General features: G+C 35.2%; 6 protein-coding genes across 6 annotated transcripts; 3 read left to right on the top strand and 3 right to left on the bottom strand.

Annotated features, from left to right (window-relative positions):
- The first annotated feature begins 9,807 nt into the window (after positions 1–9,807).
- On the top strand, positions 9,808–11,255 carry LOC140759399 (ribosomal RNA small subunit methyltransferase, mitochondrial-like). Its single transcript, XM_073095954.1, has 2 exons — positions 9,808–10,415; positions 10,486–11,255. The coding sequence occupies exons 1-2, from the start codon at positions 9,966–9,968 to the stop codon at positions 11,209–11,211; spliced, it is 1,176 nt and encodes a 391-aa protein (XP_072952055.1). The 5' UTR covers positions 9,808–9,965; the 3' UTR covers positions 11,212–11,255.
- A 193-nt stretch (positions 11,256–11,448) lies between these two features.
- On the bottom strand, positions 11,449–13,887 carry LOC140759401 (uncharacterized). The gene is made up of 2 exons (XM_073095955.1): positions 12,950–13,887; positions 11,449–11,595 (listed from the first exon to the last, which is right to left on the bottom strand). Exon 1 carries the CDS (start codon positions 13,812–13,814, stop codon positions 12,972–12,974), a length of 843 nt encoding a protein of 280 aa, XP_072952056.1. The 5' UTR covers positions 13,815–13,887; the 3' UTR covers positions 11,449–11,595; positions 12,950–12,971.
- Positions 13,888–27,363: 13,476 nt separating this feature from the next.
- On the top strand, positions 27,364–54,802 carry LOC140758576 (methionine aminopeptidase 1B, chloroplastic-like). The gene is made up of 10 exons (XM_073094773.1): positions 27,364–27,618; positions 27,708–27,786; positions 34,011–34,248; positions 36,894–37,055; positions 37,155–37,196; positions 39,002–39,073; positions 48,361–48,440; positions 53,145–53,242; positions 53,978–54,025; positions 54,324–54,802. Exons 1-10 carry the CDS (start codon positions 27,507–27,509, stop codon positions 54,467–54,469), a joined length of 1,077 nt encoding a protein of 358 aa, XP_072950874.1. The 5' UTR covers positions 27,364–27,506; the 3' UTR covers positions 54,470–54,802.
- Positions 54,803–57,862: 3,060 nt separating this feature from the next.
- LOC140759378 (mitotic checkpoint serine/threonine-protein kinase BUB1) lies at positions 57,863–73,633 on the bottom strand. The gene is made up of 15 exons (XM_073095922.1): positions 73,541–73,633; positions 73,389–73,448; positions 73,162–73,312; positions 72,908–73,065; positions 72,705–72,798; positions 67,965–68,075; positions 67,796–67,883; positions 65,499–65,602; positions 65,336–65,407; positions 65,162–65,251; positions 64,860–65,017; positions 58,869–58,923; positions 58,627–58,761; positions 58,413–58,534; positions 57,863–58,281 (listed from the first exon to the last, which is right to left on the bottom strand). The coding sequence occupies exons 1-15, from the start codon at positions 73,597–73,599 to the stop codon at positions 58,092–58,094; spliced, it is 1,647 nt and encodes a 548-aa protein (XP_072952023.1). The 5' UTR covers positions 73,600–73,633; the 3' UTR covers positions 57,863–58,091.
- Positions 73,634–82,233: 8,600 nt separating this feature from the next.
- On the top strand, positions 82,234–87,009 carry LOC140759230 (sm-like protein LSM7). Its single transcript, XM_073095731.1, has 5 exons — positions 82,234–82,418; positions 83,600–83,681; positions 86,098–86,169; positions 86,494–86,546; positions 86,658–87,009. The coding sequence occupies exons 1-5, from the start codon at positions 82,416–82,418 to the stop codon at positions 86,745–86,747; spliced, it is 300 nt and encodes a 99-aa protein (XP_072951832.1). The 5' UTR covers positions 82,234–82,415; the 3' UTR covers positions 86,748–87,009.
- Positions 87,010–89,585: 2,576 nt separating this feature from the next.
- Positions 89,586–92,822, bottom strand: LOC140759200 (disease resistance protein RGA2-like). The gene has a single exon (XM_073095696.1). It carries the CDS (start codon positions 92,820–92,822, stop codon positions 89,586–89,588), a length of 3,237 nt encoding a protein of 1,078 aa, XP_072951797.1.
- Between the last annotated feature and the right edge of the window lie 12,414 nt (positions 92,823–105,236).

Genomic DNA, 105,236 nt, shown 5'->3' with positions numbered 1-105,236 from the left:
AGTTTAATTAATCCAAATAATTGATATTGAATTGAAAACAAATTATCATTAGTGTAGTTAGCCATATATCACCGTCTTGTGTTGTGAGAGAATAGTGATTTTACTAACACTCCCTCTTATTTTTCTACTCGAAATATTTTAATAACGGCAAGAAGTGGATTTGAGTTAAATAGATAGAGATTTTATATATAAATAATAAATAGGCCTCTGCATGATTTCAACTCAAGATTTCCTATTAGTTTTATTCTTTTATACTTTGCCGATCTCAAATCAAAACTTTCATCATTTTTTTTTATAAAAGTCCATGGACTAGATATTTCATCATGAACTCAATTACAATGCCACTTCACAAGTGGATCAATCCAAGTTTTACAAGGATCATTTGCTTCAGCTAGACTGGCTAACAAGTGAGCTAAGGTATTGTTGCTCCTACTCATATAGCATACCTTGACACAAGGCAGCAACAAAATCCACCTAAGACACATTCTTGGATAATATCAGTAATTGGCCAATTAACAGCCGAGTCCTTCATGGTGACAGTTCTAACCACCGTTTGTGAGTCACTAAACATCCAGCAAGGCTTAGAGCACTCCGACTTTGAGAGCTCTTTCAATTCTTCTAGTAGAGCAGTAGCTTCTCCTACCAATAGGTTCTCATAGTGCTCCAAACAAAGCAATTTGCCCAGACAAAAATCCAATGGAAATTTACTTATCTCAATCCCCCACTCCTCCCTTGTGGCCCCAGCTCCAAGCTGCATCAACCTAGCAATGGTTAGAGCAGCCCAACGTTGAGAGCTCTTTTAGTCTTTCTAGTATAGCAAGTAGTTTCTCTTTGGGTTCTCACAATACTCCAATGAAAAAGAGATTTACCTAGATGGAAATTCAATGGGAATTTACTTATTGTGATCCCCACTCCTCTAATGTGGCCTCAGCTCCAAGCTGCATCAACCCAGCAAACCACATCCCACCTCGTAGGATGCTCAGGATGATTCTCTTCAGACCGAGAGGGAGGGTCATGCTGTCTCACATTATGTGTCGCTCTTTTGTGAAATATTGGGGCTAGCTCCAAGCTGATGTGTTTTTTATTAGAGGTCGACACATACCACTCTACCTTGTCCTTTCTAACCGAGCCAAGGGACACGTCCGCTAGCGAGCCCATCTTAGTAATCTGATTCTCTACCGTAGAGCTATGGAAGCAGAGGTGGCTGCCCAGAGAGCTCTCTCCTCCTTCAACTGTGGATTTTGACGAGTTGATTGAACCACTTAGATTTAAAAACTTGGGCTTTAGAAGCTCTAAATGTTGTGGCAGAAAATAAGGGGGAAACTTCAACTTTGCCCTTTCTTCCAGAGATCCTCTATGTATGCATTTAGAGAGCTCATGGCCAATACTTGCACAAAATGAGCAATAATGAGGTAGTCGTTCATAACAAATCAGAACCTCTAAAAAATTCCTGTTGAGAAGAGTTATGTTGAGAGAACTGACTAAGGGCTTTGAGATGTTAATAGTAATTCTTGCCCTTATAAACTTTGACCACCTAGAGGCATCCAGTCCTTTCGCTATTCGCCTCTTTCCCTACCCAGGTCACCAGCTTCTAAGTTGTTGAGGTGGATAAATATTCTAGCAGCAGCTCATGGAACTGCACCCAGAAATCATAATAATCAAAGCGCAACGCTTCCGCCAATGTGATGGGAGAGTATTGCTCCAAGTTGAACAAATCCATGTTGAAAGTTCTAAGCAACCAAGTTACACTTTCCATCTATCCTTTTCCTTCTCAAATGATATCAGAAAGGATTTCTTACCTGCTTCAATGATTTCAACCAAACTTCTAGGTTCCAGGCTCTGCTGAGAGCATTTCTAAAGCCCAAAATATTAAAACCATTATTAGAAAAGAGTTTACCCATTAGGCGAAGGTCCAGAATCCAGTTTGGTAACAGGTTTTCCTCTACCAAGGGGATAGAAACCTCCATTCCACCCTCCTACAAGAGGAAAGAGAACTTTCGCACAATTCATCATCAGTAGACTCCATGAATCTAGATGAACGAAAGAAATAAAAGAGGACTGACTAGGAGAGAAAATACTAGAGAGAGAAACATTCCAGAAAAGGAGGATATGAGATTAAAGAGAGGTCTCTCTAGCAAATTACAAGGATAATCAACTAAGAAAACTCTCCAAGGAGATATACAATTAGGTTCAGACCTTGGTGATTTAACATGTATTATTAGACTCAAAACAGTCATAGAGAGAAGGAAAAAAAGAAACTAATTTGTAAATAATAGTTAATATATTTAATGCCACCATCATGCTTCTTTGGAACATAATATGATATATTTATATATACATAGCTAATATCTATCTATTTATCTATCAACTTTATAACCACTGATATCTACTCTCCTGCATGACTCCATCCACTAGTGCTTGGTCTGACATGGAAGCCTTTTACTGATTGATTCCAACCCACAACCCCCCCACTCATTGCTTCCCATGGGAGGGATGACAGATTGTTGTACCAGATGTAACTATTTTCTAAATTGGAATCCAATCTCTCTTCCCACTATTGCCTATCCTTTTAGTTTTCCATTGTGTTGGCATATTTATAAATAACACCCTATATTTTATCTTTATTATTATGAATATCTCAGTTTTCATACATTAACAATGCAGTGCCTAAGTGATGGGATTCGGTACATGCAGGAGTTTTTTTTAAGGAAAATTTGTATATAACACCAAATATTTTAACAAAATTATGGTTTACATCCTATATTTTTATTATTTATATATTAAGCTCTATAATTTAACAAATATATGTAGAAAACATTATACTGTTAGATCCATTACTTAAACTTAACCCTAGCATAAGTTAACTATACTAAGAAAATTACAAAAATACCCTCAACTAAGTTATACTAGGAATATTTTAGTTATTTTCGAAATAAAATATCTCTACTTAACGTAATATTATCACGTTGTTATTTCAAATCTAACTCAGGGTCTCTTTTGCATATATTCACTAAATCATAGAACTCAATATAGAATGTAAACTATAATTTTGTTAAAAAGTAGAATATTATATGCAAATTTTCTCTCTTTTTTCTGTGGATGTCATATAACAAAAATAGAGGGTGTAATCTATAAATTTTCCTATTACTACGATTATGGGGACCAAAGAATGTTTGAATGGAATCATTTAGATCTGGATTAGAATTAATTGTACAGAGGAAGCCAATAGAATTGAGAGTAGGTGAGGAACAGGTGGATGTTTCTCTCTACCACCATCACCATGCTCCTAATATTCAAATCATCCACGTTTGTATTACATTAATCTAAATTCAAACTATCGATGTCGATAATGATCCAGAATTAAATACGGAGATTGTCAAACTTTTGCTCATATTCTTCCATAACAAGTCTAATGGTGACGTCTCATGCATGCAATAATTTATTAATGTTGGTTGGTGTCTAGATCCATGCCTTCTATTAGCTTCCATTAATCAATAGCTTTGAATAGTTTCTCTTGAATAAATCACATTTTTTTTTAATTCCTCAAAAGAATACTGTGGGATTAACATTTGTTTTTAAGAAATGGTTATCATGTAGATGAGTAAATTAAGTGTAGATATAAAATAAAAGTCTATAACTTCTATATCTGTTTAAAAGAGGGAAGATCATATACACTACTGAGATACTTTTTAACCTATATGAATTCATTGTAATGGTACTTCTGACAAGAGTATTTACAAGTTAAAATAGAAGGAAATATAAGAAGACAAGAGTATTTTGGGGTATTTCAAGAGGTATTATTAGGATTATAGTATCAAATTTAAAAAGAAAATTGGGTGCTTAGTACATGCATTACATACGGTTCTTCGTCTTCTCCCTCTCGAAGATGAGGTTTGAGTTCTTCGTCGTACTTATCTTGCTAATCAGGTCTATTTTAATCTTGAAGTGATATGAGAGTATATTGTCGGTCATGATTCTAAAATTAAGTCACGACACCAGAAATGAGGCAAAACATTATTATATATATTAATGACAAATAGTTCTATGCTCTCATTCTATTAGCTTACCACTCTAAAATTAAGTGTTTATCATAAAATCAGTAAAAACTAAAGGTGTTACTTAGAAAAATTCACTTTCTTCTACAAGAACAAAGGGTACACCTCCCCCCACCAAGTACCTTCTAATTCTATTCATGACATGGAATATTGTTAGGTAAGCAGGCAGATGAGAAGCATACATGCATGCATGGGATCTGACAGAGACTTGGAAAAGAGAATGTGAAGAGCTCTAAGAAACATTTGATAAATCTCTTCTTAACAAAAACACATTTGAGGAATCTTTTCGGCTTATATGCTTCCAAACTTTGGTTGTTTGATTTTGACCACCAACAAATAAAATTCAGGCTACACTGAATTAATAATTAAAATGTCACTATAAATTAATATTAACTATTTCTTCGAATATCACTTAAAAGTGACGTCGGTGTTGGTCAACACGGTCATTTGTGTCATATTCAACCGTATTTATTATGTGGCAACGAAAGCTATTAATAGTGATATTTATCGGACTTTTTAGCCACGTTTCTGATTGCCTTGTTAATTATGTTTCCAGTAAAATTTAGTCTTCCTGTATATCTTTCATATCTTAGAAAGAGAAAGAGAGCCGTTATGATACTAAAAACGTAGGATTTTTCTTTCACATATTCTAGTACAGTGGTCGGGTCTTACCAACTATTGAAAAAAAATTATAGACTTTGGAGAAAAATACCATGAACTTAGCTATGTTAGAAAACCTAGTTCTTTTCTTCTAACCCTTATATAGTTTTTGAGCTCATGAACTATTATTAATAAAAGTGCATAGTTTATAATTTACTTACTCAACCAAATAAATCTCTCTTGTCATTCAGACCTAACTGTAATTGTCAGTAATAGCTAGAAAAAACAAAAGTATAGTTTGATATGAAGACTATTTTGTTCATTCTAATAGAAAAATTTGGAATTAATAAACTACCATTAGTTTTGGATAAAAAACCTAATTATTATGGTATAGACCAAAACGAGTTTTAAGTACTTTAGTTAAGTTAAAATCGGGCCAAACCAAATAGGGATGAAGTTTAATTATCCTGTACTATTTTGTTCATTCTAATAAAAAAATTTGGCGTCAATAAACTATCATTAGTTTTGGATGGAAAACCTAACTATTATGGTCTAGACCGTAAACGAGTTTTAAGTACATTAGTTAAGTTAAAATCGGGCCAAACTAAATAGGGATGAAGTGTAATTTATCCTATAATCTTGTTTCCAAACATAATAAAGAGTAACCATGAGGACCCATAAGATCCAGACACACAAACACTCATGTATGTATGATTACTTTTCAAATTGATTCAAAGTTTCTCATCTAGATAAAGTCAAGGATATCCTTCCACCCATGACAAGGCTGTAGATGGCCCAGTTCTTCTGAAGGATATGGCCCATAAGAAGCCTACTTTACTTGCCATTAGGGCCAAACCCAATACACTTTAATGATTTTAGGGCCCACCCACCAACCACAGTAGACCTCCACAATTATGTCATCACACTGCATTTGTTGATCCACATTAGGGAGGCTGATCTCTTTACCCTTATTTAAAAGAAAATAAAAAGCCCCACCTTATGATTTTATTTTGATTTTTCGTTATAATAACCCTACTTTTTATCAAAATACATCTATTTAAGACCTTGGGTTAATTTTAACTCGCCGCGTCTTAGCCTATGAGCTCTTAAAATATCAAAAAATTTAAAAAAAAAAGGTACTTAAAAAATAACTTTGATATTAATCTAATTAAGATATGCTCTGCATCTAAATGAAAGGATATCAATGAAGAAAGAGTTCACAATTAGATATAACTGGTAGTCCTATTTCACAGTATTTATTCTGGAAACTAAAAGGAAAGTTTATATATATATATACACACACACACAATGATTTTTACATCCAAAGGTGGTATACATCAGAGTAGAACTGCATCTGGTTCTTCTAATAGGGCAGGTTGAACAGTAAAGTTCAAACTTAGAAATGCTAAGGTTTAGTCTAGACAGATAAAATTAAGCTCAAACAAAATCAAAAGATTGAGACTTGCCACAGAGATGATACCACTAGTGGGAAGGAATTGGTGCTAGGGGTGTAACCGAATCGAAACTATCCGTTACCGAATCAGCTTCGAATCATGTTAACACAAAGTCGACTCTTAATTTACTGATCTATTTAATAAACGGGTCAAATTTGGTTTGAGTAGTTTTGGATTAGATCCTTACTAAATATCTATCGGAACTCCAATGGATATTTAAGGTTTTCTTTAACATTAGTAGACAATGGTTATATAGTTTAATTTTAAAATTGTATAAATAGAAGCCTTAACTTACTCTAATGCTTATAAAGTATAAATAATCTAGTCTCTTAAAAAATAAGCTTTGTATTATTATTATTATGTTCGCTTAATATGTTAGCTTGTGTTATGTTTGGTGACATGATTATAATATTATGCTATCGTTAGATTATGAAACTATTATAATTGAGTGCCAAAAGTTATGATCTTTTATTTTCGAATAGGATTATTATATATTTTTATTTCATAATATACTTGTTATTCGTGAGGAATCCGAATTCGATCCATGTTCGTATTGAATTTGTGCTCCGAGTCTGATTATTTAATAAAAGATGGATCAGATATAGATATTACAATTATGTATCCATTTAAATCTAAATCCGACAATATTAAATGGATATAAACTTCTAACGATCGTCCCTAGGGTTGCAACAAGCGTCACCTCGGAGGGACTACAGCACGACGATACTAGCCATCAACCCAGCCTCACCTCGACATATAAAGCTTCAGCTTGACCAATGACGCCCTCATCTGTTGGATGAACGCGACATGGGATGGAGGCCTTGGCGGCGGATCTAATCAGGTGGTCTTCTGCCAAGGCGCCAAAGTCAAACTCGTCCAAGCCAAGCTCATTAGAACCTGCACTAGTGCACTTCACTGTGAGCTCTGGACCATCCTAGAACATATCCACCTTATATCCACATTCCGTAAGGAATTGGATAAGTGGATCTTTAGCGACTTCCAAGTGACAGTCCTTACAATTAGCGATGATGACTCAAGAATAGACTGGCCTACTCTGCTGAGGCTGATCTCTTTAAATTCTTCTATTATGATAAGCTTTACAAGTCGATCCAACAACGTGTATGCACATCTTTTAGCTCACCATACAATACGCTGTGGTAAATCAACGGTATCGCTGGGCTCTTCTTTTGACCAAATCTGTAACGGAACTAATTAATGAATCTTTGTCTAAATAAACTTATGGAACTAAAGATCGAACTATTAGATCTCAATATATAGGATATAATACTTGTCAACTAGTAATTAAATTTTAACCATTCTTTTTGAGTATGAAGTCAAGATTCAAGCAATAATAAGCGGAACACGAGCGAGGTAAATCCTTGCTTGTGTTAGGCTCAGTTATATTTCAAGCTCAAATCTTAACTTGAATTCAACTCATTTCTTAGACAAGTAAATCAATCTCAAATAAAATTTCAATCTAAACACAAGTTATTCGCGAATAATGAGCTATATTATTACATTCGGTCCTACTCCTATTTCACTATATTTATATCTGGAAATTAAAACGAAAGTTTATTTCGAAAGAGATGTAGAATATATACAATGATTTTTACATCCAAAGGTGGTATGCATCAGAGTTGAATTACATCTGGTACTAATAGGGCAAGTCAGACAGTTAAGTTCAAGCTCAGAAATGCCAAGGGTTAGTCAAGCCAGATAAAATCAAGCTTGAGCAAAATCAAAAGATCTCAAGCTTTGCCGCAGAGGTGGTATCCCCATTGGGAAGGAATTGCATGGTTCTATGAAGACTATGTTTAGGTTCAGTTGCTCTTTGCAGTAATGTGCAGCAGGGGTGTAAACTGAGCCAAGCTTAGTTGAGTCTGATTTCGAAGCTTGAACTGAAATTAATATCGAGTCTAGATTTATGATCAAACTTGAATTAAAATTATTTTAATTTGAGATAATTTCAAGTTTATTTCAAACTCGAGCTGAGCACGACCTACTCAATTAATAATTTTAAGTCTTATCAATTCAAGTCATTTTTTAGCCGAAGCAAGCTTGAATTAATTTAGGCTTGAATCAGACTTGAAATAAAGTCTAATTCAACTATAAAGAGAGAGAAGCTTAGCAATTAGATTAAAAGATCTAGTAATTCATATTACTCATATTATATATATATATCGAGCCGGCTCAATATCAAACTTGGCTTGGCTTATTTTCAAGCCGAATGGAGCCTTATCAAGCCAACCTCGAGATGGCTCAATTATTTTGACAGTCCAAAATGTGCTCGGTAGTATTGTACAACAAGTGCACGATTTGATGGCATGGCAGTAAAAATCAATTTATATTAATATAATAACTAAATCAAAAAGTGTGTGGAGCTATAATGATATAAAAAAAGTCCTCTCTCTCTCTCTCTTCCCTCACATTCCTCACCTCTCACCTCTCTCTAGACATGATTATCAGGCTTAACCCGCCCAAATTCGACCTAAACCCACCCAATTTTAATCGGGCTAAGTCCGACCCAAGCCCAATTTAAGACCAGCCCGCCCCAAGCTCTAGATGATAGTGGGCCGCATAGGCTAAGTCTTTGCTCGCCTAACCCAGCTAGGGGTGAAAACAGGTCGGATTAACTCCGACCCGACCTGCTATCCGACCCGACTCGGATCGGATTCGGATAAAAAATTTCTATCCGATTCGGATACGGATAGAATTTTTAAAAAAAATTCGGATACGGATTCGAATACGGGTCGAATATATTTTTCGGATTCGGATACGGATATCGAATATCCGTTTATCCGTATATTTTTTTTAAATGATTTACAGTTTTTAGTTTTCTTATTTAAATAGTAAATATTAATATTGTTACTAATAATACTTTATATATTATTTATGGAGATTAATTTCTCTAATTTTATATATTTGACATACAAAAAAAATTATTTGTTGTAAAACTCTTAATAATTTTATGTTAATTATATTTAAATAAAATATTATAATTATTTTAAATTCAATCAATATCCGTTTAAGATCCGATCTTTTATCCGAAAATTATCCGCATCCGTTTAATTAGGATATGGTTTTAAATTTTACTATCTGTTAAATATCCGTATCCGAATCCGTATCCGGACTAAAAATATGGATCCGGATATGGATTAAGCATTATCCGATCCGTATCCGATCCGTTTTCACCCCTAAGCCCAGCTCAAAAACTCGATCTACTACTCTCATTTATGACCCGACCCATAATGCATACATATTCCTATAATTTTTTTAGTCTCATATTGAATATTTAATAAACTATATATTAATATATATGAAAGATAACTAAAATGTCTTCGTATAAGTCCACTAAACTCGGCTCAATAAGATATAATTTTTTTATATTTAACCCATTATGTTAGGCTTATTATACCCAACCTAAGCCCAATATCTAATGGGTTAGTGGGCGGTAACGGGGTAGAATATTTTAGCCTAGCCCGAGTGATTGGTGGTCAGACCATGAACAAATATTTAAGTCCGATTGATTTGAAAAGCTCGACCCGGCTCTCCTAATGATCATGTCTACCTCTCCCCCTCTATCCCTTGCATAGCTTGGTCAGAGCCCGATTGAGGACCGAGCTTGCGGCTGTAACATGCTATGCTAGATTATTTTTATTTTTTATTTTTTTTTTAAGCTCAGCTTGAATTCAAGCCGGCCTGGTAGGTTGTATTCAAACCCGACATTTTGTACTACTTTTTTGTCCCTAATCGGCCCGGCCTGTCTACTGGTCCTCCTAAACAAAAACTCGTCCAATTCATCTAAAGGCTAGTAGTTATGGATGCAAAGTTTTCGATTTACCCTCGATAGCGCAAGATGAAGCAACGACTCGAAATCCTCCACCGTCGCTTCTCTAAAGCTGTCTCGTCCCACTCCCTCCTCTACTTCAGCACCAGACCATGCCGCTTCCCGGACACCCACCCAAATCACCACGACGACAATGGCAACAAAATAGACCATCGAATCCAATACGACAACAAGAAGAAGAAGAATCCAATTACACGCGAGCCGTGGGACCGCAGCTTCCAACTCCACAAGCCCCGTGGCCAGCACCTCCTCACCAACCCTCGGATCCTCGACGCAATCGTCCGCCTCGCCGGCGTGGGCCCCACCGATACCGTCCTCGAGGTCGGCCCCGGCACCGGCAACCTCACCGTCCGCCTCCTCGCCTCCGCCCATAGGGTCGTCGGGATCGAGGTTGACCACCGCATGGTCGACGCCCTCCGGCGCCGCATCTCCGACATCGGCCTCGACCATCGCCTCGATGTACGTAAGGTGTTTGTCTTAATTCCCCACTCTGAGAGTTACCAAGATGCTTGCTTTATCATGTCGACAGGTTATTACGGGAGATGCGGTCAAGACCCAGTTCCCTGAATTCGACCTCTGCGTGGCCAACATTCCTTACGGGATCTCTTCTCCTCTGATCGGGAAGCTTCTCTTTGGGCAGTGCTGCTTCCGGAGTGCGACCCTCCTGCTGCAGAAGGAGTTTGCTCGGCGGCTTTTGGCAATGCCGGGTGACTCAGAGTACAATCGGTTGGCGGCAAATGTCAGGCTAGTGGCGGACGTCGAGTTGCTCATGGATGTGAGCAAGAAGGAGTTTGTTCCTTGCCCTAAAGTGGATTCTTCGCTTGTTCGGATCCGGCCTAGGGCTGGCCACCCCCCACCGGTGGACCTCGCGGAGTGGTTGGCATTCACCCGCACATTGTTTACTAAGAAGAATAAGACTCTTGGTGCCATCTTTAAGCAGAAGAAGAAGATTGCAGAGCTCTTTGAAATATCTCAGATAGATAGCAAAGGTTCAAGAGATGCAGGAGAAAATGATGGTAGCAGAAGTAATATTGCTAGATTTGATGATTTTGATGACAACCATGGTGATCCTATGGAAATTAATGTTGAAGAAAAAGAGGGAGTAGATGCCTTAGAAGTGGGTCCTTTTAAAGAGAAGATTATCAGGATACTGAATTCTGGGGGTTTCGGGGAGAAGAGACCTTCAAAGTTATCAAACGAGGATTTGTTGCATATTCTACAGCTTTTCAACAAAGAAGGCGTGGTGTTTCATTAGCAAAGCTTGTGAATTTATGACCGAAGTTTTCTGCAGGAGCTGAAAGTTTGAAGAGATTATCCTCAGCTGCTTGCAGAATGACAGCATTCTTAGAGCAATAGTTTTTACCCGTCGAAGTGCAGCACCGTCTTACGTTGCACGGCTTAACACTGTCTTTCAGTATGGAACGATTTCATCATGGCGGTGCATCTGTGCCCAATTTTTCCTGAGGATAACGGTTCGCTTCTTCTCTTGTGCTGATATTTCATTACAGATGAGTCTGGTTTCTCAGCGACATTCATGACATATCATCTCGGCACAAGCATTATCTTTGACTAGCACAATCAATCAATCATGATTACAAAGATCTCGAGGTTCTTGCATCCGAAAGTTCTAAGCTTCAACCTGTGCCCAGTTAAAAAGGGAGTTGCACAATGTAAGGAAGTATACCTTTATTATTGACCTAACACCAATATAATTCTGCATAGCCAGGGTTTCCAACTGAACTGAACCCACCAAAGATTGTTCTTATTTATATCTGTGACTATTTGATGAATGATGGTACAATAGGAGCCAATCAAACAGATTTTTCATCTTGTACTTTTGCAACACCTAATTGAAGAAATAACTGACCTGCACTTCATTTTCTGTGAAGCTTTTCATCAGCTTTTAAGCAGGAAGTCATCTTCTTGAGTGTAGTTTCTTTTACCTTACTATCTTCCTAGAAACTGCCAGTAGCATGTAATGGACGACACTATCAACTCCTTTTTACATCTCCCAGTCACTGATACTTGGTAATAGTTTTTTCAGTAACTATGTCAAGTGATAAATTGAAATCTTTTACAATGTAGAGCAGTCTCCAGATTTGTCTCAGATTTAAATAATTTCATAATTGAATGTTCCTAAAATGACTTAATACATTCTTCTAATTGAATTCTGTTCACCCGGATATGATTTCATATTCTTTCCTTCTTGGTATGATGAATGTTTTAGCTAAACATGCTACGAAATGTTCATGTTGTAATCTTCTTGTTGGCACTCATTTTCATCATATTCTTTTCACTTATCTCTTGCTTTGCTTATCTAGCAAGAAAATGCAAGAATATAAGAAGCTCTTTCTATTTGTTCTGTTAAGACTATTGTTGGATGCTGTAAGAATCTGCTTCTAATACTTCTATTAATTAAGGTAGCCCCCGTAACTAAGGCAATCTCTTCTGTGATCTAGAAACCAGAGGTTAACAAATGTCATATGCCAATAGAAGAGCAGGATACTGGACTTTGAACCTAAAGACTGATGTCAAATCATATCTAGAAAGTTCATGTGAAAAACTATGACTCATGAGAATAACCTAAGCAAAAAACATTTTGTATACAATGGACATGTCTCTTTAATCTCATTCAGTATGATGCATTGGAAATTTTGCCTTGCTAGTCCTAGAATTCAATTTAAGGATTACTAGAACATCTGAGTTTGTAAAAGAACACAAGTGCAATATAACTGCAAGATTGGAACAGAAAAGTATCTGCGAGATGATTACTTGTACAAGCCGTCTGAAACATTTTAGTATTTATGTCAAGCTCTAACAAATTGGTACCACTAATGGAGGGCATGATGATAAAATTCAAGGAAACAAGAATGGTACTCCATCTTGCCTAATATATCATATATTTCACATCATACAGTGTAATCTACAAAGCATAAAGCAGAGTATACATCAAAATTCGTACCCAAAGTTTACAAGAAGAGAACGCCTACCACCTGTTTGTCGATATGCCGCAGCTCACGAAGACGAGGACGGCGAGGAAGGGAACACGTCCTTGACGGCGGACGCGGCGGTGAGGTAATTGAGGGTGTTGCGGAGCGTGTCGCGCTCCCGCTTAAGCCTCGCCGCCGTGTCCTCCAGCTCGAGCAACGCCTGCTGCTCCCTCGGCGCCCCCTCGAACGTGCTCCCGACGAAGAACGAGAACGGCGTCGGGAAGAGGTTCCTCCTCAGATCCACGGCGGCGCCCGCCTCCTTCTCCGGCTTCCCGTTGAGCCTGTTGGATATCCGGATGACGTCGCGCATGTGGCCCTCGACCTCGTCGGCGAGGGCGTCTAGGTCGTTCCCGTCGGCGGGTTCGGGAGGCGGCCGGTCCTCGAGCCAGGCGACGGCGGCGACGAGGTAGGGCTTGGTGCGGACGACGCGCGAGACGCGGAACCGCTCCTGGCCCTTGCAGATGAGGAAGAACCGGTCGTCGACGAGGCGCTCGTGCTTGACGACCTCCCCGACGCACCCGACGTCGGCGATGTTGCCAGCGCCGGAGTCGGAGAAGACGACGCCGAAGCGGAGGTCGGAGTGGAGGAGAGTATGCATCATGATGCGGTACCGGAACTCGAAGATCTGGAGGGGGAGGACGGCGCCGGGGAAGAGAACGAGAGGGAGAGGGAAAAGGGGAAGCTCCACCAGATCGTCGACGGCTGGCGATGGGGGATCGGACGACGACGATGCGGAGCATCGGAGGGATGCGTGGCGGCGGTCCATGTGGCTGATCCGGGAGAGATTACATGGCGGAGATGGGCGGCTCCGGTGGCGGCGGAGGAAGGGAAGAGCTGGCGGAGCAGGGGATTGGTGGAGCAGAGCCATGGAGGGTTTTGGATTGGTGGCTGCCTGCTAATTACTATTGCTATTGCAATTGTTCTTATTTGTTATTTGGGAAATGAGAGTGAGTTTTGTGGTAAGGATGGTGGGAGAAGTCGGATCCCCTGCATAAATGGTTGTACCAATATGCATCGGAGTACCCGGCGCATTACCATTGGTCCTTACATAATTTGCTAGCCAATCAAGAGCGGGATGGATGGACGGATGGAGGATAGTGGGACCCACATTGAGATTGTTTTGCTCTTGATGGCCTGGGCGATCCCACGTGGCGGCTTATCTACTTCGAATGCAAAAAGGTTAAGGATTATTTTTGTGCATCTCCTCTCAATCGGAGAGTAGTCGACTTTTGATCAGGTTAAGTGGACGAGGGAATTTGTCATATTTTATGAATCCTGAAAATGGACTCAAATTTCTTATTATTTTTTTAAAAAATTTCAATTTCATCGATCGACTTAATAAAATCTAACCAATCAACTCTAATAGAGTTAGGTAGTTACATTGCTCATTTTCAAGGAGGTCATAAATTTAACTCCAACTCCAAATAATATTATGGAGAAATTGTTTAGTGGTTGGTAGTTTGGTGACTTAGCTTGATTCGGATGACGGCTCGACAGTGCAGTTAGCTTGGAAGAAGAAGTCTCAGTGGTGTTTGATTCGAAGCAATTGTTCGGTGATGCATATAGCTTGAAGTCTAGACTAGACAGCTAAAAGTTCGGTGGGACTTAAAATGTATCTATATCTAGGGAGGGTTGGCCCTTTGTCTAGCCTATATCTAGCCTTCAGGCTCAATCAAAAAATTTAATAAAAATTTAACGATCAAAATCCTCAATAATATAATAGGAACCTTTAAAAATGTGTGTCTACTTATACTTTCAAGCTCAAATTTTGTTCATTAAAAATAGTATTTTTGAGAAACATTTTGTCGATTAAACACACGTTTGTAGATCAAAATCTTGTATTAGAATCATTTAACCTAAAATGTTAAGGAAAATAAATGTGCTAAAATATTTTATATTATATCACTATAATAATACAAGATTTCTCTTAATAAGATCTTGCTACACTGTGATTTACACACAAAACTCATGTTAACTCATAATACCAAAGCTATAAATAGACTCATAACAACACTGCAGTGATCAGGGTTGTAATCAGAAGTAAATGTCATTTTTGATGAATCCACAAGCTGAAAATGGACTGGAGAACAACATTTCAGATCCATCTATTTCTATAGATCATGAAAATGAGTAGCAATCCATCTTCAAGAAATTATTTGTGTTTTAAGATCTCTTCAAGAAATTTATGAATCTTGTAGTTTTACTTTGTTTACTTCATATCCTTCAAGCTTTGAAGAAGCATCAAATAAGAAAAGAATGGCACTAACTCTATACAAGAAGAAATTAATTTAACTCAATAGAGAAGAATGGAACTTTGGAGCTAGCTGAGCTACCACCAAATAAAAGCCAATTGGTATAAATCTTCATAATAAAGCATATGCAGATAGCAAGTTTGTCGAACGAATTAGAATTTCTAAACACGAACACAACCCCTTTACTAGACGGGTTATTAGGTAGTACCAATTATTCAACCTTTTATAAGTTATTCGGGTAATAAACGGATTTATTTGAATTATAAAAAAAAGTCATGTTATAACATATTAATCAGGCCATAAACAAATTAGTCGGGTCATAATTATATTATCGTATCATAAATAGGTTGGGGACTCATAAACGATTCAATCGGGTTGAAGTAATAAACACAAATATGACTAGTTTAATAATCAGGTTAGATAGATTGACCCATTTATAATCCGAACCCATTTAGACTAAGCTCAAACCAATTTAAAAGTCATGTTATCATATCCAGTTATCTGGTCTAAGTCAATTTTTGCCATCCCTAATTGGTGGTCTGATTTATCTTGCTTGTACTCGGCTAGACATTGTCTTCTCAATTGGTCTTTATCTCCAAATTCATGCAAATGCCTATAAAATATCATGTTAGTGCAGTGAAAAGAATCTTATAATAGATTGCTGGAACAATAGATTTTTGACTTGTGATGCACTCATGTAATTGCTCTTAATATGATTGGTTTTACTGATAGTGATTATGAATGGTCATTAGATGACAAGAAGGGAGCTTCAAAGAAATAAGAAATATTTGCATTATTAATTTCTAAAGCAGCATGTCTTTGACTTTAGAAAAAATTACTTGGCACTATGGGTGATTGGAGATTGAAGATTAAAGATTAAAGGAAATATATGGGAGTTCTCAAAATTGATTGATATTGAAGCAAAGGGTTTGGAACAATCTTTCTAAGAAGGAAGTGAAAACTATTGTGTTCCAAATGGGCCCTGATAAAGCCTCTGGCCCTGATGGTTCTTCTATGAAATTCTACCATGAGTTTTGGGAGCTTGTGAAGGGTGATTTGATGAACTTGTTTGTTGATTGGTATCCAAAGGAGTTGTGAATTCATTGTCTCAACTATGTGATGGTTTGTCTTTATCCCTAAGAAGTAGAGAGCTAAAAAGAGGGATTTCAAACCAATCAATCTTATTAATTATAACTTCAAGATTTTCATAAAGTGTCATAAATAAGTTATGTTGGAGGTGCTGATGCAAACTTGGGTGGAGAGAAAGAGAAGGAAGAGAAAGCACAAAGGTTGAATAGGAATGAGGTTTTACACCTCTATCCTTAGAAATGGTTTTACACCTTTTTCACTCAATCAAAAATCTTCATTAACCTCAAAAGAAAATACAACGGATATATACATAGATCTATAATGAAAATAAACAAAAGACACATTAAGTAAATAAAAATTATAAAATTGATCATAAATATCACGTAATAAATAAACTCAAACATAATTAAATCACTATAAGGGGAATCATCAACTAATACACACGTCATCATGTCCTATCAATGATGTCCGTATCATTCTCTCCAATTGGGAGAAAACTTGACTCCGTCGAATGTGCTCCTCTGTTGCTCTCATACTGCTCTAGGATATTAGAGTAATGTCTCTCTAAATTATGGCGATCAAGCCACGTGTCATCTGATATAAGTCATCATTTGCAACATATCAAATACTGTTCTGTTCCACACTCTCTAGTTGAAATCTCATCATCTAAAATTTTATCAATTTTGTCTGTTGTATTAGGTAGAATATTGGGAGGTTGAGGTAAAAAGAGTCTCTCATAATTAGGCTAATCGGCTATCTAGAATAACATTGGAACCTCATCCTCAATGTTAAAAGTAGAATTGATGCCAAAATTATTTGGCAAATTTAAAATATAAGTATTATTATTAGTTTTCTTGAGAATTTTAAAAGATCTAGCATTTCGTGTATGTAAGTTTTTAATGATTCCGGACATAACTGAACCATCGCATAGTCTCCAACATTAAATTCATTGAATCTCCTTTTATATCAACTCAAGTTTTATAATTGACATTATTTTTAGTGATTCTATTACTGATTTTCTTATGCAAGTTCTTAATATGTGATGCAAATGCAAATGCAGACTCAAATAACCTATGGTAATAAGTCATAGGAATGAATTTATAGACTGTCTATATACTACTTAAGTTGGACATAAATCTATTGACCTATTAATAGAATTATTATATACAAATTCAGTAGTTGATAATTTTTACCAATCCCTTAGATTTTCGCTGATAAGAATCCTCTGATACCAAAATGATGCAAAATATGGTGGAGAAAATGAGAAGGAAGAGAAAATAGGAAGGTAGAAGTGGAATGTGATTTCACATCGAAATGATTTTTGATCTTTTTCACTAAAGAAAGAAAAAAAAATCTCTATTAATCTCAAAAGAAAGTACAATGGGTCTATATATGGACCTATAATTAAAATAAGTAAAAGACACCCTAAATAAATAAAAAAATATATATAATTGATCATAAATATCAGAGCCAAATCACTCTATGGGGGATCATCAAATGTCGACATCTTCTATGCTAGTACACACGCCATCTGTAACGTCCCCGCCCGGCACGGACACGTGCATGCCCATGCGCCCACATGGCATGCGCGGCACACGTGACAGATCGAGCGGGGCCCGTCACGCACAAATACACTCATGTGCACATATAATCATGATATTATCAAATAATACCTACTAACATATCCATACTCACATAATCCATACTCACATAAATTATATTATCAATCAAATAAACCTATTAACATATGAATATCCAAGTCCATAATAATATACACTAGACCACTACATAGTCTGGCACAACTCACACAGGTCACGACAAGCCATCAAAATACAACTAAACAACTGATACATGAATACACTATAATCTAACATATACTATACAAATCATCGTCTAATATAATAAAGTACAAATATAATAATCAACGATATAACTCAATTTCTATACAAACTATCATCTATACCATCTAGTACCTATAGCTCATCTCATCAATCTAAAATATCTTTTCAGGATATTTCAAGTCGCTATCACATATCACATATCTGAGAGGGTTAGAAAAGAAATAAAAAGAGTCATGAGTAAAAGGCTCAGTGAATAAACTTTACTCCGAATCAGTGATGCCAAACAAAAAGTAAATCATGTACTGGATAATATGAATCAGAAAAAGTATCATGCCATGAATGAGTATATGAATGTTCCTCAATAATACATAAATAAAAAGTAGATAACATGTCATAACTAATAAAAGTATATAATCATCGACAATGAATAAACAAATTTTCATATCATATTATCATCATAACTCTCTCTCAAATATGACACGATGCATACCGTCAATGATCATACTATGATATCAAATGCAACTATCTATGATGTATATTGACCACTCGATAATCATATAATCAAATAATCAGGTGATAATGAAATCATATGCATTTCTCGACATCTCAGTCATCAATGTCATCTCTTATATCATCATCATACTAGACCATTGTGCACAGTCAACACCTAGTACTCGGATTCAACATCATGCCCAAAGACTCAGAGCATACTTTGCAACCCACAAGGTGTATCTCAAATATAATCGTACTCTACCACTCGCTAGAGTATCAACATCCATCTAGACCGGGCACCCTTTAGTTAATAGAAATCTCGTGAGGATAACTTGCCACATATGCCCTAGCGAACAACATGTGTCTGAATGTCTGCTGCGCATACAGACTAATGACCTCGGACGTAAGGCCAATAGAATTGCGACTGTGTCGAGCGATCAATCATCCACCAAGCGCGTCCTAATCCTTGCGCGCACTCGAGTATCCTCATACTTTCTATCAACTATTCTATCAATTATATTTCATACTTTTCTTCTAAATGATAGATCATATGCATATATCCAGTACGATAATAAGTCAATGCATACCAGAAATTTAGGTGGAACAAAAATTAAGAAAAAAATAATGCAATGTAATTTCTAACTATATATCCATCACATGCATACTCCTGCTAGTTTATCACATGCACACTCACGATAGAAATTATCTCAACATAAAACTATAACAGTATAGTCATCTCCAATCATCTCTATATATCATCAATGTACTCATATTCCAAATTAGTATAATCAAATGCATGATAAAAATATACTCGACTGAAATCATCTCTAGATAAAGTTAATAATCATGGTGGAGATCAAAACATGTTTGTACATAATATATAATATATCATAATTTTGAGAAATGCATCTAGGGGATAAGACTACTCATCTCTTATTAGAAAACCTAACACACGTATTCCTCACGTCTATCAATTAACCGTCACACATCACTAGCAAAGTCCACGTATCTATAATATAGATCTAGTTATGTAATAAACATAAAAATAAGTGGTTCTAAACCTAATGAACCTTTATATTTTACTTGAACTAATTCTAATTAGATAAACGACTAACTTTATGCTACTTAAATATTTTCAGATCTCGAACCCTCTTATTTGAGACCTAATTCAAATACTATAATTATACTATTATCATAAAATGTTAATTATAGAATAAGAAGAAGATGTCTGTTTCCTTTTATATAAGAATATTTCTAAATATATAATTATAAAATAAAATGAAAGGCTAAATAACTATAAGTATAGGCAAGGTCTAATTATAATTAATTTTTATAATTCATACTCTATTTTGACTAATTAGGGACCATGCAGTCTTTACTCGATAAAATAATAAATAAATAACTAAATAAGCCTAGTATTTTATTTGTTGCAAAATAATAATATATAATAAATTAATAGAATTACTTAAAATAGATATCATAAGAATATTAGAATATAAATCTAATAATTATAATTTACAAATCTATCTATTAATCTAATAGACATATAAGTAAATAAATAAATAAATATAAGTATTACCTATATTTATGTGTAATAGTTTATAGCCTAATTAATCATTAATTAATTATAATTAACAATAATCATGTTGAAGAATGTACATTATTATTCAAATAATTAATGTCTAAATAAGTTATCTACATTAATTAAGAAAGCAATACCTAACTAAATAAATAAACAAAATTAAAATAAAAAATAAATAAATAAACAATGCCACAAATGCTCTGCTATAGTGTTGGGCCGAGCCTAGCACTGTGCAGAAAGAGGAGGAGAAGCTAAGGGAGAAGAAAGGAGAAAGGAAGAAGAAGAAGAAGAAGAAGAAGAAGAAGAAGAAGAAGAAGAAGAGGAAGAAGAAGAAAGAAGAAGAAGAAGAAGAGAAGAGGAAGAGAAGAAAGAGAGAAGGTGAGGGAGAGGGTTGCAGACCCGGGCCGGCGGGGAGGGCACTAGCTGCTGGTGGCCATCCAGCGGCCAGCCTCTTGCCGTCGACTCGGCTCCGACGAGCCTGAGCTTGAGGCAAGAAACATAGAGAGAGAGAGAGAGAGAGAGAGAGAGAGAGAGAGAGAGAGAGAGAGAGAAGAGAGAGAGTGTGGGGAGAAGAAACAGATAGAGAGAGAGGTGGTGGGGAGAGGAGGAACGGCGGCGGTTGCGACGGCGCTGGGGCCCACCATGCCAACTGGCCCGGCCAGGTTGGCTAGGTCGATAGCTGGGGGCGCGTGGCATCCTTAGCCCGCCCACAACTTGCATGGCATGAGCTCGTACCGGGCAACACAATTTTTTTTATCTCTCTTTTTTTTAAATTTAATTAAATTTATATATCATTATTTATTATTTATTATTATTATTTTATTATTATTATTTTTAAATCTAGATTATTACACCATCGTGTCCTATCAGTAATGTCCGCACTATGTGCTCAAAGTTCTTCCAATAAAAGTCTATATATTTTAGATTGTATGGCTAGTGCTCCTGAAGTATTGTGCAGTATGAAATAAAAAAAGAGAGATTTAATGCTAAAATTAGACTTTGAGAAGACTTATGATAATATGAGAAGAGACTATCTTAAGAAAGTGTTGAGATACAATGGCTTATGCTCAAATGGATTATCTATGTTATGAAATCGGTCACTTCTAGTATTATAATAGGGAGCTGAGTAATAATTTTAGGTGTAGAAAATGGTTACATCAAAATGATCCTTTAGCACCATTTCTGTTTATACTCATTACAAGATGGTTGAAATCAAAATGTTGGATAGGGCGAAACCGCAAGGCCTTCTCTCAAGCCTTAGTGTTGATTTGGTTAGTGGGGAGAGTGATTAATTTATAGTATGCTGATAATACTCTCATACTTTTCAAAGCTAATGTTAGAGAGGTAGCAATTACGAAGGTTGTGTTTTATTATTTTCATGATATCTTTGGTCTCAAAATAAAATTGTATTAAAGATTTCTAGTATACCATTGAAGTATAGATGGAGAAAGTCAGGAATTTTGTGGAGTTGATGAATTACAAATATAAAGTGCTATTAGTTAAATACCTTGGATTTCATTACATGATGAAATCTTATACACCATAGGACAAGAATGACTTTCTGTGATTAAGAAAGTTGAGAAGAGGTTCATAGGGTGGAAGAAAAAGCTATTTTTCCTGGATAGAAGGATCACACTTATCAACTTTATTTTTGAGCTTTATCACTTTATATTACCTCTCCTTTTTGTAATGCTGAAATGGTTTTGCAAAAGATTGGATCATCTTAGAAGCAGATTTATATGAAAAGGAGATAATAAAGAAAAAAAATGGGATATTGTCTAGCTAATTGGGGTAGAGTCAGCAAGAAAAAAGAATGTGACTTCTTGGATATTCTTAACTTATCTGAAATGGACTTGGCTTTAATGGCGAATAATCAATTATCGGCTCAAATAATTTGTAAAATGTATTATTGAAGATTGCAATAAGAGAATTTTAGATACAAATTTCTAATAGAATTTTCTCCCTTTTAGAGGGGGTTTTATCCACTAGTGATGTATTTAAAATAGACTTAACTGGTTAGTTAATTGATGGAAAAACAACTAAATTTTTGGACAAACAATTGGATTAGCAAATGCCCTCTTACCACCTGTTTTCCTCAATTATGTATGCAGGCAACAAATTTGCCTTTTTGTTCCTCTTTGAATTCTTTTAAAAACTTTGAACTTCTCCTTCGTAAAATAAACCTATATGTGTCTTGAAAAATTATCGTTGAAAGTGAACCCTTGTAGATGTTTGCTTCACTCGTCCAAGTATATCGAAATGAACAAGGTCAAATGGTGCTTTAGCTCTAGATTTGAATTCTTCATGTAGTAGTTGATGTGCTATCCTGAATGAGTAATTAGTAATTGCACAATTCCTTTACGAACTTCAAGTTGAGGAAGTCTTGAGTATTAATTTACTCATCAATTAGCTTCATCTTATGATAGCTAACATGTTTTAGCCTTTCTTGCCAAAGACCTATATTATTGTTCTTTAGAGTCTTATCTACATAGATAAACGTTGGCGGTAACAATCTGATTCCAAAGAGTCATAAAAAATCCGATCAAAATAAATTAAATAAACTTACAGATTACAGAATATAAAATTTTGAATAGTCGAGTCTAGTGTTGGACACTATCTCCTTAAAACCAATTCGCACTCCACCGATTGCATCTGGAACAATGGACGTCAGTCTCCTGGGATACAATGACTATCTTGCACTGGAAAGGAAGCAGCTTTCTAATGCCTTGATTGAACCTGAACCGTGATGTACTCTCTCTCAAATACAGACTCGACTCTAGAAAGAAAGGAATGAACCAAGTTTCTATATGAAATTATGTGCGAACCGAGCCGGGTCGGGCGGCACGCGCGTGTGTGAGTTAAGTTTCATAGTAACCTTTACTCATAAAATAGGTACCTCTTTTGGGGCCCAAAGCGCAAAAGAAGTTTGTTACTTATATACCATACTAACATTTCTCAAATATCTAAACTCACTTTTCTTTATTTTTCATTGCCATGATATCCACTTTAGAGCCAATTTTCATTCACTTCTCTTCATGGATTTGACTAAGTGAATATTTGACAATAAAGTACACTTTGAGCTGAATTAATTCCACCATTAAACCATCATTAATAATGTGTGGGCCCCACTTAAAACTTAGTTCGAAGTTAATAAAGAATTCATATCAAATACATGAGATTACCAACAATAAATTCTACTGACATAACATAGATAAACTATAACTTTTATCCTTCTAAAATATGTGGACTTTGACATCTTCTAATTGCTTAATGCAATTAGTTGTGATACTGACAACAAATTTGTCTTTCCACCTAGCATATGGTAAACATGCTACAATGCACCTTCTTTTATCCAAACTATGGTACAATAACGGTACTTCCAATATGAGTAATGGACACCTTTTAGCTGTTGGATATCAGAACAATTATTCCTCTTCATAGTCATCTATCCTGAAGAGCTTCTCCTTTTCATCGATCATGCGATTTGAGTATAAAACCAAGTCCACTATCTAATGCTTCTTATAGTTGACTAACTTGATGTTAATCCCATTAGTGCATTCTCCTATGGTTCTATTCTGATTATAGGACATGTTGTTTTGTTAATAGGTTGCTCATCGATTAAGTATCTGGATAAGATTCTCTCATTTTATGAGTAAGATCGTCTATCAACCATTATTTTAGGAAACTTATAAAATCTCTAAAATAAATTAGAATACTTTCATGAACACAAAAAATTAAACTAAATCAATCAAAACATATATATTAAAAAAAAAATTTAAGAAGAAGAATTAGACCATATTAGATTAGAAAATAAAAACTTGAATTGCACATAATTCATTAAACATAACTAGTCTATAAATAAACTTACTAATTACTCAACAAACATGGGCCACTAACTTGACACATAAGCAATTATCTAAGACAAAGTCAGATAAACACTATCTAGGTAAAACTTTGAATCTTATCTTCAACATCCTCCTTGATTCAAAGTTGCAGACTCCAAGTAATGACCTAAAGTGGGAGAATTTTCTCAACAATAATTATTCAGTTAAGATGTCTATCACTTGTTCATTTGTATAGAATTTCAACTCCGACATATTATTCAGTTAAGAAGTAATGCTAGATATCAATATGTTTTATTCTCTCATAAATAAAATAATTTTTTTTTGTCATTGCAATAGTAGTCTTATTGCCATATAAAAATTTGATAGTTTAAAGGTATTAGTAACTTTTATTATCCCGATATTATCCTAACAATTATATCTTTGTATTTAATACAGAGTAAAACTACTAGTACAAACCTTCATGTATACTTATATCTTGTATTGCTATTAATTTGACCAGAAACATACAGCAGTTAAAATATCTAGTGCTCAATACTTCGCAAGTCTTTAGACATACTTTGCCAGCCCCTACCACTCTAATTTTCAGCCGTCGAAATATCTTATATCCCACGCAAGCAAAAGATTGTGCTGAGTTCTTGAAATTTCTACAATACTACAAGATGAGAAAACAGTTGGCATATCTAAATACACCACAGAATGGAGTCACAAAAAGAGCATAGTATGATCATATCTTATGTGGTTAATATATACAAGATAAGAAAATTATGGAAATAAATAACTCCAACAATAATACATATAAGTTATTATGATTCAAAATATCCTATTTGATAAGAATACATGAATAAAGACGTCAAATATTATTTTTTACCTTGTATATATGTGAAGCATAAAAGGAACTACAAGATACTTTTACTATGGTGTCATAAGCCAAATCTTGGCTTTGTATCATGCCTTCAATAACTCATTTTATAGTATTTGATTGGATAAATCTAATAAGAAGGTGGCACGATGCATCTAAGTTTGTAATTTTGATAAAAAGAAAAGGTGGTGATGTTGCGATTATAAAATAATTATTGCTATGTACGGAGGAATCTTAGTCTTTGATCGATGTAGTAATATCATCTAGGTGGTCAACACAAATAATAATACTACGTTTCTAGTTCCAAAGCATGCAATACATGGAGATAAGTTAGATGATGATGATGCTTTGTCTAAAAACCCAAGATATGTCACTAGTCCAAATATAGGCACCACAAAGTGCATCACAACATAACAGAAGAGAATCAAGATGAAGAAGAAGAAGAGATGGGTGCTAGGCCAAAATAATAACTAAGAAGATTAAGGCGACAATGTACGCCAAATCTGAGGTACTATGCTAATGCAGCATTAATCAAAGAGAATAATATTAATGAGTGCCTAAGTATGAAATGAAAAAGATGATGGAAAAAAATATATATTTGCATTGAAGGAGTATCTAACATAAGATTTATTATCAAAGCTGTTGGAATATCAAACTCATATTTTGCTAATAAATTGGTAATAGAGTAAAATCTCACTTTAATAAAAGAATTTTAAACAATATCATAAGAGAAAAAAAGTATATTTAGAAGTATTAAAATATAGACTGATCACTCCATATTGGGACATCACGAGATCCAAATGTGTTGTGCTAAAAGTTATTTTCAACTATGAAAGGATAAAAATTATGTGGCTCTATCTTAGATATGGTCTATGTCTTAGGAGTATTAGTTTAGTAAACCATTTTAATAAAATAACATCTAATATTAATTAACCACCGCGGTTATAAAACACCACCAATATTAGCATTCCTTTTTCACATAATTTTGAAACCCATAATTCGAGTAATATTAGTGAGCTAGTTAGCAAATTTGTTGGCTTCGCGATATATATGGGAGATAGTACAAAGTGAAATGAGGAGATAAGGAAATGACCATCTCAAATGACTATGATGGTTGTGAACATCCTTGAATGAGTTAGCAAAGAGCATAGAGTCTGAGTTGAGCTGAAAAAATAGTGCCTTGCGAAGAGTGTTAAAATGCCTCAATCATAGCTAACATGACCACCTACAAAACTAAGGCTCCTAAATCACCACTATAACTTCATGGTCTAGTTGAAGAATATATTGTTTTTGACCTTCTAGATGTTTCATATAGCAACAATAATAAGGAAATGAAGCATGACTTTTGGAGGAATCCGGAGGTATCCAAATTACTAGCTCATAAACTTATATATATATATATATATATTGTAAAAATATTAGATGCACACAGAAAAATGATAATTATACTTGGCCTCTCTAAGCTATCACCCACATAGACCTCTTGAACTAAGACATCCACATAAATCCCTGAGTTCAAAGTGTCTATGTGGCAAAAATTTTCTTAATTCAATGAGTCTATGTGGTAATAGCTCAGAGCTAAGTGTAATTAACTAATTAAAAAAACAATATAGTCATGTGGGCCATTTGCAATTTAATTATATTTTATTTTTTAATTGATAATAATAGGCTATAATATGCATTTCATATATAAATTACATACATTTTATTATAGCAAAATATGCATTGACTTAAAAAAGGGAAATTACAAAATTAATTACAATAAAATTGCAGAAGCATCCAATCACGTAGTAGATGTAGGGGTGAAAACGGGTCGGATTAACTCCGACCCAATCCGCTATCCGACCCGACTCGGATCGGATTCGGATATAAAATTTCTATCCGACTCGGATTCGGATTCGGATACGGATAGAATTTTTGAAAAAAATTCGGATATGGATTCGGATACGGGTCGGATAAATTTTTCGAATTCGGATACGGATATCAGATATCCGTTTATCCGCATATTTTTTTAAATGATTTACAGTTTTTAGTTTGCTTATTTAAATAGTAAGTATTAATATTATTACTAATAATACATTATATATTATTTATAGAGATTAATTTCTCTAATTTTATATATTTGACATACAAAAAAATTATTTGTTGTAAAACTCATAATAATTTTATGTTAATTATATTTAAATAAAATATTATAATTATTTTAATTTTAATTAATATCCGTTTAAGATCCGATTCTTTATCCGAAAATTATCCGTATCCGTTTAGTTAGGATATGGTTTTAAATTTTGCTATCCGTCCAATATCCATATCCGAATCCGTATCCGAACTAAAAATACGAATCCGGATATGGGTTGAGCACTATCCGATCCGTATCCGATCCGTTTTCACCCCTAAGTAGATGTCTTTCACTCACGCGCGTCTCACGTGGTCCAATTCTATCCCTTTCTCCTCTCTCTCTCTTCCCTCCTCCTATCCAATTTTGTTTCCCAGAATCCCTCGGCCAAATCGTACGCCAAAAGCCCGACTTGAAACACAACACTAGAAGAAACAGAGAAGAAACAGAGAAGCACTTGTCGAGCTTCCTCCACCTCTCCTCCATGACCGGGCTGAGCTTGTTGTCTCCTCCTTCCTCCTCCTTTCTCGGAGCCTCCTCCGACACCCATTTCCTCGCCGGCCGACCCCTCAGCACCTCTCTCCTCCGCCGCGCAGGTATCCCTTCGTAATCACCGCCTGCCGTTCTCTTCTTCCCTTTCTTTGAATCAGGTCTAAAGAAGAAATCTTTTATTCGTTTACTTAAGGGGAAGAAATCGTACAAAAGCGATGTGTCATTGTGTCAAGTAAATTATCAGCATTGGAGGAGGCCATTCGAATAAAGAGGTACGGGTTTGTAGTATGGATTTCCATGTTACAGGGAAGTAATTTTTGTTACATAGAAATGTTGCAGAAAAAGAAGAAGAGTTGCTTTATCTTTCTTTCTTTCATGTATAGTTTGAGGATTAGCTCTCTATGGTGGAAAATATTGAGTTTCCTTTGTGATCTATTCCACGCGCACTTTTCCATAAATTAGAATTTTTTTTTTATCTTGATGCATATACACAACTATGCATGTTCGTATTTGCATATCTTATGTGTTTGCACGTTGATATATGCACTTGAACACAATAATCACGATCCGTGTTACATTTTTTCTTCTTCTAATTTTCTCTTCCTTTTCTATCATTTTCTCCTTTTCGGCAATTTTTTTAACAGCAGCTAATCCCCTAGCAGTTAGCTTTTGATTCATTTGATTAACACGAAAGGCCCTAAATGGGATTTGGAGATGGAAATGTGAACTAATCAAATGATCTTCAATATACTCCAATGCATTGCATTATTGGAATGAGCTTCCAGTACAACCAATGAAGCAGATACCTCTAATCCTTTTAAATTTTCTTTTCACTGCGGTACACGCCAACTTCTATGGTTGATGACAAGTTCATGGCTGGTTCGTAAAATTTAAGACCTGTGGAATAATATGAGATAATTTTTTATTTTTTTTGATAGCCCTAGCTTGGATGGAGCAACGATAACAATAAAAAGAAGTTGCTAAGCCAACTATCTGGAGTTAGCTCTATAGATCATTCTCTTCCATTCGGATTTATATATTGTTAGGTACTTTGCTAAATTTTCTTCTATAATCTCTTTCATTTTTTGCTTCCTCCCCATATTAGATTTTGACCTTCCCCTCCTTCTCAAGGCACCTCCTATTCAATAAATTTATTCCTTTGTGTTGGTGCATTGTGTAGTCCATGCTGTACATGTCCAGACCAAATTTAATCTGATCCGCATAAGTAATTTTATAGAAGCTAGACCTAATTTGTGTTGGATACACTTCTTTATTACTATATCTATTAGCCCTACTCATTCATCTCGACATCCTCTTATTGGCTATAGCTGCTACACAGCTTTTGCATATGTTATTTCCTGATTCCCAACATTGTGATCCAAAAGCATGGCTGGTCTTACAGTTATATTACACATCAAAAGTTCCAAGGATGCTGTTCTCTAATAAGTATGGCTATTAGAGTGATAAATCAAAACTTTTGCTCCTCAATAGGATCTGACATGCAATCCCCTTGTTGATATGCCCTTTATATCTCATACTAGCAAGCTGCTCAAAAAATGCAAAATTATGGTAGAATTCTGGTTATATTGTATCAAAAACTTGAAATGATCTTAATACTCTTTCCTACATTTTGGACCTCAGTCTCCATTTATAAAAGACCCTAGAGCATGATTAAAGTTTCACTTGAGATGGACAATCTCGGTTGAAACTTAAAATTTATGCCGAGAATAATTATACAAGTATGAAACCAACAAGATCAAGGATTGCCGTGTCGAAGACAACGTGGCATGCAAGCTCAACACATTGGCATGCTTCTAATATATTTTTTTGTAGGATCTTTTATCCCTAAAAGAGCCTTTTAATATATATTTTTTGTTTGAATATATGTAGTAAAGCAAGGTTTCCAATAACGGAATTAGGATTGGGATTGGCTGTCCGAAATAACGATACGTATTAGCCGCTCGTATCGGGTCGGACTATTTTTTAATTACATAAAATTCCAAATATTATTTACAAATACAAAAAAAATAAAAGAAAAGAAGAAAATAAAAATTACTCACATATAAAGCCTAAAAACTTTAAAAAATATGTTAACTTACTCAGAATTCAAAACTTTGATGAATATTGAACTGGCTATCATAAATTTTTGTGGTCTTTATATCATAATCACCATAAGTTTGTAAATAATGATACCTATGATCTGGTGCTCAAAAAAGTGATTCTATCATATTAGCCATATTGTATGAATTTTGTTATGTGACTTGTGTCTGAGGGAGATAATAATCACTATATGGATTTTGTGTCTAAGGGTATTGATGATAATAACCAGCATATGGATCTTGTGATGGCTCCAATCAATAAATACTCGATGCACCATAGTTATAGGAAGCAATATTCTCATGACAACGTTGCTAATATGTATGTACATCCTTAGTTCATTTGTCTTTAATTCTTATGCCTTTTTTATTTTCCTTAGCAAATATAAATAGGACGATCTCACCACTAGGTGTATCATTAGGTTATTATTGGTACTAGTAGGTGTATTATCTCTCGCTATCGAATTACTTGTACCAGCATCTGCTCTTGTTGTAGTCTCCCATAATCTCTTATCTAACTATGGGTTTTCTCTATCATCAAATAATATATTCTTACTTCTCTAATCTATGGAGTCAAGGGATATAATTTAAATCAATTAATTATTCATTTTCTACATTCTTTTTTATATTTCTCTCTTTCAATCTCATATTATAATGACAGAAAACTAACTTTTTCGATCTTTCTATTGTCAATTGATTACATGTTTTGGTATGGATTAAAAATAAAGTAGTCTCTGTCGCATTGTGGTGAGGACATAGTTTGACATAAAATTTTGTTTGTTATTAGTGTGAAATTTGGTGCCTCTTCCTATTCATAAATAGACAACTATTTAGTTGGAGCACTATGAGATATAGCTACAACAACTTTAGTACTGAATTAAATTTTTAAGTGTCATGCTCTTCAAAGTTTTACCTAAAGTCTTATATTTAGGTTTTATATTCTTTATTTTCATAGATCACTGATGTGATGTAAATATCCGTATAGTATTATCCTTGTAGTACATGATGTTCTTCAATGCTAAAACTGAGCAGTAAATCTAGTAATACTGGGTCTGAAGATCTCCCTACTACTAGTTATTTGCCTAAGTAAATTAAGAACCTAACCATAGGTGTATATAAAATTTGGCAGTCTCTAATCTTCATGTGTAACCAAGTCAATTTTCGATTCTTTTGCAATATCCTCTAAAATGATATCAATACAATGTGTAGCATATGCCATTCAATATAAATAAGGTTTTTCTATTACAAGAAAAATTCGAGCAGCTTTATAATTTGTCTCATTATCGGTAATCACTTACACTATTTTTTTTTCATATATTTCTTGTACCACCTCATCCATTAACTGACAAATATAATCTGCACCTTTGAAATGAGTAATAACATCTATAAAATTAAGAAATATTGTCTTATTCTCTAGTACACTAAAAATTTAATTATATTGTTTTTGTTTTGTATACTACACCCTTTACACATTAGTGTACAACCAAATTTATTCTAATACTGTTTAAATGTTTCAATGTAAGTACGAAGCTTATTTACCTTTGAGTTAAGATATTTAGTAACAATATCATTTGAACTAGGAGATAAAACACCAAATTCTACTACTTGTATAGCATCCACTATAATCTGATAATAAAGACTATCAGCTATATTGAAATGAATATAATTGTAGAAGAAAAATTCAGAGATAGTCTTGCTAATATGTTTCTTTGTATTTTTAATTTTTTTTAGAGCGATCTTGATAGAAGTCTATTTACGATTCTTTTTTCTGAAGATATGTATCCATTGGTCTAATATTTTTAAACTTTACTGTAACACCAGGAGTCTTAAGGGTAAAACTGTTGCTCCCATATTTTCTTTCTTTTTGTATATGAACTGTTCTAGATTACTAAAAGTTACAACCACTGCTTCTTCTCATCTCTTCTTCTCTATGCATATTTATACTCTCTTTCATTGCCCTACTTATCTGTCTCTCCTCGTCATTCTCTCCAGTTCTGCTTATTACTATCATTATCAATATGTACAGGACTATGTATCAATTCTTCACGAACTATTGATTATCTTTGCTATGTAGATTGTTTGTCATTTTTGCCAATTAGATGAGCACCTGTCATTTTTGCCAATTAGATGAGCACCTGAGAAGGGGAGAAGTTGTTGGCGACAAAGATGGAGACGTCACCGACAGTTGCACCAACAGCGGACCAGGTTGATCACCTAAGAAGGGGAGAAGTCATTGACGATAAAGATTCTTCTCTCCATGGCTGACGACCATAGAGGTTTCTCCTATGGTGGTCTAAGCAAGGAAAGCTCCCACTAAAGGTATCCATGGTACAAGGCCAACAGCGTGGAGCTCTTGAGCACGAGCGGTAGCGACCCAAAGTTGCCAGTTGGTTGATTTGACAATGAAGCAGCTACACCCAAAAATTTAGTATTTCTATTTTAACTATTTAACTTTAAATTAATTAAGAAGGATGAGAGAGTAGGGTTCGCCAGTAAGTCGTAGGGTGGTCATTGATCACTCAAGCACTTCAATTCGATGGTGGGTGCTCTGACGAGAAGGAAAGAAGAAGAGAGCGGGAGAGAAGTAAGAGGGAAAATAATAGGGTTAGGATTTTGATTTATAGGGTAAGCTTTGAATTTTGGTTCAAATTTGGATTTGGCCGAAAACATCGCGGCTGCCTTATCACGTGACGGTGAGAGAGAAGGTGAAGGGTGTGCTCTCAGAACTTTTTTTCCAATTCTTAAACAAGGTTTTCATACTTGATATCGGGATTGAGATCAGTCATAAAAAAAAAAGATATTTGTCAACTGTATCGGCCGCTCGTATCGAATCAGATTATTTTTTAATTAAGTAAACTCTAAATATTATTTAAAAATGTAAAAATATTTTTAATTTTTTTTTAAAATGACAAGAAAATAAGAAAATAAAAATTACTTATATATGAAACCTAAATAATTTTAAAAAATATATTAACTTAAAAAAATAAGACCCTATCTCTCTTCCTCACGTCTCTCTTACGATATAAGCCAATTTTTTTTTATGATTTTAATTCTTTTTCTTACTTCTATCTCTCTTCTTGCTTCTCCCTCTTACTATCACGTCCCACAACTTTTTATTTTCATCTATTTCTTCTCTCTTTCCCTTCTTTTCCCTTTCTTTTTCTGTTCTTCCCTCTCCCCTTTACTATCTCAGCCCACCTCTCTCTCTCTCTCTTCTCAATTTCTTCTCTCTCCCTTCTCTTCCCCTCTTCTCTTTTTCTCTCTTCTCTTTCTCTCATTGTTGCAGCCTACGTCTCTCTTTTTTTCCTTCATTTCTTCTCTCCCTTCATTTCTTCTCTCCCTTCATTTCTTCTGTCTTTTTCTCCTTATTTTCTTCCCTCTCCCTCGTACTATCCTAGCCCACCTCTCTCTCTCTTCCTTCCTCTCTTTCTCTCTTTTTCCCTCTCTCTTTCTCTCTCGCACCCGCATCAAATGGGATTGGTTGATACAGCAGATCGCAACCAGATACAAATTAGATATCGGGCCGATACAAATAGAGTATTCTGCGAATACCCTAGGATCAGGATCGACAGAAACTAGCTTCCATGAATCACGAAAAATTGAGCTAGCTCTATTATTTGTATACCCCAAATTAGTTTTTAAAATGTAAAAGAAAAAGAAAATACTTAAGAGAATGAAAGAAATTTTTTCCTTTTGATGGAATTTGAAGAAGAAATTTTGAATTCCTTCTTAATATCCTCTCTTTCTCTTTCTTGCTTCAACATTTTTTTAGTAAAGTGGCTGCCAAAAGCTCAAAGAGACTTTTACTAGCCCTTAATTGGTTAATGGGCTGATTCTTCATTGGCATAGCCATCCTTGAGCAGATTGCTAGTTTTGACTTTTGACCTTGGTTTTGGACCACCAAAGGTCAAATTGACCCGTTTTGACCAACATTTTGGTTGTTACTAGGAGGTTGAAAAAGGAAATGAACCACAACAAAATTGAAACTTCAAACTATGTCTTGAGTGCTTAAAGACTTTACTTTCTCTAAAGGTGTTAAAAGTCAAAACCAACTAAAAAAGAATTGCTTACTGAAGTGGTTGTAGGCTTGTAGCCCGATCAGTTTTTGCCATAAATGATGAGCTCTCCCCATAGACTGAATGCAAAAGTGATGACATTTGCATGCTTAACTAATTGTTAAATGTGCATGAAAGCGTTCTTGGTATTTACAGTCAGTATGTACTGCTGTATAGCTAACCTGAGCTCTCCTTTTCGCCACTTTATACACTGCTTTAGTTCGCTCATATTTCAGTCTTATGCTGCTTTAGCATGTATGCGCAATATTTAGCCTACAAAGGGCAAACAATTGTAATTATCTTGCTGTTTAACATGATGCTATCAACTTTGTTTTGTGCTTGAAGGTTACGAGAGCTTCAAGGTTCAGTTAAATTAAAAAGAAGGCCACCTTTGAGGCGTGGAAAGGTATCTGGACGTCTTCCTGTGCCAGAACACATTCCAAAGCCTTCTTATGTTGGTTCAAACCAATTACCAGAACTCTGTAGTGAACGTCAAGTACATGATGCTGAAGGCATTGCTGGCATGAGAGCTGCTTCTGAGCTTGCTGCACGTGTTTTAGACTTTGCAGGAACATTAGTTAGGGTGAGAACCACAGATAACTATTTCATTTTTGTATTCCAACTGTCTGTTTATTCTTTCTTTTTCTCACAAGTGCCTCTATAATGAATTAGTGATGCATGCTTCTGTTTTGCTTTATGGCTCCATTTTTTTCCTGTGACTTTTAAGTTTAATACAGTTTTGCATTATGGTAATGCGGAATCATATTGTTTTAGGCATGTTCATTTTGATTATTTTCTCTAATTGAAGAAAAATATGATATTAAATTATTAATAATACAAGGAATTCTGAAACACAAATGTTAGCATAGTCGCATAAATTAGATTAGGAGACTCAATCTATGAATGCTTAGTTTAATATCTTTTAAGAGCCTATCCAAAGTTCAGATGAGCAGGAGATCTGCATTAGGTGCTTCATATCCACATTAAAATTTTTGTTTTCATGGAAAATCATGGACTTCTAAAGAACTAGTGCTTTTAGATGGTCAATTTGCATTTCTCTCTCGGAATAGAGCAAAGGTCCGATACTACACAAACTGTCCAAATGTTACCACAAGTACGTAAGTTTGGATGAGTGCAAACATAGAAGCTAGTCTAATAGGGAGACTTTGTCTAATAAACATGTGATAACAGAAGATTAGGGGGAAAATAAAAAAATTAGCATGCAAATGATGAGAAGGGAACATAATCTGCTTGCAAGAAATCACTTACACAAAAGATCCGGAGAAACCTAAAATATTGGACATAAAAGCAAGGTTCTCAGTTTTGGCTGATCCCACTCAGGATCGGTCGAAACGGATCAGGATTGACGCATCCCACTCAGGATCGGCCGAAACGGATCAGGATTGGCGCTACCAACCAACTAGCTAGTTTCAACTAGGGTATCGACCAATCCAATGGGTCGGATTTGACTCTGGGGACATCAGTAATTGATGTCCTCCCTCCCAATTGCCTCTCTTTCTCTTTTTCTCTTCTTCCTCACCTCTTCCACTAGTGACCTCAACCTCTAGCGATATTTTCCGACGAAGATCTGACACCCTCAGGTAAGTTTTTTTTTTAGTTTTTAATTTCTTTCTCTTTCTACACCGAGTAGATCCGATGACCTCTACTTGTTATTATCATCCTCAAACACAAGTCAAACAATAAAATCCGTACAATATAACCAGTATGATGGAATCATTTTTTAAAGCATCAGGTCCTAGGCATTATTATTTATAAATTTATGGTGATTATGATGATGATCATAGAAATTTAGGAGAGCTAACTCGGTATTTCATCAAAGTTTTGAATTTTGAGTAAGTTAATATATTTTTTATTTTTTAGGCTTCATATGCGAATAATTTTTATTTTCTTATTTTCCTATCATTTTTTCTAATTTTTTTTAAAAAAAATCTGCATTTTTATATAATATTTAGAATTCTACGTAATTAGAAAATAGTTTGATCCGATACGAGCGGCCGATACATATCGTTCTTCTGGACGGCCGATTCCAATCACGATCCTGAGAACCTTGCGTAAAAGATGAGGTACGCATAATTGTAGCATCCAAAGAAAATACTATAATAGAATAGGGGGTCAATAGAATCTTAGAATTAGGGGTGTCAAAATAAACAAGCCACTTGGCTCAAAAATTATTTTTTAATACTATATATATTAATATATATTATATATAAGTATATCCATAACCATGAGATCTTTGGTTCAAAAATAGGCTCGATAGGCTCGGCTTAAAAATAACCTAGTATAAAGGCTTGGGCTCAGCTTTGGCTCAATTTGAGCCTGAGCTAGAGCCGGCTGACTCAGGCTCGGCTCTTTTACTGTTTTACACCCCTACGTTGAATAAGAGAGTAATAGAAAAGAGGCTTGTTTTAGAGAAAAAGATACTTTCTTTTGCTTAAACACCTCAAATACTACTATTTGATCATCATATGAGAATTCAAAAGATATGAATGTAATAATCCGAGGATACTTAAAATGTTATAGAAGATATAGTGGGATCAATTTTTAAATGGTCATATAGAAACTGAAAAATCTATATTTCTAATTGATATAGTCTAATAGTATGTTGCTTACTTAGCTGTGGATCTCATTGGCCAGAAATCAGATCATACTGGACTACTCCTTGTGCTACAAAACTAAAGATGAAATTGTGATATAAAAAGTTGGTTTTGGCAGTGTGGCATATTGCAAGTTTAGGAGGTATGAACGATTACATCATTACACTGCCATTTGTTGTAGTACAAATACTCCTACTTCAATCCTGTTTAGCTATTGCAGTGGTGTAGCTTGATACTTCAATCCTGGTAGGTTAATATATAGTCCATATCGCACCTGTTCCATGCTGGTGCATATGATGGATTTGCACATAAAAGGAATATGTTAGGTACTTTTCTTCATTTACATTCTTTTAGTTTTAATATTTTTTAGGTGATGAAAGTTTTGATAGTCCCAGAGTTAGGACTATTCGAAATTATATTTTGCATCTTTATAGTATACTGCTATGAAAATTGTCAAAAGTATTTAGATTTCAGACTCTCAAAGGTTATAGATAACTAAATACTGACACATGGTACAATTGGATTTTTTTTCTATATGCTTCTATTTCTGTATTTGTAATAAGTGATTTGGATATCATGAAAATAATGTTCACAAAGTGCCTCCTTTTATCAGCCATCTGTTACGACAAATGAGATTGACAAAGCAGTGCACAAGATGATCATTGAGGCAGGTGCCTATCCTTCTCCACTTGGATATGGTGGATTCCCCAAAAGTGTTTGTACATCAGTCAATGAGTGCGTGTGTCATGGCATACCTGATTCCCGCCAGCTGCAGGTTTGTAAGATGAAATTTTTCTTCATTGTTTTGTACATAGAGTTAATATAAAGTAATAATATCAAAATGTTGGATTAATATTTCTTGTTTTTTCTGCAGAATGGAGACATAATAAATATTGATGTGACTGTTTTCTTAAATGTGAGTTGTTTAACTCTTCAGTTAAATATCTTAAATGAATTGTTAGACCATCTGTTTTCTTCTTCTCAGTTGATTTTTGTAATTCATTTACTGTGCACATCACATCCTACTGATCAAGTGGGTGGGTATTGCCCATTTTGATTAGTCAGGTCCTCTTGTCTCAGCTAGCTTGTACAATCTAGTATTGCACTAGTAAATCTTGTGCAAGCTTGTGTCAAACCTACACAGAGTGGTGCTTTAATTAGGATGGATCCCTAATATCAGACTTCCACATGGCTGGAGAAAGATAAAACTTCATAGATAAATGAATCGACGATGGCCGTGCCATAGACACGAACCGTGTCAACCACCAATCGGCATGGCATGTGCCATAAGAGGAGAGAGAAGAAAAGGGATACTCACCTTCGTCTTCGCCGTTGCCGTTGCCACTCGCCTTCGCCACTGTCGTCGCCATCGCTCGATCTCACGTCTTAGCCTGAGGGAGGAGGAAGAGAGAGAGAGAGAGATCTGGTCTGCAACTTAAGTTTTTAACTGATAACCTTATCTCTCTCTCTCTCTCTCTCTCTCTCGATCTCTCCTCCTCCTCCCTTAGGCTAGGGCACCCGACGCGAGATCGGGCGACAGCGGCGATCGGCAACGGATAGCTAGACGACGAGGTCGATAGCGAACGGCGGAACTATTAGGAGGGGTGCCATCCATGAAACGAATACAATCTCTTCTTAATTGTGTGCCAGAATTAATATCCTTTTCTACAATGCATTTATGTTTGACTCCTTAGCATGATTATATGGCTCCAAGTTTCTTTTCTTATTTGCTTTGTGTTCTCCCTGTAGTGATGTTGACTTACCCCTATGAAGTATTGGATCTTGGATTCTCCTTTATGATTTTTCTGTATCTACTTCATTGCATAGATTTTAGAGGGTATTCCTTGAAACTTGAAATTATATATATATATATATATATATAATGCCCATCTGGACCTTCACAGATTACCACAGGAAGCATGAAACACTAGTTGTAACAGTGTTGCTGTGGGATTCCTAAGAGGGATTAGGAGCAATATAGAAAAATTCAAGCTACAGCTTTAATAACAATCTTTCTGTTAGAAAAAGGATAATGAAAGAACTGTGTCAGTACATTTATGTTACAACGCTGATGTTGTGGATTTAGGTCCCCAGAGTTGTGTGAACAATTGAGCTCTACATCTTGCAGAAACCTAAAGGAAAATTCCATTAGGTATTACAAGTTGTGGAAGGCTTTGCTTGATATATATCAAGATTGCAGACAAGGATTTACATAGGTGAAGCCCAGTTATGGTGACTAAGGGTACGTAGATGAAGCCATGTTGTTATTGTTTATTTATTGCTTTGTAGAACTATTCAAATTAGACAAGAAGATAAAAGATAGGAATTTCTTTAGAAGTATATATACTCAATCTCTAAGATATCTGTGCTATTACTACTTGAGGTTATCTCTCTGTGTGGATCTTTACATGCAAAGAGGTATAGAGGACAAAGAAGCCTCACTTAAGAGTGAATACGAGAGGAGCTATGAATAATAGATCAGATAAAATATAGGTTAAGCTAGGTATTATTCAGATATGGATGGAATATTTATTTTCAGATTGCTGCTTAATATATATGTTGACGTTTCTTTCATGCCCTTGTGTGCAAGTAAATGCTATCTTTCTTTCTTTGATTTAGCCCTTAATAATTGTCGGGGTATGTTTCACTTTTGCATACATGATACAACTTTTATTCACTGATCTTGCTCTAAAATAGCTTTTCTCCTGATTTATTCTCCAGGGTTATCATGGGGACACTTCAAAGACATTTCTGTGTGGCGATGTCAATGAACCAGTAAGGCGTCTAGTAGAGGTATGTTTTCTTTGACATTTTCAGGCTAATGGACTTAGATATTCTTTTGTTGATTTCTTGATTCTTTTCATAATCAGTAGTTGAACATACATAGAATTGCTTCATAGCAAGATTCCGAATATCAAGATCGACAACCAGGAAAATGATGCACACTGGTTGTCATATAGGTTGTTCATATTGGCTGATACACTATTGGATTATTTTTTAATTACGGAAATTTCTAAAATGATTTAAAAATGTAGATACGTTTCTAAAAATTTAGAAAAAGTGACAGAAAATAAAAAAAGTAATAATTGCTCATATATGTAGTCTAACAACTAAAATAATACTCACTTAAAATTATGATAAATTTCAAACTGGATCTAGTAAATTTTTGTACTCATAAATTACTTCTACAAAAGTGTTCTTTTCACTGTTATTCAGCAATAGTAAGAAATAGGAAGCTAAAGAGTGAGAGAGAGAGAGAGGGAGAGGGAGAGAGAGAAGTGAAATGAAAAAAAAAACACAAAAAAAAAAATACTCATCTGAGTTTACCAGAGTACGAAGTAGCCGAAAAAGCTCACCGGATTAACTCAGTAAAGTATGAGAAATGGAAAGAGAGTGTGTTTGAGAGAGAATAAAAACTAAAAATTGAAGAAAAAAAGACAGCTAGAGGACATTACTGATATCCCCCAAGTCAGATCTATCTTAGATCCGATCCGAATCCTTAAAATAAAATTATTTTGCTCTGGCCAATACCAAACTGAAACCAAGTCACTATATTGGTTTTGGAATAAGATCGGCTATGACCAATCTTTGATCTGTTTTGGCCAAATCATCTTGGGATATGTCGAAACTCGAAACTAGAATCTACATGTCATTAGATGGAAAAGTTTAATGTTATATGCATATGCTTAACTACCTAGTCAATTTATATACAACAACTACTCTTGGTAGGAACTCTTTACTATTTGCATGACTTTTGAAAAAGTAATATTATATTCTATTGTTTTGTGGGATATCTGAAGTCTAATTTTATCTTCAATATTTTAATAATGCTTGACTATTCCATAGGGGAATGCAAAAGATATTCTTTTGCTCAAGGTTTCCAGTAATGGGATTAGGATCGGTTGCCCAAGAAATCAGTACATATCGGCTGCCCGTATCGCTTGTTGATACGATATCGAAGTAAAACTTTCAAAACTGACAAAAAAGATAAGAAAATAAAAATTAAGAAATTACTCACTTAAAATCATGATAAATTTTAAGTTTGGCCTAATAAATTTCTATGTTCATAAGTTATTATTACAAAATTGAGAAAGAAATATTCAAAAGAGAAAAAACACTCACATGAGTTCATCGGAGTGTGGAGTGCGGAATGGAACTTTCAGATGAACTTGATGAAATGAGGGGTGGGATGAGTGTGTAAGTGTGTGTGTGTGTGTGTGTGTGTGAGTGTGAGAAAGAAAGAGGTGAAAACTTAAAAAGAATGCAGTTTGGGACATCGACTATTAATGTCTCCCGGGTTGAATTCGAGGTAGGGTTGTCCTGTTACATGTTGAATTCGAGGTAGGGTTGAACACTAACTAGAGGCATTGAGAGAAGAAACTAAGTATTTACCTTAAGTGGATAAGAAATATCATCTTATTTTAAGAGAGTACAATTGCTACCATTCTTCAGCAAGAAATATAGACTAATTAGGATGTCTTACATAGAATTAGAAAACGATGGTTGATATGGAAAAACAACTACAGTATATTGTGATCTCATTTCCCAGCAAGAAAGCTAAATTTTGTAGGACAACAATAGAGTGGGTGGATCAGAATGTTAGGCAACCAAGAAACAACATACACAAAGTTAAGTATCTCCAAGATGAGGATGTTGAGGTGGATGGGTGAGTTAGTAGGGAACATAGAATAAGTAATTAATGTATGACAAACAGATTATGGCTAGCAGTTATAGAGAATATGTTAACATGAGAAGCAATTGAGATGGTGTAGAACATGTTAAGAAGAGACTAAGTAATGCAACAATATAGAGGAGTGGTTTATTCAAGTAGAAGGCGCTGTTAGAACTTAGAAGTAGCTGAAGACTGGAGCTGACATGGAAGTAGTAAGAAATGACAAGCTATTTTTCAAATCAAAGGTGTCTTTAGAAGGAGCAAAAGATGAATCTCACATGCAATTAGAAAGAACGGACATGATAACTCTTAATCTTGACAAAGAACCATGCCTAACAGGAATTAAAGAAGGAAAGTGTCCATATAGCTTATGTGCTTATCTTAAGTTAGCTAGAACTAAAAATTTTGTTGTTGTAGTTATTGATTATTCAAAAAATTTCTCGTAGCAAGGATGTGGTATACAGGACTTGTTATTGTTTATGTGATTTGTTATGCTGGTTTTTGCTGCGAGTTTTGTAAGTGATGCAAGCATCATTACATGATAAAACAGGTGAATGTTGCCTTCCCTCAAGAGGAGGAAACATATTGCACTGGTGATAGGTTCGCTGCCACTTGGTAGAGGAACAATATACTATGTTTGAGTGCATGCAAAAGCTTAAAACTCCTCATTCATAGCATGCTGCTATTAGGATAGACAATAGCCTCCTGATAAGAATTAGGTTCATGATTTGTGTGAAGTGTCATGAAGATATGAAACTCAGAAGAATAACATACAACATCAATAAATCTATATCTCTGAGGTGACACATATATAAAGATTGGCTAGGGCCCACAGTACCAACAGGAGGAGAGGGTGTAGAAGGTGGCACAAAAGATAAAATAGGAGATGCAGATGAAAGAGGTATCAAAATAACTCGTCGAGAGTACACTTAAGTAATTGGACGAGAAGAGAGAGGATCACTAGGACATCAAACAAGAGGCTCCTTAGAAGAATTTGGAGTGGGCATAGTCTCAAGAGGAGGCTGAAGAGAAGATGTCTAAGATAGAGACGTAAGGAAAGTGAGGTTCTAAGACTCAGGAGAGTAATAAGGAATATCCTTTAGAAAAGAGACATGATAAGCAATCCGTCCTACGAGTCAAAGAATCATATAGCCTTTGTGTTCAAAATTGTTCTAAGAAGAACACATTGCACATATCAAGCTGACAGCTTGTCACATTCATAAGTAAGGTGCAAAATAAAGCAAGTGCATCCAAAAATACTAGGATGACTGTAATTTGGTTTAAGAGAAACGAAGTTCACGAGGAAAATAATCTCGTAGGAGAGAAAGCATGAGATTGATAAGGTTAACATTAGCCAAGAAAGCTTCAACCCAAGAGAAATAAGGGCTAGAGGAATTGAGAATGATAGCATGCGTAATCTCTAAAATATGACGATGTTTATATTATAATATACCATTCTGCTCATGAATGAAGGGTTTTCAAATAGTACCATGAGGGTAGAGAATGGAACACATAGCAATAGAAATGTACTCTCAAGCACAATCAGACCTAAAAATCTTAATATGTTTATGAAACTAAGTGTAAATCATAGATATAAATCTGATATAACTTGGGGAATCTCAGATCGATGACGAATGAGATAAACACAAGTATATCTAGAAAAGTCATCAATGTTACTTATATTATACAAATATCCACACTTGGAAGGTAAAAGCGTAGCTCCCTAAATATCAGAATGAACAAGATCAAAAGATGAACTACTTTTACTATTATTTGAAAAAAAAATGATAGCTAATTGTTTGGCCAACTTACAACTCACACAATCTGATATAAAACTAGAACCAAAATATTCTCATCTTAAGACTCCAGAACGAGAAAGACCTTTAGGACGAGATTTGGACAAATGACCTAACCTACAATGTAACAGATATACACCAACAAACTAGAAATAGGTGAGACAGGTAGATGAAAAAAAGATAATGTGGTAAAGGACACCAGCTCTACAACCAACTCCAATCTTCTGGCTAGTAAATAAATTTTGCACAATACAAGAAATAATAAATAAGACATGATAGTTAGAATCACAAATGCTACAAAGTGAGAGAAGTTTCTTGCTCAAATCAGTAACGTGTAAGACATGTGAAAGAGTAAGACAACCAAAATGTTCAGAGATAGTGGTATAAATCTAGACTAACAAATGGGAAGAAAAGATCCTTTTGCAATCTAAAGTGGTGCAACTGTGACATGAGTGAGCAAGCAATAAGTATTAAGGAATTTGGAGTCATACACTAAGTGGCTCTAGAGTCCATAATCCAAGTGTCACGAGTACTACTAGAAGGAGTAGACATGGTTAAATGATCTGCTAGAAAAATAGAAGTAGTGAGCATTGGATTCTATAAAAGATGATTGAGAAGTTGCCTCTATTGGGCCAATGTTTGCTCAATTGGCTGAAGATGATCTGATGGAGCAGTGTGCAAATGATAATAAAGGGCATCTCAGAAGGAACGTCAGTAGCCACAGATGCAGTCGAGCATGGATGAGTCTTTAGTTTGTGATTTTTGCATTTCTTAGGATATAATTCCCAACATGTCTCAATCAAATGCTCTGGCTTGTGACAAGAACCTGATCTATCTCGGTCAAAGGGAATGCACTAGTTAGGCATATCAAGAATGAACTATACGAAGACGGGTCTCCTCAGTAATTACCTCAGCTACATTTGACTCTAAACTTGGTAGAGTGCCATGATGGACAAGTCCCTTACCAAAGGAGTAAACTTTGAATGAAAAGCATACAAAAACTTGTAAAGTTAACAACGTTCTCTAAAAAGCTCATAAGTTAGAGAAAGGTCAGAAGGCTCTAAGGCCCGCAACTCATGCCAAAAATTATGTATATGACTATAAAATTGATGGTTAGATCTGTAATGATTAAATAGTAGTTGTTTGTGAAGGAAATAAATGTTCTAGCAGTCAAAAGAATCAATCTTAGGATTGGGCGTTCAAACAACTGTTCATGCAGACGAACGGCCCTTCCGGCGTTTGAATGCCAATTCCCGAGAACAGAAGAAGATTTAAGGCATTCAAATGGCATCCCTTGGCTCTAAGAAACGGGCCCTACTTCTTTTCTATCATTTTTCCTACCGATTACATCGATTTTCACCATTGCCATCTCCACCACCTTACAACAACCCTAGGCCGATCACCACCATGCCTCTTCGGCCTTCACTTTCCACGATCCACTCTGATAGATTCATTCTCCTTTCTGAATCTATCTCAAACCCAAAAGCACTAAACCATTTAACCGTTTGATTGAGTTACCTTTTAACTTTGGAGATCCGCAGTAATCCTAATTTTTTGCTCGAGAGTCAAAATCCAATTCCGTCTTCAAATTTGGACTCGCAGCAATCTTAGGGTTAGGAAGGTGATTGTTACAAGATCATTCACCTTGCTGAGTTGTTTGAGCATCAAATTGAAGGTGATACTCCCGAGCACCACTACACTTGGCAAAATGTGACCTAAAGTGGCACTAAAGATCAATTGTGATGGTAAATTGAATAAGATCTGGACAAAGAGTATTGTCAATGGAGGCGATCAAATATGCCCAAACACGATGATTATGAGCCTTCCAAGTAGTATATTATTTGGAGTCGTCAGAGGGAACAAGACCGGATATGTCAAGATGATTCGAGAAATCATGTCCATCAAGTGCACTCTCTACAATGGCAAATCAATATGGCCAATCAACAGCAGTGATAGGCATGAAGTCAGCGGAAGGAGGAAGGTTGTCACGACCCAAATTAGGAATCATGACCGGCCATGCATCTCAATATGCTTGAGATGCACGAAGCCTTAACAATACTCTCTACGTATACGATGATAAGATAAATAAATAAAATGAGAATTTGCTTATTAAAAAAAAATACTTTATTACTAAATGTAATTGAAATAAAATAAATAATGTTAATGTTTTTGAGTCTCTAAACTAAACTAAAATAAAATAAAATAAAATCTTCTAATCTAAAGCACAAAATCTAAAAGAGCGGAAAGGTAAATAGGTGGATCCTAAGTGGAGGTGGAATCCGGGTACATCACGCTCAGTCGCCCCGCTGACTATTACCTGAAATAAATAAACAAATACAAAAAAATAATAGAACTCGTGAGCCAACAACTATAGCTCAATGAGTGGAATCCACTCGAACCAAATAAATTTAAAACATATTAATGCTGAATAAATTAACTAAAAGCAATAATATCCATCATAGTATGCAATAGGCATGCTCTCTACATAATAACAATGGTAACAATAGAGAAATGTCACAACTTGTAACCTTGCACATTTTCCAACATATTACATCTTTTTGATATTTATACTGTCATATGTCTCAATGGGTCTAAACCCTGTGGATCCACATCAACTAGAAGTCACCTCGAGATGATGCTCGGGACTTTTCTTCATAGCTGATCCGGTTAGGGTCATCAGAGGGTATCACCCTGTGATCAACACACTCTGTCTTTTCCTCTAACCGTTGAGAGAAGTTAGAGTCACCTAGGAAGTTTTCTCATTTTTCCTAGAACTGTTCCCTAACCCTGCCAGAGTCACCTAAGGAAGTCACCGCAGTGATCTAATTTAGGACTTTCCCCTGGACTTCCAGATAGACTTGAGTCACCACGGAAAATCGCAAACGATTTATACCGGGACTGTTCTCTAAGTCATATCAATACTAGTCTCATTTTTCTTTTTACAAATTTCAATATTAGCACGAAGTATGGTGATGCACTGAATATAATAATTAAATGTACACAGGAAATAAAACAATTAAATTTTCGCATGTACGGATGAAATAAATAGACTTGCACACAGAAATTGCAACAATTTAATTTTTACACATGGGGGTGAAATAAATAATTTGCACACAGAAAATTTACATGGTCTAACAAAAATACGAAATACAATAAAATAAATACGTGAGTGAACCCACTCACCTGAGTCTAGGCAAGACAACCAAAATCTCAAATCTCTAGCCCACGTACTAAAAATCACCACCTTAAATAATAAATAACAATATCAATTTTTTAATCAAAACAATTATTAAAAATGTTTAAACAATTTAACCTAAGAATAATTAATTTGGGCTAAAATAAGCCCAAATCAATTGGGCTGGGCTGTAGTTGGCCCGCAGCCCACCCAAAACAATTTCATAAATGGATTGGGCCAAGGCCCAATCCAATTAGATAATGGAATCGGGTCGGGTTCCTTGGATTCGGATCCAACCCGACCCGAATCCATCACTAACGGGAGAAGATTAGACTCGGGCAACCCGAGTCTGTCTTCCCCAAACCGAAGAGAGAGAGAAAAAAAAAAGAGGAAAGAAGGAAGAAGAAGAAGAAGGCGACGCCGGCGGCCGCCACTGCGGAGGTTCGCCGGCGCACCCTCAGTTCCTGACGGGATCCGGAGGTAGCGGCCGCGACTCGAAGCCGCCGGCCGGCCCGATTTGCCGACGAGGCCGAAAACCCCCAAATCAAGTAATTTCGAATTTTCTCATTTAAAATTTAATTAAATTAGAGGGGTGGGAGAAGGCTTACGGGGGAGTCGTGTGGTGGTCTCTACTGGCTCCGGCGATGCTCCGGCGGCCGATTCCACGGCGACAACTCCGTCGGTGAAGGAGGAAGAAGAGAGAGAGAGAGAGAGAGAGAGAGAGAGAGAGAGAGAGAGAGAGAGAGAGAGAGAGAGAAAGAGAGAGATAATTAAGCCTAATTTATAGATTAGAGAGAAAATCTAGACCTAATCCGATCCGGATTAGGCGTGATTTTCTCTCTCTCTCTGCGCCATGATGCGTGCTGGAGAGGGAGAGGGGAGGGCTGCACGTGCAGAGCACGTGCACCCTCCTCTCTCAACCTCCCCCCCACCCTTTTTTTTTTTTTTTTTTTAATATTCTGGTTCTGACAAAGGTAATCATAGGCTAGATCAAAATGCGCCACTAAAAGCTATAATAGCAATTAATTTAACAATAGTAATTAATTCTTGGTCATATTTGGTACAATTTAATTCAACAATATCAATTAATTCTTGATCAGACTTCAAATAGCAGTAATAATAAAATTGAAGTTGCAGAGCAATGAATTTGGTCCAACCAGCAAATTGGTTGACAAAAATAGAGGAGAGAGATGACCTTGCTGATTGGAGAGGAAAGAGGCGATCTAGCTAATATTGGAAAAAAAAGTTGGCAACAATTTCTCATTGCCACTGGACTCGAATTTGGCCTCGAGATCATGCTCAAAAGAGGAGATGATCGGAGAGCTCCTTCTATAAAACCGGTGGTGTCGACGAAGCCAAAGATCTCTCATTGTCATTCAAGGTGCAAAGTCAATAGCAGTATCGATGGAGATCCTCAAACGATATCATCAATGCCGACGGAGTTAGTCGAAGTCCATGGAGATCTTGTGCGTCCTGAAGAAATTCGAAGTGGAGAGCATGGAGGACAAAAGAGATATAGGCGAGGTGACTCGAGCTCAATGGGTGAGCAAGGCCTCTACTTTCAATTGCCCTCAACGAGTCCACTAGCAAAGGGGATCGCCAACAATGAAACAAATGGAGAAGCTCTGAGTTTTTCTTATTAAGAATAAGTGTAAAGCTTTAGAACCATTAAAAGCTCTCTCAATCAAAGGTCTCTCTCCCTCTCTCTTTTCTCTCTTTCTCTCAACTGAAGGTCTCTCTCCCTCCTCACTCTCCAAACAGTAGACCTCATCTATATTAATTATTAATTGATTTCTTCATAAAATGTGAGTAGTAGATCTTTTTTATGACCTATCTTAATTTCTATAATTCAAAAAGAATTAGGATATTTTTCTTAAGTTCCTACTAGTTTTAGAAATTGCTAGAGTTTTTTAAATTTTCATTATATAAAAAAAATAAAAACTTCAAAACAAACAAAATCCAAAACATTCAGTTGTTTTTGGGACCAAAACTTTGAGCTATATGAAGATAATTCTCCATATATTTCCTTGCTAATCATAAATATATATTAGTTTGTTATGATAGAAATATTCCATAGACTATGTAATTGAATTAATATATGCTACTAATATCATTATTGATGCTAAAACTTCACCCACATATGTGCTTGCATAACCACATAATATTTTCATCGCTGCACAGCAGATGAATCTTCACATGTGGCTGCAGGCTGCATATGCATTTTGGTAGCTTGATGTCTCTTACTGTGAGTTTTTTTTCACAAATTACCTATAAGTATCCATTTACTCACCTTTTGACATACTAATTCGATACTAATAATTCATGTAACTAGATCTTCACATTGATTTTGTTGTTTGATAGTTGTTTGCTGAGGTATGGTAGAAGCATCATTCTTTAACATATCAAAAATTCCCATACGATCATTTATTCTAAGCAGATAACTGAAGAATGCTTGGAAAGAGCCATTTCTGTCTGCAAGGACGGTGCTAATTTTAAAAAGATTGGCAAGAGAATCAGGTAACATTATGCACTTATGCTGCCACCAAGTCATTTCCAATCTTAATTGTCTTATTAAGAATTAGGTAACATTTTCCTTCTCTTTCTTTGTTACAACTTAAGCTGAGAACACTTGTTTACAGATGTATGTCAAATGAGACTCGATTTCTATATAAATTCAAAAATGTTGTGAGAAATTGTTCATATCCTGCAACAATAATATTAGCTTTGCACCTCCCAAAATTAGATAAACAATCAGATGGCATATGCATTGAAGTAATAGTCATATAAGATCTATTATTTTTACCCAGGTTCGAAAAATTGGAATCAGGATCAAGATTGATCTTCCGATAAAACGATACGTATTGACCGAATCAGTTGTATCAGCCAAATCAGTCGTATCGGCCGCATCGATCGCCTAGATCAAATCGGACTTTTTAATTACGTAAAATTCTAAACATTATTTAAAAATGTATGAAAACTTCTAAAATTTAGAAAAAAGTTTAAAAATAAGAAAATAAAAAAAGAAAAACTATGGTGCAATAAAATTGAAAAGAATAAGAGATTAGAAAGAGAGTGAATAGAAGAAAATCAAACAAAAGAAAGAAAATTTATGGTGCAGTGAAGAAGAGAAGAAAAAGGGAAAGTGGAAGAAATAAAAAAAAATTAAGAGAGAAATAAAGAAATAAATTAAAAAATTATATACTGAAGTTAGTCAGAGTTCGCTGAAGTTCATCGGAGCTAGATTTTTCCGTAAAAGATACAATGGTTATATGGTAAGGAAAGAAAAAAGATAGAAAGAGTGAAAGAAAGAAAGAAAGAGAGTAAGAGAGAGAGAGAGTTCGGATCGGGATCAGCTTCAGCCAATCCTAATCCGGATCGATCGGGCGAACCATGAATTTTACACTTTAAATTAATCTTAAAAGCGTAAAATATAAAAACAAAAATATTGTGCCGACTAGTCGTGTCGATTAGGCATACACCCATGCTACCAACATAACCCACAACACCATAGCATAGGGATGTGCCAATACTCCATCAACATGGCAATTGGCAAGGATGTGCCTACCAACACGATCATCCTTAAGTGAAACAATTATTTATAGTTGTTATATATCACATGCCTATTACTTCGATCAAGTAATCAATAAATCTTCATGTCTATAAACATCATATTCAATCACCTGCTCGATTTATTTGAAAACAATTTCAGTCTCTTGGAGTGCCATTTAAGTTACCCTGGTGTTGGAGTATACAACTTTTCTTTGTTTATTCATGTTTCAAATAGTCACTATGCATGAAGTGGACTATCACGATCCTAATTCGGAATCATAATCAACCATGCACCTCAATATGTTTGAGATACACGAAGCTTTACTAATACTTTCTAAGTGTACAATAGCAAGAACAAAATAAATGAAGAGGATCTGCTTTATTAAATTTAAACTAATTACAATGAACATAAAACAATGTCATTATTTGTCTTTAAACGAAATATAATTAACAATTAATCTAAAACATAAAACCAAAATAGCGAAAAAGTAAATAGGTAGGTCCTAAGTAGAGGTAAGGTCCCAGTACATCTCGCTCAGTCACTATGCTGACCATTACTTGAGATAATAAAAGAGAGAAAAATAAATTCATAAGCCAACAATTATAGCTCAATGAGTAGAATCCACTCGAAAACCAAATAAATTATAAAATTTTATAGTGTTAAATAAAACCCAAGTTCAATAATATACATAACACTTTTCAACAGGCATGCTCTTAAATAATGACAATGATAACAATAAAGTCATAACTTATAGCCTTACTCAGTTTTAACATATTTTTAATATTTTTCTAATGTTTATAATGTCATTTGTCTCAATGAGTCTATACTTTGTGGATCCACATCAACTAGAAATCACCTCGAGATGACGCTTGAGATTTTTCCTTATAGCTGATCTGGTTAAGGTCATCAGATGGTATCACTATGTGATCAACACACTTTATTTTTTTCACTAATCGTTCAGAGAAGTTAGAGTTACCTAGGAAATTTTTCATTCATCTTAGGACTGTTTTCTAACCCCGTCAGAGTTACCTAAGAAAGTCACTGTAATAATCTAATATAGGATTTTACCCTAAATTTTCAGATAGACTTGAGTCACCAGGGAAAGCCGCAAGCGATCTATACCGGAACTGTTCTCTAAGTCATACCAATACTAGTTTTATTTTTTTTTTCACTAAAATTTATAATTTTCACAAGGTATGGTGATGCACTGAGTATAATGATTAAGTGTACACAGAAAATGTAACAACTTAATTTACACATAAAAATAAAATAAATAAATTTACACACAGCAAATTATATGGTCTAACAAAGGTACGAAGTATAATAAAAATAAATATGTGAGTGAACTCACTCACCTAAATCTAGGTAAGATAATTGAAATCTCTAGTCTCTAGTCCACGTGCTGCAAATCACTACCTTTAAACAATACAAGAATAACCATAATTAAATTTTATCCCTAATAAAGTTTCTTAATTTTTTAAAACCAAATAAATGACTGCAATAGGTTGAATAAAATCCATTGGATTGGATTGGACTGCAGCTGGCCCGCAGCCCACCCTTTCACTTCATGCTAGTTGGGCTGGGCCAGGGCTCAACCCAAAGCCAACAAGGAACTTGGCTACAGGTTGGCCTGCAACCCATGACTTAATGTTAGAGGTCGAGTCCGCAACCCAGATTCGAACCCGAGAGTGCCCAACTTTTTCTTCCCCAATGAGATCGGTGAAGGAGAAAGAAGAGAGAATGAGGAAAGGGAAGGGAGAGAGTATCGCCGGCGACCACTGTCACTGGCGGCCTGCCAACCTCGCCGAAGCCTTCCTAGCGACCTCGACGACCAGTACTACAGGAGGGAAGATCAATCATGGCGACCAGCAATGGAACACTTCCCACCCATGGCCGACCATGACCTGAGCCACGAGGGCCTCCCTGGAATGTATCATCAACACTAGGCTTAAAGCATGAAGCTTCCGGTGACAGAGCGGTAGTGATCCGAAGCCGTCGGTCGACGAGGTTCACCGATGAGACCGCAACACCGAAATTAGGTATTTCTAATTTACTCCATTAAATTGAAATTAAACTTGAGGGATGAGAGAGGGCTTACCGAGGAAGAGCGTAATGGTCCCTATTTATTTCGGCGATGCTTCGACTATCCGAACCCACGTCGTGATTCCGACAGCAAGAAAGAAAAATAAAATGAAGGAGAAGAAGAAGAAAAGGGAAAGGAAGCTGGGTAAAGAAGAGAAAGAGAGAATTACGGTTTAATTTATAGGATAAAAATCTAAATCTAAATTATATTTGGATCCAGCGAGATCTCTGCGGCCACCTTGTTGCGTTCCGAAGAGAGAGAGGGGAGAAGGTTGCACGTGCAGCGCACCTGTTCCCTCTTCTCTCTTTTTTTTCTTTCTCAGTTCTTACATAGACGTACTTATTTAACTAGTCTTTGTTGTTAAGGAGTAATGGTCTAAGTTTCCATCAATAGGTTAAGAATCACAAAGACCAATCAAAAAGCAATGCAACTGAGATACAAGAACAAGCACATGAGCATTGTTGTGCCATGCCCATGGGGTGTGCCACATAGAACAGCAGGTATAGATGGACACACACACACCCCACCACCACCACCCCCCCCCCCCCGTTCCAAGGCTTGTCGTCTTTTGTTGACATTTCTCGTTGTTTAATAGTTTTCTTAATTCTAGTTATTAAACACTTGTATTTCTGTGAATTTTGTTGTAATTAGTTTACTTAGTTTCTAGTTTGTACTGGTGTAAGTCGTAGTTAATTTATGTAAATATTTATTACTGCCCATGTTTTCTCAAGGAAAAAAGTGACTAACTCGCAGAAGGTAATTCACAATTATTTTACGTATTTAAGTATATGAGAGAGAGAGAGCAAGTATTTATTACTATATGCGTCTTCCCAAGGCAAAAAATGGCACCAAAAACACATTTTCATACTTATTTTGTGTATTACGTAAATATATGAGAGAGAGCAAACATATATTACTGTGTGTCTTCCTGAGGCAAAAAATGGCACCAAAAATATACTTTTGTAGTTATTTTGCATCTTACATAAATATATAAGAGAGAGAGAGAGAGTAAACATTCACTATTGTGCGTCTTCCTAATACAAAAACTGATAGAATAGTATAATTTACTAAAAAGTCTTATTGTTTTAAATGCTTACTAAGATTCTTTCTCTTCACTATTTAATGATGGCAAAGTCGAAAGAGAAAATAGAAAAAAGTTTGACATGCAACAAAAATGAAAAGTAGGTGTGACAAAATAAAAAAACCAAGTGTCTTTTAGATGCAAATTTCCCTTATTTGTTATGTTATTTTGTACTCAAGCTAGAGCAAATAATTTATATTCAACTCATTAAATCCTTCATATTGAAGCAGTTTACACAACATACAGACTGAGAGCTAAATTGGGAAAGAATTATTTAGCTCAAAGACATAATGAATCCTTTTGTTTCTTTTCTGTTTTTTTATGGAATCTATCTTTCCTACATTGCTTCTATGATAAATTAGAAATAAAGGATGAAAAAGTACTGTTCAGTTCTTACCAACTACAAGTTAAAACCATGCATTTTGCTTCTATATGCTTTTAAATTTGTTTCAAGCTTCTACAGAAGTGGACTATTTTCTCAGCTTTTCTTGTTTTAAATTATCCTAGTGAGCATGCTGAAAAGTTTGGCTATGGTGTGGTGGAACGTTTCGTTGGGCATGGTATTGGAACTGTATTTCACTCTGAGCCACTTGTCTTACATCATCGTGAGTGCTCTGTTATACTATTTTCTATTAGAACATAGTGAGTTCATTGCACATGTGATAATGTGAAAGTTTTAAGCACGCAAAATGCAAAAGTTGCGCGAAACCTAACTGATTAGACGAATGGTCTTTGATCCAGACCTGTGTTATAGTGATTGAGACAATATGATGCATCATGAGAGGACAAAAATCTCTACAAGTTGCTTTCTAATTCTTTATACGATTGAATAGGTCAATGAATATCAAGAAGTACCAACCTGACCTTTGGAAGTATGAAAATTTGGAATAGACTATAATTAATTAAATTTCATGTGGAAATTTTAACACTATTATGTTCTAGAGGATTTTGAAAGCATTTTTCTTCTGGGTTTAGAACTTTAGATCCATTCTCATGCATATGTGAGGAGCAATTAATGTGATGAAAGATGCAGTCATGAAATAATTTTATCTTCTGTTGTTATACTTCTCTGAACTCTTATGCAGAAGGGAGTGGAAATCATAGGTTTGTCACATGGTTCTCTTGAGGAACATCTCATTAATTTTCAGGATAACTTATAATTTTGTGGTGCATTCTTCTATGTAGGATCTGTTTATTGGAATAATAAGACTTGCTTGAAATTGGTTTCAATTTCTAAAATGATGTCAAATTACTGCAGTATGATTGTATCTATTCTTATGAAGTTTTTACTTTTGGACTGAGTCTTATTTTCATTTCGATGATTGATCTCTGTTTCATAGGTAATGATGAATCTGGCCGTATGGTTGAAGGTCAAACATTTACGATTGGTATGCACCTTGTTTTACTTTTTGCAAGTCAAGCAAACATCTTATCTCTTGGACAGTTATCGAGTTGATTTTACATGTAATTATGTATGATTGCGTCATGTTTATAGTCAAAGGATTATGCTGCTTTCTTGTGAAAAGGTGCAAATTTTTCACATTCTTCCAGGAGAGGGTTTCTAGAGATCCATCTTCTTGATACATCATGTTTTCCCTATCAAGTATTGCTTAAAAGTGGATTTTGTTGTTTAGCTAATTACAATTCTTGGATTTGAACAAATTTATGCCTAATCAAATTTTGCAGAGCCTATCCTTACGATGGGGAGCATCGAGTGTCTTACATGGGAAGATGGCTGGACGACTGTAACGGCTGATGGCAGCCGTGCTGCACAATTTGAGCATACAATATTAATCACTAGGACTGGTGCAGAGGTTTTGACAAAGTTTTGAGATATATCTATAACTCAACGTAAAGAGTGACAAATGTAAATCTTCGATCTTCAATTCTCAGGATAGCCTTCATTCAAGACCACTAAGTGGTCCAACCACAAGCTCTCCATGCAAAGGACTTCAGCACATAATTTTTCATAGATGTATGGGTTCTGATCTTACATGGCCAATATTTATTGATATATCTTTATTTTTCTTTCTTGAAGGGAATATATTTCTAGATCGATAGTATCGCATTGCAATTATCTGTTGCTCTCAAATTTTGTAGACTTTGAGATTACATGCTCTGCATGAACAAGAAATGAAATCCACATGAGCAAAAATCACCAGATCTTCAAATAGACCTTTATTCATTTTGTACCTTGCATTCCAATAGATGGTGGAACTTTAACATTTGTCTTAGCATCTAAAGATAGAAATTGAAATATTAGACTTCTACATGTGAATGCGAAAAATTGAGAGAAATCTGACCAGTAACATTGAAGAAAATTGGCAAAATTTCTTCAAGGTTAGCCATCTTCGTGAGGCCATTTTGAGTAATTACTTTGCCCTAGGAATGTTATTATTTCTCCTTATCTGAAATTGAAATCATGACTGGTTATATCTCAATACGCTTGAGATACATAAAATTTTAGTAACATTTTCAAAGTATACAATGACAAAAATTAATGAGAATTTGATTTCAATAAATTAACTCAATAATAATGAAAACAGTCAATGTCATCACTAATAGATCTCTAAGCAAATTGAATTAATAAATAGTTTAAAACATAAAAACTTAGGAGGTGAAGTTTCATTATGTCTCGTTTAATCGTCACGTTAATCATCATTAGAAATATTAGAAAAGAAAATCTCATGAGCCAACAACTATAGCTCAGTGAGTGGAATCACTCAAAAGTTAAATAAATTCGAAATTAAGTATGTTCTAAATCCAATGATATAAAATATAATTTTATTATGTTCTTAAAGTAATATTTATAATGACAACAATAATAACAGAAAGTTATATCTCATAATATGCTCAGTTTTAACATACTAAATTTTTCTCAATAATAATAATATCATTTTTCTCAATTGGATCTATATCCTATGAATTCATATCAACTAGAAGTCACCTCGAGATGGTACTCAAGTTTTTTGTTCATAGCTGATCTAGTTAGGGTCACCAAGAGGTGTCATTATGTGATAAACGCACATTATCTCTTCTATTAACCGTTGAGAGACATTAGTCATCTCAGAAAGTCTCTCGATTTAATATGGGATTGTTTTCTAATCATGTCAGAATCACCTAAGAAATTCACATTGGTGATCTAAAATAGAACTTTCACATAGACTTCCAAGTAAACTTAAATCACCACGAAAAGTCACAAGCAATTTATATCGATACTGTTTTCTAAGTCATACCAAATATCAGTTATATTTTCTACTAATATTCTTGTTTATTAACAATTGTTGTTTACACGAATTATAGCAACACATTGAATCATATATTTTGCATACATAAATATAATATTAAATTTGCACATAGAAATATAATAATTAAATTTACACAGAATTATGTGATCCGATAAAAAGCACGAAATATAATAATTAAATTTACACAGAATTATGTGATCCGATAAAAAGCACGAAATATAATACGAATAAATATATGAGTAAACCCACTCATTTGAGTCTAGGTGAAATAACTGAAATCTCTAATCTCTAAACCCACATAATTATGTAGTCTAACAAAAAGCACGAAATACAATACGAATAAATATGTGAGTAAACTCACTCATTTGAGTCTAGGTGAAATAACTAAAATCTTTAATCTCTAATCCGCATGCTAAAATTCGCCACATTTAAAAATAAATAACAATAAAATTTTAGATTAAATAATATCATGAATTCTAAAATTTAAAGCTAAATAAATTGCTCAATTGGGTCAAATGAAACCCAATTGGTTGGGTTGTGCTGTAGTTGGCCCGTAGCCCACCCAACAATTCCATTTAAATGGATTGAGCTAAAGGCCCAATCCAATTAAGTTAAATGAGTCCAATCGAGTCCCTTGGATTCAAAATCCAAACCCGAGTCGAATCCCTTAAGGGATGAAGATGAGACTCGGGTTGCCCGAGTCTACCTTCTTCATCTCAAAGGGACCGACAAGAGAGAGAGAGAAGGATATTGTCGGCGATAACTGTCGTCGGCAGTTCGTCGACCATGCTAACGTATTCCACGCAGCCTTGACGACTTAAAAGAGGAAATGGAAGATCGGCCATAGTGACCGGCAATATCTTTCATCCATGGCTGACAGCAATTCGAGTCACGAGGGCTCCAAAGAAAATCACGTATGCCGCTGGGCCAATGACATGAAGCTTCTAGTGACGGAGTGGTAGTGACTCAAAGCCGCCGGCCGACTTGATTTGCTGACAAAGTAACAACCCCACAAATTAGGTATTTATAATCTACCCTATTAAACTTAAATTAAATTTGAGGGGTGGAAAAGGGCTTACCAACGAGTCGTGTGGTCGTCTCTGATTGCTCTGGTGTCCAATTCCATGGCGACGACTCCGATAATAAAGAAAAGAAGAAGAATGAGAGGGAAAAAAGAGCTGGGGTAAAAGAGGGGGGATTTATGCTTTTATTTATAGAAAAAAAATCCAAATCTCATTTTGATTTTGATTTTGATTTGGATTCGAAAGAAACTTTCGCCACTGTCTCGTCACGTGCCGGAGAGAGAGAGTGTGAAGTGCGCACGTACAATTCATGTGCACTCCAAGAGATTTTTTTTTTTTTTTTCCACTTCTTACATTATCTGAGAAGACTTCCTTTTTGTTCTTTTGCTAAGTTTGGATTGGCCCATTAGTGTTTTAAATTACTGAGGAAAAATAAATTGACGCTTTGGTTGGACAGGCAAACTCCAATGTGGCCAAATGTAATACATCTGCATCCTAAATCCTGACTTTTGTACATCTTAAAACATACTGTTTGATGGCCCTTTTGTTGATGCAAAAAATAAATAAATAAATAAATAGAAAAGGTATATATGCTTATATTCACTCTTCCCACTCTAAGCCAAATGGAATAGGCAACTACTGCCTTATCATACATATTTCACAGATGAGAGTTGAGACTACCAGCAGGTAGAACTTTTTGGAGGAATGGGCTCCCAACGTAACTGAATGGTAAAATTAAGACTTGACTTGATGGATGGCACTGCTCTTTCCTTCCAGTAGGTTGGCAGGATTGTGTAATGGGTACAACAAAGTGACACAATTGTTACTCTTTTCCTTGTCATTCTTATGTTTTGCTGAGGATAAGTGAGAAGAGAACCCCAGTTTTGAATTTTGAATGATTGAAGCACAAGAAATTCATACAATTGCGGTGTTAAATAAGCTGAAAAAGAAAACCACGGGATTCATTCATAGAAAATTAACCAAAAGGGTAACAGACATCATGCTCACACAAGTGGGAAACATTGTTTCTAATATTCCTATAAATGATACAAATGATTGCTATAAACATTGGCATTTACCGATATGATCTCTGGTTTCAGATTTACTGAGTATTTCATATGCTACAAAATCACAGATCAGGCAACTAACCAACAATAACAGCAATTAGCGTTATTCGAAGTCGGCTAAGCTGAACAAAGTGAAGCCTTCTGCTTCACTATAAGGTGCTTTAATTTATTTATAAGCTGTGGATTACTGCACAAATACTCCTCAAAGGACTTCCTTAAGCTCTGCAGCAGAGGTACATCACTTTCCTTGGATGGTGCGTTGAGCAATGTGGAAAAGAGATTTTTCCACAGGTCAACATTCCAATACCTAGAGATTGAAATTACGAGTATTCCAGTTCATTCTTCCAAGGAATATATAGAGAAATCATACTTACTTAGAGGGAAAGCGATCCTCAAAAGTAGAACAGAAGATATGCAAAATTTGTAATGAGCCAGTACCTTTTGAAAGGTAATTTAGGTTGATATTGATAGCTTCCGTCTGCGTTAACTTTCTTCTCAATGCTCATGTATGTCCCATGTAGCATCATATGCACGATAACACAAAGGCCATAGGTGTCCACCTAGTGATAAAGAATTGAAGTCAGGTGATTAAATTATTGATAATTCAATGGAAAAGGAATAGAAATTGTATCTAGAATAAAAGACTACAAACTTGATATGTCCATGTTCGACTTTCTTGCATTTCAACACAACGAAATCCAGAAGTTCGACAGTCTCCCTGGAATTCTGTACCAGTTGGGAAAAGGTTTAGATCAATCCCCCTTCCCCAGTCCACAAGGCATAGTCCCTGCAGCAAAGTATCATGGCTGTGCTAGATAATAGTCACATCAAGACATACTTATCTAAGATTCTAACTATTCACCCAAAAATAAAAAAGAAAGAAAGAAGAATAACCTGATCACGCCAAGATCCAGTTCGGCTGTTGAATGTATCCTCGGTGAGAGTTTCCCTTCAACATGGATGAAAAGCAAAGGAAAGAGCTAATAAGTAGATGGCCGACGAAGCATGATTCAGATACATCAATATGATAAATCTTGAAAAATAAGGATTATGATATGCTTAGGATACTTACCTCATGTATGTATATATTTATGTCTAGATATATATATTAGTCTACTTATGTGCTTGCATTTCTTAATTCAGATGTTGTCTATTATTGTTACTTAGTGTATTTTGTGTGTGGCCAGAACGTGATGCTTTCCAATGCCGAGTACTATACTAAATATGACATAAGAAGATACACAAGCTAATTCAATCTATTCACAAGATATTAATCACTATAACATGAATTCTAATATAGGTCATAAAATTACAAGAGAATATAGGGTTTTCACGAAGAGAACCTTCTAGATCTGATAAGACATGAAAGGTAATAGTCTCCTTTAATTTGACTCATGTTGATAAAAATCTCGAAAGTATTCAAGAAGTATCTAGAACTTTAATTTTATTTTTAAAAATCTAATACAACAGTAAGTATCGGATATGAATCAAGAGTATAGTAAATATAATTGATATAGATACAGCAAGTGCATGGAAGTATCTATGCTTCCTGGTGTGACAAATCTAAGATTAATTATAAAAAATGATTGAGAATAAAAAATCTTATGATTAGAATAAGAGTTAATAGGGGGTTTAATTCCTAAAATCTATTTAATTTGAGTCAAGGTTTTGAACGTGGTTAGTTGACCCCATTTTTTAGTCATGATTTAGGTACTTTCAATTAGAGTAAGAAAATTTGTTTGGTTATAAACTAGACTAAGTGTAATTATTACATTGGATGTGATGTAAAAAAAATAAAAAAAATGTTGGTTTTGTAGAGAAATAGATAACATATAGAATTAATCAATCAAAATGCCCTTTGACTTTGATAATAAAATTTAAAATATTACTTTTTATTAATAAAAATCTTTTCAATTATTGGCTTGCAAGCTTGTAAACATGTAAGATCATTTGCGAGCTTGCAAACATGTAAGCCCGCTTGCGAGCTTACAAGCATGTATTAAGCTCGCATGCATGCATGTAAGTCCACGTAAAGCCCGCAAGTGGGTTTACATATTCTTTTTTTTGTTTTTATTTTTTCTAAAATAACATAAGATTAATATTATTTTTTAATAATAACATAAGGTTACTGTTTTTCTTTTTCTTTTGTTTTAGTTATAAGCCCACATGTAAGGTGACATTATTTTTTCTAATAATTTTTATATTATTTTTTAAAAATTTTAAGAAATTCTTAGTATTGTAAATTTTATTAAAAGAAAGTGAGTAAGCTCTTGTAAGTTTAAAAGCTCACAAGTCTATAACCACTCTATAATTTATTACAAACTTAGTAAGTTTTAAATTTTTTCGCTAAAAAAATACATTTATTTTGGAGGAAATTGAAGATACACGAGAGAGGATTTGAAATAAGGCACAATTATTATTTTGATATGATGTTAAAAGTGAAAAATATTTATTTTTTTAGAGAAATTATGTGTCATGCAAATAGTACCAAAATATTATTATTAAAATTTGTAAAATATAAATGCAAGTCATCCATTTTAAACTCATATTAAACCTATTAGTAAATTATATTAAATAATAATTTTTAACTTTTCCAACGGTGTGTACAAATATTTTTCTCCAGGGCTTTTTTGGTCGGTGGTGAAAAAAGCTCTTTTATAATTAAAATAAAAAAAACATGCATTTTTTGGAAGAGAGAAGGAGAAAAAGAATAGAATATTGACAAGACATGAAAATGATAGATATAAATCATTTCAAAGGTAAATTTAGAATTTATTTAAATTCAAATTGAAATTATTTTTTCTATTTTACTATTTCTATTATGGAATGAACTTAAGGATAAAATGGTGTTTGGTCCCCCCTCCCCCCCTCCGTTGCCGAGTAGAGGCTAAAGTTATAGATCTTAATATATCAAGTAACTACATATTAATGAGGATTAAATCCATGAACAATTGCTTTCTAAATTCTAATACACAAATTATCAAGCAATATAATAAGAAATTAAAGCTAAACAGTTTACTAGTTTAGTGATACTAACAAATTCATCAATAACAAACAAGTAACACGTACATTCTATCAGGAGTTAAAAACAGAGCCTAGGCTCGTTAATGAATCATTTGACCTCCATATTGAATGGAGTGGCTAAGAATATTATCAAACATTGTCCTTTTTCTAGGGTGATAATTAAGATGATTCTAAGAGAAACACATGTTTTTTCTACACAACAAAAAATGTGCAAGGTACCTAGCAAGGCAATTACAAAAGTTGCAGCTAAAAAATTTAGAGTTTGGAAGTGTCAAAGGGCAAGTCCTTTGATTGAAAAGCTGAAATGGCAAGCAGGTAGCAACATATCTGAAGTTGATGAGAAAATCCATGTTATGCAACTCTCAAGTTTTTGACCAAATTAGCCCTCCCAAATATTTTTCTTTTATACATCTAGTACACTTTAAAACTTAAATACAAGACTAGGTGAGTTAAAAAATCATTGACAAGAATAGCAATTTCTAAATAGAAGTCACTGACTATATCAACGACTTATATGAAAATCTAAATATCGGTAAAAAAAATGCTAAATATGAGAAAAGCCATCTCTATATAAGTCGCTTTTCGGTTCGGCTACTTCCAAAAACAAACCGCTAACTGGATCAGCGATTTATATGAATTTAATTTCCTTTATACTTAGCAATTTTATTAGTTATTTTTAAATTTTCATATAAGTCATTGACCCAATCAATGACTTATATTTAAAAATCGTTGTCCCAGTCAGCGATTTTCTAACTCACCTAATATTATATTTAAGTTTCAAAGTGAATTAGACATGTGATAAAAAAAATTGAGGGGCTTAAAATAATCAAAAGCATTACATCTCTCACCCAAAGTTCCTTCTATCCGAATTTAGCTTGAAAACCTTATCAGCCAAAATGACAATCAGAACAAAAATTCCTTTACATGAATTATCTAACAACACTAATGCAATTTAATCATCACAAGAATTATTCTGAAGTTCCTATGACACAATTAAGTTCATTAAGAAACCAAGTAAAGGCTGCTCCCTAGAAGCTATAAGAATTGATGGAGGAATAAGCTTAGAGATTGCAGATATAATTATATCTATCACTAAGTATCATACCAACCTCCAAAAATACCCCAGTTTGATGAAGGTAGTAAAAGAGAAATTGCTCTCTTCTTTATAAAAGAAAAACAAACTATTGAGATTTCCCTTTGGCTCTTATCTTACATCCCATAAGAATAGAGCTCCTAATAGATGGAAGCATGAGAATTGTTTGGTCACTTTTCATTTCATTCTATGAGATGAAATAAAGAATCTGTAACCAAAGTAGCCACTCGAAAACCTAAATACCGATATAGACCAACTTAACACCCAAATGGGTCTATTTTTTTTGTACATCATCTACAACCTCATCCGTCCGTAAGAAAACTGCTCACTATGTTAGCTTGTTACATTAAGCTAAAATGCTGATTAGTTTAGCGGTTTACCCTAAATATAAAACATTGACTTCTTCAGCACTTTTCTTGAAAGCTACATGTAAGTAAAAAATATCTGAGGGAAGTGACAAGATTATTTCTTGATTTGTGTGTATTATTCCAGATCTCAGTCCAATATCTTTCTCTAGTTTAGCTGATTAATCTGATTGCAATGTGACATCTCTACTTTATCTAATTGCAACATGTTAATTACTAATTCAGTTAGCATTTAACAATCAGATAAACTAGAAAGAGAATCAGATTGAGATCTGGATAAGATAAATATAAATCAAATCTTTTCACTCTCCTCATATATTCTTATTAAAATAGAAAATTTGTACATACTCATCAAGTATTAACTCAATCAACGTTTCATATTTAAGATAACATAAGATAGTAACAAGTTTAGAGTTTTCTGTTGGGCCCGATAAGGTGGTAGCTAATGTGCCTAAAATATTGTATAAGTCTAGGGGTGAACTATTCAGGTAGATAAGTTTGTGAGGAGCATGGTTTGAAAATTCAAGGGGGGGGGCGTTTGAGAGAGGAGGGTGCACATGCAACCCCCTCCCCTCTCCCCCTCTCCGCAGCACGCGATAAATTCATCCGCTAAAGTCCAACCTGACCCAAGTGAGGAAACACCAATTTAGAGACTAGGTGCCTTCATCAAAGTCCACCTAAAAGCTTGTACCTCTTGGTACAATGTTGAAAAGAGCAGCCTTTTTCCAAAGCTCTTATTTCCCCTTCATCCAGACTCTAATTCTAGTAAAATTTAGGAGATATTCATGGGATAGTAGGGTAGATCCCCAGTCAATAACTCAAATTAGCTCAAATGTTTGTGTCAACACTCTTGCATTAAGTTGTCCTAAATCCTCACTATGACCTTGGAACCAGTTACTAGCAGTTGACATTTCTTTAAAATTATAATCAAGGCGATTTTTGTAAAACATATAATCTGTTGATAGTTATCTGCAAATAATCTTCAAAAAGCTCCTCTATACATAGGAAGATTTGCAGTAGAGGATAAATTTTTGCTTTACAGAGTTGCTGATGCAAATCTAGTATGAATGCAATGTTTTGGATAACAATCAACCCAAACAAGTAACTAAAATTAAATATAGTAAACAATAACTGATAATAAGTTAATTGATTAAAAAGATCACTACTAGATGGAAGGAGAGAAAACCACTCAGATAAGGCAATAACTTCCTCAACTCTCAAATAGGTATGTCGATAGTAGAAAAGCTTAAAATATAGTGTAAAGAAAGACTTAAGAGTTTAGGTTTACCGATAAATTGAATAATAGTGCTTTTATTTTGAAACTAAGTCCTCATCTTCACGTCCGGACACTCAAAGATTCTCTTTCACTACTGGAATCTTCCGGACTGCAGTATTAACTAATGAAAAGTAGAGATTGAAGGAGAAGAGAAATTTAGAGAGGAAGTAGAAAAGATTAGAAAAGAATCTTAAGATGGAGTAGGAGAAAGGGAGAGAAAGTGAAAGAGAAGGAAAAGGAGATCTCAAATAAATCTTATTCCGATCGTCCTTGTTTCTTATGCAAATAACCCTTAAATAGGTTAACAACTTTGATTCTAGCTAATTCTAATAGAAACTTATTTCCTAATAGGACTCTAATTGATCATCTTACCTAAATTGACCAACCCAATTTAGATTATAAATTAATGTGGACATCCCCCACAAAGCTTACCATAATTATCAATTGAGATTCTAATAGGAATTCATTTCCTGATAAGATCCTAATTGATTAAGTCTTATCTAAATTAACTAACCCAATTTAAGTAATAACTTAATGCGGACATCCCCCGCATATAGGCTTACCTTATCTGTCAATTGACTAATTCAATTGATCATTTGAATTAAAAATCAACTCAACAAATTAAATGTGAAAATAAGTTGAGCCTAATTAGATCAATTAAACCAAAATTGGACTCAAGCAACTTTATTTTGGTCAAATTGAAGATGATGCCCACATCAGTTGCCTTCAACCGTAAGACACAAATAAGACAGCTGAATGAAGCATGATGCTCATACAGTCATTTGACTCATTTCTATAGATTGAAAGATATCAAAATTTGGACAAAAAATCAATAAAGAATCATTAATGTTGTTTCCTAATATCTATGAACCACACTTCGAATTGCAAGCACGTGCCACAGAGGCACAGAAATCAGGATAACAGGATTATCTTCAAATGAAGAGTTGCATGTCATACGGCAATAGGAACTAAATTGGGTGATTATCTTCAATTCTTTGAAATGACCATGATGGCATTAAGAAATCAGGATAACAGAAGCAAGAATTGCAAATAAAAGGTGTCGCTTCCCATAATGCCAGATTTACCAAATAGAAAAAAGTTGTATCCATCTTCTAATAGTCAATTACCTCGCGTAGCGGACAAGCAAATTGTCTGGCTTAAAATCACCATGAAGTATGCCAGCAGTATGCAGTGTTTCCAGCATACGCAACATCTCTATTGTGTAATATATGCACAGTACTTCTTCCATAAGTTTTTGCATTACCAAATGAGAATTTATAGCATCCTGCAAAAGGCTGCTCCATATGATATTTGATAATCATGTGTGAAACCAGCAAAAATCACAAATATGCCTACTATATTTGATTTAAAAAGTATATACTAACTATCAGTAAAATAATTGTTGAAATGCATAGACATATATAGTTACCTGAAGGGTTCCATGAGACAAATAATCACAGACTAGCACACTTAAATCAGAAAAGACGTGCACTTTATGAGCATATCCAAAGCTTGTTCTCTGACAAAGTTACTCAAGTATAAGCACCATCGATAACCTTATAAACACAAGGCAACTAGAAACAATGAAAGGGAAATTGCAAACCTCAACATCAGGGATACGCTTATCAAGCTGGCGATACATGTAGAATTCCCAAGGAAATGCAGGCTTCTGAATCTGCAACAAATTTTAAAACCTAGTTCTGAATTGAGCTGAAAGAAGAAATGAAAAAGGAGCCTCACCGAAAAAGGGCATGAGAGAAGAATACCTTTAAAGCAACAACCTCTTCCGAATTACCATCAACATAAGCTTTGTACACTTGAGCAAATCCACCCAGACCGGAACAACCCTTTATGTGATATTTGTTATTACCTAGGTGATCACAAAGATTGAGATTAATAATTTTTATGAAAGCATCTTATAGCTGCCAATCTCAGTGAACAATGGATGAGAAAAATAACATAGTTGAGGAAGAACAAGGGACGAGTGCTCCTCTTTTGGGAAGATCACATTTTCACTGAAGGATAATTTCTTTGCAACATTTAAATATAAACCACAATCAGCATTGTTCTAATTAACATACTAGTGAACCGATTACTAGAATCATGAGGATGCAAGCTGGAGAAATGAGAAATAAAAGCATCCATTAACTTCTTAAATTCATTCTAGAAAGTCGTGTTAAAATGTAAGAGAAGAAATAGCAACTCCTGAGACATCTGATCAATCAATGGATGAAGTACAGCCACATGAGTAGTATTCAAAAGCTCTTTATTAGTTAGTTTTTCAATGTCCCTCCGTCTTTAAGCATGAAAGGCAGTTGGACGAAGCACTAATCTGGAATAGGCAATGAATCAGATATTTCAGTGAAGTACAAACCAAACTACAAAAATTTATGGAGTTGCTGAAAGAGTTATATCTTCTCTATTGGCTTTTTAATTCCAGGTTGGGGGTGATAATCAGACAATGTCTAGTTCAGCTATTTTCCCTTTGTTATCCAAACTAATACCCCAACCTTATTCTTGCTCGGAAGGGTAAAAGCTATAACCAAACAAGAATTCACTTACATTTATCAAAAACATGGCATTACGTATATTTCCCAAATTTCTAAACAAGCATTGCCTAAATCAATTAGACATCTGACAGCTCTCGTTTCTAGACAATCCACTATGTCATTATGATCATTGATCAGGTATCATCATTTCTTTAAAAGGCAATATCTTGGTCTCAAGCTGATTTACGAGAGCACTGACTCGACAATGTGCAGTAGCATGCAACTAGTCACCATCTCCTCATTAGCTACTCAAGGAATGGCATTACATTCATCACACTTACTTTCCTCATAAACAACCTCTTATGATAATGGAACCAATTACCAGATTCATAAAAGGATGTGTCATGCTTGTTAAAATCATCAATGAGCTATATATTACCTCTTTGAATTTGATGAGCCCTATTGTGTATGGTATGTGATATTTGTACTTCGTAGGTCTGAGGAAGTGGTTCATGAATACTTTCTCTAAGATCTTGTCTAGTTCTTTCCTCAATGTACAATGATCCAAAAGCGGATGCATGTCAAAAATATAACTTAGTGCATGAGGCTTCCACAAAAGTAGGATTTAGGAAGCGCAGCATATTATTGGAGAGGCCACTTTTGTGACTTTACACTCAAAAGTGGTGCATACAGATAACCATATCAGTACAACACAAACGGATGCATGTAAAAGTAGGAACGATATGTTGTTACCCAACTATATGAAGTAGTGTAGTAGAACATATGTTGTTACCCAACCAAAATTTCCTATATTCACAACATTAAAGGTACTGATGTGCAGTTGGCACATTCTACAGTTGATACAAATACAAGATACGAATATGATACAAATACAACTGATACAGCAAATCTTACAAAATAATATGTATGTATGTATTGTGTGTGTGTGTATATATATATATATATGTATTTATTTATTTATTTATGAAAGTTTAGAAAATAAAATCACTAATCTATCCATTAAAAATAACTATCATTCGCAACAAAAAACTAGTGTTACGTAGTATATTACTAACTAAGAAATAAGATAAACAAGATATGAAAGGTAATAGTCTCTTTCGATTTGACTTATAGTAATGAGACTTTCAGAAGTATCCAGAAATATCTCAAAAGCACCCGAGAAGTATCCACAACATTAATTCTAATTTTTAAAAATCCAGATACTTTAAGGTATTCGACACATATCCAAAAGTACCCAACGAGTAACGTATCCGATACTGTATCCTATATGGATAGAGCAAGAGTATGGAAGTATTCGTTTTTCCTGATTAACATTTGTTAACATACTGCAATAAATGATTTCCATGACATGGACTGGTTTATAGCAAGGAAATACAAAACTCTGATTGTAAGTAGGAGAAGCTAAAAGACTAAAATGTTTCTTGCAAAAAGATTCTTGGTGTAATTTCTCAACTATATCATTATCTGATCCTTTCAATAATGCAAAGGACAAAAGTAAAAGAAAGAGCTCAAAGAAATTGACATCAATTAATATTTAGATGATGAACATATACCTAGCTCAACAATCTTGTTTCTTGAAGAGTTTTGTAAAGAAGTCAGAGATACTTTTCCTGAGTAGGGCTTATTGCTCCGATGATAACCCTGAAGAGATTCCAACTTTCAAGAGATTTTGGAATTCAATCAACAAATTTTCAGTAAAAGTCACTTGAAACTAGGTCTCACATTGTATTTCTTGATGTCAGAATCTAAACTTTTCAGTAGATCAGTCATGCTAGAAGTAGACCATGGGTTCACTGAACTAGGCCCCTGCCTTTGAAACATGGATTGTTCAACCTACAAGATAAGGAAAAAAGAAATTAAAGATCAACTAACACTATCTCATTTACAAGCAAACAATGAGATGTTCATTCAGAAAAATCAGAAAAATGAAAGAACAAAACAATCAAATAACAAAAGAGCTATTAATAGATTCTATGATTAAATATAAGTTGTATAACAAATGTAAGAACAAAAAAAAATATTCTCTTGGAGCGCACGTGCACTGCACATGCACCCCTTCACCCTCTCCCTCTCCGGCACGCGACGAGGCAGCTGCAGGTATTTCACCGAATCCAAATCTAATTTAGATTTGAATTTTGCTCTATAAATTTAAACCCTAAATTCTCTCTCTTCTTCACCCCAGCCTCCCTTCCCTTCTTCTTCTTCTTCTTCTCTTTCATCTTCTTCTTTCTTGCCGTTGAAGTCACAACATGGGTTCAAACTGCCGAAGCATCGTCGAAGTAATAGGGGACCACCACACGACTCATCGGTAAGCCCTCTCCCACCCCTCAAATTAAATTTAAGTTTAACAAGTTAAAATTGAAATACCTATTTTAGAGGATCCACGGCTTCGTCGGCTAATCGAGCCAACTAGCGGCTTCGAGTCGATGCCGCTCATGTGCCAAAGCCTCGCGTCGTCAGCCTCGTGTCGCAGGCACGCTTCCTTGGAGTCCTTGTGGCTCAGTGTGTGGTGGAAGACGATTTCATGGCCGCTGGCCATGGAGTCGAGCAGTTGACCATCATTTACGACTTCTCCTCCACCTCTCATGTCTACGGGGCCACGAGGGTGTCGGGGAGCTTAGGGTGCGATCAACAGGCCGTCGCCAACAGAGGTCACCGACGGACTCTCTCTCTCTCTCTCTCTCTCTCTCTCTCTCTCTCTCTCCCTCACGTCGATCATGGGAAGGATTTGGTTGGACTTGGGTTTAACCCAAGCCAACTCTTTTGTTATTTTGCAAGTTCGGTTCAGGCCTAGATTTCGGATCCAAAGACCCGACTCGAACCACTTAAATGATGAGTGGGCTACGAGTTAGCCCGCAGCCCAGCCCATTGCTTTTGAATAGGCCTTGCCCCAACTCGATTGATTGGTTTGGTGTGGGCTGCGGGCCAACAACAGCCTAGCCCAATCCGATGGGTTTAATTTAACCCATTTTATCTATTTAGTTTTAAATCTTAGAAATAATAATATTAGTTAATTTAAAATTTTATTGTCATTTATTATTAAAGGGGGTGATTTTTTGGCTCGTGGACTAGAGATTAAAGATTTCAGTTGTTTTACCTTAGGCTCAGCTGAGTGAGTTTACTCACATATTTATTCATATTATATTTTGTATCTTGATCATACCACGTATTTCTCTATGTGTAAATTTATTAGTACATTTTTTGTATGCAAATTATGATTACATTTTCTCTGTGTAAATTTATTATTACATTCTATGTGCAATTTAATTATTATGATTTTGTGCTCAAAAATATATAATTCAGTACATCACCATACTTCGTGCAAATTCCAAAATTTTAGTAGGGAAAATTATAACTAATATTAGTATGACTTAAAGAACAGTTCCGGTATAGATCGCTTGCAACTTTCCGTGGTGATTCAAGTCTAACTAAAAGTCCAAGGGAAAGTCTTATTTCAAATCATTGCAGTAACTTTCTTAGGTGACTCTAGCGGAGTTAGGAAACAGTCCTAGAATAAATTCAAAAACTTTCTAAAGTGACTCTTAACCCCTCTCAACTGTTAATAAAAAAGACAAGGTGTATTGATCACATAGTGACACCTCCTGATGACTCTAACCAGATTAACTATGAGGAAAAGATCCGAGCGTTATCTCAAGATAACTTCTAGTTGATGTGAATCCACAGGATATAGACCCATTGAGACAAATGACATTATTATTATTTTTGAGAAAAATTTTAATATACTAAAACTGAACAAGATTACAAGTTATGACTCTCTATTGTTATTATTGTCGTTATTTTAAGAACATGCTTATTAGAAATTATCATTTTATATTGCTGAACTTGGGTTTTATTTAACACTATAAAATTTTAGAATTATTTGATTTTCGAGCGGATTCCACTCACTAAGCTATAGTTGTTGGCTCGTTGATTTTTTTTCCTCTTCTAATATTTCAGGTAATGGTTAGCGTGTTGACTGAGCGAGATGCACCAAAACCCTACTTCCACTTAGGACCTACCTATTTATCTTTCTGTTTTTTTGGTCTTATATTTTAGATTATTTGTTAATTTAATTTTGTTTAGAGATAGTAATAATGACATTGTTTTATTTTCATTACAATTTGTTTAAATCAAATAAAGCAAATTCTTTTCTTTTATTTTTTCTTGCCATTGTACACTTAGGAAGTATTAGTAAGGCTTCGTATATCTCAAGCGTATTGAGATACATAGTTTGTCATGATTCCAATTTCGGATTGTGACAACAAAGTTCAAAAGTTAAATGATTTTAAGAGCACCTCAATTAGGTCCAAGTATCTTGTTTAGCCAACTATGGTTCAAAGTCTCTGTATCAGTTTCAGTTGGTTTCAGTTTTAACTCCTAGAAAAAATAAATATTTTAGGCCAAACTAGAATTGTTTTAGCCTATTGTGGTCCAAAATAAATGTGAAGCAGAAATCTCAATAGTTTTGGCCTTAACCAATGAGTTTTGGCTTTAGTTTCATTCAGTTTTGGCCGTTACTATTCCTTCTTGGGTGAAACTTCAAACCAGCAAAGTAGAGACAAGCTAAAAACTAATCTCATGGTAGACCAAGAGACAAACTATGAAATTAATCTCATGACATACCCAGTTGAACTACACTATTTACAAGGAACAAGTGAACTATTTGCAATAGTATCTAATTCTCTATCAGCATGAACATAACAGTAGGCAGAGTCTCTACAGATATAAAGTTATAAAGCTTCCCTAAACCAATGAGTTAACCCTTTATGATATTTTAAAAACTTAAGAAGATTGGTCTTTGCCAATTGAATTATCTTAAACCTGTAGTTCTATCAACCTAAAATTTCTTAGAATACATCCACAATCAAAATCACCAACAAACTTAAAACTAATAATAGCAAAGGAATTTCTTACATCAAATTCGATACTAGAGCTAGACGATGCAAACAGAAATCTTCCTTTAATTATTCTGAAATATAAAGAAAAGCACAACAGCACTTTGTGGCTAGCTAAATCAAGTGCTTGTTAAATCCATTCATGAACCAAGTAGAATATACTAGAAATGTCTATTGAAATGTAACTTCTAAAGCTAAATCACTGTAATTAACTCCAAAGACATAAGTTTCAGAACTGCCATAAGACGAATGAAAGTATAATACATGAATGAGACTTTGACAAACTGAAACAAAATAATTGTAACCAATCAAAAAGATTTATTATTTAAAAGCAAGGTTCCAAAACTCAGTATCGAGATCGGAATTAGCCACTAGAAAAAACGATACATAATGACCGTAGCAACCGTATCGACTGCCCATATCAAATCGGATAATTTTTTAACTATGTAAAATTCTAAATATTATTTTAAAATACAGAAAAAATTTTAAAAATCTAAAAAAAATAACAGAAAATTAGAAAATAAAAATTATCACATATGAAGCTTAAAAATTAAAAAAAAAACCACTCAAAACCATGATTTGAAGCTAAATTTGATAAATTTCTATACTCGTAAATTACTGCTGCAAAAGTGAGATGAAGAGAGATCTCTCTTCCTTCACTGTTGTTATATAGTAATTTAAAAAATTGGGAGTTAAAAAGTGGGTGAGAAAGAAAGAGAAGAGAAATGAGAAAAAACACAAAAAAAGAAGAAAAAAAAAATACTCACTGAGTTCATCAAAACGCGAAGTAATCGAGGGAGCTCACAGATCAGTTGTCAGATGAGTTCGGTGAAGTAAGATAGGTGGGAAGAGAGTGTATATGAGAGATAGAAGATAAAAATTAAAATTTTGAAACAAAGGCAACTGGGGACATGAATTACTAATGTCTTCTAGGTCAGATCAATTTTAAATTCGACCTGAATATATATATTCATACAGTTGGCTAATTTTGGAACTTGTAATCTAAATGCTTATTTTCAGGTCTGAGATATGGTCTCAAATTTGAACTTTTGTAGATAATATGACACGGATAACTATTGTGCTACTTGAAATCCTTTTTATGTAGTTTCATTTTGCATCTTATGTCATTATCGTAGCCAGCAATGCTCAGATATTTTATATCTTAACTTTTAATTGACAAGTTGAATCTTGTTGTTTCTTTATCCTATTTTGGAAACAATTTCTTTTTCCAAGCATAACTTAATTTATCAAGATTTGTTATATTACACCTTTACTTTTAGTATGGTGCTTTTGAATGTGGTTCCCAAAATTCGCATATCTCGATCCCAACTCGAAACTAGCCTAGTTCCAGTCTGAGATCGGCCAGTTTTGGTCGTATCGGTCATGTCAACTAGATCGGCTGAAACTAATTTTTTATATATATAGCATTCATCATTTAAGAAAACCAACTGCAAACCCCCACCATATTTAATCAAAAAGAGAGAAACCTCTCTTCAACTCAGCAACATCAATAGAATTCTAAACACAAGTCAGAAAAAGATATAACAGCATGATAGGAGTACCAGACCTTTGGATTAGAACTAGCAATTTGTGCAATCTCCAAGACATGACTCAGGAATAATATATGAATCTTCTTCAACCGATCAAGCGGCTCAGCTTTCCTGATTAATAACAAATCAAATTGCTAAAGTTTCATAAAACAATTGTTAAAAAAGGTCCATCCGCCGACATGAAAGCAAACAAAAAGAAAAGAAGAACAAACAAACAGACCTAGAAATGCCCATCTGATACACACTCTCAGCTTCCAAGAGATCTCCTTTCGCAATAAGAAATGCCGCATATGCCTCATACAGCAGCGCGTTTCTTTGGAACATCCCCTTCTCCTCCAGTAACCCGTACACCCTTCCAAAATCTTGAATCGCATCCGCCTACCACACCAAAAGACTCAAACTTCCTAAGTAATCCCTAAAATGCCACTCTAGGGTTTATCCTACAGCTCGAATTGAAGACCCCAAAGATCTTACATAGAGGACCCAGATCTTGAGCAACCTCTCGTCCTCCCTGTACCGCCCGTCGTCCCCGAATTCTCCGATGCATTCCTCAACGGTGACTTTTAGACGATATTTAGCCCCGTCGGGATCTTTCCCGAGCTCGTCCAGAGCCGTGCGAACCGACCTGAGAAGAAAACGCGTTAGCGAAGAAAGAAAGAGGAAGAATAGGGTTAATGAGGAGTCGGATATGCGGGGATTACCGCAGCCACGGGAGGATGGGATCGGAGAGCGAGCGAGGAGATGAAGTTCCTTGCAATGCCCTGAAGAGAGAGAGAGAAGCAAAAAGGGAGAGTGAGATCTGGGGCAGAGAAGCGAGGAAAGAGATGGTGGTTGGAGAGAGAGGAGATATTACCGAGGAGAGCGGAGGAGGGAGGTCGAGGTGGTGGTTGGGGAGGTAGCGAGGTGAAGCATGACGCGAAGAGAGAGAGAGAGAGAGAGAGAGAGAGAGAGAGAGAGAGAGAGAGTGGTGTGGTGGGATGGGATGGGAGGGAAGAAAGTATTTGGTGGAGATTTTTGAATCCTACGGAATCCAAGGAGGACTGAACTTGGACTTGGATTTGGCTTGGGTCTCTCTCTGCTTATCAAAGTGAAGTGGCCGGAAATATGTTTGAGCTCGAGATAGGCTCGAATTGAAAATAATCGATCCGAGCTTGATGCTTTAGCTCAGGTTCATAATTAATTTTGAGTCAAGCTTGGAAGGAGCTCGGCTCGATTACACCTCTAGATGTGGAGGACCATCTAAGTTTAATTTTTCAGTTAAAATTGGGTAATTTGAACCATAAACCCTTACAGTTTATGTTTTTGCATATTTACCCATTCTATTTTAAACTTCGTAACACTCTTGAACATATTTTAGTGGCAAGTCATCGTAGAGAACTTATAATTTAGAAAAGATTGGAATAATTTAAGAAAGAGAATATATATGATTTATCTATTCTTCTCTTGTAATAACATAATTATATTTTATTTATCTTTTTTAGTTGCACAAACAATTTTTTACCAAACTCTCTCTTTCATGTTTCTAGTGAAAACCCACGGTTAAAAAACTTTACTTCTATACCGTCATGCGATGAGAATGGATAAAAAGAATTTCAGTTATATGTTTCATTAAAAAATGACTGTAGCATGATAATATAGAAGTAAAAAATTTCAATATTTAGTGTTGAAAGAGAAAGAGAGACCGGTGAAAAAGTATTATTACAACTGAAAAAAAATAAAGTATATATTATTAGAGGAGAAGAATAGATAAATAATATATTCTCTTTTTTTCCACTTACTCATCTCTTCTAAATTATAAATTAGAAAAAACAAACAATATTTAATGTTATAAGTGATAGTGACTCTCTCCACTAAAATATGTTCAATGGTGTTATTGTCATTTTACAAAAAAAAATTTGATAAAACATAAAATAAAAGTAAAATAGATAAGGGTGCAAAAATATAAACTATAATAGTTTGTGATGCAAATCACTCGTTAAAATTAAATATATTAATCAAAAATATAGAAAGCCTAAAAATTACATTTAACTCTACAATTATACAAAATATCAAAGACATCTTTGACTAAAATGGATGTGAAGTCAGGATATCTTAATTCATTTTATAAAAAGAAACATATAAAATTTCATGTATATGATTTGTAAGCCAATTCGTTACTTGGTTAGCTTCTCTAAAATATTAGTAAAAGTAAAGTTGTCAAAAGATATTATCATTCTTTTATAAACTTCAATAATGTTCATCAATTTTATCTGTAGTTTAAATTATCTATATTATATCTAATACCTAAACTTAATGCTGAGAAAATTGATGATTACAAACCTAGCAATTTTATAAACTTTAGCTTTAAAGGTACTAACCAACAAGTTAAATAGTGTGATTAATAAAATTATTGGAATTACTCATATTCCTTTTATTACAGACTGGTATATTATGAATTGTATGCCTAGCACTCATAAAGTGTTCTTTTATGTTAGGAAACGAAAAAAAAAAAAAGATAGTTTGATGTTAAAACTTGGTTTTAAAAAGGCTTATGACAATATTTGTTGGAATTTGTTGGTTAATGTGTTGAGTGGTAAAGGTTTCAATTCTAGATGGATGGACTGAATTAGTAAAGTTGTATCTTCCAGCTCTATTAGCGTGAATTTTAATAGAACATTCGAAAGATATTTTAGATGCGAAAAAAAAAATTGTGGAAGGGTGTTCCATTGACGTCATTTTCATTTGTTATTATTGCTAATGGGCTTAATAGTATGGTGGAAAAAAAAACTCAACAAAATGGTTTGACATTATCAATAATAAGATTATTAATTTGATATTACGCAGATAATACTCTAATTTTTCTTAAGTCAAATGAAAGATATGTTTATATTTTTAAATATCTATTGTACTGCTTTGAAAGTGTTTCATGTCTCAAAATTAATTTTAACAAAATTAGTTTTCTGATATATCATAAAAGCATTGAGGGGGAGGATCTATGTCGGAGAAACTCTTTCTCGAAAACTTGGTATTACCCCTCTATAATAGAACTTTGAGGAAGTAGAACCGGTTATTGGCGATTGAAAAAATTAGAAAAATAAGAAAAATAAAATGGCAGATTGAAGAGGTAAATTATTTTTCTTAGGAGGCAAACTTACTCTAGTAAATGCAGTATTGAATTATTTATCTCTTTATTACTTAATATTTTTTTATTTTCCTAAATAAATTGTGAAGAGAATTGATCAACTCGTGAGCAATTTTTTGTAAAGAAGTGGTGATGAAAATGTTAAAAGATATTATTTAGCTAATTAACAATTAGTTTGTAAGAAGTGAGAGTTTTGTGGTTTAAGAATATTGAATTTGTAGAAATAAATGTAGCTTTCCTTGCAAAGTGGTGATGAAAACTTTTTTTTCAAAGAATCAAATTTGGGCTGGAGATATTATAAAACATTAATAATATACAAATTTAAGTTGCTAAGCTTTAATAAAATTTCTACTTTCTTGATGGTTCAAATAAAGCTCTCTTTTAGGGCTAGCATAAAGAAAATTGTGGAAGATTGTAAAGATATTAAATTTTAGAGAGATATTTTGGTTGAAGGTTGTTATTTAACAATTTTATTTCATAAGTTATTTGTTATTATTTGGATGAGGATATTCATATGTTAGATGTTTGAGATATGAAAGACTAATATCTTATGTACAGATATTTTTCGAGTAAAAGCTTACAATATAAAAAATTGCAATAGTAAGCTTCTAAACTATGGGATTCAACCTAAGACTAGTTTAAATGATTAATATGGGTAGAGATTCGGTACAAAAAAAATTCTATAATTTTTGTACAATTTTCTAAATAATAGTGGTTCAAAAGAAGTTTATAATATATAAAAGATAGGGATACCTTTCACAATAAAAGATTTTATATAACTTTTTAAAATAACCAAGTTTTTACTCAGTATAATCTGACTAAGCATAATTGTTGTAGGAGTGTAAGATCCAATTTTTGTAGCAATAATAAAATAGAGAAACATATGTTTTTTAACTAGAATTTTGCCAAGTAGATTTTAGTGTAGGCATGGTGGATTTGATATAATTTTATGTTATCTAAGAATATTACTGATGTGTGGAAGTTTGAGAAATATTAAGGAGTGAAGAGTAATTGCAAAAGACTTTGGAGAATGCAAATAATAACTTATATCTAGTTAATGTGGCTGGAAAAAAATAAAATAACTTTTAGTAATTCTAATATAAGCTTAAGATGCATTAGGAATTGATCAAATGAATTAATGGCTTATTTATCTATTGGGCAAGTCTAAAGGTAAGAGGTGGTCTAGAAGAAAGCTCAGCTGCTAGTGTATGGATGAAACAAGAATGCTATTGAGATTGATGATTAATTTTATTACTCGACTACTAGTGTTATTATACATTTTTTGTCTATGTTTACTTGTGATTAATTATGATAGTTTTTTTATAGTGTTTTATTGGTTGTGATATTAAAACTTGTTGTGTAGATCTTGCTACTTATGGTTAAAGTGTTTTTGGTGATGCGGTATTGATTGGGAGATGGTAATATCCTTCTTGATTGTGTTTTGAGAATACTTATGTGAATGTTATATTGATGCTGTGAATCTATATCTAATAAATTTACTTATGAGGTTTTATAATAAAACTGAGCTAATGTTTGATTTTTTTAAACATTTATCAATTTTATTTCGTGAACCACAATCATTCTTCATAATCTATAGTAACATTCGAGAGGTAGTATCAATGTTCAAGCTTTTGATCCCAAAGTACAAGTTTGGCTAAGCACTTTCCTTGTTTATGAATTTTATCAATTTCTTAATATATTTTATTTATCAACAGCCTATAGGCCATAGGATAGACAAATATATTAGCTCTTCTTAATATATATGTTAGAATAGTTTGGATAGTTCGCTTAAAAAACACGCCACAACGAGCTCAAACCATACATATATAGCACCTCCAATTGAAAATCTACTAAACTTTCAATTCCAAAATCTATGCGGGAAATCAAATCTATAACCTCTATCATAGTTTAATAAGAACCAACCACTAAACTGCAGGGCAGAGATGACTTATTAATTTCTCAATTTGAAGAGATTGTTTTTCCTCTCTTAAAGATTTATAAATTGAGATTCCTTTAAAAGTTATTTAGTTGACATTATCCTAAGAGTTACATACAAGAGTTGCATACAAAATTTAGAGATACAAACTCTGAATGGATATTAAAATTTAGAGAAATATATTAAAATAGTTGTAATACTCTTCAATAAATTTTTCTATGTTAAGATAATATTAAATGGAGGAATATATTTTAAAGTCAAATAAGGGGTATTCTTTAAGTATTTTAATTTTAAACACTAATTTTCAAAAATAATAGAATATTTATATTTAATTAATTGTTGTTAATATAAAATTAACCTAGGACGTTTTCAAAGAATTTTAGGCAAAATGTAGGGTTGAATAGAAATATGTGGTTTTAAATAGATCAAATTTTCAAATACGGTATTAGTACTCTTTAACTTGTCCCAAATAAATCTAAAGCTATGAAACTATTAATTATATATTCGAATTATTGGAATATCAGTTAAGGATCATAAATAAGATCATAAGTCATGATACTATAAAACTGTAATTATTAAAATCATAAGCCATGAGAAAATGAATGAAAATTAGTTTTAAAGTGACGATTGAGCTTGAAAGGTGTAACCTTTCATTTGGCAGATTTGTTTTTTACATGAAAGGATGCATCTCTTCATTATGGTAGAGGTGTATTATTTTATTCCAACCAAATAAACGCACATTTTCGTCATAGTTGTTCATTTTATATAAATAAAATAGAAGTCTATATAAGAATTAATTCAATCCATTCATACTTTTGTGAGTCTTCTTCGTTTGAAAGAAAAGTACTGAACTATTCTAATTTGACAAGATATTCAAATAACCTCTTTCTTTTATGTGACAAGCAGTTATTGTATCTTGGGAGATCAACGTTTATTTTTCTAAAAGCAATTGATGTAAGACTTAAAATAAGACTTAATTTTAGCTCATTTATTTTCAAGCTAAGCTTGAGCCAACTCAATTATTTTGACAACCCTAGCTATTACTCTAAGACCCATCACATACATTTCTCTCTCCCAAGTGAGGTCCACGTAAAATATAGTAATATTTTTAGTAAACAACAAATGAAAACTGATAGTAGAAAAAGAATAACAAATAATTTAGTTTCTTTTTTCCATATATTAAAAATCTTAATATTTTAAAATAATTTTTTTTATTTTTAAAAAAGAATAAAGTCTTATTAAATCCATGTTTATTTCATATTGTCTATGTATCAAAACTATGATTTTGAATGGCTAGGCCACGTAACAGGTATTATTGGATCTCCAAGTCTAGGCAGCTCAAAACTTGGTAAACTTAAGCTTCACGCAAATCCCTAACCTTAAATCAAGTCTTCTTCCAATAGATGGTGATGGCGACTCTCTCGCACTTGTCGACGAACGAACAATGGTGATTGACAAATCGATTACAATGGTTTACTCTCCCTCCCCCCCACCCCCTCTCTCTCTCTCCCTCTCTCTCTCCCTCTCTGACCCTCCCATCTTCCTCCTTTGCATATCCCCCCCTCCATACCACACCTCCCCCTCACCCATTGCCACCACCCACCTTCCTCTCATTCTCTCCCTCTTTATCTCTCTCTTTTTGTCTATGCAAGTCTCCACCATCTCTTCACATCTCCATATCAAATTGATTAGATAAATCATATTATCAGTTATCATAATGTTAAATAATGTGAATAATGTTCTTGTAACAATATAATTTAATCCAATTAGTGCAAAATTAATGTAAATTAGTATAATAAAAATTTACATATGGTATATACTATATCATATATGATTTTTCTAATTTTTTATATATTAAAAATGTTAGATCACCTTGCTTAAGGTGCTAGGTGGTCACTGCCGGCAATCTACGATCGTATTTTAATACACTGATTAAAATAATTACTTATGTATTATGATTACTTTAATTTGCTTATTAAGGTAGACTACAAAATACTTAAGTGTGGTCAATATGCAAACCTAAGTTATGCATGTTTTTCTATTTCAAGTGAGAAGGTGTAATAAAACTATGACAACCCTTTTCTTAGCAAAATATACATAAACTATCTATTAGCATTTAAGGATTATACACCCAATCAAATGAGGCCTTAAGTTTAGGGTGCAATGTAGCATTGCCAAACAATGCTCCTTAAAAAGAAAAAATGGGATTTTTTTTATTGAAAACCTTGCATTATGGCATTATATTTTTGTTATTATTTACACCTATCATATTTATCGTTACACTTGTGTATTTCGCTTATAATACCTCAAATATATTTTAAGTAAGCTTTAAATGGATTGAAATTTTAGTTTCAATTTTGAACCTTAGAAAAGATGAATATTTTAGTCTGAAATAGAATGGTTTTAGTTTGTTATGGTCTGAAATAAATGTTAAAACTAGAAAATTTAGTAGGTTTAGTCTTAACCAATGAGTTTCAACTTTAGTTTTCATTGAGTTTTAGTTGTTAATATCAAATCCGGGTGAAACTTTAAACTATTTTAACCTCACAGCATAATAGAATAGAGAATATTTTGCTACTTTCGAAGATAAAAAGATGAAATACCCTCATTTTATTTTAAAAATTGATTGCCTTAAAAAGAATTATCCAATCAAATATATAAAGGCCATTTTGCGCGTATGTATATATATATATATGTATATATATATATATATATATATATATATATATATATATATATATATATATATTATATATATATATATAGCTTAACTCTTATATATGGTAATAGATTGTTAAATAAAATTGAATGAAAAGAAAATTAAAAGAGTCGAATGATAAATATTTGGTTTATACTCCCTTATAATTTGGTATAAAATCAATTCATCTCTACTTCATTTTGCATCACTTAAACCACTTTTTATTTCTTACTCATGTGAAACTAATGATGTCATTAACAAAATATAATACAAAAATGGCCCTATTATCTTTGTTAAACTCTAATCTTTTGAGAATTTTTGTTTAAACAATAACCGTCCTTCCATCTTATCTTATATTTGATTAGATGTGGATTTTAACTCATTTCTTAGTTTATATGTGATGATAGAGGGATATTTAGTCCATAAACATTGAGACAATGTATATATCAAATGCCCCCATTGTTAGACAATAATCTATTGAGAGAGAAGAAATTTTATTTAAATAGCAATATCCCTTCCTTCTTATCTTATACTTGATTAGATGTGAATTCTAATCAAAGTTCCAAAAGTCTCGATTTGATCAAGATCTGTCTTCCGAGAAAATAATATTTATTGGCTGAATCGACAGTATCGATCGCTTGATTAGATCAGACTTTTTTTAATTATATAAATTCTAAATATTATTTAAAAATATAGAATTTTTTTAATTTTTTTTCCAAAAATGATAAAAAATAAGAAAACAAAGAAAAAAAAACTATGGTGAAAACTAAAAAAAAAGAGGAGATTAGAGAGAGAGCAAGTGGAAGAAACTTAAATCAAAAAAGGAAAAACTTTAGTGTAGTGAAGAGGAAGAAGAAAAGAGAAGAAAAAGAGAGTCGAAGAAATAAAAAAAAAAATTAAAAGAGAAATAAAATTAAAATATTATATATTAGAGTTCGTCAGAGTTAAATCTGTGTCGCTTAGATCTCTTCCTAAGAGAAATAATAACTATATGGTAAAGAGAGAGAGAGAGTTTGGATCAGGCATGGATTGGGATCGGATGATTATGCTAACCATGATTTTAACTCATTATTTAGTTTATATGTGCTGATAAAAGAATATTTAGTCCATAAACTATGAGAAAGGGTTTTTTGGAAGTTTAGTTCTCACGGAAAACTTGGGATCGGTTTCTTATATTTAGAAATACATATGCATTAAGAAATATATGTTTCTCTAGACGTTATATTTAGAGAAACAAATAGATTATTCGGTTGATTGTATTTTATAATATTGTATTTATTAAACACATATTTAGTTTGTTGTATTTTATAATAATGTACTTAGTAAATAAGTACTAGTTATTATATTTTATAATACTATTTTGACATTATAATTATAAATATTTGGTTGTATTTCTTAGAACTAAAAGGCTAAAACTATATTCTCAGCTAAAATAAAATAAAATTTCAGTTGAAATGAAAGAAGAGAGATAGATGGGTTAAGTTAGGCTAGATGCAGTCTTTTTAGCATCCAGTTAGATCAAATGGGTGCCAAAAAATTGCATATGGGTTTAACCAATTTTTTAAAATACAGTTTTTAAATTTGATATACTAAAACTAAACACTAGTTTTTAAGTTAGACATTGTATTTATTAATGCAGTATTTATAAAAACCTCCATCCAAACAGCCCCTTGGTTTCATATTACATTATTACTCATAGGAAGACAGGGGTGAATGATAATTAAGGAAATATAGGGTGTTTTTGGTAAATTTGTGCAAACAAAGAAAAGAGAACCAATATGCGCATTAAAGCCTTCTTCTTCTTCTTTTGCTCTGCCCTAACTGCTCTATTCTACTTATTTTCGTCCGGATATTATCTCTAGTAATCTCTCCTCTCTCTTTCTCTCTCCCTCTCCTCCTGCTTCACTGGTTTGTTTCGAGTTCCTCTCTCTCCTTCTCTCTATCCAACGCCGCTTCATCGCGATCGATTTGAGATGGTAAGTTGTTCTCTTGGTTCTGTTTTCTTCTCGTAGTTTCCTTTCAATTTCCATAGGTCATCGAGAATGATCATGCCGTGTGAGATTTTCCTTTAAGTCTGAAGCATGATTTCTTACTGAGGCGGCTGGATTAGGTGTGGGATGGAAAAGTTAAGTTAGGTTTTTATATAGTCACTCGCCTTCTTCCTATGCCAAGAGAACATGATCAGGCATTTATTTGTCAGATTAATGAGCTGGAGTAGAAGGAAAGGATTGTTGCATTATGTCGATCAAATACTTCAAAGACAACCTTATTAATTATCTTTTCTTGTATTTCTTCCTGGTTATTCAACAATTGAGATCTGCGATCTTGTCAATTTTTTAGAGGTTTAGAGTTTGTTGTTCCGTTGAAGCATTGGTCCTACTTCTTGTTTGTGATTCATAATGGTAAGAATTAGCTATTGTACTGACATAATGAGATTCTATCTTGTAGCCTAGAGTGTTGCTTGCCGACTGTTCTTTCCATAATTATAATTTTATATACTGATTAGATAAAGGGTTTGATACAGTGAGTTCTAAGAATACATCAATAATTTTTCTGCATAAGCTTGTTTTTTGAGTTTTTATTTTAGTTGTTGTTGTCGATAAAACCAGCAAACTCTGAGTTGGAAATTTGCAGATTGAACTGCATAAGTTGATGTGTATTTTTTCTGCATATGTATGATGGATCTTCTTTTTTTTTTTTGCTATGCTCGGATGCCTTGAGCTTCTAGGTTAGGCAATAGAACAGTATTTCAGCTTTAAATTATACATTTCTACCAGAATGGAAGTATTTGAACATACAAGTTGCTTTTAATCATGTAAAGTCTGCTATTATACAACACTAACGAATTTTGAGATAGAAGTTTCTACATGGAAGTATTATGTAGAAATTCATGTACTTTTATCTATGCTTCTGCTTTGATATTTTCCCATGCTTTAAGCTTCTAGATAAATCACTAGAATTGTCTTTCAGTGACATTACACTTTTTTTCTAGTTGGATTTATTTTGGATATGAAGAATTGTTGTAAGTTTGCCTCAACTTTCAAGTTATGTCTTCTTCTGTTTGCCTCAACTTTCAAGTTATGTCTTCTTCTGGTTGCCTCAACTTTCAAGTTTTATGTCTTCTTCTTATTGGACACATCTCTTGCACATTTTTCAGTCAGGACGGAAAGAAACAGTGCTCGATTTGGCAAAGTTTGTTGACAAGGGTGTCCAGGTCAAGCTTACTGGGGGTCGACAAGGTTTCTAGCTACACCTCTGATGTACCTTAAACTACATAGCTGTTACAGGTTTTATCATGCACTGATTTATTGGGTGATTCACTTCTTAATTTGTTATTTTTTTTATTTCTACAACCTAATATGTTTACAAGGCAACATTACATGAGAACTCAGTATTGGATGAATAATTGCATATATTTCCTGAAGTGGTCATATCAGACTTCAGAAGGAGGCCTACTCTCTTTCTTCTAGGGTTTTGAAAAGCGGTTTTAGCAGCAGCCTTGGCGGGGCGTGGCGGCATGCCGACTGCCCCACCGACCTGCTATGCGCCCCTATTATGCGTTTGGATTGTATTATACTATTTTGGCGGGCTGATTTGTCACTTGGCAGGCTTGACGGGTTGAATATGCGGGTCAGATGAGAATAGGTCAAGTAGTAGTTAAGTTAAAAAAAAACCTCGAATGAGCTTTAAATCCTCAATCTGAATATATTTTAGAATTTTGGTAGCAATTTAGACAGAAAGTTATATGTTGAAACATACACTGGCCTATAGAGTTAGCAAAACACAAACTTGGCCAAGTTATGACTTTTGAGTGGGGGTGAAAACGAATTAGATCGAATAGTGCCTAACTCAAATCAGGATTCATATTTTTTATTCGGACACGGATATTGGACGGTTAGCAAAATTTAAAATCATATCCTACTAAACGGATACAAAATAAAATCTTAAAGTTTTCATTATAACACACTCTTTACATTCCTTACTAGAGCAAGATATCAACTTGAAATTGTTGCAAAAATTACAACTTGTAGCACAAATCGTTATTTGACAAATATTACAGTAATAAAACACTACATTGACTACAATCACAACATTGCAAATTGTGCATTTTTTCATCATACCATGCTCTTTACATTCCATATTAGAGTAAGATGTCAAATTAAAACTATATATATTGGTATAATCTAGGACTAAGATTTAAAAATTCCTTAAACAATTCATTGTCTATGACATATCTATGGATCCAGAAAACATTTCCCTCTTCTCTTTGTACAGTTTTAGACATGCAAGCATCAAAACAAATTAAAAGAACTGCAAACCCCAGAGCAATCTCTTGTGTGTGTGCGCTTATGTATCATTGCATGTCCACATTAAAACAACTGCAAAGCCTAGAAAAATTAAACAAAATCCAATCATCCAAAGCAATTTCTAAGCAAAAAAGTGCAAGAAAAGATTAAAACGAAGAAATAAAGACCTAGATGTTTGCATAGATCTTTCTGGTCACTTTGTGCTTAAGAAGCTTTCACAATCCAACTTTCCCTCTCCTTCCATCAGTTCCCTTGTTGTGCTGGTAAAGCTGTGCTCGGCAGTGAGATCAAGAAAGATGATAGAGATGATAAAAATGGAACCTTAAGGCCCAATATACAGAGATGTAGGAGTGACTCATAGATCGAGGAAAACGTCCTCATCTTCCTTGCCGATGGTAATGGTGACCTCCTCAAGCTTTATAATCGGCGCAATATGAGCACCAGTGTCCTCTTCGTTGTTGACGACCGCCTCAGAGGTCTCCTCCTCATCTCCGATGTTTGGGAGTGAGGGAGGGAGATGGAGATGGGTAGGGAGTGAGGGAGAGTTGAGAAGTATAAAGAGGAGGTGAGGGCCAGTGAGGTTGCGAGATGGTGGCGGCAGCCGACAGAGAGTGTTGGCGCTAGAGGAGGAGATAAAGAGGGTGAGGTCGGAGGGAGTTTCATGGCGATTAGGGCATAGACGATAAGAAGAGTCAAAGATGAAAAGGGCAATAGGGTAGAAGTTTATTAGGGAGTTAATGTGTTGGGTTTACTGGTAGGATATATATTTAAAACTTATGCGGGTAAATAGATATGCAATATTTGTAACCGTATATGAAAAAACCTACCTGACCCATATCCGTATCTGTATCCGTTTTTTTTTAAAAAAAAGAACCCACCCGTATCCAAATTCGAGTCTGGTAGAGTTTTCTTTAACCCGAATTTGATCTGGGTCGAATCGGTTATTGGGTCGGGTCGAAGTTAATCGACCCTTTTTCACCCCTACTTCTAAGGAATGCATAATCAAATGTGTCATGATTTAGTGGGTCAAACCTGGCGGGTATTTACTTGACAACATAGCCAAAAAAAAAAAGGATTTACTTTAATCGAGGCTATAGTTTGAGGCTCCTAAATTGTTGCCTTTGATTATGTTCTTTTCTAAGATACAGATACAACAATATAAAAGGTTGACTGTTGTTGCAATGTACTCCAAGTTGTGAATTTTTGGCTTTTCCAGAAAACAACATTTAGCCTGTTAGCCACTTGTCTATTGGTAGTGACTAACTTCCTTTTCAGTAGTCTACAATGTCTAGTCATTTATGAGACTACAAGTTGAACCCAAGTCGTCTAAAACTTTTATTTCTTGCAGTCACAGGGACTTTGAAAGGCTATGACCAACTACTAAACTTGGTGCTTGATGAAGCAATTGAATTTCTAAGAGGTACTTTAATGTGTCTCAAGTTTCAACTTATATGTATATTAATTAAGAAATTCAACTCATCCATTTTTCTTCTCAGGAACTCCTGTCTTACTCTTATGAGTGATATTTCTAGCATGTCCGCATTTCTTAACTGCATTATTTGGTTATCAATTACAGAATCAAGCTACACACTTCAGAGTACTTTGTCTATAAATTAATAAATTCTATAAGTACACAAGCAACACAAGCCAAACAACTAGCTATCTAAACTTTTGAAAGATTGCAATGAAACATCTATTTAAAACTTGAATGAAGTATCTCATGTGATCTTGTTCTATTATGCAGATCCTGATGATCCACTGAAGACTACTGACCAGACTAGGCGCCTTGGTCTTATAGTATGTTTTCTTTCATATTCTTTATTTTCTCTTTGCATCCATTGGCTTCATATTTCATTCTGGGATTGCTTGACGAAATTGAATTCTATATAAATGCATGGCTTATTGCAGGTTTGTAGGGGAACTGCGGTCATGCTCGTATCGCCAACTGATGGAACGGATGAGATTGCTAATCCGTTTGTTCAGCCAGATGGGGCATAAGGTGTTCTTTAAAATGTCCAACTGTGTCTTTGATTTTGTGTACTTTATTATGAGGTAATGTTGGAGAAGAGTTTTCCAATGTGGACTATTTCGACTTGTATCTTAATGGTATTTCCATAAGCTGGAAGAAAAACTAAATCTAGGTAAAATATCTCAAAGAGTTGAGTTCACATACAAAGTTATTTAACATATGTATCATTTGGAAAGATTAGTTTCAGTTTGCTCTTTGGTTTAATGATATATAAATATGTCCGTATGCTAATTGTCCATCTCTCGTGTACCATCAATGCTGATACCCTAAAAAAAAAACTGTGCTATATTGCTGCTTTGCAGGTTTACCCCTTAAAATGTCCTATTTGTGTAGATGCTCTTCTAAATTTCACCTATGCATATATACACTTTAAAGACATTACTTTGATAAAACATTTTAAAAATAAACCCCAAAAAATTAAATTTTTAATGAAGAAAACATAATGCTTTTAAAAACTGAAATTTTAGAGAGAGAAAATATAGATAGACTAGGTTTAGATAGTATGAAAAGCAAATGTTGAAATCCAAGTCCAAGTCAGAGATCAAAATTAATACAAACCAAGTAGGAGATGGAGATAGAAACTCCAGTCCTAGTAAGGTTAAGAAATTCGAATCTTTCTAGGACTAGGAAAACTGAATACTACTCAAACTATAGAAAATCAAACTTAAGTTGGAAAGTAAAAACTAAGAGCAGAAAATGCAAAGCTGAGAATGAATAGGAAAAAATAAAAACATCGCAAACACAATGACGTAATTTTTTTAATATGAAAAACCTCTTTTTATATCTATTCGGACCGAGCTAGAGTAGATCTCTAGTACCCTTATAAATTTTATAGATGAACTCTCCTTAACAACTAGTTCATATAGTATTAATTTTATGGTCATTTTGATTTTATGCAAGAGCTTTGAATTGAAGAAATGCTGCAAATGTTTCTACTTCTGTTTAAGAAAATATACCCACATCATTCTAGTATAATCATCAATAGAAGATAAAAAATGAAATATCTTTTGTCATCAGCATGCACTAATTCTAGTAGGCTTTTAGCTGGATGTTCAGGAAATGGAAGTCTATGCATCTTCCCATAGATGCAACCTTGGCATACTTAATTTTTGTTTTCCAGTGTAGAAAGTCCAATCAACATATTCTTTTGCTTTAGTAATTGTAGCCCTTTGTAGTTGACTAATTTCAACAATCATCTATGCATCTTCCCATAGATGCAACCTTGGCATACTTAATTTTTGTTTTCAAGTGAAAAAAGTCCAATCAACGTACTCTTTTGCTTTAGTAATTGTAGCCCTTTGTAGTTGACTAGTTTCAACAATCATATCTAGAATGCCATAAATTTGTTTATCAAAACTTTAGCATTTAATGCAACACTGTCAAATAATACCATTATTAAAAGAAATACTTTGTTTCAGCTCATCTCAAATACTGTCACGGTTTGATTATTCTTCTTATTGTTAATTCTGCATGATTATTCTATATCAAAGTTAGGATAAAAAGAACATCACTAATAAACTTTCTTCTACGATTTTTCCTCCCTTTATTTGGACAACAATTAGTCTCTTGACTAGGCTTTTTGTACCTTTCCGTCTCCAAGTTTCATATGAGATGATGCCCGGATTAAGTTCCACAAACATATCACTATTTTCTATCATGTGGTTACCGGCTTACCATCCACCATTCAAATACAAAATATTTTTGTATTCATGCATGAAAGTAATTGATTAGTTCCTTAGTAAAGTTTGATTCATCCTTTTCCTTTAATATCTTGATAGTAGTTGTTTCATGATTGGACTTTTTGTATATGCAACATGGAGAGTTAAGAATTACCAAATTTTTGTTCAAATCTTTTTTCTCTTTTCCCTTGCTCAGATTTATTGTCCCTCAACCCAATATGAGAACTTTTGATTGAAAATCTTGCTCAGAGGATACATGACCTGCTAAATCTTTGCTTATGTGGTTAAAGAGAACTCACATTTTATGGATATCACATTTTCATCCTTTTGGAATTCATTTTTCAAGATATCCCAAGCTTTATGGATTTGCTTACCTCTTGCTGGATGACCTGAAATGCACTTGCATCTCTTTTGATAGAAGCTTTGCATTGCTTTTGTTGTGCATGGTTTTCATTTGGCTACTCCACTAGTCATAATGTTCGCTCTGTTATCAAATTTTTTTGCAGACAAGTTATAGAGGAAGGATGATTTTTTTTTTATTCTTTATGAAAAATAGAAGATATTATAAATGACTTGATACTCTCTAACTCATAGTCCACTCTATTTATAGATACATAACAATATCTTCTTGATTGTCTTGACACACTGACTGCATAGTTATCCATTTATTTTAATATTCTTAATACATCTTCAAGAAGGAAAAAGAAAAGTTATATACTAGATATAAAAATGCCAGAAGACCATCTTTTATCTTGTCATGGAATTATATATCTATTGAAAACATGGGATACTAATAATCCATGAAAATATCTCATCTTTTTCCTACAGAATGCATGTGAACAAAGACAATGTTTGCAAAGTGAGCGAGTGGCAATATATTGATAAACTTGAACATATCGCTTATTCAACACCTAATTAGTTGGAGTAATGTTCTTACAACGGCGTAAATCCAAGAACAAAGGATTACACTGTTGATTTTATTGGCCCCTTTCCTTTTCAAGTAGACTAAGAGCAAATCCAAGTTGATAAGAATTAGTAACCATTTATGTAGGAGGAACTGACCACCATTGTCTATTGCAGAGCAGCACCAGAAGAGAAGCCAACATATATCTTAGATTTATCTTGGTCTCACATGATATCTCTCCAAGGGATGTGGGCGATCTTAGGCCAGTCCTCACCGTTTGGACTTCGGCACCGCTCCTTCAAGACCGGGCACCCAGATATTCTAATATTGGTGAGTGACTTAGGAAGATCCGGTAGTGACAAGATGCCAGGGCAATTCACAAGTAGTAGATTGTTGAGAGACTTGGATAAATGCACGGGTAATGATGAGATACCATGGCAATTTCGAAGCTCTAGGTTGATGAGAGACTTCGGTAGACGCTCCGGCAACGACGAGATACCAGGGCAATTCCAAAGTCGTAGGTTGCTGAGCGACTCAGGTAGATGTATTGGCAATGACGAGATCCCAGGGCATTGCCAAAGCTTTAGGTTGTGGAGAGACTCAGGCAGATGCTTTGGCAACGATGAGATATTGGGGCAATTCCAAATATGTAGGTTGTTGAGCGACTCAGGAAGACACTCCGGCAACAACGAGATATTAGGGGAATGTGTAAGCTCTAGGTTGCTAAGCGACTCAGGTAGATGCTCTGGCAATGATGAGATACCACGACAATTTATAACCACTAGGTTGTTGAGCGACTCAGGTAGATGCTCCGACAATGATAAGATACCAGGGCAATTCAAAAGCTCTAGCTTGCTGAGCGACTTTGGCAGATGCACATGCAATAATGAGATACTAGGGCCAGGACTGATGCCTAGTATATTGAGCGACTTACAATTACTTATCACTAACTCCTTAAGACTTTGAGGAAGCAAAGAAAATGTTCTGAGGTTGGGGAGATTCAAAATTTGTAGCTTGCGGCAATAAGGAAACAAGTTGCTCATGGGTGGAAGAACTTCCAAGGAGGTGCACCGATCAAGCGTGAGAGACTGTAGATTTTGTAGGTATCCTTCTTGTAGCAACCAATTGGGGAACTTGCAAGATTGGCAGCCATGGATAGTCAGTTCTATTAGATTAGGACATGGTTGAAGGCTTTCAAGCACCTCCGTATCCAAATCCCTTCGGCGGTCACTCTCGTCGTTGGAGCCCCACTCCAAATGCAAATTCTGGAGATGTTTCTTATCTTTGAGATTGGCTTCAAGAGCCTTGGCCTTGCCTTCGACGTTCTGCAAATAAGAAATAGTTAGCGATCCTTGGAGCTCATTCAGGTCCATTAGTTGACCTATATCATACCCTTTGGCCTTCTTTACATGAAATTGTGGTAATTTTTGGAGGGAAGTTAAGCGTCCTATACCGGGCAATGTTGTTAGCACTTTATCATCTCCCTCAAAATGTCGCAAATTGATAAGATTTTTCATGCTTCTTGGTAAGCTTACATCACCAGAAAGACTAAGAAGTTGTAAATGGTAAAGCTTACCGAATGTCACAGGCAACTCAACAGCTTTACTATGATAAAAAGCTAGGAATTGTAGATGCTTTAGATCTGCTATAAGCTTCATTTTTTCTTTGCTCACATTAGGTAGCATCAAAACACGTAGTTTCTTAAGCTTCCCAATTGCTGCAAAAAGATGATCAATGGCACTGGGGCTAAGTGAATCATCCATGATAAGAGTATGTAGGTTTTCCAATTTATTGAAGCTCATGTTGTTTTTCCTTGAACTTTCATATGAGATATACATATGACGAATTGTTGGAGAGATTTCTTTTACTTGATCATTCTCTATTCTCAAGCAATCTTCTTTTGAAAGATTTTCAGCCAAATCATGAAATAAATCATGCATATAATATTGTGTATTATCCTCACCATGTTGTAAGAAAGAACCAGATACCAACTCATGAAAGTAATCCATTCCTATGTCCTCCATTCTCCTACTATCCTTTAATGAGTTGATAAAACCTTCAGCCATCCACAGGTGAATCATCTCTTCGACTTTGAAACTGTGACCTTTAGGGAATAGACTAAAATAGGAAAAGCAACACTGCAAGGGAGCATCTAGATGTCGATAACTCCATAGTAGAGCTTGGTGAGTATGATGCAAATTATCTTCGCTAAGAGCATCTCTCCAAAATTTGACCTCCAACCTTTTACTCAGTTGACCACCCACTGCTTTTGCTGCCAAAGGAGATCTATGCAGTTTTTGTACAATCTGCTTTCCTATATTCTCTAGCTCCTCCTGTAGATTTGAGTCATTTAATTTGGTGCCACCAAAAGCATGAAGCATGAAAAGAGAAATAATATTACTCTCTTCAAGATCCCCTAACACCATATTGTATTGGGAGCGTAAGGCCACTGGCAAATTATCTGTTCTTGTAGTCACAAGGATCTTGCTTCCCCTCTTCATAGATGTAGCTAGAGGAGCAAGAAATTTCTGCCATTCTGTCTCATTCATTGATTTGTCGAACCAAATATCATCTAATACAAGCAATACTTTCTTTGATTTTATCATATCAAAAAGCTTACTTTGTAGTGTGTCTAGAAACTCGAGAGGGGGGCATTCGAGCTTACTTTGTAGTGCAACTGACTCTATCATCTCCTTTGTTTGCCTAACAATGTCGAGCTTGCGAGATACACAGACCCACATCTTGATATCAAAATGGTTGACTACCCTCTGATCATTGTAGACAATTTGTGCAAGAGTAGTCTTGCCAACCCCTCCGATGCCCACAATAGCAATAACTGAGTAATTCTCTCCAGGTTCAGAAGCTTCAGATGGATCCAATAAATACTTATCTATTATCTCATCTCGCTCTTTGTCTCGACCGAACACTTTGTGCAAAAGGAAGGAAGTGGTGATATTTGGTTGTCCTCCATTCCTCAAATCAGGAGCGACTGTGCCATCTTTAATTGGTATTCCTAAAAGTTCACGGAAAGTCTTGGCTTCGTCAATAATCTTCTCCAACTTATTAAGACTTCTTCTTAGCCCAATCTTTTGAGGGGACAAGATCCATAATCTAGTGTTTACCTTTCGTACAACTTTCTTGAATTGTTTGAGTGCAGGATGAGTGTTGAGATCGGACACCTTCTCTTTAAGGAGTTGGTATTTGTTCAAGTCCAGCACATCCTCCGCCTCATAAAGAGAATCCTTGAACTTTCTTAGCCACTTCTCCATCATGTTTTTGTGCTCGCTGCTCCTCTCCGCAGCCTGGATCATGAGCTGGAGCTGGGGAAGGATGATAGTCTCTAGATCTTGTAGAGTAGTTGAGACACCGACGCCAAGGTAGGAGGAGGCGTAGTTGAGTAGGCTACTAACGATGGGAGAAGCCACCAATTTCACTCCCTCAACTATTAATTTCTCAGCCATAATATTTGGTAACTACTACAATGAACAAAGTGGGAAGATGGAAACACGGAGAAAAGATGGAGAGAACCAAGCAAAAGAAGGTGGTGGATTTAAAGAGAGGGAAATGGCGAGTAGAGCATGAAAAGTATAAGGAATATTCATTGCCAATGATGCTTGAATTAGTGAGGAATAATGTTGTTATATACTTTGCTTCTTTCTTTCTTAAGGAATTAATTGCAACAGTAAGAGTTAGTAAGGATCAGAGGTGTTAGAGGTTTTAAAGAGAATAAAGTTGTGCACATGTGTTCTTTTTTCTTACGTGAGTTACTTCTTAGTAAGGAATAGAATTTTGTTTGCTTCTTTCTTATGTAAAGTTACTCCTTTGTAAGAAATACGTTGTTAAAGAGGATAAAGTTGTTTACTTGTTTGCTTCTTTCTTCTTGATCAAGGATATAATAGGAATTAGTAAGGCATAAAGTTGTTTCACAGAATAAACTGTAATTCCATTGATATGAAATTCTAACGTTTCTTTTTTGTGCTAAATCCTCTATTTGAAACCATAAAGATTTGAAATTTGAAATCGATTTCTTTGAACTTAGAAAAATTGAATAGGTATAATATATTAGATTTTGTAATTGGCAAATTAAAAATTAAACAAAGTTAGTCATAATGTACTTTTATCTAATTTTTAATGTATGAGTTGCGGCATAATGTCCTATAGAGTTTGAAAGATAAAGTTGGTGCAGCAAAGATTGAAGTTCATTTGAAGTTTGTTCAAAGTAAACAAACTTGTTCGGAGTTCATTTGAAGCTTATTTGACCAACTTCAAACGAATTTTGCGCAAGAGTTCTAGAAGATAAAGCTGAGTAGTTTGTTCGAACAAACTTCAATTATTCTAACAAGACTTGCTCGAGAGCTCCAAAAAATAATATTATATAGTTTGTCTGAAGGCAAACAAACTTTGAACAAGGTTTGCCCGAGAGCTTCAAAAGTCATTCAAAGCAATTTTTAATAGGCTTGTTCGAACATGTTCAAATATGTCAAGAAAAGTTTTCTATTTTTGTCTAGATTAGGGTTTGAAAAATCTAACTTTTGGGGGGGCTATAAATGGAAAAGTCTTGAAGAATAAAAGATACCACTCCTAAAGGTCAAAAAATCTCATTGGAGATCATTCAAAGGAGGAGTTGAAGAGATTAATGTTTCATCTTGTTAAAGTTTTATTATATTGAAGATTCCATTAAACATTGTCTCAAGTGCTAAAGAGGCAAGACTATAACTTTAAAGGTTACCAATGTTCGATACCAAGCATAGGAAGCGGTGCATTGAGGGCGGAGTCAAGTAAAGAACGGTCAAGAAGGCTGTGGATAGTAATAATTGTTCTAGTGCTTGGTTTGCTCATATATTAGATTCGTGGTTTTTATTACCCTTGATTGATAAGGGGGTTTTCACGTTAAAATCGTTATGTTTGCTTATGCTATTGTGTTTCATATTTTTTTTGTCTCTTATTATTCTAAGTGAAATAGATCTTCTAGAATAATTAAATATTTTTATAATAAAATTCAATGATTTGAGATTGGCTTGAGCAGAATGTATTTCTCACTTAAATTTACTTTTTGTTACATCTTTATTCTTACTGATGGTGAAAAATAAAGTATAAAATAGAACATAATGAAATAAATTTAAAAACCTCTTTCTAGACAACAAGATTGGATGAGTTTCATTTTTATTCCATTATTTGACATATTCATTTCCTAGGGAATCAACTAAATTTTTATTTGAATTAAGTAAAAGAAACTAGGGGTGAAAATAAAACAGATGCGGATCAGATTGTTGTAACATCATGTTTATATCCAAATTATTTTTTCTGAATTCATATATGGATAGTAAATTTAATCACTATATCTATTAAATACAAACAACAACATTTGTAGGATATCAGACCTATCCATATTTATTTTTGAATCTATAAGAACTTTTAGTATTACTAAAATCTATAGCATGAAATATACAAGAAAAGTAAAGTAGAGATTCACAAAAATAGCGCTCTGATTTGGCTATCAACTATCCATCCAAACTTGATTGCAGACGATTTCAGTAGTTTATGAATATACAGTAGATGCATGAAGTAAATCTACAATTCTAGAACTCAAAATACTTATAATAAGTGTATGAGGTTTTCCATAACTTGTTGGAGCTACCAAAAGAATAATACACAAAAGTGAAACAATAATATTCTCTTCAAGATCCCTCAACGGTAATACTATATTAACAAACTATGTTCTTGTAGTCTCCAAGATCTTGCTCGCCTTCTTTCCAGTAGCAACTAAAAAGAGCAAGAAGATTCTCATATTCTAACTCATTCATTGATTGGTCGGGCCAAATGTCATCCAAGCATTACTTTCTTAGATTTTATCAAATCTATAAGCATACCTTGTAGCACATCAAGATTCTTGTAATGGACGCGTTCGTTGGTTGTAGCAGATTTCTACCATCTTACTTGTGTGGTTAAAGATGCCGAGCTTGCAAGACATGCAGACCCACATCTTAATATTATCGTCAATTACTCTTTGATCATTATAGAGCTGTACATGAGTAATCTTGCAGGAGTAGTGGACAAGTAGCTCTTTCTAGTTTGAGAAGCTTAAGCTCTTTGTCTCACCCAAACACTTCATCTAGAGGAAGAAAGGTGATGACATTTGGTCATCCTTCATTCCTCAAATCATTGATTGTTAGAGCCTGAATATAGGAGATCCACAACAAGGGAGTGTAGGCTTCGATTAGGGTGAATGATGGTAGATGGAGAGGGTGGAAGGAGGGATGATGACGGTGGTGATGGTGAGGAAGATGATGTACATCAATGGCAATGCTGAAGGGAAGTTAATTTACTTCTATTCCTAGGTTTTCTTACTCTTACTCCTAAGATAAACTCAAGGTTAGAATAATTTCTCAATACTTGGATGCTTAACAAAAGAGCCCAACCTCTCTATAAGAGGTTGGGTACAATGAGTTCCACTAAGAATAGTCCTAAAGCCTGACATGACTCGAATTAGAATTTGCCTTAAAGGCTTACATGATTTAATTGGAATTGCCTTAAAGGCTTGCTTAACTTAACTAGACTTGTCTTAAGGGCTGTTATGACTTATTTGGACTTGTCTTAATGACTCACATGACTAAACTAGACTTATCTAAAATGCTTACATTATGAAATAATTAAAGAATAAATAGACTCGATCAATTCAAAATGTCTCCGTGAATCGATCCTACCAGATTCGGATAAATCACATCGATGATGGTTGTGTCATTTCCAATTCGCATTCTTAAGAGTTCACAAAAGAGTCTTTGCTTTGGCAATAATCCTCTCTAGCTTATTCAAACTCTCATTAGCTCAATTTTTGGTGGGGACAAAATGCAAAGCCTAGGGTTACCTTTCATGAATCATTTGAGCTCAAAAGGACTTTTAAGATCGAACACCTTCTCCTTAAGGAGTTGGTATTTGTACAAATCCAACACGTTCTCCGCCTCATAAAGGACATTCTTAAGCTTTCTTAGCCATTTGTGACTCTTCATCGAAATTTTGGTCGAAACCAAAGTGTCAAGAATGTTCAAAGGCTGAAGCAGCATCGTATCGAAGATAGACTCGAGAGATACTATGATAATTAGGCATGACTTGAGCATATTTGTTGTTGAATAAGACTTGAGCTTATCTATTGTTGGATTGATAGCCAATAATCTTCGGCTTATATAAAGGCCTAAGCACTTTACTTGTATAATAATCAAAAGTTAGTGAAATGAGATAGAAGTGAGGACTTTACAGAAAAAGCTCATCTTCTCTAAGTTATTGAAATCATTTCCTTTTTTTTTAATTTCTATAATATATTTACTTTGAGGCTTATTTCATTTTATGGAAAAGGTGGAGTGTAGCGTAGACTATCAAATTGATCAAAAATGTTACGTCTATGATAAATAGTTAGAGACATCTACGATCCGTTGTTGTGATTGCTGAAGTGTTGCTGCAATGTTTTCCTCTAAAGTTGCCATCATTGATGTTGTGCCCAAGAAGAAGAAGCACCCCAAGCAAGACAAAAGCAAGAAGCTTCTAAGGGAGTTTATACCCACAGAGGATCGTATGTTCACACTTGAGGGCTACTTTTGGCCCCTTAACGATTGGCTAAAGCTGTTGGAGAATCTTGACTTCAGCTTCAAAGAAAACATGCAAGCGGTTAAAGAAAGTGTCAAAGTTGCAGCAACTATCTATGAAGAGCTTTGGTCCAAAGTCGATGAGGTCGGCAATCTTAAGTTGAAAGTAAGTCTTCTTGATGGGGCTATCGCATGTGGAGGTGATGTTGCAAAGAGCACACCTAAAGCCATGTATCTTGGAGCTATGAGGATTCAAAGGCATGTGCAACATGAAGGAGGTTAACAATTTCCTTTGGGGCATAAAACAGTAACTAAAGGCATTGAGGATAAAGGCGAGGAGGTCCAAATCACATTCATGTATTTCATTGATGATGCCATGCTATGGTGGCGTTGATGATCAATGGAGGTCGAGAAAGGTCTTTGCCATATCGACTCTTGGGTGAACTTGAAGCACAAGCTAAATGCTCAATTCTACCACGAAATATTGCATTTTTGGCTCGAAAGGACTTGCTGAAGGATAGGGGGACTCTTGCCAATTACGTTGAGGAGTTCACTTGTTTAATGTTGTCCATCTAAAACATGTCAAAAGATGATCATGTGTTCTTTTTTCCGTAATGGATTCAAAAGAGTAGGTGGTTAGAGGTATTAATGACCTCAACTCCGCCATCTCCACTGTTGAAAAATTGCTTGAGTATGAGTAGAGAAACAACCACGTTGCCAAGCCAAAACTATTGATGTTTATGATGGCAATGGAAATGGTAGATAGGAAGTCAAGGAAGGTGCCAAGGAGATCTTCAAAAGATGCGACTGAGGGTTGATGCCTCAGCCTCAAAATGCAAAGATTTTCTTCTATGCTTGTGAAGAAAAAATTGGGCACGTGATTGCCAAACTAAAAAATTGCATGCTATCCAAGTAGCGAGAAAGAGGACAATGGAGAAGACATGATAAAGGAGCTGTTCGACTCATCAATGCCATCCAAGGATAGATGATATTAACCGATCTCAGCTACTGACTCAAGATTGGGTGTAGGAACATAGTCTGTGCCAGTCAGTGAATAATATTCATCAGATATTTGTTCGATGCTGAAAAATTATGAAACTAGTTCATTCTGTAACCTTATGATCTACCTTTTTTTTTAATATTCAAGCCGTTCTTAGATTCAGACTGTATCTATGTCTAATATCAATGGAGTTATGGTAGTGTTGTTGGAGGCAAGTGGAGATGATCTCGGGTTAGATGGCTAAAAGTGGAGTTCCAGGTTTTTAATGGAGTCCAAAACCTGGTGGAGCTGTGGTGGATGGTTTAGATGGTAATGATGGTGGTCTAGGGTAAGCGAGTGGTGGTAGAAGAGGGAGGAATGTCTCGGGATAAAGATCGAGGCAGCAGTGATGCTTACTACTTGGTGGTGGTGCTTGGCTTGATGGAGGTGGTGGCGGTGCAGACCTGGACGTGGTGATTCCAAGTAGGGGGTAGGACATGATAAGTAAGGAAGTTTTATGAACCATATATGGACCGATCTGGACTTAAGAAAATTAAAAAAGTTAGGTGGTGGTAGCCTTATGAGTTAGAGTTCTAATGGCTTTAGATTCACCTAAATCGGAGGTCGGAATGAAAAGATATAAATAAAATAGTAGAATATCAGAATGGGGCATAACATAAATATCCGATGTTGTGGTGGTCATCGGAGTGTGGCGGACGACTAAGGGTGGTGGTGGACGGCCATAGAGTAAGGTGGCTGCTGGAGGGAGATGGTGGTAGGGTTTGAAAGATTGAAAATGATTACAATCTACTCGTACAAAGATAAGGACAATCTAACGACTGTATACAAAGATAAAGATGAAAAAATAATTTGGCTAAATACAAATTCATTCCATCATTCTAATCGACACATGCCTATTCATATAGGAGTAAAAACCCTAGCGGATCAGATTCAATACAGATTATTTAATTTATTTAAAATTTAAAATAATAAGACAAAGCTAACTAACTAATATGACTTAATTTAACCCATGTAGTCGAATCGTAACAATTCACCACGCTTCTAACATCTTGTTCTCAAGGTGACTAGTATGCAAGTTGGATCTTTCAGTTTACATTATGCTCGTAGGCTCACGGGTCTGCATGCAGATACGACTCAATTAGCTAACACAGGTTCACTAGATTTTTCCACCAATCGTCCTCGGGCTTGTACTCGGGATTGAGGTCACGCACATCACATGAGGTGGTTGAATCGGATCACAAAAATTCAGCATGCATCGAGATACATGCACTTCATCTCTCCCTCTCAATAGCTAAAAACCTAACCTTATGGTTGGCAAAAGATGTCTAGTATATGTGGAGATATTTATCTTTTAGCAATCATACAACTGCTAAATTAGCAGCATCATTATCAGTCACAATTTTAAGAACATTCTCCTCTCCAACTTTTTTGATACTATCAACAATAATATTATAGATGTATTCACTTGTATGTGAGACTTTAGAGCAATCAATAGAATGCAGAAAACTAACTCCCAACTCACAAATAACACATAAATTTATAATGCTTCTTTTTTTTTCTGATCTGTCCGAGCATCAGTCAAAATTGAGCAATCATTTTTTGTTCGAATGAAACCCTATGATTCTCCAAATCATTATTTATTTTAGCCATTCGCTTCTTCAAAAGTGGATCACACAATTCATGCATAGATGCTGGTTTATACCCTATGCCATACTGACCAACTACTTCTATCAATATATAAAATGATTTATTATTGTTAGCACTAAAATAGATGCCATGTTTGTAAACTTAGTGAGCTAAGTAGTTGTTCATTTTCTCTCTTTCTTCTTTTGCAAAGGAATATTTTATATTCGTTTGTACCATCTTTTCCCTCTCTAACTACAACATCTGGATCTATAGAGGTGAATTTTTTTTTCCATATGACCTCTACTCCTTAGTTTTTTACTGTCAACATCTGTAATTTCTAAATCTTCATTCTCTCTGCATATGTTTACTTCTGCCTTTAATTTTGCTGCCTCTCTTGATTTCTCTTCCTTTTTCATTTGACTCTCGTGTAAATGATCTTTGATAATTTTTTTAGCCTCATCACTAGCTTTTGGACAATGCGCAACATCACCTCTAATGTAAGCAGTATGCTTCTTAAATTTAGTAATCTCTCCCTTAGTGACCTTCCTACAGAATCTACATTCATTGTGTTGGTATCATTTTTATTAAAAAGGTATCCATATTTTCACCCTGGATCATTGGAGCCAATAGTTAAAAATTTCTCAGATGATGTAGACCTAGCCACAGATATTATTTAAGAGAAATTAGTTGTCATATCTGATTATTTTTACTCTGCATATAAAATTGAGGCCGCTAGGCAATTCACAAACTAATTAGCAAACAATAATATGTAATTGAATAATATCCCCCCACCCAAAAAAAAAAAAAAAAAATGGTGCACACATGTGCTGAGCCCAAGAGCACGAGGCACATGCGCCCCTTTTCCTCTCTTCCCTTATCTTTTTCCTTATTCTTTTCTTTCTTTCCCTTCTTTTTATTTTTCTTCTTTCTTCTCCCCTCTGTAGCCTTTTCCCCCTTTCTTCTTCCCGCCGCGCCGAAGCACCACCAAAACAGCTGACCTTCTAGATCGAAGCGTCGTAGCTCCCTCATCCTCCAAGTAAGTTTGATTTGCAATTTGTTGTTGAATTATGTTTTTTCTTCGATTTTCTCCTCCTCAGTCTCACCGTGATTCGGTCGGCCAGCGGCCTCGTGCCTTGCCGCGTCAGTCCGATGAGCTTCCTCTCTTCGCAAGAATGCCCTCAGTGGTTTCCTTCAGCGCCCTAGTGGCCGGCGGCCGAGGCGAGGTGGATTCTTGTCGTCGGCCGCCTTTAGTAGTTGGGCTTCTACTTGCCAAGGGGAGCGTGTTGATGGGTTTGGCTAGGTTGTCGACGGCCTGGGTTCGCCGACAACCCTCCCCTTGATTGGGTTCTTGCCTGTCAAGAAGTGGTTCCTGTCTTCCCCATCGGCCGCGTAGGCACCGTGGGTGCTTTCCTCAGCCAGCCGGTCTGTTAGCCCTGGTTGTCGGCAATAGTGGCCATCGACAGCCACCCTTTCTTCCTTTTTATGATAGAAGTGAGAAAGGAGGGAGGGAGGTGTCTCGAACTCGGGCTAGGTGTGGCCTAACTCGAGTTTTGGGCCGGGCTGGGCTAAGTGCAGTCAAACTTGAGTTTGGGGTGTGGTTGGGCTGTATGTAGCTAGCCTAGGTTTGTGGTGGATTTGGGCCGCTGATAGCCCAGCCTAGGTTATGTTGGGTTTGGGCTGCAACACAGTCCATGAGGCCTTTAAGCCTAGTTTCCTTGGGACTTTGGGCCCTATTTTATTGGGTTTGTGCTTGGCCTTGAGCTGGTCTGATAGGCTCTCATACCAAATTGATAAGCTCTGATATTAATTGATAGGCTCTGATACCAATTGATAAGATCTGGAACCAAAGATAGGCTAGTCTAAGATTCCTTTAAGATCTGAATGTATTATAGGAATCAGTTCGCGCAACCATGGAAAAATATTCGTTTGATATTCTTCGGTAATTAGAAAATTACAAAACCAATTGAGTTGAATCCATAACTTCTTGATCTACAACTTTCACATTTATGCCCTTCACAGATTCGAACTGTAGTAGGGACGAAAATACGGAATAACGTGGGTGATGGTGGTAGTGACCGGTGAAGTGGATGTTAGGGTTATGGATGGGTATGGAGATGAGGGTGGATTGTGAAAGTGATTAAAGGAAGTAGATGAAAGGAACGAAGTGGTCGAGATCCCAAAGAAGAGGGGTGGCTCGATAGTCGAGGGAGATTATAAGCGAGGAGAAACCTTGCCAACGGTAGATGTGGAAGGATGGTGAAGAGGGAGGAGGGAGAAGTCTAGAGAGATGATAGGAGGCAAGAAATCAATAATCCAATAGCATTATGAAGTTGGCTGCCATCCACATATTTATAGAGGCTAGCTAACAAGTTCTAAAATAATATGAAACCCTAATTCTAGAGGATTCCCGTCGATCGCGTTCGAACGCACTCAAAAAACCATTGTCTCAATATCTCTCTAACAAAGCATCTCAAATACTATTTAATGCCTCGATTAACCACCTCGGTTTGACCGTCCGTTTATGGCTGGTAGGCCGAATTGAAGTTTAATCGAGTCCCTTGCAATCTAAAAAACTCAGTCCAAAAGTCGCTAATAAATACACGATCACGATCTGAGACAATCGTGCATGGCATGCCATGTAACCGAACAATATCTCTAACAAAAATTTCAGTCACCGACCTGGCTGAAAACGGATGTGACAATGCCGAAAAGTGTGCATACTTGCTCAATCTGTCAACCACCACAAAGATAACAGAATAACCACGTACCAACGGAAAACCCTCTATGAAGTCCATAGAAATGTCTTCCCAAACACGGTCCGGTATAGGTAAAAGCTATAGTAATTCGGCCGGTTTCAATGTGGTTACCTTAGCCCTTTGACAGATTTCGCAAGCACGGACAAAACTCATCACATCCCGCCTTAATCCTGGCCACGTGCAACTCTGAGATATCTTCCAATAAGTCCTCAAGACACCCTCATGACCAGCCTCTGGAGTTTGGTGAAAGTGCTTCAACAATTTTTGCCGCAATTCATCATTTGCGGGCACTTGAATGCATCCGCGGTCCAGCAGCAAACCGCCTCGATTCTCCAACTCGAAATGGCGTTCCGGATCATCCATCATCTCCTGCAACAATCTCAAAATATCTTAGTCAGATGTACATGCATACCTCAGCTTGTCAAGGAAGGGAAATGTAGGAGATGAATAGGTTGCAAGCTCGGCGGTATCGGATTGGCGCGATAGTGCATCTGCCGCTCTATTTTTCATTTCCTTCTTGTATTGGATTTCATAATGATATCCCAACAATTTTGTGACCCATCGTTGCTGCGCCGAAGTGTGTATGCATTGTCCCATAAAGTATGGAAGGCTCCTTTGATCGATTCTTATAATGAATCGTCTATCGATCAAATAAGGCCTCCACTTTGTCACCGCATGCAGAATTGCCAACATCTCTCTCTCATAAGTCGATAATTGCTAAGATTTTTGTGATAAAGCTTTGCTAAGATAGGCAATGGGACGTCCTTCTTGCATTAGTACAGCTCCTGTGCCAATACTCGACGCATCACATTCCACAATGAATTCTTTGGTGAAGTCTGGTAGCGTTAGAACGGGTGCCGTCGTCATTGCTGTTTTCAATTTTTCAAAGGCTGAAATGGCTTCATCTGTCCATCTAAAAGAGTCCTTCAACAAAGAAGTGAGAGAAGCAACGATCTTGCCATATCTGGCGATGAAGCGTCGATAATATCCAGTCAGCCCCAAAAATCCTCTCAATCCGGTGGTAGTAGTAGGAATAGGCCAAACGATCATACATGCAACCTTTTGAGGATCCGTCACTACACCACCCACTGAAATAATGTGGCATAAATACTCCACCTTTGATACTCCCCATATGTACTTGGACTTCTTGATCTTCAATTAATTTTGCTTCAACAAATTCAGCACGTCCTCCAAATGCCGCCAATGTTCCAATTTAGTCCTGCTATACACCAAAATATCGTCAAAAAATACCAAAACATACCTTCGCAATAGAGGCCAAAATATATCATTCATAAGGCCTTGAAAGGTAGCTAGAGCATTGGTGAGACTAAAAGGCATCACTCGGAATTTGTAATGCCTGTTCGGAATCCAATATGCAATTTTATGCACATCCACCAGGTGAACTCTAATTTGATGATACCCGGCTCTCAAGTCAAGCATACTAAATATAGTCGCCCCTGCAAGCTCGTCCAGCAACTCCTCGATAATCGGAATGGGATATCGGTCCTTAACGGTAATAGCGTTTAGTGTTCGATAGTCGATACAAAAATGCCATGTCCTATCCTTTTCTTGCATCAAAAGCATAGGAGATGAGTATGAGCTATGACTTGGTTGTATGAGGCCTTGCTCCAATATCTCGGCTACCATCTTTGAGATAACTTCTTTTTGCACATGTGGATACTGATATGGCCTCATGTTCGCCGGTGCAGCTCCGGATACAATCTCTATGCGATGGTCTGTCGCTCTCCTCGGTGGCAACTCCTGTGACTCCTCAAATAGTCCAAAAAAGTTATCTAATAAATTAGACAATTCAATGGTAATACCTGAACTCGTTTGAGGCTCATCTTTTGTTGGTCTTAACTGAAGAAGATAGGCCAAATCATATGCACAAGACAGCCCCACCATAGGCTGCATCGCAAGAATTGGCGAAGACCGAACACTATCAAGCCGCACATCTTTGTTTCCTTGTTTATATTTCATCCACATACTCCGAAAATTAAATGTGACGGATCTCAAACTCTATAACCACTGAGCACCAAGGATAATGTCTGCTCCTCGCAGCGCCAACGGATACAAGTCCACAATGATGTCGTGTCCTTGCACCCGTATACTAACTTGGCGACACAAGCTTTCCACCCTAAGCTTCGTGCCGTCTCCAATAGCAACGTCAAACCCCGTAGTCGATTCGGCATCCAAACCCAATCTACTCACTAGCCTCTCATCTAGAAAGTTGTGTATACTCCCCGAATCGATGAGGATGTGCACACAATGCTTTCTAACGAGTCCGTCCACTCGTAACGTCCTCAGCACGAAAGTACCCGAATATGCATGCATCGATATTTTAGCTTGGATATCTTCCTCCGCGCCCTCCTTAACGGTCTCCTCATGAGTCTCCTCTGGACACTCTCCATCATCATCAATCTCATCATCCTCCTCAGGACCATCAATAAGCATCACACTCCCAATCCATTTAGAACACCGATGACCGGGGGTGAAACGCTCATCACATCGAAAGCAAAGGCCCTTCGCTCTTCGCTCATCCACTTGAGCAGGTGTAAGAGTTCGAACGGGGGGTCTTGTGCCTCCTCTAATATCGGAAGAAGGTCTCAAAAGTGGTCGTGGCTAATACTCGTTGCCGCTGTTTTTGAAACTGCAGAATTTCTAGCCGGCATTCTAGGTACAAACCGCCCATCTGGGTTGCCCAAATTGTTTTTTGCTGCTATCCTTAAAGCCCTATGCTTTGTTCCATCCTCACGGCCTTCTCAAAGGCCTCCTCAAGAGTAGTAGGATATAGGGCATGAACATCCGCTTGTATCTCCTCTCGCAGCGTTGAAATAAATGTACTCATTAATGTACGTTCAGGCCACGGTGGCTCACAACGACTACTAACTCTTTCAAACTCAGCTTGGTACTCCA

The sequence above is a fragment of the Typha angustifolia genome, chromosome 4 (assembly GCF_048772165.1).
Source record: "Typha angustifolia cultivar Huaian chromosome 4, ASM4877216v1, whole genome shotgun sequence".
NCBI classification, from domain to species: domain Eukaryota; kingdom Viridiplantae; phylum Streptophyta; class Magnoliopsida; order Poales; family Typhaceae; genus Typha; species Typha angustifolia.
Note: the sequence above shows the minus strand (reverse complement) of the source record. Positions and strands in the feature narration are given on the sequence as shown.

Coding starts and splice junctions, on each gene's coding strand:
- LOC140759399 (XM_073095954.1), top strand. CDS start 9,966: ATGAAGCAACGACTCGAAATCCTCCACCGTCGCTTCTCTAAAGCTGTC. Junction 10,416..10,485: donor GCCTCGACCATCGCCTCGAT/GTACGTAAGGTG, acceptor TCATGTCGACAG/GTTATTACGGGAGATGCGGT.
- LOC140759401 (XM_073095955.1), bottom strand. CDS start 13,814: ATGGCTCTGCTCCACCAATCCCCTGCTCCGCCAGCTCTTCCCTTCCTC.
- LOC140758576 (XM_073094773.1), top strand. CDS start 27,507: ATGACCGGGCTGAGCTTGTTGTCTCCTCCTTCCTCCTCCTTTCTCGGA. Junction 27,787..34,010: donor GAGGCCATTCGAATAAAGAG/GTACGGGTTTGT, acceptor TTGTGCTTGAAG/GTTACGAGAGCTTCAAGGTT. Junction 34,249..36,893: donor TTGCAGGAACATTAGTTAGG/GTGAGAACCACA, acceptor TCCTTTTATCAG/CCATCTGTTACGACAAATGA.
- LOC140759378 (XM_073095922.1), bottom strand. CDS start 73,599: ATGCTTCACCTCGCTACCTCCCCAACCACCACCTCGACCTCCCTCCTC. Junction 73,449..73,540: donor TCCCTCCTCCGCTCTCCTCG/GTAATATCTCCT, acceptor CTCTCTCTTCAG/GGCATTGCAAGGAACTTCAT. Junction 58,282..58,412: donor CCTAAATTACCTTTCAAAAG/GTACTGGCTCAT, acceptor TTCAATCTCTAG/GTATTGGAATGTTGACCTGT.
- LOC140759230 (XM_073095731.1), top strand. Junction 86,170..86,493: donor AGCAATTGAATTTCTAAGAG/GTACTTTAATGT, acceptor TCTATTATGCAG/ATCCTGATGATCCACTGAAG. Junction 86,547..86,657: donor CTAGGCGCCTTGGTCTTATA/GTATGTTTTCTT, acceptor GGCTTATTGCAG/GTTTGTAGGGGAACTGCGGT.
- LOC140759200 (XM_073095696.1), bottom strand. CDS start 92,822: ATGGCTGAGAAATTAATAGTTGAGGGAGTGAAATTGGTGGCTTCTCCC.